This window comes from Symphalangus syndactylus, chromosome 20 (assembly GCF_028878055.3).
Source record: "Symphalangus syndactylus isolate Jambi chromosome 20, NHGRI_mSymSyn1-v2.1_pri, whole genome shotgun sequence".
Classification (NCBI taxonomy): Eukaryota; Metazoa; Chordata; class Mammalia; order Primates; family Hylobatidae; genus Symphalangus; species Symphalangus syndactylus.
Window position 1 is genome coordinate 62,212,654 of NC_072442.2, and position 114,560 is coordinate 62,327,213.

The 114,560-nt window shown below is 49.0% G+C and overlaps 1 protein-coding gene and 1 long non-coding RNA gene across 12 annotated transcripts; one reads left to right on the plus strand and one right to left on the minus strand.

The window, feature by feature from the left end:
* Positions 1-32,039: 32,039 nt before the first annotated feature.
* Positions 32,040-97,733, minus strand: WSCD1 (WSC domain containing 1). 11 transcript variants are annotated; one of them, XM_063629591.1, is made up of 11 exons: positions 96,201-96,481; positions 85,487-86,201; positions 80,000-80,077; positions 78,398-78,512; positions 76,070-76,254; positions 70,660-70,781; positions 56,280-56,439; positions 55,111-55,275; positions 47,874-48,074; positions 45,404-45,740; positions 32,040-34,007 (listed from the first exon to the last, which is right to left on the minus strand). In XM_063629591.1, exons 2-11 carry the CDS (start codon positions 85,911-85,913, stop codon positions 33,794-33,796), a joined length of 2,004 nt encoding a protein of 667 aa, XP_063485661.1. In that variant the 5' UTR covers positions 85,914-86,201; positions 96,201-96,481; the 3' UTR covers positions 32,040-33,793. The 11 variants fall into 11 exon arrangements, with proteins under 11 accessions (XP_063485661.1, XP_063485662.1, XP_055112958.2 ...); XM_063629592.1 differs by lacking the exon at positions 96,201-96,481 and adding an exon at positions 88,482-88,589; XM_055256983.2 differs by lacking the exon at positions 80,000-80,077 and having other exon boundaries at positions 96,201-96,480.
* Positions 88,764-90,243, plus strand: LOC134735277 (uncharacterized). Its single transcript, XR_010118299.1, has 2 exons — positions 88,764-89,637; positions 89,998-90,243. It is a non-coding gene; the product is annotated as an uncharacterized lncRNA (long non-coding RNA).
* Positions 97,734-114,560: the final 16,827 nt, after the last annotated feature.

The following is a 114,560-nucleotide window of genomic DNA, read 5'->3' on the forward strand; positions in this document are numbered from 1 at the left end:
ATTCTGTTCTCATGCTGCTAATAAAGACATACCCAACACTGGGTAATTTATGAAGGAAAGAGGTTTAATGGACTCACTGTTCCACGTGGCTGGGGAGGCCTCACAATCATGGTGGAAGGCAAGGAGGAGCAAGTCACGTCTTACATGGATGGCAGCAGGTGAAGAGAGAGCTTGTGCAGGGGAACTCTTCTTTGTAAAACCATCAGATCTCATGAGAGTTATTCACTAACACGAGAACAGCACGGGAAAGACCCGCCCCCGTGATTCAGTTACCTCCCACTGGATCCCTCCCACGACATGTGGGAATTGAGGGAGATACAATTCAAGGTGAGATTTGAGTGGGGACACAGCCAAACCATATCAGATGCCAAATAAACAAATCCAGAACCACCCCCTCCACTTCACTGCACTGGGCTTCTCCCTGTTCATCAACTCAACAAGCAGGCACCTGCCAGGTCCTTTGTACTCAGTGCCACTTCTTTTTGGCATCTGCTTTCTCCAAACAGCCCCGTGGCTAACTTGTTCCATTCTTTTGGGTCTCAGCTCAAACTTCCTTGCTCAGACAGGCCTTCCCCAGCCGGCTGCCCCATGTGATGCTGCCCCCTATGCTCTCCTCCTCCCCTTGCCTCGGTTGTCCTCCATCTCTTTACCACTTGGCTTGATTTTTTTTTTTTTTTTTTTTGAGATAGACTCTCACTCTCTCACCCAGGCTGGAGTGCGGTGTCGTGATCTCAGCTCACTGTAACCTCTGCTCCTGAGTAGCTGGGACTACAGGCGCCCGCCACCATGCCCGGCTAATTTTTTGTATTTTTAGTAGAGACAGGGTTTCACCATGTTAGCCAGGATGGTCTCGATCTCCTGACCTTGTGATCCACCTGCCTCAGCCTCCAAAGTGTTGGGATTACAGGCATGAGCCACTACGCCCGCCGGTTTGATTTATTCATTGTTTATGTCCACTAGAAGTAGGGTGGGACAGGGCTGGGTTGAATCCCAGACACTTTGAGAGTAACTGGCACATAGTAGGTGCTCAGAATATATGTGTTGGATGAATTATAAAACTGCAGCTCGAGCCAAGATCACGCCACTGCACTCCAGCCTGGGCGACAGAGCGAGACTACGTCTCAAAAAAAAAAAAAAAAAAAAAAAACTGCAGCTCAGCTTCAGGTTTCTTGCCTGTAAAATGGACATAGCAACACTCACATCTCAAGACTATTGGGAGAATAAATGAGACACCAAGTGGGAAGGAAGGCTGTCCCCCGTGGGTCCTCGGAAGACTAAGAGAGCAGATCCCACCCCCCTCACTGGCCCCTTCAGAGAACCAAGGCTTTGGTGTCTGGCTCCGGGGAGTGTGGCTCTGCCACTGTGAGTGCCTGCAGGCAGCCCGAGCCGCGCGCTGCCAGCCGTGACATTTCACAGGTGCTGCCTCTGTTTGCCTTAAACATTTCAGGGTGCAGCAGCAACACACCACGACGCAGGAACACATAGTCTGCCATGTGAAGCCAAGCGTGAGCTGGGGCTTCTGAACACATCCTTACGCAGAGACCGCAGTCATTAGTATAATTATTAGGGGGGTTAATGAAGCTGGGAACGGCACATTGAGCATACACTTAAACAGAACCTTTAAAAAAAGTGGGTGGAAAAGTTTGCCTGCTTGACTTTCTCCTTTATTTAGAACTGGGATTTCAGGGTTTGAACTTAACGTGTTGGAAAATGTACTTCCTCCCTTCCTCCCAACTTGCACTGACTCTTAGTCTCCAGATGGCTGACAGTGGTATCCCCATACTAGGGTGAAACACAGAGTTTCTGAGATTCTCTTGCCATCCATACCTGGCTGGTGACCAAGGCTGCTAATGCCACATCCTTAGTATTTCCCAACTTGGTCTTCTGTGCACTCATCCACTACCACCATCCCAGGCGAATCTGCATCTCCCTGGATGACAGCACTGCCTCCTAACTGCCTCCCGAGCCCATATCTTCCTGGTCGCCTTTTCCTTAGGCTGGGTTCTCTGGAAGCAGGTCCTGATATGAAGATTCCTGTGAAAGACATGCATCAGGAAACGTTCCCAAGATAAACCAGGAGGTGAGTGGAGAAGTGAGATTGGGAAGGGAAGGGGCCCAGGAATAGTAGCACACGGCCCACACAGGGGAACTCCGTTTAGTCCAACAGTAGACAGGGTCCATCATGCCTCAGAGCTGGCCCCATCAGGGTGAGGGAGCTGGAGTATTTATACCTAATGACCTGAAGTATGCGTTAGGCCATGGTTCTCAAACTGTGTGCCAAGGTACCCCAGATGCTGTGGGATATTTTAAGTCTTTAAGGAAAACACAGCAACAGCTGCCAGACACCACTCCTGAGACAGTTCACAGTTTCAACATCAGACTGCCCTGCATTTCCTGGGCTGATGTCACATCTTTGTGAAGCTGAGTGTTAAGCAGAAGCTGTGATAAAAAGGAAGTACTGAATGGAAATCAGCATAGGGCAGGCAATGAGGGTGGGGGCATCCAATTTGATTCTGAGAATTGAAAAGCTGTGCAGTGCCCAACAGGCACACGCATCCCATGAATAAGTAATTGTGGTTATTTCTGAGTGAAATCAACACATTCCTTTCTGTTTTAATATTTAGGTATCATATTTGTCAACAGCTGCTAAGTTGTTAGGCTGTAAATACTAGTTAAGCTCTTTGCACCTTACTACATAATAAATGGAGCGGTTAGGTTTGTTTTGTTTGTTTGTTTGTTTTTTAGCCTAGGAATGAGTGCTGTGAAAAATTACTGAGTCTCCAAGGGCTTCATGAACTGTGAAAATTCTGGAACCCCTGGGTTAAGGGCTGCCCCTGGGTGGATGTAAATTTCCAAGCCCTCTGGCTCTTGGTGCTACAGGCAAAGGGGCCTCCAGCAGCCTGAGGACAGCCCTCTGGCAGAAAATCGCAGGTGTGGGCTGCTGGGAGTGAAGGTGCTCCAGGAGCCAGTGTGCAGGGGAAATGGCAAAGGCGAGGGAGTCAGGGTGGACATCGGCATCCGCTACGCTAGCGCTTCTCAAACTGCAACGTGCACACAAATCACCTGGGGACCTTGTTCAATGCTGATGCTAGGAGGGGCCTGAGAGTCTGCTTTTTTTTTTTTTTTTTTTTTTTTTTTTTGAGACAGAGTCTCCCTCTGTTGCCAGGCTGGAGTTCGGTGGTGTGGCCTTGGCTGACTGCAACCTCTGCCTCCCAGGTTCAAGCGATTCTCCTGCCTCAGCCTCCTGAGTAGCTAGGACTACAGGCACCCGCCACCACGCCTGGCTAATTTTTTTTTGTATTTTTAGTAGAGGCAGGGTTTCACCATGTTGGCCAGGCTGGTCTCGAACTCCTGACATCAAATGATCCACCCACCTTGGCTTCCCAAAGTGCTGGGATTACAGGCATGAGCCACTGCTCCCGGCCAAGAGTCTGCTTTCTTAACATGTTCCCAGGTGATGCTCCTGCCACTGGTCTGTGGCTCCCACTTGGAGTAGCCAGAGCTATACCCCTTGTTCTGCCTCCTGGGCCCACACATCCACTGGTTTCCCTCACTGGCTCTCCAATCCAAGCCTGATGTGGGCTTTGTGGGGAAGCCCCAGACCCCATCCTAGCTCTGAGCCCCATGCAGACTGAGCAATCCAGGTTCAGCCCTGCTTGCATCCTGAGGAGACTGAGTAACAAGACCCCTGCCTGCCGTCATCCAACCTCCTAATTACCCTGTTTTCTTCCAGAAGTCTAAGGGCTCTGGACTGTATGTGACAAGGATAGGTGAAATTGGGGAGACAAAAGGCACCGCACAGCTGAGCACTGGGTCTAGAATGCCCCGACAGTACGCTGGCCTCCTGGGACCGGAAGCTGCTGGACTGGGAAAGGCTTTGGACACAGGCTATAGCCCAGCCCCATTTTAGCAGTAGGGAAGTCGAGGTCCAGAGATGAGCCTCAGAGCTGAGGCTGGAAGTCAGGGCCTCAGATCCTACACCCGGGACACTGGCTATTCCCTGTGACTGCCAAGTCCAGTTTAGGGTATCTTGAGCTCCAGATGTTGGAAGTAAACTGCCCCCAGATATTAATAGTGCTATTCCCCACTAATGTTCCAAGAGTTGAAGTTCACTGATAGGATCTTGGGGGTGCACTGCATGAAATGTTGTGGGGAATGCTGTCCCAAAATGTAGAATCCAGCCTGTCTTGGATGCTGGGGCATGCTCATGCCAGAAGCTGGAGATGAGTGAACAGTTTCATTGGCCCCAGGTGGGCAGGGAGCAAGCATTGCTGCTGAATCTGGTTCCGATGGAGGGGAGTAGTTTTTCTCCTTGGCTCCCTACCCAGTCTTCAAAGGTCCACAGCTGTCGTCTTCCAGAGTAACTACCGCTGCAGCAAATGCACCAAGCAAGCATCCTAGGCCCGAGTTTCTCCTGAGGTCTGCTAAGTCTTCCAGGCTTCTTTATCCATGCTACCTACATCTTTAGACTTGAGCTCAGTGTGTCACTCACAGAAGGGACAAAGGAAGAGCCGTGGTGTGACTGACAGTGGGTTTTAGCATTGCAAGGATCTCCGTGTGAACCTGGCTTCACCTCTCCACTAGCTATGTCTACAAATGGTATCCTTGCTCCCATTTCTTGACTCCTGGTGTCAGAATGATGCATCCATACCCTTTGCAATGCAACCTTACAAGATCTCTCAATAGAAGAGGTGAAATATCTTTCCCTCTCCCACAGATGTGGGTCTTGGCCAACAAACTGTTCCATATTTGTATGTCTTGGCTTGGAATCTGGCTCTTCTGCCATCTGCCACGAGAGGAATGGAGTGGGTAACCACTGGTCCCAGGAGAATGAGATCCTTGAAACAGCCCAACCCACAGCCTGGAGCCCAGCCCATGAGAGCCACGGCTGTCAGTGGGAAGTAAGTGCGTGTTGCCATCTCTTCAGTCTGCCGACAGTGTGTGTTGCATAGCGTTATTGCCACAATAGCTGACTAATGGACTGTGGGACCCTTGGCTAGTTACTTATGTTCATCTCTGTGAGATGCAGTTTCCTCATCTATAAAAAAATGAACAATAACACTTTACCTTGAAGCCCTAGTGTGATGGTTTAATGGGCTATGACATAAGTAAAGCACATGGCATGGTGCCTGCTCCACAGAAGGCTCTCAATGAATGGTGGTTTTAAAAAGAGGGAAGAGTGATTCCATAAGAGCTTGATTTGACAAAAGGGTGTTGAGTGCCCACAGTGGCTGGCTCGCTGCCAGGCACCATGGGGAATGGATTTAAAATCCTGTTCCTGTTACATGATTCACATTGGCCTCAGACAGGTCTTTGGGCAGAAATCCAGGCCAGATTGGGGGTGGGGCAGCAGGGAAATCTGAAACGTCTTCTCCTAAATCTCGGGCCTCACTACTGGTAAATGAACCTACATGTTCACTTCCTGAGCATGAGTTAACTTTCATGAGTTTCTTGGCAACAAAATCAACTTTACCCATCTCCTGTCTCTTCACCAAGAGAGCGTGGTGACGTATCAATCAAAACACACTGTACCAGTAGCGACACAAGATGCATCTGTTGAAGGGGGTGGTGTTGGAAGTGCTCCCCAGGCCTCCTGGATGCTCCTCCTCCCTCCAGCTCCACGCCCCTTCTCCAGAGGCCGAGGCTCTGCTCACAAGGTGATGTAGGATGTTGAGCCATGCTCCTGGTAATTCCAGTCAATCCTATGTGTGGCTCACATCGTTCAATCATTTCTGCAAAAATGGGCAGGCCCCCCTGGCTCTCTGCACCCTTGCCACCGTTGCTCTCCTAGTGGCTGTGAGCGGAGTGTGTGGGAAGTCAGTTTCTGCTGGACTCCTGGGAGGTCTGGGCGGGCTGCCTGCCAGCCTCTGTGGCTCCACAGCCGGGACAGGTGGGAGGGTGCTGAGAGAGTCGGAGCAGGGCCTGGGCAATGACTGAGGCGTGGACTCCGTGGGGCAAGAGGGGGAACCTGAGTGGGCTTCTGCATCACAGAGGATATTGTCTTCCCCCAAAATTGCTTCCTCTGCTCCCTGCTCAGACTGGGAAGCTAATAAATGCTCATTTTAGAAAATTTAAATAATACAAAAATATATTTAAAAAAATTTTTGCCTAAAATTATATTTTAGGCAAAAAGTTACCTAAAATATAATTACTCAGAAATGACCGCTGTTAACGTTTTGGTGAACACAATTCCAGACTGATTTTTTTTAGTGTGTGTGTGTGTGTGTGTGTGTGTGTTGGGGGGGGCTGGTACGTTGCTGTTTACAACCCCAATAGCTCTCTAACGAGGGCAAGTTCTGTTTGGTGCAGAGCTGGTTGGAAGCTGACCCTGAGCCCCTCCACGGGTTTGGATACCTGCAAGGGTGGCCTAGATCCAAATGTGGGGGTGAGGCAGAAAAAGAACTGAATTGCTCTGCTTCATAAAGTGAGAGGAGCTTGGTGCTCCCAGGGCCAATCAAGCGCTAGAGGGAGAGCAATAGAGCTGCAAATAGAAAGAAAAATAAAGGAGAAAAGCGCATCCCAGCAGGAGGCTGGGGCCCTGGGTATGGGAGTGGTCAGGGGAGCTTTGAAAAGCAGGGGCACCTAATGATTGAATTTCAAGTTGCTTGCTTTGTTGCTATGAAAAGCCTTCAACGGGCTTCCTCAAGCCTTCGAGAACGCTTCCAACACACACAGACCCGGCATAAGTGTTCTGGGGGGAGACATTAAGGAAAGGGCTGAATCTATACGTGGGCAGTCATGATGCGGAAGGAAAATTGGAACACGAGACAGTCACACAATCCGACCTTGAGCTAATTCAGCAGAATGTGGGGGTGGGGAGGGTACCTAGGTGCTAGAGAATCCAGATGAGACCCTGTCAAGAAAATTCCTTCAGGAATTCCCAAACAAATGTGGGTCAGGGGGGCTCCCCAGTTTGTGGATGGGAGGTACAAGCCAACCTTTTCTAGATCTAAAACTACAGGCTGGCCCTGGACATCTGGGCTATATATTTATGTTTATAGGTTTGATTTAAACAACATTGTATAGCACTCGCTGTTTTACATCTCTTTTTACTCAGTCCTGGGTCTTAGGCACCTGGGCTTGTCCGTAAGTATATGTCTTGCTCACTCTTCATGTCTACATGGTAAATTATTGGAAAGGGATTAGCAGTTTAGCAGTGTACACAGCCACTCCTCTCCTAATGGGCATTTAGGTGATTTCCAATGCTTCTGTGAGAATATCCTCCTTCTATTTATATCTTTACACGTCTGTTGAGGTGGTCACTTTAAAAACTGGTTTCAGTTTAGAATACAAAAAAAAAAAACCATGCAAACATCACATTGCTGATCTTTCTTCATTCTACTGAGAATCAGTTGTTCGAAAGCAAGGCCAGCACGCCCCAACAAGCCCTTCAAGTTGCAGACGGTGGTGGTGATTTCAGTAAAAATTGCCTGATAAACCAGGCTATTGATGGTGCCACATCACACCCCCCTCCTAGCCTGAGAGAGTTAAAGGAAGGCAGAGCTCATCCTTCCCCTGACTTTGAAATTGGAACCGGGCCTGTTTTGGTTTTTTTTTCCTTGAAAACGGAGTCTCACTCTGTTGCTCAGGCTGGAGTGCAGTGGTGCGATCTCAGCTCACTGCAACCTCCACCTCCCGGGTTCAGGTGATTCTCCTGCCTCAGGCTCCGGCATAGCTGGGACTACAGTCACATGCCACCACACCCAGCTAATTTTTTGTATTTTAGTAGAGACGGGGTTTCACTGTGTTGCCCAGGCTGATCTCGAACTCCTGAGCTCAGGCAATCCGCCCTCCTCAGCCTCCCAAAGTGCTAGGATTGTAGGCGTGAGCCACCGCACCCAGCCGCCTGTTTGAGTCTTTAACACACACTCACTTTACAACCACGACCTGTGACCCCCCCACTGGTAAGAAGACAACGTCTACTGGAGAAAATGGATTTTGTGTCCCTGAGAAACTTGAGAATTCAGGCAGGATGATGCCATTTGGCTTCACTGTCAATGGCAGGCAGTATCAGAGCCGGAGGCTTCCTTAGGGATTATCTGGTCAGTGGTCTTCATTGTACAGATGGGAAAACTGAGGCCCATAATCACATACTTGGTAAAAATAAATAAATAAATAAATAGAAGCCAACATTACTATTTGTATTTCAGATATTTTTGAGTCTAAAATGTAATAACAACCTGGAGAGGTGGGTACCTTCCTATTCCCACTTTTCAGTAGAGGAAATAGAAGAGGAAGAGAGGAGAGTTGAACTCTGGCAGTCTGGAGCGAGAGTGTTCACACTAAATCACTGTAGAGCCACTGTCCCCTGAACAAAGACGGGGAGGGGATCCAGGCTCTCAGACTCAAGAGTTCTCTGCTGTGGCCCTGTCAGGAGGCAGCTCTTGGGAGGGATGCCGACGTGCGGAGGGGCCCTTGGCCACACGTCTCTTTGTCCAAGTGTCTGTCACAGCTGGGAGCCTGAGGGGACATTCTAGGTGGACGCCGCAAATGAATAATTCAATAAAAGTGAGTAATTTCCATGGCAACCTTGCCAGCATGTGACCTGCTCTGCTGCCTCCCGGGGCTGGGTTCACCCTAATAAAGAAACACATTTGTCAGACTACACAGAGCGGACTTGGGATAACAATTTCTCTCAAGGAAACGGAAATAAAACGAGTCAGCCGATGGCACCAGGGCCAAGGCTGTTGCAGGAGCCTTGTTCAGACATCCTGTCGGCAGGTCGGGGATTCGTGGAAGGCCTAGCATAGCTGCAGTGCTGGGGAACGAACTGCCCTTTCTGGCAGGGGAGAGACAGGAAGCCCAGTCCCCAAGCACCCCTGAAGGTGAAACCCTGCAGTATCCCACAGTGTACAAAGGACTCCCAGGCGCCGGGTTGCAGAACCCTCGTCATAGCTATTTGTGGTAAGTAAAGGACACTGGGACCCAGAAAGTGCCTGTTGGAACTTAGCGGAAGGTGATGTCGCTGGTAAGTGAAAAAACCTGGACTCAGGCCCAAGCGAGGTGGTTTTTTTACTGTGTGGCCCTGACGGTCTCAATAAATGGGCCCACCGAGGCACGGGATATGAGAGCTGAGCTGCCGAAGTGGGAGGGTTGGGCTGTACCATTCACTTTAAATAAAGGGCCGTTTCTGGGCTGGATTAGGTTGAGGGACAATCTGAGATTATTTGGGGCTCAGCCTGGGACAGGGGTTGGGACTGTCTGGGGTAAATGCACCATTGGGGCAGAGTTGAGGGATGAGGCTGACAGGAGCACTGGGCTAAGCCTGGGACAGGACTGAGACTCAAAGGTCAAGGTCAAGGCCAGGGTCGGGTTGGGCCTGGGACTGGTAGGGTCAGGCTTAGCCTGTCTTGGGCATCAGAATCTTCTCGATGTAGAACCTGCTGAAAGTGCCTGAATCACCTCGCTGTGGAGTGAGACACAGGATGAAGGCCTGAAGGGCTCGCCAGGGAGACGTGCTACCAGGTGCGAGGGACAGAACAAGGCCATGCTGGAGTCCTGGAGGGGGCTTCTGAGAGTCGGGGGAGAGCAGAAATACACTCCACGCCCGGAACTGCGAGACGGAGGTGGTCATAAGCTAAGATGGAGTCAGGATAAGGGCGGCAGGAGCCTCATGGGAATGAGGACAGAAGTTCATATGAATGTATCCAAAGGGCTTCAAGAGACAGGGGCGGAGGGGCAGGTGAGAGACAGGCAGAAAGGCCTGGCCGGGAGACCTCTTTAGACCTGAGCTTTACTCTGGTCCCACAGGGTCAGCGGGAAAGAACTTCAGAGGCCATTGCCCTGAGCTTCCCGTCTCTGAGGCTGGGAGCACTTACCTCTCGCGAACTTGCACTCACTGAGCTCAATTCCTTTTGGGGTTCCCCAAACCTTTCCCACTCACTCAACCCCACACCCCAGCACCACCCAGCTCTCCGATGCTGCCCACGATGCCCGTTCTACTAGTTCTGCTCTTCTCAATGAAGCACCCACTCCTCTCCAAAAGTCTTCATTTTATTCCTGGGGCTTCTCTCCTCTTTGCTAGACCTGTTGATGTGTGGGTGTGTGGGACCCTCATCAGAGAATGAAGCAAACCTTCCCCTGTTCCCCTTGGCTCCTTATGAACTGCAAGGGAGTGGTGGGGTTTGTAGTTTCCTTTGAGTTTTACAATGACCAGATCTGGATTGAGGGTTTGGTTCTGCCTCCCAAATGCTGCAGGGCTGTTGCCTTGAGGGACACTGATGCCAATTAAAAACGAAAAACGAAACAGGACATCAACACCTTTTCTTCGAGGTAAAAGAAAGTGGGGATGGGGTAAAACAATGTATTTATTTATTTATTTAGAGACGCAGTTTTTGCTCTTGTCCCCCAGGCTGGAGTGCGATGGTGTGATCTCGGCTTACTGCAACCTCCACCTCCTGGGTTCAAGCGATTCTCCTGTCTCAGCCTTCCGGATAGCTGGGATTACAGGCATGCGCCACCATACCTGGCTACTTTTGTATTTTTTAGGAGAGACGAGGTTTCACCATGTTGGCCAGGTTGGTCTCGAACTCCTGACCTCAGGTGATCCACCCTCCTCGGCCTCCCAAAGTGCTGGGAGTACAGGTGTGAACTACCTTGCCCAGCCAGGGTAAAACAATTTAAAGCATACCCAGAAGCGCATTATGTGGCAGGGAAGGGGGAAGAGGGAGGGGGCTTCTCTGGTTGTGTTAGATAATTGACCACAGATGGCCCCACGAGATGCCCCCACCTGTGTAAAGGACAGGGCGGCAAGAGGAAGCGGGGGGCAGGAGGGCAGGAGCGAGGGCCCTGGGACCTGGGGTTTGATTAGAAGCATCCCACTTAAATTCACATGAACCATGTTCCCTTAATTCAGACTTATTTTTGTACCTGCAGACAGAGCACAGTCACCTGTGTTGGACACCTCTTTTGCACCCCTTTCAGGCCCTTTGGGCCTTACCTGTCTGGTCCTTATTCCAGCCTCTGCTCTGATGGGCAGCTCCATGGGGTCCCTGGCCGGCGGTGCAGCCTAGTGGTGCCCACTGGTCTCATCTCCTCCTCCAGGTGGGAGACCCCCAAGCATCCACTTGGACACAATCCACAGCTGTGGGAGTACGGATGCCCCAGGGGGTGAACTTTTGACCAACAGCGGGTAGGAGCCGTGGAAAGATACTTCCTCCTCTCCCACTGCCCACTCTTCCCCAGAGGCAGTTCTGAGACAGGAACATTTCGTACAGCTTCTTGGTGGCCCCAGAGAATCAAGCAACCAGTCTCCCGGAAGAGCGGCCAAGCAGAAAATGCATCCTTATCTTGGCTGTCCTCTCCCTCCCCTCTTCACTCCATGGTAGGCTGAATAATGGCCCCCACACAGATCCAGGTCCTAATTCCTGGTACTGTGATTGTTACCTACTGGCAAGGGGGGTTTCAATCACATTTTGCAGATGCAAGTGTATTAAGACTCTTGATGGAGAGATTACCCCAGCTGAGCTGGTAGGCTCTAACTGTGATCACAGGTGTCATAAGAGGAAGGCAGGGAAAATGCAATTACAGAAGAAGGCAATATGAGGCTGGAGTAAGATCCAGTGCCATTGACTTTGAAGATGGAGAAAGGGGCCACGTGCCAAGAAATGCAATCGCAGGAATGTAGCTCCAGAAGTTGGAAACGGCAAGGAAGTGGATTCTCCCCAATAGTCTCCAGAGAGAGCAAGGCCCTGCTGACACCTTGATTTCAACCCACTGAAACTAATTTGGCATGTGTGACCACCAGCAAACTGTAAAAGAACAAGTGTGTGTTGTTCTAAGCCACCAAGTTTCTAGTAATTTGTTACAGCAGCCACAGGAAGCTCATCCAGCTCCCCGTCCCTCACTTCTGCTCCCTGGTCTTACGCTGTTTGTGAGATGCTCACACATAAGCTTCTCCTTTAGCTCTGCTGTTTGGGGAACTCAGGGTAAGATAGCATCTGATTAGGAATCAGGCTGCAGCTTTGTGTACACAGATAGCCCAGTTCTCTCAGGCCCCCACTGACACCAACGGGCACCTGCCCTATCCTTCCCCAAAAGGCAATCGTAGCCAACTCCAAGTCTGGTATGGGATATGGATGGGGCCACCAAGAGCTACAGCAATGAGAGAAGCAACCTCAGAAGATGACTGGGGCACAGTCAGAACCTGGTACAACTCCACACTCCTGTGCATCAATGAGTGTGTGACTCCTGCACTCCTGAGTGGAAGCCTGGTCATGGTGTCGGGGTGGGTTTATAAGGCACCAGTTTCTCTAGGACATGCCTCAGAGGCCTGGAAGCTCTGTGCTCACTGTGTGCTGTAATACAAATTAGTATTTTTCTACAATGTAAATGTCATCTTCTTAGGTGGAGTTTCCTCATGCAGTGCGCAACCTGAACAACCATACAGGATGCCCCTGATGAGCTGCTTGGCCTTGGGCAAATTATCTTACCTCGTTAAGCTTCTCTTTCTTCTATAAAATGGGAATAATCAGAGCACTTCCCTCAGAGTGGTATCCTAAGGATTTGATCATTCACATCGCCCTGCAATAAATGCTTAAGGAATAGTAATGGGGGGAGTGTAAAGTAGTTCAACAATTGTGGAAGTCAGTGTGGCGATTCCTCGAGGATCTAGAACCAGAAATACCATTTGACCCAGCAATCCCATTACTGGGTAGATACCCAAAGGCTTATAAATCACTATACTATAAAGACACATGCACACAAATGTTTATTGCAGCACTGTTCACAATAGCAAAGACTTGGAACCAACCAAAATGCCCATCAATGATAGACTGGATAAAGAAAATGTGGCACATATACACCATGGAATACTATGCAGCCATAAAAAAGAATGAGTTCATGTCCTTTGCAGGCACATGGATGAAGCTGAAATCATCATTCTCAGCAAACTAACACAAGAACAGAAAACCAAACACCGCATGTTCTCACTCATAAATGGGAGTGAGAACACATGGACACAGGGAGGGGAATATCACACACTGGGGTCTGCTGTGGGGTGGGGGACTAGGGGATGGATAGCATTAGGAGAAATACCTAATGTAGATGATGGGTTGATGGGTGCAGCAAATCACCACAGCACGTGTATACCTATGTAACAAACCTGCACGTTCTGCACGTGTATCCCAGAACTTAAAGTATAATTTAAAAAAAAAAGAAAGGCCGGGCGTGGTGGCTCATGCTTGTAATCCCAGCACTTTGGGAGGCCGAGGCGGGCGGATCACGAGGTCAGGAGATCGAGACCACAGTGAAACCCCGTCTCTACTAAAAATACAAAAAATTAGCCGGGCGCGGTGGCGGGCGCCTGTAGTCCCAGCTACTCGGAGAGGCTGAGGCAGGAGAGTGGCGTGAACCTGGGAGGCGGAGCTTGCAGTGAGCCGAGATTGTGCCACTGCACTCCAGCCTGGGCGACAGAGCGAGACTCCGTCTCAAAAAAAAAAAAAGAAAGAAAGAAAGAAAAAGAAAGAAGAAAGAAAGAAAGAAAAAGAAAGAGAAAGAAAGAAAGAAAGAAGAAAGAAAGAAAGAAAGAAAGAAAGAAAGAAAGAAAGAAAGAAGAAAGAAAGAAAGAAAGAAAGAAAGAAAGAAAGAAAGAAAGAAAGAAAGAAAGAAAGAGAAAGAAAGGAATAGTAACAGCCTGTTGCTGCTGTTCCTGTTATTTTCATGAAGGTGGCATAGGCACCTTCAGCGAACCATGCTTTTCAACATTACTGCCAAGTGCCTGATCTCTTTGGTGAGATGTACTCCCTTAATATCAGCTGTTGGTGGGACATTATGAGCCTGATGCTTCTTCCTTCTTCCAAGATGAAGAGCAAACTTGGAACTTCACTGAGGTGACCACAACAGGCAACCAAATTTGGGAACAGGAGGGCAGCAGGCAGCCTTTGGAGAGCAAGGTGAGAAGCACCAGGCAGGTGAAAGAGCACCACGAGGCTCACCACCAGCTATAAGCACTGTGTCTTTGTTGGTCCTCTAGAAAGATAAGAGGTGAGAGCCTCAGAGGGGTGGGTGGCTGGCCCACGGTCACACACACAGCTGGCAGGTGGCAGAACCAGGATTCAAACGGAGACCTCCTGACTCTAAGGCCTTAGCCCTTTCCTCTGGCAGCTGAGGCAATTGAAGTATAAGAGGAGGCAAAGGAGAAGGATAATCATCCTACGAGCCACCTCCTCCATGGAGAAGCTCTCACTTTACCCCTTGGACGACAGCCACCAATGAATAAAATGAAGTGACAATCTATGAGTGTGGTCTCTCTTTTTCCAATTCAGCTACGTCTGCCAATAGCAAATATCATCATTTCAGGCCATGGGAGAGCTGCAGCTTTCGGGAACCTTTGTCACACCAATGTAAATCTCACAATTTCCTTCTGCTCTGGCAAAGATATTCCTTTAAATTACATTACACACACCCCAACTCCCTCACTCGTCTTGGCCATGTATGTTTTACTTGACGGCGGCCATCAAACACATCCTGATTTGATTTGGGGCCTTTGTATCCATTAAGAATAGGTGTTTTGCTTTTGCATCCCTTTGTGGGTCAGCTCCCCAGGCTGGGGGAATAATGGTGAGAATCATCACAGCTGACACTGACTACATGCTGACTCTCTGGCCAGCACTCTGCTAATCTTTTTGCATCTAATATTTTATTTACAGCCTATAATCACTAGATGAGGTTGATATTATTATTAGTCCCACATAATAGGTATCTTTTTTATTTTTCATTTTACTTTAAGTTCTGGGATACATGTGCTGAATGTGCAGGTTTGTTACATATGTGTACATGTGCCATGGTGGTTTGCTGCACCTGTCAGCCCATCATTAGGTATTTGTCCTAATGCTCTCCCTCCCCTTGCCCCCCACCCCCAGACAGGCCCTGGTGTGTGACGTTCCCCTCTCTATGTCCATGTGTTCTCATTGTCCAACTCCCACTTATGAGTGAGAACATGTGGTGTTTGGTTTTCTGTTCCTGCGCTACTTCGCTGAGGATGATGGTTTCCAGCTTCATCCATGTGCCTGCAAAGGACATGAACTCATTCATTTTTATGGCTGCATAGTATTCCGTGGTGTATATGTGCCACATTTTCTTTAACCAGTCGATCATTTGTGGGCTTTTTGGCTGGTTCCAAGTCTTTGCTATTGTAAATAATGCTGCAATAAACATATGTATGCATGTGTCCTTATAGTGGAATGATTTGTAATCCTTTGGGTATATATCCAGTAATGGTATTGCTGGGTCAAATAGTATTGCTGGTTCTAGATCCTTGAGGAATCATCACACTGTCTTCCACAATGGTTGAACTAATTTTTTTTTACTTTTACACTCCCACCAACAGCGTAAAAGTGTTCCTATTTCTCCACATCCTCCCTAGCATCTGTTGTTTCCAGACTTTTTAATGATCACCATTCTAACTGGTGTGAGATGGTAGCTCATTGTGGTTTTGATTTGCATTTTTCTAATTACCAGGGATGATGAGCTTTTCTTCATGTGTTTGTTGGCTGCATGAATGTCTTCTTTTGAGAAGTGTCTGTTCATATACATTGCCCACTTTTTGATGAGGTTGTTTTTTTCTTGAAAGTTTGTTTAAGTTCCTTGTATATTCTGGATGTTAGACCTTTATCAGATGGATAGATTGCAAAAATTTTCTCTGGAGGCTCAGAAATGTCAAATAATAGAGCCAGAACTTTACCAGCTGTGTCCCCAGCACTAATGTCCCTTCACTCAGTGTGCTGAGTCCTTGGGGACTGGGGATAGCTCAGCCCTTTGTGAACAGTCATCTGCCTGACAGTTCCACAACTTCAGGTGTGAAAACTGGATCTGCTTCTAAGACTCAGCTGCAAGCCAGCATGCTCAGTAAAGAGACTCCCGTCCTAAAGGCCTGGCTTTGCGAGGCCAAGGGCAGTGGTTCTCAACAGAAGGCAATTTTGCCCCCCATGGGACATTGGCCATGTCTAGAGACTGATTGTCAAGACTCAGGAGGAGGGATTGCTACTGACATCAAATGAGTAGGGGCCAGGAACGCTAAAATCTTCAGAGCCCAGGACAGCCCCGGAAACCAAGAATCATCAGTTCCAAAACATCAATAGTGTTGAAATTGGGAAGCCCTGGACTAAGGGGAATGAATGGGCCATAGCATATGATTAGGAGAATCATGGCAAGCAAATATTCTGCAGACGTATGGTCATACAAAATGCTTTTCTAGTGCTTACTGTGTTCAAAGTCATGTTCTCAGCACTTTTCATACCTTCACTCCTCCACTCCTTTCAATTCCAAAATAACTTTGCAGAGAAAGGACATTTTTTGGCAGCCCCATTTTATAGAGGAAGAAACTAAGGCTTGAAAGATTAACCAACTGGCCCCAAAACACACAGCTCACAAGTGGCAGGGCTGGGATTAGAACCCAGGCAGCCTAGCTCCATTATGTAGCTCTCAGCTCTTCCCTACACCGTCTTTAAGAGCTCAGACTTTGAAGCCACTCAGATCAAGTTCAAGCCCTGGCTCTGACACTTATTATCGGTATGACTTTGAGAAATTGCCCAACTGTTCTGAGATTCAGCTTCCTCAACTATTTATGAAGGATTCTGTATTAGTTTTCTATGCGTCCCATACAAATTACCACAAACATGGTGGCTTAGGGCAACAGCAATGTACTCTCATGGTTCTGGAAGCCAGAAGTCCAAAATCAAGGTGCCTTCAGGGCCACACTCCCTCTGGAGGCTCTAGAGAAGGGTTCATTCCTGGCCTCTTCCAGCTTCTGATGCTCCAGGTGTTCCTTGGCTTATAGCTGCATAACTCCATCTCTACCTTTGTCTTCACATGGACTTCTCCTCTGTGTGTTGGTGTCTTCTCTTCTTCTGTCTCCTATAAGGACACTTGTCTTTGGGTTTAGGGCTAATCCAGGATGATCTCGTATTAAGTTGAGATCCTTAATTTCATTGTATCCACCAAAACCTTTTTTTTTTTTTTTTTTGCCAAATAAGATCATGTCCACATGTTCTGCGGGTTAGGATGTAGACGAATCTTTCTAGGGATCACCATTTAACCCGCTACAGATACCAATGCCAACATCGCTGAATGAGATTATAAATGTAAAAGAACCGGCTAGGCGCAGTGGCTCACGCCTGTAATCCCAGCACTTTGGGAGGCTGAGGCAGGTGGATCACGAGGTCAGGAGATGGAGACCATCCTGGCCAACATGCTGAAACCCTGTCTCTACTAAAAATGCAAAACTTAGCTGGGCGTGGTGGTGGGTGCCTGTAGTTCCAGCTACTCAGGAGGCTGAGGCAGGAGAATCGCTTGAACCTGGGAGGCGGAGGTTGCAGTGAGCCGAGATCACACCACTGCACTCCAGCCTGGGTGACAGAGCAAGACTCTGTCAAAAACAAAAACAAAAACAGAAACAAACACGATATGTTCTCAGTGAATCTTAGATGATTTCAGGAGGCATGTGATAGGGACGTGCAGAAGAATTTGCGTGAATGGTATGGCTCCAGCTCATCTTGGTGGAATGATAGAATGCCTCATGGTTTTCTTCAGTGCTTTGGGTCCTGATGATTTGGTTCTGTTTATGGTTGCTTGTTTCAGGCTAAGCATCTGAGGCTAGGAGCTGGCATGGTTTCCTTATCTTTGTGCTGGCCCTGCTTCCTCCCTCCTGCCTACCCATGTTGGTCCTGAAACCCCAGTAGGCACACAGTCTTCTCAGAGCCTGAAGTCGCCCAGTCTGCCTTTGGGGAGGCAAGTTTTCAGGCCTGCCTTTCAATACCATCTTTGAGAGCTGTAGTCATCAAGGCTGTTTGCCCAAAAATCCAACTCTCTCCCTCTGCTTCTGAGCACATGAGACGGTCGTACTTCCTGATTCCTTTTGGTTGGGTGCAGCTGTGTGACTGGTTCCAGCCAATGAGTTTGAACAGACATGACGTGCTTCAATTTGAGGCTGGAATGCGTAAATGCTGGTATAAGAACCTCAAGAGCTGTCTTTCATGCATGCAGTGCTCCAGAAAGTGGCTGGCCCATGAGCTTGAGTCTCAAGGGAAGAGGATGTGGAGCAAGATGGGTCTCCACAGACAGGGTGCATGAATGAGATAGACACCTCGGTGTTTCTAAGCCACTGAGATTTCCAGGGTGCATAACCTCTGCAGTGGGTTCTGGTCTGAGGGGAGTTTGGAAAGATGAGGCTGGACAAACTTGGAAAATGCCCAAAGGAAAGGCACTGGATGAGGTTCATCCCCCTGGGAGGTGGTGACTGCTCTGCACCATCACCATGTGGAGGGGCTCAGAACAGAGCACAGAAGAAAGATGTTTACAATGGAAGCCTCCATAGAAGAATATAGGGGAGGAACGGAGGAATGGAAGACCAAGAGGCCATCTTTGCATCTTCCCCCATCAGGTGGGATGGGCTGGGAGGGAGAGGAACCAGGGAGGAGGTGGTTTGGGAGAGCTTCTTGACCATGAATTAGAAGTGAGTATGGAGAGAGGGAGGGAGGAGGCATTTGGGAAACAGAGCAAGCACTGATGGTGCCATCATGGAGATGAGGTCTAGGAGGAGGAGCAGGTTTTTGAGAAGAAAGGGGATGTGGGACATCAAGACTCTGGGATCCCAGTGAGACACCTGGTTCTGCAGGTCGCTGGGAACATGAGATTGGAGTTAGAGGAGGAGGCTGGGGATGGCAAGAGGGTAGAGAAGTCAGCAGCCTGAAATGATGGCCAAGCCCATGAAAATAGGTGTATGTAGTAAGAGGGAGTTTAGAGAAGGGAGGGAGAAGCTATGAGAATAGAAATTTGGAAGAAGAGAAGCTGGTGCAGGGAGCAGAGGCAGCCCATAAAGAGAGGTGGGGCGAGGACCAGACCTCAGTGACCTACAGTCAAAAAGCATTAGGGGCGATTGGTGCTCTCAACCATTGCTGAGGTGTGGGGATGCATGAGGGCAGAGAAAAGGCAATTCGCCCTGCTAATTGGCTATTGGAGCAAGATAGAGAAAGCCATTTAAGTGCAGTGGTGGGGGTGGAACCAAGATTTTGAGGAATGGAGGAGTAAATTGGGTGAGAGGAAGTGGAGGCAGTGAAGGCAGGGGGATGGGAGTTGGTCGAGGAAGGATTCCTTCAGGATGGGGGAAATCTGAGTGTGCTGGGAAGCAGCCAGGGCAAGGACTAGAGCAAGCATGAGGATAAACAAGAGAAGACACTGCAGAGCAGACAGGAGGGCAGGACGTGTAGGGGGCCAGTGGAGAGTCTCGACACATTGGGAGGCTAGACACACTGTGGGGGGCGGTACTGAGTGAATGTTTATCCAAGAATCAAGGGCTTTGGGGTCAAGTAGGGCATCCAGTTGGGAGCTGGACATCTCAGTGGGAGGAGTGAGAGGCTTGCTCAGTCAGCAGGTGGGCAGGTTTGAGGACTGTCCTCAGCACTGTTCTGTCAATGAGGTATGTTTCAGAGGAGGCAGACAGTGGAGATTCTGGAAGGTTCGGAGTCTGAGGTTGTAACTGTCATAAACCGAGTGAGCCTGGCTTTGGGTGTCTCCACTCCTCAGGGAGCCACGGGATCAACCAGATGCTAGATCCCAGACCCTTTCCTTCCTAAAAGGCCAAGGACTAGAAGCCCAGAATAAAAAGAAATGGGGAGGGTTGGGAAAACCCTAATTTAGGATTTGCTAAATTAGGCCCTGTGCTAAATATTTCATGTAAGTCATCTCATGTAATCCTTATAATATCTTTGCAAGGGAGATGAGAAGAAGGAGTATTAGTGAGATCAAATGGCTGAGCTGGGATTCTCAACCAAGGAAGGCAGAACCCAAAGCTCATGCTTGCTCCTCAGGCAAGCTGCCTGCAGATCACAGAGAGCTCCAACTAAGAGAATATTTTAGCGATGCCTGGTCACCTGGGAGTCTGGGTATCTAAAATGATGTGAAGTGAAATAAGGTGAGTTCTCTGAGGCTGGAAAGGGCTGACTTCTACTCAGATGATCAGAATGATAAATAAGCTCATCTCACTTTTACCGTTCTGTCTCTGGCTGCCAGAGACCAATCATCTTGGGGGAAACTGAGGCAGCATAGCCCTTGGTCCTTACATCACAATGCAAAGTTCTTGGAACATGCTCAAGCTTGCCATGCTGGCCAGACAGTGGTCCCCTTCTCTCCTGGCTCAGGAGCCTGATAGACCCAGGAAGAAGAGGATGAAGCCTGGCTTCCAGGCGAGTCAGCAAAGAGGAGTCAGTCCCATTCCGATGGATGGCATTAAACAATGAGAGCCTCATCTTCTAATCACATTACCTCACCCCAGGGGGTGTTTCCAGGCCCATTATCACATGGCGTGGTTGGCTGGATCTCCATTTGTCACAGCAAACATCAGGCATATGGTAATGGTCCCGTAAAACATGCCCTGTTGGGTCTTAATGTCTATTTAATGACACCTGCTATGAAGGCTCCCATAACTGAACTCATAATGGGAGATGAGGGGATATTAGATTTTGGAGAAGGAGAGTTCTCTGAACGACAGGCTGCCTCTCCCCAGGAGAGGCTGTGCTAGGTTGGGTGGGGGTGGCTGGTATGAAATTATAGAATTTAATTGCAGGAGCCTCTCTAAGGGATGGACTAGCCAAAAGTCCTCTATGTTCTAATGGAGTTGGGCAGGCTGAGGCCCTGAGGAAGGGGGGACAGAAATTGTTCCAGTGGGGAAACATGGAATACCAAGCTTGATTTGCATTTCTTTTACTGGCCATTCATCTGTGCTCAGAACAAATAGCAACCATTTCATTTCCTAATTTGGGGTAGAAAAGAAAAACTGAAGCTTGGTGGTAGTGGAAAATATCAAGGTAGAGGAATTGACTTCCCTCCTTCTCAAGAGTTGGAAATCTTCTAATCCGTCTTCCATCAAATCCCTCTCTTACTCTTTCTGCATCTCTTGGCCTCAACGAGAGAGAGTAGGGAGAGGCAGAGAGAGTCCTAGAGAAAAAGAAGGTTTTGGAAACGAGAGAGAGTGATTTTTTCATTTCCCTTCCATATGAAAATCTTATTCTGGGAATGGTGGCAGCCCTCAGAACACTTAGGTCTCATTCATTCTCCATGCACTGGGCTAACGGCTGAGCTGCTTACTATGGCAGAAAGTATTTTCCAAAGAGAACTGCAACAATAGCTTCCATCCCACCTGCTCTTCTGTCATGTGACCCCATCAAGAGGTGGAGTCTATTCCTCCCCACTCCTTGAATCTGTGTTGGCCTTTGATTCATTTGCCATCAATAGGGTGTGGTTGGATATGACACTGCATAGCTCCTGAGGCTGGGTCTGAGAATACCATGCAGCTTCCACCTGGTTCTCTTTTAACACTTGCTCTGGACACTTGCTCTGCCAGGAAATCTACCTTAGGAAATCTGACTAGAGAGACTGCTCAGAGATGCTCCACTGAACAGCATCTCCTGAGCCCCTGGTGACAGCTAGCACTCACGGCCCACTGCCATATGCAGGAGCTATCTGGGACTTTCCAGCCCAGTTGGGCCTTCAGATGACTGCAGCCCCAGCTGATGTGTGACTGCAAACTGTATGGGACAATGCTCAGCTGAGCCCTTTCTGAATTCCTTTATTTTATTTATTTTTTTCATTCCAGCTTCCTGCTCCATCATCCAAAGGATGTGGTTTCTCCCTCATGGTCTGAAGTTGGCTGGCTCTTCCATTGTATTTTTTCTGGCAAGTATTTTAAAGAAGTGAAGCTTTGTTCTTTTATTCAGGAAGGGATGCCCTAACCAGGAGTTCCATCTACTTCTTTTTTTTTTTTTTTTTGAGATGGAGTTTTGCTCTTGTCACCCAGCCTGGAATGCAATGGTGCGACCTTGGCTCACTGCAACCTCTGCCTCCTGGGTTCAAGCAATTCTCCTGCCTCAGCCTCCCAAGTAGCTGGGATTACAGGCGCACGCCACCACACCCAGCTAAGTTTTTCTGTTTTGTTTTGTTTTTTTGTTTTGTTTTGTTTTTTTGTATTTTTAGTAGAGACGGGGTTTCACCATGTTGGCCAGGCTGGTCTCGAACTCCTGACCTCAAGTGATCTGCCCTCCTCAGCCTCCCAAAATGCTGGAATTACAGGAGTGAGCCACCGTGCCTGGCTAGTTCCATCTACTTCTCGTTGGCCAGAACTGAGACATGTGGCCACCCATCACAGCAGGGGAGTCTAGGAAGGTGAGCACTTTCCCAGGGTGCACTGCCAGCCCAGTGGAATCCACGGATATTGGGTAGGCAACTAGCTGTGTCTGCCATGACAGGTATTAATGTATTTAATTCTCACAACAGTCCTAGGCTGTAGCTATTATTATTAATGTCATTTTTGTGGATGACAGACTTGAGAAACAGGGAAGTTAAGTACCTATTTTTTTAAGATTACATAGTAGATGGAGGAGCTAGAGATGGATGGCATGTTTATCCTTATTTTTTATGAGACTGTAAGCAATCTGAGGGCAGGACCATTTATTTATTGTTTTACTTCTGTCCCTGTACTCCTGTCCCCTGGCGTAGTATGGTTAATTGGCTTGATGGCTGATTGGATGCTTTATTGATAGCCTAATAAAAATCTGAACCCATCCTATAGCTACATCTCATGAGAATGGAAGGAGACGTCAGAAAGAATCTCCACCCTGGCACGCAATTCCTCTTGGCCAAAGACAGCCTGGACTTGTTCAGCTCAGACTAAGTTCTGCTGACTGCAAGCCCAGCTATGCTTGGCTGAGCACACCAGGACTTAACAAGGTCTGAATTGTTTCAAGGAGTGTTTTTAACAAGTTGTAAATGTATTTCACCAAGTCCCATTGCTGTGTATAATTGATGCAGCTGATGAAAAGCAATCATGATCCTGTGAATCATTTCTGCCTGTTTACAGCATTTCATTCCCCATCTTCCAGAAGGATGCGCAAAGCACGCTTTAAAAGAAAATGTATTTGATATTGACATATGGTAAGACTGTCTTGCATCCCGCTTCTTCACTGGCTCATGTGATATGTGAAATAGAAAAAGGCAAGCTTGTAATTACTATAGATTTTATTTTTAAATACCCACAGATAATTGCCTTTAAGTATAAACAAGGGCATTTTCAAGAATGATGATTTTACCTCCACTTGGTTTGCTTTAGGATAAGAAATACGGCAGGCACCTTGGGATGTAATTACTTACACACACTTCTTTTGCACTCACTTAAAGAGATGGAATGTGTCTTGTTTCAAATTATAGTTACCCCTTTTTCCCCCTCGAGTGCCCTTCCTAAGGCTTAGTACAAGTAGTCATTTGTTGAATGTTTGAAAAAATGAATAAATGAAGGAATAAACATTCTGGAAGAAATACTGAAAAATCCTGAAAGGGCAGTCTTCCTTGTTTATAATGATGACTGAGGTTGTCTAACAGTCTTTCTCGAAGATGGGCTTAAAGGAATGGAGTAGAGAACTTGAACTAGCAAGCATGAGTGCTTAGGTCAAAGTCAGGATCAGTACTGATATCACACTAATGCTGCATAACAAACCAACCCCAAATTCAGTGGCTTAAAATAGTAAGTATTTATTTTCATAATCATGGGTTTGCAGGCTGATTACAGTATGGCTGACCTAGACTGGTGTCAGCTGGGTGGCTCTGCTTCAGGCTACAGGTTGACTGGGAATCGCTCTAGGATACAGGATAGCTTCAGGTCCATTTTACACGTTTCTTTTGGGGTACAGCCTGATGTGGCAGCATCTACTTGGCACATGAACTTTTCATGGTGGGACATTGGAGTGCAGAAAGATAAAAACCAATTGCACCAGAACATTTCAAGCCTCTGATTACATCACATTCACTATCATCTCATTGAACCAAACAAGTCATATTGTCAGCCCAAACAAGTGGTATTTTCAACTCAAAAGTAAAGAAGTGGGGAAGTATACTGTATAGATCATGAGGCCATGGAAACGGCATACAAGTAAAATTCTAGTACAAAGTAGTGAAGAGTTGGAAACAAAAATTCAGTCTATCACTAAGAAACCATAGGGGTAAAGAGGAGGAAACAGGTAAGTGAGATGATAAGCAGGAGCTGGAGGTGGAGAGAGAAGGGGGAGAATCCGTGCTACATCTGGGTGACTGGGTCGGGGTTTTAATCCCATGAAAGAAAGGGCAAGAGCCACCACAGCAGAGTCATCCCAAGGCCCCACAAACATCCCGCAATGCAAAAATGTCACAGTAGCACATAACGTACTCTGTAATCGTGCAGAAAGACATAATTTCCTGAGCGCTATTAGCTTTGCTGATGAGAGGAGAGACCACACAAGCTAAGTGGAGGTGTGGGTGGAGGAGGTTGACCAGATCCGTGCACCACCTGTGCAACTCCAGCCACCCCAGGCCAGCTCCCTCCTTGCCCTACTGCCCTCTGACCTCTGTTCCCTGGCCCTCACCTGGTCATCAGTGATTTCTTCCAGGTTAAATCCAATGGACACTTACGGGACCTTCTCTTACTTTGGTCATCTGTAGCCTGTGACACTGTCAATCACGTCCTCCCTGAAAGTCCCAATCCTCTTGAATTCTGTCTTGTAATTCTTATTTGCATTTTCCTCCTATCTCCCTGAATTTCTTCTCGGTGTCTTTTAGAGGCTCATTCAAATTTTCAAGGAGGAAAATGTTGGCGACTGAGCTAGAGAAAAGAAGCGTTTGGCAGTAAATGGTCCAAAAATATTTTGCCTTGGAAGCAACTAGAGCCTCACGCTAACAATGCCTGCTATAATATGGAATATGGAGAGTGAGCTCATCTGGGACAAACTGCCATATTTGAACAGTGACACTCCCCACCGCCCCATCTCATAATAATAAATGGAGATACAGGCTCAAGCCAATATTGGCCGCATCATCATTTCCACCTCCCTTCTGAGTTGCTGAGGGTTGGGCTTTGTGTTGAATCATCTAAGTCTCCTACACAGCCAGCCCCGGCACAGGGCCTGGCAAGTAGTAGGTATGCTGTATTGATTGAATCCAGTTATATCCAATATATACTATATTGGATTAGTCTCTCTATACAATATTCTATCATATATAATATTTATATATTAACGCAAATATTTATATTTATATATTTTCATATTATTCATATCATTGATATATTATTTTATATATTTATGTAACTTTATATTATTTTTAATATATATAATTTAAAATATAAAATAATGTAAAATTACATAAAAATATATAAAATAATTTATATAGTTTATATAAATATTTACATTTATGTAATATTTACATATTTTTATTCTTATTTACATATTTTTAATTTTGTATAATTCATATAAAATATTATATATATTTATTAATATAATATATTTATTATATAATATTTATAATATTGCTATTAATAAATACTATATATAATATGTAATATTAATAAATACTATATATAATATGTAACATTAATAAATACTATATAATATGTAATATTAATAAATACTATATATAAGATGTAATATTAATAAATACTATATATAAGATGTAATATTAATAAATACTATATATAAGATGTAATATTAATAAATACTATATAAATATGTAATATTAATAAATACTATATATAAGATGTAATATTAATACTATATAAATATGTAATATTAATAAATACTATATATAATATGTAATATTAATAAATACTATATATAATATGTAATATTAATAAATACTATATAATATGTAATATTAATATATACTATATGTAATATGTAATATTAATAAATACTACATGTAATATGTAATATTAATAAATACTATATGTAATATGTAATATTAATAAATACTGTATGTAATATGTGATATTAATAAATACTATAGGTAATATGTGATATTAATAAATACTATATATAATATGTGATATTAATAAATACTATATATAATATATATTTATTGCATATGCAGAGGGGAGAGGGGCACAGCTTTAAGCTGAAAAGTATAAAATGTGCTTCCCCATCTAGAACCGCCTTCCACCTACCTTTCCACTCCATCTCCCCTATGTTTCACCTGCCGGCACTCCACTAAAATCACTCTCAGGTTAATCTAATCGAACCTACCTCCGTGCCTTAGCTCCACCTTCCTTCATCATTCAAAGTTCAGCTCAAATGCCACTTCTTCCATGAAGCCTTTCCTGATTTCCCAGCAGGAAGCAACCACTTTGCTTCTGAACTCCTTTAGCCCTTTCTCCAAATCTCTTCTGGAGCATGTACTACTACCCGCCTTGCATCACCACTATTTCTGCCCGCTACTTGGAGACTTCCTCACTTGATGGCCAGTTCCCTGCAGCCAGGAGTTTCTTTCAAGTTTTGACTTAACCTCATTATTGAGCCAATGATTTGAATAGAGCAGGTCCTCAATAAATCAACAAATAGTTGAATAACAAACAAATTGAGGTAGGAGTGAGTGGCAATCTGGGGAAAAACAGTTATATGTTCTTAAAAACTCCTATTCCAAGTTTGTAGTTTTGGAAAAAGAAAAGTAAAATCAGTTTTTATTGAATCCATCTCCTCTCTGCAGAATTATTTTGTGGTCTCTTCCATTGGGCCAGTTACATTTATGAAGATGGATTATGACAGGCGAGAACCCACTTACATGGATTACTGTGTGCTAACTATGTAATTAGCGGCCGGTGACTAAGAGGGGAGTTTTTGGATATTTCTGTCAGAGAAAAACACATTATGATCCATAAAAAACAATGAGCAATTATAATTTCAGTTTTATTGGTCATTTAAAAACATTCACTGATAATTCTCCCCATGCTTAATAGGCATATGTTTGCTGCCTTCAAAATATACCCATAAACTTGGCGCAAGAAGCACCATTACATAATCATTCAGCCTTGCTTCCATTATGAAACCTAAACGAAAGACTTTCAAAGACAAAAAGTGGGGAGAGCATCAAGGGCATTGAAACAGGTGGTAGCAGTTATCCCGAATCAGCAGGGCTTTCCTGGGAACCTGGCGTGGGCCAGGCCAGGACTAACTGCTGCATTGTTCTGGAGCCAAGGAAGTTTCACACCTGAAAGGGTTTGTCCTCTGTTTTGTATTTGAATTAGAAAAGAATAAGTCCCTGTAACCAGCATCCCATCCTTTCCATAATCAAGAGGACAGCTGGAAGTCCTTTCAAGGGACCTGGACCCCAAGGCCAGGCCAAAGGCAGGTGCATAGCAGGTGATAGGAGATCTGAACTACACGAATGAATGATGAAGGCTGGGTGTCGAAATGAATAAACGATGAAGGCTGGGTGTCAAAAGAATGAATGGTTAGTTGGATGGATGGATGGACTCAGTTGAATTGAATGGAACGTCTCGCATGCTGTCCCTTGAGGTTCTGGCAGAGACTGCAGACCACACTGCCACTGGTTCCCAGCAAATCTGGAAAGAGAACCAGATTCTCGGGCACCCACGGAGGCAGTGACAGCCTCCAGAGCTGCCTCTCAAATTCAGAAAGGAAAATTCTTTCATGTGTTTTCAAAACCACTTTACTGAAATTATTTCAATCCTCCTAACTGGAAATTAAATCCTCCACATGAAAGGCCTTTTTTTCTTTCTTTGTGTTCCTTTTGACCATGCAATTCTGTTCTCTGGCCCCTGACTGACACCTGGCCCCAAAGCCCACTTTCCTATTGTGTACAAGGCCAGAAACCCATTAAGGATGTACACGGAGACTGAGGAGCTGATGTCAGCTCTCAGATCTCAGAAGGAAGAATCCAGCTCACAGGCCTTTAGGACATGCTGGTTTCTTTCCAGAAACAAGATCCATCAATTAACTTGTGCTTTGAAGTGCTTAGAAGCCTGACAAATTTTCTGAGCCTGGTATGTGTGTGTATGCGTTTATGTGTGAGACCAAACGGGTGTGTGCGCACGTGTGATTGAGTGTATGTGTGAATGTGTGTACATATGAGAGTGTGTGAGAAAATGTGCTCACACATGTATAGGTGTGTGTTTATGTGAGACCAGAAGCATGTGTATGCATGTTCCTGTTTGCACATGTGTACATACATGTATGCATGTGTGCGTATGTGTGTGTGACAGTGTGTTTATATGTGTGCTGTGCACATGTGTGTGTGCATGAATGACTCAGTTGCCACTGAGTATCTGTGTTATCTCCAGAACTCCCCCTGTGCGGGGCAAGTGGAGAGGAGGCAGGACAGGGAAAGCTCCAGGGCTTGCCCCCTCCTTCTGAGCACCAGGAAAACTGGTGACCACCAGCAGGCAGGTGGGCCAAGCCCCCGTCTCCATGCTGGCCCTGGCCAAGCCCCAGGTGATGCGGCCCCACCCTCCTGCACCAGCAACCTCGGTTCTGCCGGCACCTGTGGTTCCCGCAGCTGCAGCCTGGCCTCCACACGGCCGTGGCCTGCTCACCACCTGCCCTTTCTCTTGTTTCCTACATTGCACCTGGCTTTCTTCTGCTCTCCAAACATTTCCAGCCTGTACTGCTCTCTGATACTGGGCAGCAGCCTTAGAACCAATATTTGTCCCAGGAAGATCATGTTGGGAGTATAATGAGCCCAAGCCACTCATCCCTGTCGGCCTGGGCACAGCTCTAAGGTCCCGTCCTCCTGGGCGTTAGTCAAAGCATGGTCCTGGACTAAAAAGGATGAGACATTCTCCTCCCTATCCCTCAGGAGTAGGTTTGGAATGACACCCATTGGTGAAATGTGTTCATGAGATTTCTCCAACAAGGGGAGGGCAACGGTTGGATGATAGAAGAGAATGCTCATTATCATTGCTTGAGTTCTAGGAAATGCCTTGCTTTCATCAACGGAGTGAATGATTTTTCTCTGCTGCCTGACTTTTTTTCCTTATTACTCATTTGTTAATTAATGCATTTGCTTTTTAATTCAACAAACATTTACCGAGCACCTTTAGAAGCCAGTGGGTCAGAGTGGTTACCTGAGGGACAAGGCACCCTGGGCTCAAATCCCAGCTTCACCATTTCCACGTGGCCTCTCTGAATCCCCTTTCCTTACCTGTTAAATAGGAGTAAATATAGTATCTGCCTCATAAGATTGTCTGAGGATTAAACAAAGTCATGTTTTAAACCCCCCATAAATATAGCAACTATTACCATGATGTTGTCATTGCCACTATTCCTTTTTTTTTTTTTTTTTTGAGATGGAGTCTCTCTCTGTCGCCCACGCTGGAGTGCAGAAGCACGATCTCAGCTCACTGCAAACTCTACTGCCCGGATTCAAGCAATTCTCCTGCCTCAGTCTCCCAAGTAGCTGGGATTACAGGTGCACACCACCACACCTGGCTTATTTTTTTTTTTTGTATTTTTAGTAGAGACAGGATTTCACCAAGACCACTTTAGTAGAGACAGTGATTTCACCATCTGCCTGCCTTGGCCTCCCAAAGAGCTGGGATTACAGGTGTGAGCCACCGCGCCTGGCCTGTCATTATTACTTTGAGCCAAATAATGAGTCGGTGCTGTAGAAACAGATGAAAATAACATTGCCACTGCCCCACAGGAGCTCACAGGCCAGTTGCAAAAGCAGATATGAAAAAATGCCAGTGATGGTTAGAAGCCAAATGGTGGAAATGGAACTGTGGGGATTCCAGAGGAGAAGCCCATTCATTCAGCCTGGGAGAGCAGAGAAGGCTCCCTGGAGGAGGCAGATTCATTCAAGTTGGACCTTGAACGATATTTAAGATTTGAATAGTCAGAGAAGGAGAAGAAAGACATACTAGGCAGGTGGAAGAGGTACCGTGGGGAGTGGCTGAAGCATCGATGCAAGACTACATCCATACAAAAGATGGTTATGTGGGCAGATTGCAGAGGGCTTTGAATGCCAAGCCAAGTGGAGCCTGTGGGTTTTATTCTCCTGGGCCACGGTGAGTGGTTTCAACAACTCAAACAAGAGAAGGATTGGATCTGATCATTACCGAGGGTAAAACTTGCCGTTATAAAAATGAATATGCCTACCTAAGACTGAGAAATATTGGCTGGAATAAGTGACCAGATTTTCAATTCCTTCCCTGTGGGGGTTTGCTTCCTGCCAGAGGCAAAGAGGCCAAGAAGGATGATGTCACAGGGGCCGTGGGATGCCTCCTGTCCAGAGCAGGCAGCCAAATCGTGCTTACCGGAGACCGAGCGGCCAGGGAGACGAAAAAAGCATTTAGCACCATATACAAAACTTCCTCCGCTCTGTACAGCCCCAGTGGGCTCCTTGAGATCTGGGGAAACTATAGAAGGGAGACTGAGGCACAGAGGGACTAATAATATAGCAAGTTGGAGCTAGATAATCCTGAATCTGAATCCCCTTTCTACCCGTTAACTAGTTGTGTAACCTCAGGGACAAATCGCTTAACTTTTCTGAGGCCCCATTTTCTCATCTGCAAAACAGGATAATAATGGTGACTATTGGCCAGGCGTGGTGGCTCATGCCTGTAATCCTAGCACTTAAGGAGGCCAAGGCAGGTGGATCACCTGAGTTCAGAAGTTCGAGACCAGCCTGTCCAACATGGTAAAACCCCATCTCTACTAAACATACAAAAAAATGTATCTGGGCATGGTGGTGGGTGCCTGTAATCCCAGCTACTCAGGAGGCGGAGGCAGGAGAATCGCTTGAACCTGGGAGGTGGAGGTTGCAGTGCGCTGAGATTGTACCATTGCACTCCAGCCTGGATGACAAGAGCAAAACTCCATCTCAATAATAATAATAATAATAACTACTTCACAGGGTGATAGTGAGGTTGCAGTGAGAGAATATAGAGTGTTTCTGTCAAGCTGCTGTGCGTGCATTAAATGCTCACCAGATAGATGGTAGCTGTTGGAAGAGCTCCGGAGACTTTGGAGAGGCTCAGCGCATAGGCTTTCCTAACCTCTCACTTCCCCTTCCTCCCTTAGCCCTTCCTGCTGATTGTCCTCTGACCAGGCTGCGATCCACCCCAGGAATAGCCAGAGAAGAGTGGGAATGAAAAGTGTAGATGCTTGCCTGGGAGTTTTACAGTCACAGAAAACCAAAGCATAGCATGTATTTTTCACCACTTCTCTGAAGAGGGTAGGATATGCATCATACCTTGTTTTTCCTAAGTCCTTTGAAATTTTCGCTATAAATGGTAAAACACGTCAATGAATTTCCCCATGAATATTTATTGAAATGGCACTTTTAATACAAAGCCATTTGAAAAGTGAACCTCCAAGGAAAATGCATTTTGTGCAGCCATGGATCTTAAAATATTTACTATGAATATGCTCATCTTAGAAATATTACACATTGCTTTTTTATTATTTGTTCTGGATGAAATCGCAGGGATTTGGCTTAGATGGTTTGTACAAGCTAAACAGTATTGGCAAGATGATTTTCTGGACTCTATTCAACTTTCTTTCTTTCCAGTTCTTGATGTGTTGGTTTCTGGCAATTTTTTCAAAGATGTCTCTGGGATTTGCAAACAGTCAGTGAATGGGGGCTAAACACACACCTGCTAACAGATAAGTTATGAAAACAAACAATTTGAGAAATATGGATACTTGAGCTGGAACAATCTTAGAGGTTGTCTGATCCGATGCCTTTGCTTATACAGGAAGGTGACCTGAACGCCATTTCTCACCCCTCTGATCAGACTGGCAAAAGTTGAAAAGAGTAGTAACTCTTAAAATCTTTAAAGATGCAGGAAATAAGTGTTTCATACATTGCTGGTGGCAGGGACATGAATTGCTACAGACATTTTGGAGAGCAGACCACCCATATCAGTTAAAATTAAAACTAGACAAACCCTTTGAATCAGGAATTTTCCTTCTGGGAATCTGTCCTATAGAACAAAAAGCATGGCAGGGCATGGTGGCTCACGTCTGCAATTCCAGCACTTTGGGAGGCCGAGGCTGACAGATCACGAGGTCAGGAGTTTGAGACCAGCCTGACTAATATGGTGAAACCCCGTCTCTACTAAAAATACAAAAATTAGCCAGGCATGGTGTGGGTGCCTGTAATTCCAGCTACTCAGGAGGCCTAGGCAGGAGAATCGCTTGAACCCAGGAGGCAGAAGTTGCAGTGAGTGGAGATTGCGCCACTGCGCTCCAGCCTGGGTGACAGAGCGAGACTCCATCTCAAAAAAAAAAAAAAAAAAAAAAAGCACTAATGTGCAAATACCTGTGTAGAGTAATGCTTGTCAAAGCATAGTTTGTAGTGGTACCTGTTGCAGCATCTAAAAACAGCCTGGATATCCATCAAAAGGGAAATGTGTGAATAAGTTGTTCCCCGATTCTGTAGACTAGTGGTCCCTAAGCATTTCTGATTGCTCATTTGATGATAGCATGCACTTCCAAAAGATGGATATTTATTTGCATGTGTGAATATCTTAAGTGTAGGATAAACAAACGGAAAATAGAAATTTTAAAGAGAAGAGATCAAAATAAATAGAGATAAAATTTTGAATATGTTTTCCTTGTGCCAGTACAGTGTATACACCTCATTCTGGAGATTCCCAACTAGAGAATATTAGATTTGCCTTCTAAAGGAATGAATGTTGTGCATCATTTAGGGGCAAATTAAGTAGAAAACACAGAAAAATCATTTTATTACATTTTTGCAGAAACAAATGATGGCCCCCAAATTTTTATATCTATATCTATAGACATATAGACACAGACAGAAATGTAGATATATACACGTATGCTTTTATATATTTATATGTGAATGGTGTGATAATGGTGTGAATGAATAATACCAGGCTGTCACTGGTTACTATATCGGGGGCTGAACATAAAGGTAGAAAAAGGAGAAGGATTGGGGAAAAATAAGATACAAAACTACAGGCCGGGCACAGTGGCTCACACCTGTAACACTAGCACTTTGGGGGGCTGAGGTGGGAGGATCAGTTGAGGTCAGGAGTTTGAGACCAGCCTGGCCAACACGGTCTATACTAAAAATACCAAAATTTGGCTATGCACAGTGGCTCATGCCTGTAATCCCAGCACTTTGGGAGGCCAAGGCGGGCAGATCACCTGTGGTCGGGAGTTTGAGACCAGCCTGGCAGACATGGTGAAACCTCATCTCTACTAAAAATACGAAAATGAGCTGGGCATGGTAGTGCATGCCTATAATCCCAGCTACTTGGGAGACTGAAGCAAGAGAACCACTTGAACCTGGGAAGCGGAGGTTGCAATGAGCCAAGATCGGGCCACTGCACCCCAGCCTGGGCGACAAAGCAAGATTCCATCTCAAAAAAAAAAAAAAAAAAAAAAATTAGCTGGGCGTGCCTGTAGTCCCAGCTACTCGGGTTGGTTACCATTTTAATATTAACATGAACAGATCCTATTTCGGCCTCTCTCTGGGTTATTTTCTTCTCAGATCTCCATGTCTCAGCACAATGGTGCCATTCATTGGTCCCTTTGCAGCGACCGTCTGCGTGCCCACATCTATGCTGCATGGGCCCCACATTCCTGTGTCTTCATTTTGCACAGCTAGCAGACAGACAGGGGTCTCCCACGCCCAAGCCCAAGTGATCAAAAGGAGAATCCAATTGCCCAGCTCTGGTCAGGGTTCCCAGCAGTCCCATGAGCTCTGGCCAAGGAGACAAGGTCATGAAGTCAAACCCGGATGTCAGCTCCACTGCCCTGTTGGAGTGATAGTTCTCAGGGAAAATGATAGAGTCTTCCAAAGGTGCATGGCCAGTTAGAGGTAGGGTCAGTTGTCGCGCCCGAGTTCCCCAGACCCCAGGCAGGGTCCCTTTGGAATTGCTTCATTCTCCACATGCAAGGACTGGTGACCCTAAGAAGGACTTTCTCAGTGATTTATGGGATTCAGAGAAGCAAGAGGTGTCAAAATGGGACCTGGAAAAACAGCAGTGACTCACAGAGCAGAATGTGGCTTTTTAAAGGGGTGAAAGTAGATGAAGGTGTCTCTGGCTTATTTCCATCTGTTGTCCTTCAATGACTGAAAATCTGCATAGAACAGTCGGCTTATGGCGTCCACTGGTGAATGCAGCTCTCAGAGCTGAGAATTTGCTCCCTTCCAGTGTGTAAAACATCCTCTTCTTGGCCCCAGGCCTTGGCCTGACCCTGAGCAGGGTAAAAAGGCTCAGCCCACTGAAAGAGAGAGAGAGAGAATGAGAACGAGTGAGGGGTCCTAGCTGGCAGAAGGCTCTGCCATTACCTGGGGAGCCGAGGTTGGGATAAGCCCTGCTCAGCACTCAGATAGGCAGGAGCCTGCACCAGGTGCAGGCTACTTCCTTGATCAGAACTTGACGGTGCCAGAAATGGCCCCACTGCCCTTGGTTACTGGGCCATTTGAGGGGAAAATTGAATTATAATCCTAACATCCCTTGTACATCTGGAAATTTGTCATAGTAATTAAATGCTAATAAGGCAAGAGAGATTAAATGGATAGTTTCCTTAAAGATTACACTCCACCACCCAAGGTCAGGTAGAAATTATAAGTAATGTAGTGGTGTAGTCAGATCACTCCAGCTGAATAAATATCACGATGAGAAAGCAAGGGGTCGTTCAGTTTTCTATATTTGAATATCTCATTAGAGTCTGTGTCATTCAGAGACATATTGGGTGGCAGAAAGGTGATATTTAAGGTCTCTCATGGAAAGCCAAGCCCTTAATTATCTGATGGAGGTTAATGTGACCACGGAACAGGGGAAGTCTGGGTGTAACCGGGGAGAATGGATTGTGCTAAGAGCAGGTTTCGTGGATGGACCCATAGAGTGGGGCACCCCAACGGGAGGTCTGGGCAGAGTTTTCCTGCTTTGCTTTTTCCCTACCAGGCTGAATGTGGGGACCAGATGCATTCTCCTTGGCATAAAGAAGGGATGAGCACAGTTGTAAGGAATGAAAGTGCAGGAAATGAGCTCTCCACCACGGCAACGATGTAGGCAGAAGGCCAGCCAGCCTACAGGCCTGGAAAGGCTTTGCTGAGGATGCCGAAGGCTGCAGTGTAGTACGTGCAGGTGCAAGGGTAAGTGTGTGCAGCAGCGATGATGGCTGTGACTCTAGTGTAGATGGCCCTTCATGGGAATATAGTAGGCAGCCACGAAAATCGCTCCACAAGTTTCCTGCCTCCCAGGATTCGTACCCTTGTGTAATCCCCTCGCCTGCATGTGGGCTGGACCTAGCGATGTGCGTCTAACGAATACAATATGATAAAAGTGATGTGATGTCACGTCCAAGGTTCAGTTACCAAAAAAAAAAAAAAGACTGTGACTCCTGCCTTGTTTGCACTCTCCCTGGCTCTTCTCACTTGCTCACACTGGTGAAGCCAGCCACTGTATTGTGAGGTGCCCTGTGGAAAGGCCCAGGTGGCAGGGGACTGAGGGTGGCCTCTGACCAACAGCCAGCAAGAGGTCCGCAGTCTGACAGCCTGCAAGAAATGGAATCGTGCCATTATGCTACGTGAGTGAGCTTGGAACTGAGTTCTTCCCAAGGTGAGCCTTCAGCTGAGACTGCAGCCAAGGCCAACTTCTTGGTTACAGCCTCATCAGAGTCACTGAGCCAAAGGACACAGCTAAGCTATGCCTAGATTCCTGACCCGCAGAAACCCTGAGTTAACGAATGTTTGTTTTAAGTCATGGGTTTAAGCTGTGGCTAAGTTCTAGGGTAGTTCGTTACATGGCAGTGGGTAACTAACACAAGGAGCTTTAGACTTTATGATAATACTGGGGAGGCCTCAGGTTGACCAGTAGGCAGACCCTCCTTGCTGTGTCTCTGCATTCTCGCCCTTGCCCTATACCAGGGAGAGGAAGGTTCTTCCTGCACCTAGCCTGGAAGTGGAGTCTTTGTGTCCTACTTTGGGGCCTATGATAGATGGGTGGTTAATATTAAAAGAAAAAAAGTTTTGATATAGGTTTAATGAGCTTTAGGTAATGAGCTACAGAACCAGAAGAGGTAGAGAAGCTGCTGTTTCCCACCTACCTCAAGGCAAAAAAGAACAGTGCCCATGTGCAGTGGAGACTCTGAGTTGGAGCAAAGGTGTGGATTGTGCCATTAAACTATCGTTCTGAACATCCATGAACAGAGATTTTGACAGGTATCCTAACAACTTGTTTCCTATTCCTCAAGAGTTGGGAACAAGGGGTTGATCAAGAACTGTGGCAGCTCAGAACAATTCTCCAGCAAAATTTGGTGGCTGCCACATTTCTTTGCCTTTTACATCGGCAGCATGGAACGATGATAGCTCAACTCAGTTCCTAAGCTTCTCAATAAACAACTGGTGGAAAAGCAACCAAATATCCTCAGCAACATATCCTCAGCTTGTGATTGGAAGAGAAAGGTACTATTTTCCAGGAAGATATTATTTTCTTGGAAAACTTTAAAAGCCAGGTGATTTAGAATTTTAATCCGTCCATCCTTCTATTTCATTAACATTTCTTGTGCCTCCTGTATACCAGGTCCTGTGCTAGGAGCTAAGGTTACAAAGATAAATGCAAAATACAACACTATCCCTGCCTCTACTGGCTTAAACATATAATGAAGGCAATATCTAAATATAGCTTTTCGGCCAGGCGCGGTGGCTCATGCCTGTAATCCTAGCACTTTGGGAGGCCCAGGGGGGTGGATCACCTGAGGTCAAGAGTTCAAGACCAGCCTGGGCAACATAGTGAAACCCCATCTCTACTAAAAATACAAAAATCATCCAGGTGTGGTGGCAGGTGCCTGTAATTCCAGCTACTGAGGAGGCTGAGGCAGGAGAACGGCATGAACCTGGGAGGCAGAGCATGCAGTGAGCCGAGATTACGCCACTGTACTCCAGCCTGGGCAACAGAGCAAGACTCCATCTCAAAAAAAAATATATATATATATATTATATATGTATAGCTTTTCAAGTGAGTAAAAAACATTGGAGAATTGTTTATGGAATCAAACACAGAAAACAAAGAATGGAAGGAATAAATAAAAATTATTTTTAGGGTATTATATTTTTCCCAGGGCATTATCCATTTTACAGAGGAGACCTGACAAAGATTGAGAAGCCAATTCTTGTGAAGTAAAAGCCTGTCATGATATCATTTGTTGAAGTCTATGTTTTGAGCTGGTACAAAAATCATTCCATGAGATTATGTTGTGGATGTGATAAGCAGAACTTTAGAAAGCCCAAGCTAGATGAGGATGGAGCCAATTCTTCTTTCAAACTTCTAATTTGTAAGATTCAGAGAGGGCAAGACACTTGCCCAAGATCATACAGCACATAAATTGTCCTTCTAGATTAGAACCTTGGCCTTCTCATTCCAAGCCAGCATTTTTATGATGCTCTTAGGTCACAAGAGAGCATCAAAGATATGGTTTTCATGACCAACAACCTGGTTTTCCTGGTGATGGATTAAGCAAGCATCAAGGACCTTGCTTACATGATGGTAGGTTCAGCAAGCACTTACTTTGTTCCCTGAATCAAGCTATACAATAACATAGCCACGCTGGAAAATGAGAAGAGGCATTAGACTGGACCCAAAATTGAGCCGAAAGATAGAAAGTAGATGGAAAGCTTAGAAGGAACCCACAGCCCAGGACCTAGCTGGGAATTCTGCCTCAGAAATACTGGTGCTTCCTACTGAGAGTGGGTGGAATTTGGGAGCAGGAGGTGGCCTAGGGGTAATTAACAGAGTCATTATTAAGGCGTCACACCTAAGGCAGAAGGCAGGATGGTTGACACCTCCACAATTCTCCTCTATTTTCATGAACACACAATCACTAAAATTTTGATAAAAATCCAAACCATGAAAAATATAGCAAAATCAAGAAATGAAAAAAACCTAACACCCAAGAAAATAGAGTTGATAGAGCAAACACGACAGAATATTTACATAAATATATTTAATATCTTCGGAGAGAGGCGAAAGAGTACCACGGCCATGAAGCACATCCAGATTGTTATAAAAATCAACGAGAAGTCTCATGAATAAAAAACATAAATATAGAAATCCATAGATGTGTTGAAGAGCAGAATGTGCACAGTGATGTGGAAATTATAAATTTTGACTATTAAAGAATTATCTCAGGACCCAGTACAATGGGATTGAGAGATAAAAAGTATGGAAGAAGAGCTGAGTGTGGAAACCGGATTTTTGAGTTCCAACACCAGTGCCAGAATGAGATTAAAGAAAAGAGATGGCAATATTCAAAGAGATAGTAGCTAATATGTACTAAAATTAAAGAAAGAAATCCAGTGTAATCCCAGCACTTTGGGAGGCCGAGGTGCATGGATCATGAGGTCAAGAGATCAAGACCATCCTGGCCAACATGGTGAAAACCCCATCTCTACTAAAAATACAAAAATTAGCTGGGCATGGTGGTGGGCGCCTGTAGTCCCAGCTACGAGGCTGAGGCAGGAGAATCACTTGAACCTGCGGGGCGGAGGTTGCAGTGAGCCGAGATCGCTCCACTGCACTCCAGCTTGGCAACACAGCGAAACTCCATCCAAAAAAAAAAAGAGAGAGAGAGAAGGAAGGAAGGAAGGAAAGAAGGAAAGAAAAAGAAAGAAAGAAAGAAAGAAAGAAAGAAAGAAAGAAAGAAAGAAAGAAAGAAAGAAGAAAGAAAGAAAGAAAGAAAGAGGGAGGAAGGCAGGAAGAGAAAAAGAGAGAGAAAGAAAGAAAGACAGAAAGAAAGAAGAAAGAAGAAAGAAAGAAAAAGAAAGAGAGAAGAGAGAGCGAGAGAGAGGGAAGGAGGGAGGGAAGGAAGGAAGGAAAGAAGAAAAGAAAGAAGAAAGAAAGGAAGGAAAGAAAAAAAGAAAGAAAGAAGAAAGAAAGAAAGAAAGAAAGAGAAAGAAAGAAAGAAAGAAGAAAGAAAAAGAAATTGAAAGTTGCACTATGTGCCGAGCAGAATACATTTTTAAAAATAATACAGATCTGGCCAATATAAATTGGGAATGTTCCTTTACTTCACAAGTAGATGATTCTGCTAATGTCAAGGCAATGGGTTGAGGAGATTAGCTCTGAATTCATTATTATGACTTGGATATCACCGATCCCCTTGGATGATGCTTCAAAATATCCACTACATGCAACATGATCCAATGGCCAGTGCTTCTCTACGGACCACAAAGCATGCTCTGATTGCTGGACTTTTTCCTTATTAGTGTTGTGGTGTACCAATGATCCCCACCTCCTGGTGTTCATGCCTTTGTGCAATCCCCTCCCCTTGGATGTGACTAGGGCCTGTGACTCGCTTCTAACCAGTAGAATGTGGCAAAGATGAAGGGATGTCACTCCTGTAGTTAAATTATGAATGTTAGACTGTCTCACTCTCTGGGCCTTGAAGAAGCCAACAGCCATGTGGTGAACATGGAGATACCCACATGTCAAGGAACAGTGGATGGCCTCTAGGAGCTGAGGGCCTCTGTCCTACAACCACATGCAACTTAATTCTGTCAACGATCTAAGTGAGTTTGGATTCTTCCTGGTCAAATCTCCAGATGAAAACGCAGTCTGGCTGACATCTTGATTGCAGCCTGATGAGATCCTGAAGCAGAGAACCCAGTTAAACCATGCGCAGCCTCCGGACCCACAGAAACTGTGGAATGATAAATGCATGTTGTTTTAAGCTGCTCTGTTTGTGGTCATTTGTTGCTCAGCAACAGAAAACAAATACAGGTGATTCTGGTGAGGGATGATTTCAACCTTCGGCAAGTGCCATGGTACAACTGGATGGTTGAAGGCTTAGAAAGTATCTGTATTAGCACCACTATTCTGCTTCCCTGGGCTTCCTCCTAGACACAAACTAAATGTGTGCTCTGCCTTCCAAAGTGAGGGTAGATTATTCTGTCATCTGGATACCATAGATCTGACTGTGGGAGAAAGAATTATCTAAGTGAGTTGATGCCAAAGCCCAAGTGACCAGGCTCTTGCCACTTGTAATGCTCAGGATGGCTGGCATTGGATTCAGAGGGGCAGGTGTCTGCAACTGGAGCTCTTACAAATACATACATACTGCTGGGCTCAGACCCACCAAAGATTCTTGCCTATTAATTAATGTCTTGGAATAACAGGACCTTTCTTTGTCTAGGATTTGGTGACTTGGGATGAAAACTCTGGGCTCCTATCTTACGGCATTATGGTCCATCTCACTGACTTCCCTTCTTTGGAAAGGGATTTTTCTTCTGAGCAGGTTGTCAAGTAGTGGGGATGCTTGAGAAACAGCTCTTAAAACTCAGTTGCCTACCAAAATGTATTCTGGCAAAGAATGAGCAGTGAAATTAATGGACTTACTTGCAAATGAGCTGTCTGTGCACACTTGTCTCATTTCCAGCAACTTCTTGAAGAATTATAGGTATGCAGTGTGGGGCCAATCAGGTGGTTTAGTGGAATGAATCCACCTTCTGGTCCCAGCTCCACCACTCATTCCCACAGCATGACCTTGTATGAGACCCCTCCCCATTCCAAATCTCATTTTGCTCTTCTATAAACTAAAGCAGTGAAATTTTGGCTAACTCAGTCTCAGAAACCACATTTTCTCTTCCCTCCACATGGAAATAATAATGTTCACCTCACTGAGGCACATGTGGGATGATGTTTGTGGAACTTTGTGACCCAAAAGAATTTTGTTCACTGTTATTGATCATCATTATTCACACCTTCAAACCATGGATCTGTCACTGCTGATGCCTGAACCTGAGAAAAATTCTTAAGTACTAAAGACACCTTGGAAAGTTAATGCATTCAGCTCATGGTTGTGCTTATAATATCAACGGGGATTCTTTTTATTTTTGACATAAAGATTCCTCATTTTATATTGCCTCATTTAAGCTGATCTGCTCATATTTCCCATGGCAGGGACCTGGATGTCTGCAATGTGTCTGCACATTTGGGACCCTCCTGAGAACTTCCAGAAGTTCAAAATCTATCTTCAGTCACAAAAGGGAGCACTGCAGACAAATATACTCAAATAAACTTTCTGGGATCCTGGCCTTTTTCTACATATTGTATAGATTTTCATCCTGGCATACTGTATAATAGACATTCCAAGGAGAGTATGAAGATGGGGAGCCACATATAACTCCCTCTGTTCCTCCAATTTCTGGCATATAGAGGGATAAGAGGGAAAGACAGAGGGGGAAACTCACAGTGGCATCATTTACCTCTCCTCCAACAGCAGCAATTCAGCTCTGCCCCAAGCTTGCATGTCCCACTTTGCAAAATCAAAGCTATATGGTTAACCACACCTACCCTCCCTAGAAGGGAGTTTACTGTCTATAAGGTGTTACACAAGCATGTCCCCTGAAGGGGCTAAAGAGGTCTTATCCCCAATCCAAGTAATTTATCAAATAATTCCTTCCAATACCACATCATATACTCCATGAAAGAAGTTACAGTAACTACAAAAGGGCCATACTTTGACAATCATTACAAATTGGAATCCCAGTCCTCTCATTTTTCAAGCAGAGATAATAAATAATAACCACACCAAAGGGTTAAACATTAAATGAGACAACTGATGGTTTGGGCTGGACACCTTATGAATTATTGTCTATGGCTATATGGGTGACCTCACCATGTACCAACTTAAAAATGCTACTTGTCTTGGCTGACTAAGCACAGCTTTCTATTGAGCATTTGCACTCAGCTCAATTCCTGTGAAAAGTAACCTCCCAATCCTACAAGCTCAAGTTGGACTGAGTTTCAGGCTTTATCTAAATCAGCCACAGAGATAGAGAATGTCAGAGCCCCAGGGCTTTTCAATTCAACCCATTTGCACCATGTTCTGAGTTATAAGTAACAGAAATTAAACTCAACCCAACTTAAACAATAAGCAGAATTTATTAGCTCATATAACAAAAGAAGTCCAGAGGTAAGGCCAATCTCAAGCAAGGCTTGATCCTGTACTAAAACAATTTCACCAAGGACTTGATTTCTTTCTGCCTCTCTTCAGTGGTGTCAGCTTCACATGATTCCTGGTCATGATCCCAAGGCCCAAGGTGGTCATCATAAAGACCCAGGAATACTACTACCTTTTTCACATTCAACAGGGGAATTAAAACAGCTTCTACCCAACATTCCCAAAAGTCTTGAAATTCCCTCTGGCTTCATTGCCTTAACTCACAAGATCATACCTAACCCAGTCACCATAGCTGGTAAGATGAAAGGTGTCATTGGCTTAATCCAGGACATGTATTCCACCCCTGGAGAGGTTCTGGCAGATGATATGAATTCCCAAACAGAAATGGGGGGTTGCTGGGAAAGGAAATGGAAGAATGAATGTGGATGCAACCAGCAAGACCTACCACTTCCCCCATTTTATGGAAAGGAAACTGAGACTGGAGATAGGAAAAGCCTTGTCCAAGATGGCAGATAAGAGCTGGGACTACAACCTGGCCCTTCAGTCTGACGACTCTACATTATTTCCACTCTACTTTATCCCCACCTTGTTCAGACCAACTCACCCAATATTGAGTGGTGATAAATAGGAGGTCAGACGAATCAATTTCTCCCTATAGTGAAATGAACCCCTTTGGAGTCATCACATTTCAGATACCTCCAATGGGTTTCCAAACAAGTCAGCAGAAAACAAATCTGTGTCCCAAGAATTCTTGCAGTCATAACATCAACCTCAGCACTTCTCCTCTCCTCTTGGGGCCCCCTAAGAACCAAGTGGCTATTGCTACTTTTAAGAGGAGAATGCATTCTGATATGCAAACATTATCACAGATTCTTGCACTCAAAATCTAATTTCAGCTGCAAGAGACTTCATTATAAGATGTCCACATAATTAAGCAGCTTTCTTCCCAGGGTTTGGAAGCCTGTCTATTCTTCTCTCTCATTTACACTTCACTGGGATTACCAGAATGTGTTTTAGTTTTTTAAAATTACATATTTTGGTTTTTCCAATTTGATCCACAACGGGAGATGAAATCCATAAAAATTGCATGTTTTAACACAGGTTTGGGTAACTCTGCAGCCTTGCTATTAAAGTTGGAATCTGTAGACAGTCAGGGTTTCTCTGTTCTGTTCTAACTGGTTCCTGATGCATTTGCCACACTTCTGCCCTACACACAGAGCAGCTCTTATTCCCTGGCCGGTTGGGACAGTATCCTCTTTACTGAGAAGCTAAGAGCTGTAGATGAGACCTAACTTGGAGAAAAACAAATGGACTTTCCTGCAAGCACAGACAGATCCCTGTTCCTGTTTCTGATGAGACCTCCTACATAGGCAGACCTGGGATGAAGGCTGTGCGGACCACCACCAGCTGACAGGGCCTTTGCTCTTCCTTGCTCATCCAACATCCGGGAGCACCTGCCAAGTGCCAGGTGCCTTGCCGTATGGACTGACTCAAAGTAAACTGGATGGACACTGACCCCATCATTCTACTTGTCTGCAGTCTTCACTAAGGTACACAGTCATCTACAAGGCCACAGGAGCTGGTGACGCTCTACCTGGAGAGAGATGACATCTCTGGGCACCTGGCAGCAGTGAATGTACCAATCCAACTACCAGGAAAAGCCTGGTGCTGTTGCTCTCCCCAGACCCCGGCTCCAGTCCCGGTCACTCCTCTCTCCACACTTTGCCCTTCCCAGCCTCCGTGGCTTCCCCGCTGCCACACCTGCCATCGCTTTCGAGGATCTAGGTTTGCTCTGGGATGCGGGTGTGCCCTGGCTACCCCGTCCAAGGCAGTGTGGAAACTCCCAAGGGGTCTCAATTGCTCCTAATACTAGGGAGAAATAGCCCCATCAGGGGCCTTCGCAGATTGGATGCTGAAGATATCCTGAGCCAATAAACATTTTCAAAGACCTTGGTGTTTCTAGCTTTGAGCTGAACTGAGTTGATGCTATGGGAGGGTCAAGAACAGCTTCGCATCAGTGTGGGTTTGGGGGAACCCCAGGAAGGATTTGGAGGCCACCAGGGGCACAGACGCCCAAACCCACCCACTGGCCAAACTGAAGGTTGGAGGAAGCTTCCATTTGGGGAAGGGCAGCTCTACCGGGCCTTCCACCCCCTGCCTGTGCTCACAGCGGGTGGCTCTGGGTTCCCCATCATCAGGCTAGGAAGCAGAGGGTCAGGACATCTCAACGTCCAGCTCTCCCAGATCCCTCACCCTGCCTTCTCCTCCCAATGCAGCTTGGCTCAGGCTGAGGGGAGATCTCCCTGATAGCTGACCCAGAGCAGGACCATGGGGCCTGGCCAGGGTTATCCTAGGCCTGCAGAAGCCACTGAGGGGCTGCCTGAGTTCAGGCCCACCCACCTTCCCCACCTCCACAGGGGCCAGCGTGCAACTGGATTGCCAGAATCCCCCCTGCATCTCGGCCACCTTGAGCATCGCTCCCGGGTTGCACTCCTACCCTCCATACTTGAACCTCCTGGCCTCTATAGCCTCACTTGTGAGCCCAAGATGTGTAGCATACGTTGACCCCCATCCCAGGCTGGCAGGGCCTGACCTAGGGGTCAGGCTGAGTACTAACTAGCTCTCATGACCCCAGTGTGGGACCCCCAGAGAGAACAGGGCCCCTATGGGTGGAGCACCAGTCCCAGTGATCCCCAAGACACAGCCCTTACAATCTCCCAGTGCCGACTCCCAAGACCCATCCTGTTGGTGTACAGGTCCCCAGGGGTCCTGGGCTCCCCTGGAACTTCAGCTCCTGCCCTCTTCCCCACGCCCCCATGCTTACACCTTGCTTCTGGGGCATGACTTGAATCTCCAGCTTCCCTGAGGATAGCTGGAGGAAGAAGCCAGGCAAGGAGGCCCCACGCCCCGGAGCATGGTGTAGGAGGGGTTGAAGGGGGTGGTGGGCAGTGCACAGACTTAATGTGACTGGTCTTCAGGTCAGTGTCTGCATTGGCTTGGGCGAGGTCGGGGGCAGTCCTCAACCCTGCCCATCGTGCAGCCAGCCCAGCCACAGAGAAAAGAGAGGCAAGGCTGCAGAGTTTGTGGTGCCCGTAGTCACACCACACACACATTTATGGGATGTCAGACACACGGCCAGGGCCGCACACCCTGGAAGCAGCAGTCTTTGTGCCCACCTCCATCCCAATGGTCCTCGCTGCTCAGAGCATAAATGCCTGCCCAGCCTGGCATCCCAGAGTCGAACACCCTGACGAGCAACTCTATGCCAGAGCTAGACACAGGAAGCCCAGGGCCTCCTGGATCGCAGGGAGGGCATGTGTATCTGTGTGAGAGAGACAGCCAGCCAGCCCCCAGGAGCACACGGTCTGGCACCTGTGCGTGGCTGCGTTTGTATCTGGGGGCGCCTGGCACACCCCACGTGGGTGGCTTCGCTGCGTCAAGACGGGGCTATGAGCCTAGAGTGGTGTCTGAGTGTCTGAGGTGTGGGTTCGTGGCCAGGTATGTGTGTCCATTTGTGTTCGCCTTGTGATGTGTGTCTGTTGTGTCCAGGTCTCCTTGTGCGGGAGACAGCACCAGGGTGGGCCCCCCACCCACCGTTCATCCCAGTGAGGCCACGGGCCTGAGCGTCAGAGTGGGGTGCGCAGCCCCGTGGTGAGATTGCGTCACTCAGCGGGGGCGGCGGCGTGGGCCAGGCCTATCATCTGGGCACATACTCCCTGGGCAGCCCCGTCCAGTTGTGGTCACGCAGGGCCTGGTCCACTGTCCGGATGTAGCCATTGATCAAGTCTTTCATCTCCGGGGTGAAGGGCTCAGGGTCGTGGGAGCGCCGGCCACGCCTCCGGAAGCTGCCCTCCTTGTTGTTCTCCACGCAGAGCAGCCGCTCCTCGCTCACAGACACGTTGAGGAAGGCCACCATCTCCCGCAACGTGGGCACCAGGCTGCGCCGCAGCTCCTCATAGTGCACCACCAGCAGCCGCTTCCCGTACTTGAGCCAGTCCAGGACGTGTGAGGACCACCACGAGGCGTAGCTGTTGACGAAGTCCGGCCACTCTAGAGTGAGGACAGGAGAGACACAGACTCAGGGATTGGCCCTGCCAGGGCTGCCGGTCCCCAGGGGGCTGCTTCGGGGAGGGAAGCGGGCAGGGTTTTCCACTGTCCGCTGCCTAGAGTCAACCTGGCCTTCCCCATGGAGGAGGACCCTTTGGTGGCTGAGCAGTGTGTTTATGGTGGGCGGGGGCAGCTCTGGGCATCTTGGTGGGATGAGGATGCTGTGCAGGCTCCATTTCCCATCCCGGGTCCTCCTAGAAAGCTAAGTCAGCGTGGTGCCTGATGGGCTTGTGGTTTGTGGTTTGATGTGTCTTGTGGTTTGATTGCCAGTTTGAATCTGTGAAACTGCCAGGCAGTAGGACATACAGTGAAGCCACAGACGGGGTGGCCTCGGACTTTTGCAGGTAATCTACTTTATGAGCTTTCTTTTCCAGAAAATTAAGAAATTAATTTTGGGGGAGGGGCGTGCAGGGTCCAAATATCAGAAATCATCCCAATAAGAAGTTTCCATTATTGGACTATCAACACACCTCAAATGCCATGTGAAGCGTTTGCTTTCTCTACTCTTCACAATGACCCTAGGAGACAGGGCCTATCCTTGTTTTTAAGATGAGAAAACAGGTTCAGAAGACAAGATAAGCAGCTTTCCTGGAATTATACGGCTCATAAGAGGCAGAGGAGGCGTCAGAGATCAGCCTGCCTGACTGTCGGGGGCTGTCTAGGTAGAGGATGATGGGGGAAAGGGACGACTAGAGACTGGCAGAGGCCACCCACTGGGTGATCCAGTAACAAGTGGACAGGAGCACAAGCTGGCCTGGCCACGGGCCCTGTGACTTCTCCTCTCACCCCACTCTGCCTGGACACTGCTTTGTTTCTGACCAACTTCATTTCACATCACTTACCACCCAGACTCTATTTGTCACCACCCAAAGGCTCAGCTGTGTGTGCCTCGAGGGCAGAGACCCTGACCTCATTAGCCTGCGCTCCTGGTACCTTGCCCCATGCCTGGCACCCAGGAAGGCTTCAGCAAGTGTGAGTCAGAAGACTGATTCCATGAATAAAGCTGCAGTGGGGAACAGGCCAATCTGACCCAGAATCAGACACTCTGGATGTTGGGGCCCAGATGCTTGTATGCCCCCCAACTTCACAGAGAGTCCTAACCCACCATATCATGGTATTAGGGATGGGGGCTTTGGGAGGCGATTAGAATCAGATGTGGTCATGAGGGTGGGGCCCTTGTGATGGAATTAGTGCCTTTATCAGAAGAGTCACCAGAGAGCTCTTGGGGACATGTGAGGACACAGTGAGAAGGCAGCTGTCTCCAAGCCTGGAAACAGGCCCTTCCTGGGAATGGAATTAGCCAGCACTTTGATCTTGGACTTCCCAGCCTCCAAGACTATGAGAAGTAAATGTCTGTTGCTTAAGCACCACCCCCTTGCCCCCTCCCCCAGTTTTGTGGTATTTTGTTATGGCAGCCAGAGCTGACTAAGACATTGGGTGTGAGTCCCAGCTCTGCTGCTCACCACCAAGGCCGAGTCCTGCAGCCATATTCTCTGGGCTCATCTGGAATGTAGGGCTGATGTGATTTCCCCACCACTGTGAAGAGTCAGTAAGAGGCAGCTTAGGAGGGAGTTAACATGCTGAGCTCTGACCAGAGACCAGGCAGGCACATCATCTCACTGCTCCCTGAATGCCCCACGAGGTGCAGCTCTCATTCTATACAGGAGGAACCTGGTGCTGAACACAGAGGAAGGTGCAAAGCAGGTCCATGTGCACCCCATGTGCTCTTCTCCCAGCCCTGCATGAGCTCCTGGGCAGAAGCAGAGATGGAAAGGGGTGCATATCACCCCACTACGCACTCATGGAGGCAGAGAAGATTCTTGGTAATCAAGCTGGCATCTAGGTAAAATGCCTTGGCCTATGGACCTCAGCAGGCATGGGGGGCAAGGGGAGGAGGTGAACTCAAGCCCAGGCACAGCAGCACTAAGTCCCTAGCAGGATGGGGTTTGAGTGCCTACCTGTGTATACTGATCCTGCATCCTGTAGTGCCTACCTGTGTATATTGATCCCGCATCCTGATGGGCAACGTACCTGTACTGACAAGCCTCCCACCCCCACCACAAGGTCCTTGATTACCTTTGCTCTTCCAGTTGCGGTCAGCTGCATACCCCAGGTGCCCGGCACATTTTCTGTTGAATTCCGCCACCAGGGACCTGTATGGATTCCGGATTAGCAGGATGGCTGAATCAAACATCTCAATCTCCCTCCTGCCACTCTCATGGGTTTTGACACAGATGGTGCGTCGGCTCCGCCAGTGGTCCTTTTCACCCTTGAACCCTGCAGGGAAAAATGAGAGGGTCTCTGTGGAGCATGGTGCCCGGGGGCCCCCAACCATAGCAGCAGACAGGTTGGGGAAAGCTGGTATCAGGGGCATAAGAGAGGGCCCATGGAAGACACAGAGGACACTGAGAGGACCTATGGATGGTGACAGGAACGGCCTCCACAGAAGTGACCCTGTCCAAGGGAAAGTGACAGCAGGAGTTATCTAACAGTGGGGAAAGATGGCATCTGCAAGAGAAATGAGATGAGGTATTCCCTGAAGACCTCCAGGAGTCAGAGGGCAGAAGACCTGTCATTGCAGATGCACGCATATGTTTTGGGCATCTTCATAGAGATAATTTTACACAAGCATCACAAACAACCTTTGATTTAACCATAGCTGAAAACATAGCTGAATGAAGAGACTAAGGTGCAGAGTGAGCACGGGACTTGCTCAAGATCACACAACGCTGTGAAAAGAGCACCAGGGCTCTCTCCACATGCCACTGTGTGTCTCTGTGAGACCCCCAGCTTCCTCTCACCTCCCCACAATCAGGGCAGGATCCTGATTTACAGGTTCAATGGCTGTGAGCAGGTGTAGATCCACCCTCTGACCTGATGCCATGGTCCTATGACAGGGCCCAGCCTTGCCCCAGAGCAGGTCTGGTCAAGGCCTCATCCACAGTGCTTGAGCCTGGCCCTGAGGACCCAGGGTCCAGTTTCTATGAATGGAGCCTTGTTCCCATTGATCAGCCTATCGGGGGCCCTCTCCTTCCTTGGTCCCTTGCTACAGTACTGGGCACTAATGACTGACTACTGGCAGAGAAAGCCAGACTCTGCCCATTCATCCAGAGTCACACATTTATCAATGAAGGTTATGATGTGCTCACTGAGTTAGACTTTATTTTGGGGACAGAGGGCTAAGACTCAGACTTGTCTTTCAGCTTATGTTCTAGTAGAGGAAATAGCCTAAGTGCAGGCTACAGGGGCTTATGGAAACAAAGAGCAGGGGTCCCAAATCGTGGGATGTCCTAGAAGGCTTCCTGGGAAGAGGTCTCCTGAAACTAGTCTCCTCGCCACACCCAACGTAGCCCATGCACCCAGCTCTGAGACATGTTCCATAAGTGCTCATGTGCTTATCTTGGGCTCTTTGAAACAAAATGAGTCCTACCACCTGCCCCTCTGCAGGAATGGCTGAAAAGCATTTGTATCTGCAGTGAGCACTGAGGGATGCTTTGATGCCTGGAAAATGCAAGTCTCTTTTGAATCTGGAAGTCCGGGTTTACCCATTGAAACTCAACAAGCTTCAAACTCATCTCTGCCATGGGCCAAACACCAAAAGGTCTCGCTTTGATTCATTCTGTCAAACAGCTGGAAAATGCTATGAAAGGAAGAGTCAAACTGGAATGGATAAACTTGAGATCTAGTCTTTAACAACCCTGAGACCCGGGGTGCCTTCCATACTGCCTCGGCCTCTTCCAACAACAGCTATTCTGCCTTGCAGCTCAGACCACGTTCAACCTACCACAATAGATTTGGCAGTTGGGCATTGGAGATGTCTTGTGAATTGTGCGTGTGTGTGTGCGTGTGCGTGTGTGTATCACTCTGTCAGTGCTCTGAGGCCACTGGCCACATCTAATGGTCTTGTAAGGCTCAAAGATGTGTGTGAGGTATCTCCAAAGCATTTCTGAGGCAGTGTCAACCCAGCCTCTATAGCTGGCAATACCAGTCATCGGGCCACTTACCATATGTAGACCAAAACAGCTAGCTGCTTGAGTAAGGTAAGGGCCTTGGAGATGAACAAGGTGGGTAACTGCAGCCTGGACACAGTGGGTGATTCCCAGGGGACTAAGCCAGAGTAGACAGGGCTATGTGCTCATGTGGCCACTTCCTCCCTCACCTGAAGATGCCTGTAACCCTCGAGGCTCCCAGGGAGGATGAGGCTGCGTTATATGGACAACTATAGCTTTTTCCCAGAACTGAGATTGTTATGAGTGATTCCAGAGCCCAATGCCAAGCTCGGAAAGTTTCTGTTTCTCTAGGATGTTACTGACAGTATCAACTTTCTTAAATCAAACTCTGGTTAAGAACTTCAGAGAAAATGGGCCGGACATGGTGGCTCATGCCTGTAATCCCAACACTTTGGGAGGGCGAGGAGGGTGGATCACTTGAGGTCAGGAGTTTGAGACTAGCCTGGCCAACATTGTGAAACCCCTGTCTCTACTAAAATACAAAAATTAGCTGGGCGTTTTGGCAGGTGCCTGTAGTTCTAGCTACTCGGGAGGCTGAGACAGGAGAATTGCTTGAATCTGAGAGGTGGAGGTTGCAGCGAGCTGAGATCGTGCCACTGCACTCCATCCTGGGTGACAGAGTGAGAGTGAGACTCTATCTCAAAAAAAAAAACCAAAGAAAAAAAAAGAAGGAAGGAAGGAAGGAAGGAAGGAAGGAAGGAAGGAAGGAAAGAAGAAAGGAAGGAAGGAAGGAAGGAAGGAATCCAGAGATTCCTTGTTGCAGTGCTTGACAACAGAGAAATACAGAGTGCTTGACAACAGAGAAATACACTTTAATACATTTTGCCAAATTTGATGCCAATGGACTTGTCTGAGGTTTTGCATTCTTAAACAAAACACAGACTTCAGCCATTTAACTTAATTTCTCTTATTTCTCCAAGGGAAAGATTACAAATCAAAACTCTTAAAAGATTTTTGGACATTTTTTATTACATTTTGATGAACTATTTCTTGCCTCAAAAAAGGAATGAGCAGATTAGTTTCACCTCTAATTATTGAGGGTTCTAAAAATTAAGGAAAATTCAAGAAATGTTTATAGAGAGAAAATTCAAGCTGCTAGTCTTTCCCTTTGAATCCAGAATAGGCACGATCTCATGAAGTTCCGCTCTAAGTGGAGTCCTCGGGCTGCCTTCATCAGGGTCACCTGGGAGCTTGTTAGAAATAAAAATTCCCAGGCCCCACCTCAGACTACCTGAATCAGACTGTCAGGGGTGCGGGCCAGGACCAGGTGATTCTTTTTACTTAAAAATATTTTTATTAAAAAAGAATGAGTTTATATCCTTTCCAGGGACATGCATGAAGCTGGAAGCCATCATTCTCAGCAAACTAACACAGGAACAGAAAACCAAACACCACGTTCTCACTCATAAGTGGGAGTTGAACAATGAGAACACATGGACACAGGGAGGGGAACATCACACACGGGGGCCTGTCGGGGGGTGGGGGACAAGGGGAGGGAGAGCATTAGGACAAATACCTAATGCATGTGGGGCTTAAAACCTAGATGATGGGTTGATAAGTGCAGCAAACCACCTTGGCACATGTATACCTATGTAACAAACCTGCACGTTCTGCACATGCATCCCAGAACTTAAAGTAAAATAAAAAATAAAAATAAATATAAATATATTTATTATTATTTTAAACTGACACATGATAAATGTACATCTTCTTTATGGGGTGCAATGTGATATTTCAATGCATGTATATAATGTTTAATAATCAAATCAAAGTAATTAGGATATCCATCACCTCAAACATTTATCATTTCTTTGAGCTGGAAACATTCAAAATCCTCTCATCTGGCTACTTGAAAACATACAATCAATTATTATCAACTGTAGTCACCCTACAGTGCTATAAAACACTAGAACTTATTCCTCATATCTAGCTGTAATTTTGCATCCTTTAACCAACCTCTCCCTATCCTGCCCTCCCTCCTACCCTTCCCAGCCTCTAGTGACCACCGTTCTACTCTCCACATCAGTGGGATCAACTTTTTAAGCTTTGACATATGAATGAGAGCATGTGGTATTTATCTTTCTGTGCCTGGTTTATTTCACTTAACATAATGTCCCTTAGGCTCATCCATGTGGCCGTGAATTATAGCATTTCTTTTTTTTTTTTTTTTACGGCTAACTAGCCATTGTGTATATGTACCACATTTTAAAAATTCACGTATTGATGGATACTAAGGTTGATTCCATACCTTGGCTATTGTGTATGGTGCTGTAATAAGCATGAGAGTACAGATATCTCTTCAACATTCTCATTTCCTTTCCCTTGAATATATACCCAGCAGTGGGATTTCTGGATCATATATATGGCAATTCTGTTTTTTTTGAGGAGCCTCCGTACTGTTTTCCATAACAGCTATACTATTTTACATTCCCATCAATAGAGTATAAGAGTTCCCTTTTCTCCACATCCTCTCCAACACTTGTTATTTTTCATCTTTTTGATAGTAGCCATTCTAACTGGGGTGAGACGATATCTCATGGTTTTGATTTGCATTTCCCTGATAATTCGTGATATTGAACATGTTTTCATATACTTGTTGACCATTTGTATGTCTTCTTTTGATAAATGTCTATTCATATCATCTGTCAATTTTTAAATCAGATTCTTTTGGTTTTTTGTTGTTGAGTTCCTTATATATTTTGGTTATTAATCCCTTGTTGGATGAATAGTTTGCCAATATTTTCTCTCATTCTGCAGGCTGTCTCTTCACTCTGTTGATTGTTTCCTTGGTTGTGCAGAAGTTTTTCAGTTTGACATAATCCCATTTGTCTAATTTTGCTTTTATTGTCTCTTGAGGTCCTATCTCAAAAGCAAAAACATCTTTGCCCAGACCCCGTTTTCTTCTAGCAGTTTAATAGATTTGGGTCTTACATTTAAGTCTTCATTTTGAGTTGATTTTTGCATAAGGAGAGAGATAGGGGTATAGCTTCAGTCTTCTGCATATGGTTATCCAGTCTTCCCAACACCATTTATTGAAGAGACTGTCCTTTCCCAAATGTATGTTCTTGGCATCTTTGTCAAAAATGAGTTGGCTGTAAATGCATGGATTTATTTCTGTGTTCTCTATTTTGTTCCATTGGTCTATGCGTCTGTTTTTATAGCAGTACCATGCTGTTTTTTGTTACTAAAGCTTTGTAACATATTTTTAAGTCAGTAGTGTGATGCCTCCAGCTTTGTTCTTTTTGTTCAGAATTGCCTTGGCTATTCAGGGTCTTTTGTGGTTCCATACAAATTTTAGAATTGTTTTTTTCTGTTTCTGTGAAGAATGTCATTGGTATTTTGATAGGGATTGTATTGGATCTGTTGATTGCTTTGGTAGTATGGTGATTTTCCCAATATTAATTCTTCCAATCCATAAATATGGGATGTCTTTCCATTTTTTTGTGTGTCCTCTTCAATTTCAGAAGTGTTTTATAGTTATCTTTGCAGAGGTCTTTCATCTCTTTTATTAAATTTATTCCTAGGTATTTTTTCATAGCTATTTAAATGGTACTGCTTTCTTCATTTCTTTTTCAGGTAGTTCACTATTGGTATATGGAAATGCTACTGATTTTTGAATGTTGATTTTGTACCCTGTAACTTTACTGAATTCATTTATCGGTTCTAAGGGTTTCTTGGTGAAGCCTTTAGGCATTTCTGTATGTAAGATCATGCCATCTGCAAACAGGGACAAGTTGACTTCCTCCTTCCCAATTAGGATGCCCTTTGTTTCATTTTCTTGCCTAATTGCTGTACAGGACTTCCATTACTAGGCTGAATAGACATGGTGAAAGTGGGCATCCTTGTCTTGTTTCAGTTCTTAGAGAGAAGGTTTTCAACCCTTTCTTCATTTAGTATGATACTAGCTGTGGGTTTTTCACATATGGCCTTCATTGTGTTGAGGTACATTCCCTCTATACCTAATTTGTTGATTGTTTTTGCCATAAAGGGATGTTGAATTTTATGATTTATTTCTGCTCTGATCTTCATCATTTCTTTCCCTCCAGTACTTTTGGGTTTGGCTTGTTCTTGCTTTTCTAGTTCCTTGAGGTACGTCATTAGGTTGCTTATTTAAAATCTTTCTACTATTTTGATGTAGGTTTTTATTGCTATAAGCTTTTGTCTTAGAACTTCTTTTGCTGTATCCCATAGGTTTTGGTATAAAATTAAAAACACAGTTGAGAGCTTTTGTAACAGACTAGATCATTAATTTCATTCATTAAAAATTCATCTTAATTATTCAGCTAACAGATTTGTTTGGTTGTTTTTATGATATCTATTTCTATCGAATTTCTCATTCGGATCATAAAATGTTTTCCTAATTTCATTGAATTGTCTATTTGTATTCTCTTGTATCATGCTGAGTTTCCTTAAAATCATTATTTCAAATTATTTTTCAGGTATTTCATACATTTCCTTTTCTTTGGGGTCTGTTATTGGAGAATTATTGTGTTTCTTTGCAGATATCATGTTTCCTTGTTTTTTTTTTTTTTTTTTTTGAGACGGAGTGTCACTCTGTTGCCCAGGCTGGAGTGCGGTGGTGTGATCTCGGCTCACTGCAACCTCTCCCTCCCAGTTTCAAGCAATTCTCCTGCCTCAGCCTCCTGAGTAGCTGGGATTACAGGCGCCTGCCACCACGCCCGGCTAATTTTTGTATTTTTAGTAGAAATGAGGTTTCACCATATTGGTCAGGCTGGTCTCAAACTCCTGACCTCAGGCAATCCACCCACCTTGGCCTCCCAAAGTGCTAGGATTACAGGCATGAGCCACTGCGCCTGGCCTCCTTGCTCTTTCATGTTTCTTGTGTGACTGCATTGATATCTGCACATCTGGTGGAACAGTCACCTCTTCCAATTTTATGGAGTAGCTTTCATAGGAAAAGACTTTTTCCAGTAGATGTATCCTATAGCGTGGGTTGGGTAGCATGCTTAGGTTTTGGTTCTGGGTGGTGGAGTAGTGTAGTCTCAGTGTAATTTCTTTGGCTGTAATCAACATCAGTGGTGTCTGCAAGTGCCTCAGTGGCCTAGATTGTGGGTGTTTGTGGATACAATGGTGCAACTTTGCTGTGGATGGGGACCACCAGGCAGACTAGTCTTCAATCCCTGAAGGGTGAGTATGGCACACAGTGGCTCCACCTACAGGTGATTCTTATGTACGCTCAAGTTCGAGATGCACTGCTCTAGTGCTCTCAGAAGCTTGGCTGGCAAGGTGACACTTTGGTCACCGGGAGCTGCCTTCCATCGTCCCCTGTAGCTTTGACTTACCTTTGTTGTAGAGGGTTCCATCAAAGTAGTAGCTCCCTGTATAGAAGCCAGTGGCGTGCTCAATGAGGTGCCGTGCCCATGTGTTCCCGGCTCCTGGGAAGCTTGACAAAGCCACAAACACTTTGGATTTGTTAGGCAGGAATCTCCTGTCTGTACAACGAGTGTCTGAAAGTCCAAAAGTCATCACGGGGTTACTCACTTCCATTATGACTCACCGATTCACCGCTAAACTCCCTTAGAGGGACTGATGAACGAAGACTCCCGTTTAATAGATGGGGGGACCAAGGCCCAAAGCAGGGAAGAGATCTTCCAACTATACCTTAGCTGCACAGGTCTGTGGCCAGTCCAAGAAAGCCCTGTGACGAGGCCTCCAATACTGCAGTGCAGGAGTAAGATGGGAATCAGACACCCTATGGACCCTCGACTCCCATTCTGTCTCTGTGGCCACAGCCAAACTCTTGCTCCTGACATAGCACAGATAATTCCAGACTCTAATAGGGGAAGTGGGTGGGGATTGAGGCTAGGCTGAGCAAAGTAACACCCCCAGGTACTGCCAACAATAAACCAGAGCTGGACTAATGACAGGCAAGTCATTCGTTGTGTCTCATCCCCAGGGCTGCTACGAGGAGCACATGAAATCACCAGGGGAAAGCCCCAAAACATCGAGGGCCGTGCTGGGTCACAGTAGGCACTTGATAAAGGGGGTAACATCCGTCATCACCTGCTCTTCCTTTCATCAGTTCCTAAGGTCAACAGGGGCAGACCTGATGCTCACACCAACGAGGGTTCCCAGGTCCTGGAGGCACCAGTGGCTCCTGCAGCTCCTGGGATCTCATTCTTCCCATGCCTCCCAATCCTACCACCTTTCTGTTGCTATCTCTCTAGGACCTGCCCCTCTCTGCTCATCCTCTTACCATTGTCATCCCCAGAGAGACTTAGATAAAGGGTCCAGTGTTTTTTAAAGTGAGTCCAGGATTCAGCCTCTGTGGAGGGTGGAAACCTGACCCTCCCCATTATCTCCACCACCCATCAAGATGCCAAGACCTTTACACAGACACCTGCCATACCTCATAACTGCACGCTTGGCCATGACTGGCATCTCCAAACCCTGGAAGCTCTCCCTAGCCCCCAGACCAGATGACACTACCAGTCGGGGATGCAGAACCCACCTTGCACAGGTGTCTGGTAGACCTCACAGTATTCTGCCAGCCTCTGTGCCTCAGGGTCCTGGCCACATAGTGAGCTGTCCATGGCATCACGCAGGTTGAACTGGGGGGTAGGGTAAGCACAGTAGCATTCCCAGCCCCTGAGAATGGCCAAGGGGAACTCCTGCCAGGGAACAAGAAGAAGAGAATCACATTGAGTGCATTTGAGGGTCATGCTTCCCAGCGCTCAGGAATGGGATGAACGTGGATGATGTATTGCCAGCTGTATGGAATCCACAGGGATGACCACCATCCTTCCACCACTGTGCTCTGTGCCCAATTCCAGGGGAGACAAAGCTCAACAAGATGTGAGCTTCCAGTAGCTCAAGTAGCCCTTGTTATTATAAGCACAGCCCTACTTGGTTGGTTCCTTGACAAGTCAACAGTATGAGCAGCAATATGACTGAGGGATGAGTGACGTGCAGAAAGCAGGGGGCAGAGGCTGGAATCATGTTTTTGAGATTCCAAGGCATTTGTCAGGAGTGCCGGGATAGAAATGGCACTCTGGGCAGGGGCATCCATATGAGTGGATGTCTGCATGGCACACAGCAGGGCAGATCAGCTGACACAGGGCAGCCCCAAGGATCCACGTGTCACACCACTAATGAACAGACCTCAAGCCCTGAGAAAGGACTGAGATTTGATTCCCTCTGGCCCTCCTTGGCCAGCCACCTCCCCAGAAAGAGACCAAAACCAACTCTCATGCTAGATGTCCCACTGCAGGGTGGAGAGATTCTCATACAGTCATCTTTCCAAAGATGGAAGGGGTGGAGAAGAACAGACTTTGTTCTCACCCAAGATGCTCAGCCCAAGGAGGATTCTTCAAAATGGAGGGGGGCCCTGTCAGGGGTAGGAGAGAGGAGTCGTCTCACTCTGTGGGCCAGCCCAGCTCCCAGCAGTCTCTTAAGTGGGTCCTTGTTCCCCTTTGGGGAGGCTGCAGCACACATTGAAGAGAGCTGGCATCCTGAAGGTGTGAAAGTGAATTCTAGCTCACTTGCTAGGCACCCTTGAGCAAGGTGGCTAACTTCTTTGAATTTCATCACTGAAAAAAGTAATAAAATCTGCCTTGTAGGTTTATGGTGAGGGCTAAATGAGACAGGTCCAAAGTGCCCAGCACTGGGCCTGGCATGCTATATTTCCAAGGAGGAAGAGGTCATTCTCGACCTCCCTAACCCTCTGGGCATCAGCTGTGTCTTGCTCAAAAATGTATCCACCCACCTCTCCCACATGTACGGGAGAGTCCTCACTCTGCCCCAGGCACTGGCCCCTTTTCATCTCTTCCCTCTCTGCATCCTACAGTTGGGAGATGCTAGGACTTTTGGAGCGTAGAGAGATGAGAGAGTAATCTGTGAGTGTGTGTGCCAGGGAGGGAGGCAGTGGGTGGAGAAAACTTCTCGCTGCTAAGGGAAACACTGCACAAACCTTTTTATTTTTTGCTCACAGCAAAAATCTCATAAATAAATAAGAAAAAGAAAATCAATAGCATTTTCTGAGCATGGCTAGGTAAAGCTGAGGATTTGGGCACTCATAAAAGACAACAGCCTGTGTCCCATGCAAGCGAAGATGACACAGGGCCTGGGGCATTGGCGGGAGGGCAGGTATCTCTGGAGGGAGTTAGGGGAGATGCTGCTGGAGGTTGCCCCCCACTGTCAGGCTGTTCTTGTCAGTACAGGCCGCATGCTCTTCTAGGTGCCAAGCAGCCCCCAGAAAAGCCTCTCCCTGCTCTCCTCGTCCTTCTTCAAGCCGAGGAGGCACCTGTGCTGTGAATAAGTGCACGATAGGCTATTGAGCCTCGGTGGTACGTCCAACTAGACCCATCCTTATGGCCCCTACACCACTCTTCTATGGAAAATGAGAGCTGGGGCCTGACCCTCAATCTCAACACCGCTGGCTTTTCCAGAAGCAAGTTTCCCCGGTCATGTGAATTCATGAAAGGCAACTTTAAGAATTGCCACCTCCGGCCTCTACAGCTTCATCCACCGTCTATCACAAAACACTCCTCCCACCTCATTCCACACCAACACCTTCATCAGAGGGAGCAGCAGAAACAAGCAGCCCAGGTGTCCACGGCACACGGCAGCCCGTCTGTGTCTCAGATACCTCTGTCCATGCTGGCTGCTATGCGCTGAACTGTGTCCCCCAAATTCATATCTTGAAGTCCTAACCCCAGGGCCTTAGAATGGGACTTTATTTGGATATAGGATCTTTCTTTTTTCTCTTCTTTTTGAGACAGTCTCACTCTGTCACACAGACTGGAGTCCTGTGGCAGGATCTCAGCTCACTGCGTCCTGTGCCTCCCGGGTTCAAGCGATTGTCCTACCTCAGCCTCCTGAATAGCCAGGATTACAGGTATCTGCCACCATGCCTGGCTACTTTTTGTATTTTTAGTAGAGATAGAGTTTCACCATGTTGGCCAGTCTGGTCTTGAACTCCTGACCTCAGGTGATCTGCCCGCCTCAGCCTCCCAAAGTGCTGGGATTACAGAGATAATTAAGTTCAAATGAGGCCATCAGGGTAGGCCCTAATCTAATATGACAAAGGTCCTTACGAGAAGAGGAGGTTAGGATACAGCCAACACACAGACCAAGGGACAAGCACGCAAGGACATAGTAAGAAGGCTGCTGTCTGCAAGCCAAGTGGGGAGGCCTCGGAAGAAACCAACCCTGCTGAGACCTTGATCTCAGTCTTTCAGCTTCCAGAATGAGAAAATAAATGTCTGTTGTTTACACTACCCAGTCTGTGGCACTCCGTCATAGCAGCCAAGTTGATGAATGCAGTGGCTTCCTTGCTGTTCCCTGACTTCTCCACTCATGATCCCACCTCAGGGCCTTTGCACTTGCTGTTCCCCCTGCCAGGAATGCCCTTCACCCGGATACCCTCATAGCTCTCTCCCTCACTTTCTTCAAGTCACCTTCTCCACGGGGCCTTCCCTGGCCACCCCCTTTTCAAGTTGCAAACTCTTCCCACCATCACCAACACATCCTATTCCCTCACCATGCTTTACAGTTTTGTGTAATAACCTATCTGATGACATGCTCTGATCCCAGGTGTACCATTCAATCAAGACAGGCAGCACATCCGTGACACCAGAGGCCCCTCTCCCCATTCACCATCCTCCTTCCCTCCCCAGAGCAACCACCTTTCAGATTTCTATCGCCATGGATTCGTTTTATCTATACTAGAAAGTCATATAAATAGAATCACCCAGCACATGTTTTTGTGTGCCTGGCTTCTTTCATTCAGAAAAATATTTGTCAAATCCATTCATGTTGTTATCTGTGTCTGTGGATCATTCCTTTTCATTGCTGCGTAGTATTCCATCCAAGGATGCACTGGTTTGTTGATTCATCCACTTGTAGATTGACATCTGGGCTGTTCCCGGTTTTTAGCTATTGGGAATAATGGTCCTCTGAACATTCTTGTGCAAGCCTTTTAGTCCAAAAAAGTTTGCATTTCTCATGGGTAAACACCTATGATTCCTACTTCCTTTTCCTCCATGACATGGATCACCATACAACATACTATATAATTTACTTATTTACCTGGTTTGTTGTCTGCCTCTTTCCACAAGAACATAAGCAGGGTTGTTGTGTTTTTCATGTGCTTTGTTATATTTTCAGAATCTAGAAAAGTGCCTTGCACATGGCAGATGCTCAATAAATGTTAGATGAATGAAGAAATGAATGAATGAGTGAATGAATGAAGAAACAAATGAATGTCCCTTCCAAATCCCAACCGCACCAGAAGCTGCTGGAAACTAACTTGGGTCTGATTTTTCTGCTGGTCATTGGGTTAACTGCACCACAGGCATGAGGGAGAAGAAAGCCCGTTATCTCTAAGCAAATCTTCCCCACAATAGAAAGCCCAGAGGGGGCTCTGCTGTCCTGGGATTCCTGTTCCAAGGAAAAAAAATTTACCAGCATGGTAAATCTACTCAAGGCACGCTGGCTCCGTCTCCCTTCCCAGTGGTAACAGCCCCGCTGAAGTTGATGCCTCACAATCTTATATCCCAGGACTGGAGAATGGGCTGCCCCCAGCAGTGACCCGAACCTTTTTGCTTCCTTGAGTGAATTAAACTGTCAAGTTTCCGGGTGTTTGCAGAGCGACAGGAGAGCTGCAGACAGTAATGTGGTTTTATCTACAACATCACCGCTTCAGCGACATCACTGGATTCTGAAAACACAGAACAATTTTCAGCCCCTTGGGGATTTCTAGGACATGATTTCCATAAAAATTAAATATTGATGAATCTTATTTCTCTGCCAACTTCCCTGCTCCCCACACCCTACCCTATGCTTCAGTGAGAGAGAGAAAGGGCGCTTCAGTGAGAGAAAGAAGAGGAAAAAAGGGTCCAAGAATGCAAGGCAGCAAAAGAAAGTGAGAAGATAGATTTGGGATGTTTCAATCAGATAGGTGAGGGGTTAAAGAAAGAGCTGGCTCAGCCTGTGTCCGAAGGCAGAAAGATACACATCCTCATCCTGATCCTGCATCTACAGCCTGCCTGGCTCGGTCTGGGTGCAGGGCTAGTGCTGGGCTGGGCTGAGGTATGGGTGGGCATTCAGCCTACAGCAGGGTCATGACTCAGCAAGGGCAGGGCTCTGGGGCTGGTGGGGATCCACATGCGGGAGGCTTGGTCTGTGGCCACTAGGTCAAGGAGTGAACATTCCTCCAGGTAAGGGGCAAGGTCCCAGGCGGGACCTCTGTAACAAACCAGCCCCTCTCAGCATCATCTCCTCCATCTTCGTTCCTCCTTGAGCACTTTTCTCAGGATCCCCAGGATTACACAGAATGACAGAGATTTCAGGGATCACAGATGGGGAAACTGAGGTTCGAAGGTAGGCAGTGAACAGCCCAGGATGCCCAGCCTGCCAGGTGAGTGGGAAAAGGAGCCAGCCTTCTGGACTCCGAGTCCAGGGCCTTGCCACGTCAACACAGCTCAACTCCCGAGAGGCAAATACATGGATGTGCTGGGTTTCCAGTGAAATCTGCAAACCAGTATGGAGGTTAGCTCTGCCAGTCTCTTGCCTCCAGAGCAGTTCCCTTCACTCCAGAGGCAGATCTGGATATTCAACGTACAAAAAGGAAAGAAGACACCCACAAAGATGACTTCAAGTGACTGGGGACAAAGGGGGCAGACTTTTGCTTTCAGGCATATGTCAGGTTGGCTGAAAACTTGTCCAGTGATGCTGTAACTGAGAATGGGGCCTTCTGATTTGGGGAGGCAGATGCTGGTAATGGAACCAACCCAAAGCCTGTCATCAGGAACTACGGGCTTGGAATCCCATCCGTGGACTGTCAACGAGCAACTGGACATCTCTGAGCCTTGGCTTTATCCTCTGCAAAAGGGGCAGTTTAATGACTAAGGGCTCTCACAGAGTTTGGATGTGTGTCCCCTCCAAATCTCATATTGAAATGTGACCCCCAATGTTGGAGGTGGGGCCTGGTGGGAGGGGTTAGATCATAGGGGTGGGGATGCCTTATGCATGGCTTAGCACCACCCTCTTGGTAATGAATAAGGGAGTCCTTGCTGTCAGTTCACGGAGAGCTGGTTGTTTATAGGAGCCTGGCACCTCCTCCCCATCTCTTGCTCAGTCTCTCACCATGAGATATGCTGGCTCCCCCTTCACCCTCTACCATGATTGGAAGCTTCCTGAGGCCTCACCGGAAGCAGATGCTGGGGCCATATTTATACAACTTGCAGAACCATGAGCCAAATAAATCTCTTTTCTTTATAAATTACACAGCCTCAGGTATTCCTTTACAGCAATGCAAATGGGCTAACACAGGCTCTGGAGTCTATAGGTGTGAGTTTAAATTTAGCTGAATTGAGTCTTGGTTCCTCCATCCACATGGGGGATCGGCGGATTGAAATACTCTTGAAGTGCCTTTCAGAGAGTAGATATTCAGTAAACATGGATGGGCTGAGTCCAGCGGAGGCAAATGCTTGGGGGCAGAGGCAGGGGCTTCCTCCCACCCCCACAACATCCACTTTTCTTGACGTAAAGAGTGCACTCACCAGTTCCCTTCTCCGTGCGCTGTAGCACACACCCTAAACAGAGGCTGCAATATCCATTCTATGCATGTGAGAGCAGGCCAAGCATGATTGTTTGTGGCAAATGTCAGAGTGTCTCCAGGGGACCCTGTGGGATGTGGGATGTCTCCAGGGGCGGATGGCTCTCTGAAGACTTGAGCCCCAGACAGCAGACCTACTTAACCCACCAACCACCCCAGGCAACACCCTCCCTGTCAAAGCCAAACAAACATCCTTCAGACAGAAGAGTCTGTGAAACACGGTGTGACTCAGAACCGCCCAACCATTGGGATCCTGAGGTGCCTGGCTTTCCACTGACCTGGAAAAGGACTGACTCTTCATCCCAGGAAGTTTCTCAAACATCCCCCACATACTGAAAGAACTAGGGGACACTGAATAATCACAACGATCATAAGCATTGTCTGGAACACTCGCCACTCCAGACACCCCAAAACATAAATCACAAAATCACTGAATCCTTTTCACAGTCTGGTGAGGCACTTTCATCTCCACCCATCCCATTTAGCAGATGAGAAGACTAAGGCTCTGTGTTATGTGATCTGGCCGGAATCACAAAATGGGAAAGTGGCAGGGTAGGAATATGAAGCCAGGTTACCATGACTCTAAAGCCCTTTTACCAGCTTCAGAAGGATGAGGCTAGAAGACACACTTCCCAAAATGTATAAAAAGTCTTAAAAGGGCTCATACAAAATGTACCTATCCTCTGCCCCAGCAATTCGTTATCTGCCAATATAGCCCGATGAAATACTTATGGATGTGCTCAGAGGTTTATTTTCAAGGATGTTTGTGGCAGCATTGTTTATAATAGCAAAAAGGAAAAAGAAAAAAAAAAGAAAGGAAATGGCCTAAATGTCCCTCAGGAGAGGACAGAATGCCAATAAGCCATAAGGCACAGCACAGTGAAAGAAAACACTCACAATATATTCAATGAGAAACAGGAACAAATGTGAGAAGGAATGAGTCAATGTTTACAAAACGAATTACGAAGAGACACACCTAGAACAAAAGACCAAAAAGATGTTCAATGTTATTAGTTGTTACAGGTGCGTTCTATTTTTATTTCTGCACTTGGAAAATTTTCAAATTCTCTAAAATAGATATCTGTTAACCCCCCCCAAAAAATACGTGTTTTTCAAAATACACAGAGTACAATATCAACAGGTTTACCACAGACTTTTTATAAGCAATTCAAAGCATATCCAATAGCTCTTGGAATGACTACAGCATTTTGTCAAAGAGAAAATTCCTACTCTCAAGGCTCACAAAACCCAGACTCTTACAGACCGAACCCTTGGCAAAGACATGAACTTGGGTGCCCCATGGAGACCATAAGGCTACCTTCGATAGACCGAATCTATCGGGATCCAAGTGGATTTTGCAAGAGCAGCTGCCCAGCTGAGAACAAACAGGTTCCATATTAATGCATGCTTTTCCATTTGAAAGGTGGCTGGGTGAGCACCACCATTAAATGGCCAAACAAACAAAAAAACTTAGAAGAAATGTCAATGGGAAAACATCCAGGTGATTAATGCATAAAGAATTTAGACACCCAAAAGAGGCTAAAAGAGGGAAAAAGAAAGGGCAACACCTCTCTTTCTCCTCTCCCTGTGATTCCTTTATCAGTAGAATCACTAACAGCTGCTGGGAGAACAAACTTCACATCACAAGGTATAATCGCTGGTGGAGTGTCTCACATTAGTAACCTATTTGCAGATGGTGTTAGATTTCACTCATCAGCCTCCTTTCGGAGCGCCCCCACAAATGGCCTATCTACTTGAGCACAAATATCAGGCAACAAAACTAATTACCCCAGATCTGAACTGGTAGCAATGCAAATATCGAAGCTGCCCCCTGCTCACTGTCGCCTTGCATTGGAACGAAGGAGCCAACAGGATCCTGAAGGGGACTGAGAATAAGCAGGTCTCTTTCCATCTCCAGTACGATCACAGGAAATTAGACAAGATCATTTGACTGGGCTTTAAAAACACATTACATTGGTCAAGTCCCTCTTGCTGGCAGAGAGTCAGATCATTAAGATGCGGATATAGCCTGGAATGTTCTTTTTCTGTCAAACTACACTCTTGGAGCTCCCCAAATCCATTTTCGCGAACTAGCAAAAAACAGTAGACATTTTATCTGGGGCCACAAATAAGCGTCAGATGGTGCTCAAAAGTGGGGGCACTACAAGGAACCCCCTCCTCTTTTCCTGTTTCCAAGCCCCACCTCTCACATCTGCCGCTCCCGGCCAGCTCTATTAAACCCCTAGCTTCCTGCCCCCAGGCTCAGCTCTGCCCCTTTTAACATACTGTGAGCATTTTCCATCATCAAAGTCTTTGAAAACATTTTCAATGGTTGTATTATAGTCCACTGTATGGCCGTGGCATAATTTAACCATTCCCACATCATAGGACATTTGAGCTTGTTTTTTGGCCAAATTAGGATGAGATAAAGCTGCCACCGGGACTCCCAGGCAGCCTCTGCACCACTGGCCTTTCCAGAGAGGAGGCGCTTGGCACTTCAGAGCAGGCAAATACAGCCAGACATCCCCAAATTCACCTCTCTCGCCACCCTCAACATTCAGGAGGGAAGAGAGGATACCATTCCCTGCAAAGAGGTCCCTGGCTTCTGCAGGTCTGGGTCAGATCAACTTCCAACCAATTTCACATCCATCGGACCTCAATGCTGGAGGCAGAATTTGCTTCTCCATCCTCAACAATGGTTGGAAGAGACTACTGCTCCCCAGGATTCAGCCCCACGGGGATATGGGCCATGCCTGGGCATGGCTGCCTGGCATCTTCAGGTGGCTCTCCAGGGCTGTGGTTCTCAACCAGGGGTGATTTTACCCTCCAGAGGATATACGGCAATGTCTGGGGACTGTATGTCACAGCTGAGGGAAGATGTGCTATTGGCATCTAGTGGGTAGAGGCTGGGGATGCTGCTAGATATCCTACAATGCACAGACAGATCCCAACACGAGTAATATCCAAGCCCAAACGCCAACAGATCCAAGGCTGTGAACCCCTGCTCTAGAGTGAAGTCAGAATTCCAGCAAAACCCCTGCCAGGCATCTGCAGAGCTCAGAGCCGAGGGGCTAACAGTACAGACGGTTTGAGTTCAAGTTACGCCCACATCCACGGGCGAGACAAGCAAGAGTGGATGGACAATCTGGGAGCCAAAGGCTCGCTCCATTGGGCAGACAGTGGTTTTACTTAAAGGCATGACATTCAGGGCACTGTTCTTGCCCTACGTGAAATCCCTAACTCCAGAACCAGGTCACAGGTCGACTTCTGTGGCAGCTTTGCCAAGGCATCTCTGAGGGTACCCCTGAGAAATGCCGTCTCCCAGAAGGATCCAAGGAGAACTTCCCTCCCGCACTGGACAGGTCAGCTGCCCCGACCCACCCCCAACCCCATCCACGCCTCATCCTCCTCCCTGAGGGTTCCCCCTTCTTCTTCTTTCATGCCCCCACATCCTCTCTTGTGGATTCCGACCCTGTGGTGTCTCTTAGACCTACTCCCTTCTTTATTAGCTCTCATCCTCTCCCTGCTCCAGAACATCATACCTGCAGCTATAAAGTGCCACACAAGACATACCAGCCCCTCCCTGCCACACCAACAGTAGCGCCCTCCCAGCCACTGAAAAAAGTCTAAACCTTGAGGCAGGCATCCAAGTGATACGGCTCTGATGACTGCAGGAACATCAGGGTTCTTGGTCTCATGCCGGTTTAGATAAAACGACATGGACACACGTGGGGTGATTTTAAGGAGTGAAAAGTTTAATAGGCAAGAAAGAAGGAAGGAAGAAGAAAACAGCTCCCCCGTACAGAGACAGAGAGAGGGGGGATTCGAACAAAGAGAAAACCCCATGTGCAGCGGAAAAGTGGCTGCTTATACTGGGATGCTGGAGGAGGCAGTGTCTGAGTTCCATAAGGCCCAGGGGATTGGTTTGACCAGGTGTGTCATTTACGTAGCCCTTGAAAAACCTGGCCCTCCCACCTTAGCCCTTTAATATGCAAATGCAGGTCGCCATGATGTTCTGAACACATGGTGTTATCTGGAGGTGGCCATGACACTTGGTACACCTGGTGACAAGGAAAAGACGGTGGGAATCACCATACTGAGTGAACCTAGTTTCTCTCTCTTTTTTTTTTTTTTGAGACAGAGTCTCCCTCTGTCACCCAGGCTGGAACGCAGTGGTGTGATCTCGGCTCACTGCAACCTCCGCCTCCCAGGTTCAAGCGATTCTCCTCCCTCAGCCTCCCAAGTAGCTAGGCCTACAGGCAGGCGCCACCACACCTGGCTAATTTTTGTATTTTTAGTAGAGACGGAGTTTGACCATGTTGGCCAGGATGGTCGCAATCTCTTGAACTCATGATCCGCCCACCTCAGTGGGGGATTACAGGCATGAGCCACCGTGCCTGGCCCTTTAAGCTGCCTTTTCTATTAGAAAAGAGATGGTTTGGGGGTTGTTTCTTATTACAAGAAAATTTCCACCCAGAACCTTACTATCTGCCTAAAATAACTTCTTAATAACTCTTGCATCACAAGGCCCTCTGCAATTTGTGCCCCCTGACCTTTCACAGCACCCCAAGTAACCCTGCACGCTTGGCCACCTGGGCTGCTTTCCCGCCACCTGGTTCCTGCTCAGCAGTCGCCTCTTCTTGGAACACACTCCTTAATCTCCTCAGCCACCTGCCGACACTGCCCCACATCCTCCAGCTCCAACCCTTCCCAAAAGTTGCAACCATCTTCCTTTCTGAGCCTCCTTCCAAGCCTTCTTCACCCCCTTCAGGCACTGCCCTTACTCTGCCACCAGTGAAAGTCACCTGCCCCTGGCTGTGCCCACCGTCCCAGCATTTGCGTTTTGCCAAGTCCCACTAAATATGCGCTGCCAATACCCACTTTAAACTTTAAAGCTGGAAATGATGACTCTGTTCCTCACAGCTGCAAATGTTGCAGCCTTAAACAATGGAACTCAGGAAACACCACCCTCCCAGTCCCATCCGACCATGCAGAGGCGCCCGGATAAGGATCAGGTGTCAGCACTGGCTCCAGTGCTGTGAGTGCTGAGGACAGAGGCTGTTTCTGAGAAACCTGGATGGCCTTCCCATGTAATTCTGATCCAAACAATTCACGACTGCTCCGGCCAGAGCAGAGAAGGGAACTTGTCCTTGAAATGCATTGTGAGGGGAGATGGACAAGGTGCTAAGGTGTAATAGCACAAGACACCAAGAGCCTGCATGTATCTTCTGGCACGTGCTCCAGTGTGAAACTGCAGCAGTCTGGATTTATGCCAGTAAATATGAAGGAAGGCTGAAAATACAAGTTGAAGAGTTATAAGCCTTTAAATTCTTGTCTGTAATCACAAATATGAACTCTCTGGACCAGCCGGGCACAGTGGCTCATGCTTGTAATCCCAGCACTTCAGGAGGCCAAGGAGGGCGGATTGCTTGAGCCCAGGAGTTCGAGACCAGTCTGGGCAACTTGGTGAGACCGCCCCTCCCGCCCGTCTCTGCAAAAAATACACAAAAAAATTAGCTGGGCATGGTAGTGTGTGCCTGTAGTCACAGCTACTCAGGAGGCCAAGGTGGGAGGATCACTTGAGCCCAGGAGGCAGAAGCTACAGTGAGCTATGATCACACCACTGCACTCCAACCTGGGCATCAGAGCGGAACACTGTCTAAAAAAAAAATAAAAAAGAACTCTCTGGGCCCTAATGAGGTACACAAAGGGAGGAGTCCCAGAAAACAGGCATTTGCCTAAAAGAAGGGTTACGAGGGTGGCTTGCCTCCCCCTCACACATCACTGATTGGGGTGTAAAATGAATACAATCTTTGCCAAGGACAACTTGACAAAGTTTACCAAAATGATAAAGACACTCAGTCTTTGACCCAGCATCTCCAAGGAATATTTTTCTTACAGATTCACTCACACAAAGTGATCTACGTACATACACAGGTAGTCACTGCCGCATTGTTTGTGAAGGCTGGAAATAGGCGAAATGCTAAACTGGTTAAATAAATTATAGGACCTCCGTGTAATGGTAAAAAAGAATGAGAAAGCACTTTGTGTCGCGATGTGAGACAATCTCCGAGACAGGCTGTCCAGTGAAGAGTTCAGTGCAGAAGGGCGGGTGCAGCTCCTGCCTGGCTGCGCGGCTGGTTACAGAATGGGCAAGGATGCAGTTGCTGAAATATTCAGTCTCTCTGGAAGTAGACACGAGAAGCCAATACAATCCAGGCAAGGAAACGCATGGAGTGAGAGGAAGGCTTCCCTGCTATGCCCTTTGGCGTCTTCATTGTGATCCAAGTAAGCATGTCCCTATTTAAAACTAGTCTGAAACACTAATGGCTCATGGCCACAAGGGCCACCCCTTTCTTTCCCTCCTCTTCCTCCTCATCTTCTCCGTCTCTTCCCCCTTCCATAACGCCGAATGGCAGCAGTGTGTAAAACCACGGGCTGTGTGTGGTGTCAGGAGCAGGGGCTGCAAAGCCGGCTGCTCTGTGCCTGTGTGTGAAGGCTCTCAGCTCTGCACACCTGCCCAGCCTCTCGCAGCAAGCAGGCATCTGAGTATCTCCCATTGGGAGCTACTTGGAGGATTAAAGCAGATAACCCCCCGCAGGAAGGCTCCTAGTGCCGTGCCCAGCACATAGCAGGACTCTCCAAGCTGGTTGCTCAAGGGAGGCCTGCCTTCAGCCTGGTCTGGACCACAGAGTTCCTTTGATTCCAACGAGAGGGCCTCTCGAGGGAACTGCTCTGAGCTGCAGGTGCGAGGGAAGCCCTGGGAGGGTGGCTCATTCTCCTGAGAGCACCAGCCGGGCTGGCAGCTGAGCGGGCATCCTTGCTGCCTCTACCCATCGCTCTGCTCCCATGAGGAGGAGAAGGGATGAGGAGGTCCCCAGGCCAGATGTCTGCAAATCAACAAACTGCCTTTTTGGCTCATTTCGTTGTGTCGTGGGTGCCCTGATGCCCAAAACATCCTTGGCTGTGGCTTCAGAAATGCTGGTGATGCAGGAGAGCCACTTCAAAGGATGCACTTGGACAAGAAAGCACATGTGAAAGGCTTTGTTCTCCAGCCCCCTCCAAAGGAGGTGTCCCCAGAGTACGGAGGAACACGGGAAGCAGGGAGAGCGGGAGTGGGGGGTGCAGCAGAGGATGGCTGTGCTGCTCCTGCAGGTCCGATCACATCTGCTCTCATTGAAGTCCACCCCGCACCCTTCAACCCACAACAGACTATGGAGCTACCTGAGTTCAAATCCTGACCCCACCACTTACTGGCTGTGTGATCTCAGGCACATGGCTCAAACTCTCTGCCTCAGTTTCCTCACCTGGAAAATGCAGATAATCATAGCACCTAGCTGTAGGGTTGTTAGGAGGATTAAATGAGTTAACCCATAAAGTGCTTGGAACAGTACCTGGCATGGAATGAGTGATCAACGAATGGCAGCTTCTGTTGATTGTCATCATCATCATCATCCTGGCCAAGGCCATCCTCTCACCTTAGCCCTGTTCTATTACATTGCCAAGTACCAAAGCCACATTGAGGGTACTGCAATCCCAGCGCATGTGAAATAGCCCCAGCCCCAAGCCTACTGCCACCGAGGGCCATTTCTAGAGCCGTAGCATCCACACCAATCTGGAGTCTGCCTGACACCAGCCCAAGATCTCAGTGTTCTTCGGACACAGTCTGCTGGGTCTCCCCAGCCTTGCTTCACACACTCCAGGCCCGGCTTTTTGCAAGCCCCCTCTGGCCTTGACCAACTTTCCCCACCCCAGAGCTACTATGCAATGCGGGGTCAGTGGCCTTTGGTGCCTAGCCCTGCCCCTCCACGGGGTCACGCCCTACTCCTCAGCCCAGGCTGAACCAAAGATGCAAGTGTGGCTCCAGCCCTTGTCATCAGATTCACGGCCCAACACTGTCAGCATCAATAACAGAAAATCCATCAGCTATCCCCAAGTCCTGAGCCAGCATCTTCTGGCTTCCAAACCAAGTCAATTTAACATCTGACACTTGTGCCAAGAGTTCGCATCCAGAAAGGCACTCTCCTTTCGGCTTTACAAGCCTTGCTGACAATTCCCCACCCAGCCTCACATGGTGGACAGAGGCGAAGGGCTCCCTGCTGGCTCCCTCTGTGGTACCCGGTGTATGCCTGTCTCCCATCCATGCCCCCATCCTCTGCTCCCATCTGGACTGCCAGAGGGGACACCCGCAGCCCAGCACATGTGCCCCCCTCTCTCGGGACCACCACACACACTTAAAGGAAAGGGTTGTGAAATTATCATTTGGTCTTACTTTCTGGGAACAAAAGCCCGAGCAAGTCTCCACGGTCACATTGGCCTGTATCAGGGAGCTGGGGAAGGCGTGCGTGATGTTCTCTGGCAGTTGGAAGCACCCGCGGTAGGTGGCAGTCTGCCCTGGGGGGAAAGAGAGGGGTTTCTGATAAGAGATGGTTTCCAGTTGTTGGTGCCTGTCACCAGGGAAAATGCTGGCTTTAGGTCCTGAGACAGGTATAAATAAACTTAGGAGGCGAGTTTAAATCAGGGAGGGAAAACAGTCCTGGGTGGGACATAGTCATACTGAGCTTCTGAGAGAAACCAGGCATCAGGACCTTGATCGTCCAGGGTCATCTACAAGGGACCACTTGCCTGAAACTGCAGCGCTCAGCTCTTGCTTCTGCCAGTTCTCCATAAGTCATTCCTTCCTCCCTTCTTTCCTTCCTTCCTTCCTCCCTCCCTCCCTTCCTTCCTTCTCTTGCTTCTGCCAGTTCTCCATAAGTCATTCCTTCCTCCCTTCTTTCCTTCCTTCCTTCCTCCCTCCCTCCCTTCCTTCCTTCTCTTGCTTCTGCCAGTTCTCCATAAGTCATTCCTTCCTCCCTTCTTTCCTTCCTTCCTTCCTCCCTCCCTCTCGTCCTCCCGTCCTCCCTTCCTTCCTTCCTCCCTCCCTCCCTTCCTTCCTTCTCTTGCTTCTGCCAGTTCTCCATTCCCTCCCTCCCTCCCTCCCTTCATTCCCTCTCCCTTCCTTCCTTACTTTTCTTCCTTCCTTCCTTCCCTTTCTTGCTTCTGCCAGTTCTCCATAATGCCTGCCTGCCTGCCTGCCTTCTTTCCTTCCTTCCTTCCTTCCTTCTTTCCTTCCTTCTCCTTCCTTCCTTCCTGCCTTCCTTTTCCTTCCTTTTCCTTCCTTCCTTCCTTCAACAAATTTGGATGGTGCATTTACTAGGTGCCAGATTCCTTCCATGGTAGGTTACCTGAGAGGCGATATAGTGAAAAATTCAATGTCCTCCCAGAAGATGCATTAAAAGAAAAGCAGACGTGGAAATCCGAAACCCGGCCATGTTTGTTCTTGCTGTGCCGTTGGAGTCATACCACTGCTTTGCCTCTTTGCAATGTTTGCCTCTCTCTGATCTTGAACTCCCATTCAATTTCTAGGAACACTCCTCAAGCCCATGTTACAAAGAAGCCTCCTGCCAAGCCTCCTGCTGCTCTGTAGAACCTCCAGGTGGAAAAGTCCAGTGCCCTAGCTGGCTTCCTTGGAGCTGAACAAACTTTCCGGAATGTTCTTGCACCAACTGCTCGTATTTCTTCCAGACTCATCAGGGTTTCTCTAGATGGCATCCTGATTATTACCCCATGCTCCTCTCCACACGGGGTCTCCCAGGGCTCAGCATCTCCCCCGGCTCTCTAGCTGCCACACCACATGGTGCAAACAGAAACCCTCTCACCAGCCAGAATCTGCCAAGTAGGACCAAACCCTGGATCTGGAAGCCCATCTCAACCGACCACAGCACCTGTGGTCCACGTGTCAGGGCACGACCTATTAGGGCACAGACACCAGCCTAGTGTGGGGAAAATGCCAGGGCTTAGGGTCAGAAGTACTCAGGTTCAAGTCCTTGCACTGCCAGTGACTAGCTCTGCAACTCTGCCATGTCTCGGGCTCAGACCCTCAACTTCCTCACCTACACACAGTGCAGCTCTTAGGGTGGTCATGAGGAACAACGTATACCCACGCACATCCACTGATGGGGCCACGTCTCCCCACCGCCGTGTGTCTGCCCTGGCTTTTGGTGTCAAGGTCGAGGGTGGTGGCAGGTGCTGGGCTCACAAAACTCTTTCCTGTTCTTTGGCATGATTGATGCCCCAAAGAACAAACATTTCAATGGACTGGGCACTGGTCCTCAACCAGCTCCACGGGGATAGAACACACAATGGGGAGAGTCATCAGGGCAGGCACAATCCAGAGATGGGGGAGGGATCAAGATTTCAGCGAGCCCTGGGCCACAGGGAGGGACAAAAGGGGGCCATGAGGCCTCCAGAACACAGCTCCTGGGGGGAGGCTACATCCTAGGTGACCCCTGTGTTCCCCACACCGAGCCCTGATCCTGACACACAGCAGGTGCCCACTACGTGCTGAGCGAATGAATGAACTGAATGAGATAAAGCAGGAAGGCACTGCATATACTGCAACAGGTGAGCAGTCCATGAGCCGCTAAAGAAGGAAGTGTTGGCTGCCTCCACACTTCATTGATGCGACTCTCAGGACACAGATTGTCACCTGGTACAGTCCAGTCTCCCTCATTCCCCAGGTGGGAGCCTGAGGGTCACTTGGCAGAATGACACCCCCAAGGCGAAGACGTTGATGACTTGCTCAGAACCCACTCTGATTCCAACCTGGGGAGTACATTCGTGGGTCTTACTCCTTGTGAATGCTCCTTGCTGGCAGAAGCTGCAGCTCATAGTGGTGGTCACCTGGTCACCTCTTGAGAGAGATCCTGTCAGCTCATCCCCTCAGGAAGGGGGCAGGAAGGCAAGGCTACCTCACGGGGGGCTCCACAGCCTGCCCAAAGGGGCAGCCAGGACACCATCTTCAACACTAACCATGACAGCAAGTCCAGCCAACTCCGGATCTAGGGCTGGCTTGAATGATTGGACCATCTGTCTCTTAATCCATGGGCAACCTAAAGCAAAACAAATGCCTCTCAGAATCAATTACTGAGCAGGCAGACGGGGCTGGGAGGGCCGCCAGGAGTCCACATATAGAATTGGTCTTACTTGGGCGCGGGAATGTTGTTTGAAACCAAAGAAATAAAAGCTCCAAGAAGCTAGCGTGGAGCAGTTTGGTCCTCAGGAAGTCCATTTGCATATCCAGGTGACTGGATAGGACTCTGCCCATGTGCCATGGCAAACCCCTGTATGAGGTCACGGCCTGGCAGAGTAGGTGTTGATGGGAAACTGTCAAGTTAATGGTGTCACTAATGAACCCGTCAGCTAAATGGTGTGTTGTCAGTTTCTCCGCCCCTGACCCCATTGCCCCATCTGGACCCCTGAGCTCCCAGACACATCCTGTCTGAACGCAAGAGGCATCTAAGAAGACCCGGTCAGCGGGGGTTAAACATGGAGCAGCTCTCCCGGGCACTGTGACCCCACAGACAGTTGCCAACCAGGGTGGCCTTCAGGTTCACCCACGGTTCTCAGGGCTCGGCTTCTGTGCTGCTTGGAAAACTCACTCCCTGCTAGGACAGCCCTCCCAGAACCCCTGTGAAGCCTTAGCTTTTGATCCAACGTCTCTCTCTTTTTTTTTTTTCTTTTTGAGATAGAGTCTCACTCTGTCACCCAGGCTGGAGCACAATGGCGTGATCTCGGCTCACTGCAACCTCTGCCTCTTGGATTCAAGCGATTCTCCTGCCTCAGCCTCCTGAGTAGCTAAGATTACAGGCACCTGCCACCACATCTGGCTAATTTTTGTATTTTTAGTAGAGACGGGGTTTCACCATGTTGGTCAGGCTGGTCTCGAACTCCTGACCTCGTGATCCGCCCGCCTTGGCCTCCCAAAGTGCTGGGATTACAGGCATGAGCCACCGCGCCCGGCTGATCCGATACCTCTTTACCTGGGCTCTGCCCTATTCTTGAACTAATCTGTCAGTTCTCCTGGAGCCCTGTTACCAGGGCATGACCAGAGGCGGTCGTGTCTGTGAGTCAGTGAGCCTGGATCCTGGGCTGTGCCTCTGCCTCCATCACCGCTGCCCAACCCTTGCCAGTGGTGGGGGTGGTCTCCCAGGCTCTGAATCCTTCCCATCCTGCCTCTCCCAACCATGGAAAGAGTGGCCCCCAGCATGTGCAACAGTGCACAGCCCCATTATTTTATAAAGGAGCCTTCTGTGATTAGAGGAAGTGGATTTGTGCTCATCATCTTGCAGTGAGGACGAACCTGAGTTTCCAATTCCTTCTTTGAGCTGCGCCCCTTCAGGGCCATCTCTATTTGATAGCCCTTTGCACTGAAATTCCCTGGAGTCCAATCTTGCTGCCTGATGTGTCAGCTTGGTTCCTCCTGAGTTCTACCACTTTGAACTGTGGGCTCAGCACTCAGTGAGAATTCACCTCTGGGCACCCCTACGCCTGGGTTGGTGGCACACCTCTCAAGGAGACACTGCGTTTGCCTCTGCCAGAACCTCCAGGTGGCCCAGGGCCAACTTTCATGTTGAAACTTTCAGGCAGATCATATAAATTTGAACCCCAAATGCATACAAATGCAAGCCTGTGGTTACAAATTCTTAGGAAGATTTTTGTCTTCACCTGAAGCTCAGGTCAAGACAGACAAGCTTTGTTCTAACTCTCTGAATGGGTGGGTGACATTTTTTTTTTTCATCTAAACTTTCGCTGATTTACATTTCAGTCAAACTGAATCCCACTGTATACAGAAGTTTCAACCCAATTCCTTACCCTGAGAAGCCCAAGGCCTCCTTCCCTATTCTGCTTGGACATTAAGACCCAAACAGAGTGGCCGCGCAGCCTGGCGACCTCCCTCCGCTGAGCCCCACGGCCACACAGCCTATCTCTAACTCTCCCCACTGTGGGTCTTTGTTCTTTCTTCATTTCTGGATCCAAGGGATTGCCTTACTTTTCTGCTAGTTCAGCTATGCATTTACAATAATGTTTGCTAAATTTTATGCAGCATTTCTAGGTGCTTTATAGTTGGGGAATTTTCTGATTATCTGGCTCACACCATTGCTAGAAATCTAGGTCTCCTGGCTGGGTGCGTGGCTCACGCCTGTAACCTCAGCACTTTGGGAGGCTGAGACAGGCAGATCACCTGAGGTCAGTAATTCAAGACCAGCCTGGCCAATGTGATGAAACCCTGTCTCTACTAAAAATACAAAAAACATTAGCCGGGTGTGGTGGCAGGTGACTGTAATCCCAGCTCCTCGGGAGGCTGAGGCAGGAGAATCACTTGAACCGGAGAGGTGGAGGTTGCAGTGAGCTGAGATTGTGCCACTGCACTCTAGCCTGGCCTGGGTGACAGAGTGAGACTCTGTCTCAAAAATAAAAAATAAAATATAAAAATTTTAAAAAAAAAGAAATCTAGGTCTCCCTCTGCAGTTTACAAAATAGACTGTAGCTCAGAGAGGGGCAGTGAGCTGCCGGAGGCCACACAGCATGTCTGAGGCATACCCAGGCCTCCTAATCAGTTTATCTCTCCTGCAGGGGACAAGCAAAGGTATGCTTCAGTCATGAACTCAAGCAGTTAAGCCTTTGATGGACCCTAGCCCCATCCCCGCCCTGCCAGGAGCCTGTCCAGTGATGGCAATAGGGAAGGGAGGGCAGAGGTTGGCACAGGTTCTGCCCCAGGTAGTTTGATTGAGAGGTTGTGGGGGACGGGCAGCCAGAGCAAGTGGGATGGACAGAGCTCAGGGAGAGGCTGGCACACTCACGCTTCCTGGAGCCCAGCTGCAGCTCGTCCACACGGTACACGGAGAGCCGGTCCACAGCCCCGCACACAGAGCCCTTCTCGCCTTTGCACTCGTGGTTACACTCTTCCAGCCCGACGCTCATCGCTGGCAGCCGGTTCCCGCAGTAACACTCCGCCCCGGCCTCCAAGCCGGCGTAGACATAGGACCTGCAGGGAGAAGGCCTGGGTGAGTCCGGACCTTGGCCTAGAGCTAGGGCTGGGGTCTAAACTGCAGACTGTTTCAGCTTGATCTAGACTAGAAAGTCTGTTTAAGTAAAGACCTTGTGTTTTCTTTCTCCAGCCCTCAGATTCTCCATCCGTGTAAGAGGGGTAACTCACTGCTACCTGGCAGACTGTGGAGAGGATTTGTGTGGGTCATGCAATGGCGACTGACTCTGGAGCTGGGAAATGGACTGGACTTGAAGCTGAGTTTGGTTCTGGGTGAACAGGCAGGGGCCACAGCCATCAGCCTATGGCTGGCCTTAGGAATCGTCTCCAGCCAGACTCAAGGGCCACTTGGCTAAGTTCAGGGAACAGTCTTTCCTTTGTGATAAACTAATGGAGCCAGCCCCATTGGTCCCTCTTGCCAGCCCTGAGCTCCGCCCTGAGGGTGCCTGCCGTGGTTACAGGTTATGATGGGTCTAAATCTGTGATGTGCCTGTAAGCTGGTTCTCAGTATGCGACAGGGAGAGCTCTGGTTTGTACTTTTGCCAATTTCTGTGATGTAAACACTCCGACTATAGAAGATTTTCAGCTCCCAATGGTTTTATAATGGGCTCACAACAACTCTAAAAATTTAACAGTTTACCCTGGTGAGCGGCCATGAGCTGGTCTGAAGTGCCTGCCACATGTCACATCTTGTTACACATGGGCCCTACAGCACAGCCTCCAACTCCACAGCCATTTCTCTACTTACTTTGACCTAGTTGTAATACCATAGGTAAAGAAAGGTTGGAAACGGAACCCTCAGTGAATCACACAGGACTTCAGCTACAGAAAGCAGTCAACACTTTCCAATCCGTGGATCTAGATGTGAAAAGCCCAGACTGAAAATCCAAACACAAGCTTCAAGTCCCCATTTGACCACGTCCTGGCGGTGAGACCCTGAACATCACTTACCATCTCTGAGTCTCAGTTTCCTGATCTACTAGGAGACTAAGAAGAGAATGTATCATCCTGTTTCCACCTTATCTAGACTATAACGTATGTTTACGGAAGGACCTCGCCTTTTCTTTCTCCAGCCTCAGTTTCTCCATCTGTAAAATGGGGATAACTAATTGCTACCTGGCTGACTGTGGAAAGAATTTATGTGACATAATAAAGGTGAGGCCGGGCGCGGTGGCTCACGCCTGTAATCCCAGTACTGTGGGAGGCCGAGGCAGGTGGATCACGAGGTCAGGAGATCGAGACCATCCTGGCTAACACGGTGAAACCCCATCTCTACTAAAAATACAAAAAATTAGCCGGGCGTGGTGGCGGACGCCTGTAGTCCCAGCTACTTGGGAGGCTGAGGCAGAATGGCGTGAACCCGGGAGGCAGAGCTTGCAGTGAGTGGAGATCACGCCACTGCACTCCAGCCTGGGTGACAGAGCGAGACTCCGTCTCAAAAAAAAAAAAAAAAGGTAAAAAAAATCTGTGGGAGAAATAAGTGAAGAGGGAAGTCTGATTCTGTTTAACCCACCTCTCTCAGATGCGTGTGTGTGTGTGTGTGTGTGCTGCACACACACACAGACACACAGTCAGTTGTGAGGGCCTTGACATTAGGGACCATTCCTCTGGCACATGACAAGTGTCTGGCAACTACTGGGTGAGCTGGAAGTATTGGAAAAAGTAAACCTTGTTATAGACACAAGGTGAAAATACTCTTCCTACCAGAGCTGGAAAGATCCTCTCAGAGAAATCTCAGTTAAAGCCCTTTATCTTATTGTGAAACATATAAGTAAACTGAGGCCCAGGGAAGGAAAAGAACTCACCAAAGTCACACGCTGAGTCCCTGCTATGGCTGGACTGGAAGTCGCATTTCCCTGCACCCAGCACCAGCACCCAGGCTCCCAGCACCCAGGTCATCACACAACTCCCAGCACCCAGGCCGTCACCCAGCTCTCAGCACCTAGGCCATCACCCAGCACCCAGCTCCAAGCACCCAGGCCACCTGCCAACAAACTTTCTTTCTTCTGGAAAACCGGGATCTGATCAGTGAGTTCTAATTATGCTATGACAGCCAACTGATAGCTGATATGCCTCCTCATTCTGGAACCGTCCCTGGACCTTCCTCCCACTAGAATCAACAGTCCAGGGCCCCAGCACTCACCGCTCAGCACACGCATCCTGGCAGTGGGAGACAGTCATCTTTCTCAAGTCATAAAACACAGCTCCTTTCAGAGTCCTCTCGTGGCCATCGTCACTGAAGCATCCAATGTAGGTGCCTGCAGAAAGGGAAGCATGGCTGAGACCAGAGGCCCAGGAATCACGGGCCCACCCTTGGGAAAAGCCAGGGGAACCTCTGCCTTCCTGGCCAAGGCCACTCTCAGAGAAACCTGGGGGATGAGTGCTGCAGGCAACCTCCCTCCTGCTCAGTGCTGAGCCAAGTGAGCATCTGACACCTCCCTCTTGTTTGTTTCCTGCCCGTTTTCTCTTAGTTAATGGCCCACTGTCTGCCCAGATAGCTCTGCCGGGAGCCTGGCGTCAGCCCCACCACTGCTTTCTTCCACTATTGCCAACTCAGAAGTTGGGACGGCTGGATTACCTCTCATGGACTCTACCCCTCCCCTCTAGCCCCGCCCTCCCTGGGCTCAGACAGGCCTCTCTACCTTGACAAATGCCCTGAGAGACAGGGTCATTGCCTCCTTGGGGGCCAGAGAGAAGAAATCAGTTAGGGCAAGTTTGATTTTAGCAAATTTAAGGAAGATCTTTCAAACGGGGAAAGCTATCTCAAGATAAAGTCTGCCGTCCCAAGAGGGAGTAAGGCCCCATCTGTGGAGTGTGTCCGCAGAGTCTGTTAAGAGTGGGAGCAAGTGTCCCGTGTGGGAAACAACAGGGCCAAGTGACCGCAGAGGCCTCTCCAGGCTGGTCACCTGCGCACATCCCTGGAAGGGGATACCGGGGACACTCATGCTGTAGTGAGAAGCCAGCCGTGCACATGCCAGTGAGAGAGTCTGTCACAGGCCTGCCCTGCCACCCCAAGGGAGGGAGAAATCTCCCAGAGATGCATAGAGAAGCCCGGAGATGGCAGTCCTGATGCAAATGCGGGTAGGCACGTAAATGTCACGCGCACCAGTGTTTTGAAGGAGCGGCACGGGAATTTGCAAACACGCCGTCACACAGTCCCCAAGCTGTGAACGCACACCCACAATAGCTGCGCCGAGATCTGGATCGGGCACCTGTGATAAAGACACTGCACGTCTCCCCAGGAAGGGCTGCGTTCCGCTCATTCATGTCACCTGGGGAGCCACCACTGCCTCCAGAGAAATTAGGCTGTCTCTGGGAAGGAACACGCCCAGGACCTCCCAGCAGCCTGCCAGTGGCTCCCAAGTGGCTTTTCAGTGAGGAGAAAAGTCCTGATGGTCCACAGGCCTGGGTGCTCTGTGAGGGCAGGGGAGACTGTCTCTGTCCCTGCCAAGAGCCTGGTCCAGGGCAGTGGCTGGGGGAGTGGGGCCACCGCTGAGTGGCCTAGGGGAGGAAGCCTGCCAACCATCCACTTCTGGGCCTGAATCGGGGAGTGACTTTTCTTTGTATTTAGCAGAGAGCCTAAATACAAAGAAGGGGGCTAGGGGCTGTCTGTGGCTCACACCTATAATGCCAGCACTTTGGGAGGCCGGGGTGGGTGGATCACTTGAGATCAGGAGTTCGAGACCAGCCTGGTCAACATAGTGAAACCCCATCTCTACTAAAAATACAAAAAATATATACATACCAAAAATTAGCTGCATGTGGTAGCACACACCTGTAATCCCAGCTACTTCAGAGGCTGAGGCAGGAGAATCACTTGAACCTAGGAGGTGGAGGTTGCAGTGAGCTGGGATCATGCCACTGCACTCCAGCCCGGGTGACAGAGCAAGACTCTGTCTGAATATATATGTATATGTGTATATATATGTGTATATATGTGTATATATGTATATATGTATATATATGTATATATATAAATGAATGAACAATTATAGTACTATTTATTATCCATGGGGACTAGCAGTAATGCACGAAGTACATAAGTACATATATATGTATGTGAAGTCGGGACGGTCTTACTGACTGCACCAAGGTGCAATATCCAGGGCCCTAGGTTAAGGCAAAGCAGAGGAGAACAAGCAAGATGGCAGGAGACAGGAGTCCCCACCACACCAAGACCCAAGGGACCCAGGAGACCCTCAGACCAGAGAACCCCAGGGCTGAGGAGGGAACAATGGCCACCTTCTCCAATGTTTGTCAAAGGGTCTGGCTCCCTGCCAGGCTCTGAGCCTCTTGAGGTCACCTTCATCTGGGGACGCCCATCAGCACACGTGGCCATACCCACAGGCACATGCTACTGCCCTCCACTGCCCAGACATCCAGCCCCACGTGCATCTCTCTCCTTCCGTAAGCCCACCGCCACCAGCATGGACCACTGCACAGAGCTTTCACCCAGGTCAGTGAGAATGGATCCTTCTCCTCTGCCTGCCTACTTAGTAAAAGAAAACTAATATTTGAGAAATTTCTGATGGGTTGCTCAGCAAAGAAGTTCTATTTCAGCTTTCAATTAAACAGCCAGGGCATAAGCTCAGGATAATTAAACATTTATCACTGTAGATGGGAAATTAACCAGAAGGTTTTCAAGGTGCTTGGGCTCAAGACCTTCCCAGGCTGAGACTGCACGTGGCTATACGTGCTTCCCAGGCTGTACCTGCTTCTGGGGAAGTGGACGGAAACGGCCTTTGGGAATAGGCTCCACCACTATCTGGCTGTGCAACCCGGGATGTGCGGCTGCCTCTCTCTGAGCCTCAACTTCCCCATCTATAAAATGGGGATATGGTTCCAATTCCATGAGGTAGTTGTGAAAATTCCATAAGGTAACACATGTAAAATGTCTAATACAAGGCTTGGCATGCAGTAATTACTTAGCAGCGATTGTTTTTACTGTTAATATATTGTTATTAATAACAAAAACGTTTAAATTACTTTTCTTCCCTGAAACTCAAATTCTTCATCATTAAAACAGTGATAGCAGCACTTACATCATAAGGCTGTTTGAAGATTAGATTAAATGGGATAACAGATGTATGTCTATACAATACAATGCTTGGCACATAACAGATGTCCAAACAAGTAACAGCCATTATTATTCTGATCTACACTCTAACCTGGGACGTGTGATGGATGGATCAGTAAATACTAGCTGAATAATTAACATGTTAATAAAAGACAGAGAAAAAATGGTTTCAAGCAGTCAGGCTCTGGTTCTTCTGGAAACAAGGAGTGGTCCACCTGTGACCAGCCAGCCATTTGACGGAGCTAACCGGTGTGGGGGGCGAGCCCGGGCCTGGCTGGCCCCGTCTCAGCGTGCGGCAAGGGGTCCGAGACACAGACGGCCCCCTCTGTTTGTGGGGAGGAGGCGAGCTCTTTTATCTGGACGCAGAACGAGCAGCTTTTCTAACTCCCCGACAGAGGCGAGAATGTTCAGGAAAGAAAGAACTTCCGAGAGATACACTGGGACCCATTCTGAGGCGGATTTATTACTTTCGGCTGAAATGGAGGCATCGCATTATTGTCTGTGACTCTGCATCTGTTCATTTGCACATCACAATGGACACACCATGAGGCTATTAACGATGGCTTTGAAGATATTGGAATGTCTTTGGAAATTACTATCAATAAAAAACAAACTGGCTATGGAGAAGTTACTATTTTTCCCCTAGTAAACTTACTGACATTTTATTCCATTATGGATGTTGTCCAAGGTATAATGAAATGCTCAGTGATTGATGGAGCCTCCTGCAGCTTCCGCGCCTTGCAGGATCCCCTTTCAGGAGGATGGCGGGCTGCCCGGGCCACAAAGAGACACCCGCTTTGTTTGAGGCCCCAGCAGCTGTCCCGAGGGCTGGGCTGCGGGCTACTCTCCACCAGTGAGGCCGGACTGGCTGTGCTTGGCCCATGGAGCCCCACAACAGGAAGGGGCTCAGAGGGATTGCAGGCCAGCACTCTGCCTTCCCCCATTCTCTGATGACCATGACAGCACAGCCTCCCTAGACTTGGTTCTTATGCTGTTCAAAGGAGAGCAAATTCTTCCTTCAATCCTGGCGCACATTCACAATACTTGACCACCTATGGAGGGCACTGACCATTCAGAATTGCCACCATTTGGCACTGGAATCACATTAACCCTCTCTTTGCTGGATAAAGGGGGAGGTCTGGGAGCCACTGGGGAGGCAGCCAGAGTGTAGAGGGCACCCCAGCGGCCCAGGACAGGAACAATTTATCAACCAACCTGGAAGTATTGCAATTATTTTAACAACTGATAAGACCATACTGGTATATAAATTTGGATATCAGTCCGCTTATATCTAGCCACAATCTCTCTAGCTTTTACTGGAGCCTCTTCCATCACTTCTGTAAGTCATCAGGGGCAACTTAAATAAAGGGGTACTCACTGGTTCCCTGAGACATATACACTCTGCACTCAGGGCTGAGCCCTTCCCTCTGCTGGTCACTTATATTTTTATTTTTATTATTATTATATATATTTTTTGAGACAGGGTCTTGCTCTGTCACCCAGGCTGGAGTGCAGTGGCGCGATCTTGGCTCACTGCAACCTCTGCCTCTCGGGTTCAAGCGATTCTCCTGCCTCAGCCTCCCAAGTAGCTGGAATTATAGGCATGCGCCACCACGCCTGGCTAATTTTTGTATTTTTAGTAGAGACAGGGTTTCGCCATGTTGGCCAGGCTCATCTCAAACTCCTGGTCTCAGGTGATCCGCCCGCCTCGGCCGGGCGTGGTGGCTCACGCCTGTAATCCTAGCACTTTGGGAGGCTGCTGGTCAGTTATAAAGGTCACTTCTCACTGAGTCCACAGCCCACTTTGCACGTGCCTCTAGCAGACCTCGGCCGTGCTTTGTAGAAATTATTTGGGTGCATATCTGACTCTATTGCCAGACTGAGCTCCTCCAGGGCACAGTGAAGTGCACACGTGAAGACTCATTTGGTGGCTCATCAGTAAGTGTGGAATGAAAGCAATGAAGAGAGGAATTGAGCCCACTGTGCCCAAGGTCACAGGCCCAATAAGTGGCAATACGCAGGTCTATTTTCAAAACGTGTGCATTTTACATGGCTTCCTCTCAAGCAATGTTGATTCCTGCCAGTCGTGTACACTTTAGTCTAAATAAGTGACACTGATAAAACCCGCATAGAGACCCAGTCTCTCAGTGTGTTGTGGAGAGTTTGCAGAAATCACGCCTGTGTCAAATGAGCTGAAGCTTCAGCTCCCCATTTCTCCCTTCTGACACGTGAGCCTTGCTGAGAAATCCTACAGCAAGTGCTATGGCCTGAATGATTCCTGAAGGAACTTCCTTCCACAGTGACACGGACCCACAGCCCTCCAGTCTTTATTTGACTGGGCTACCAGTCAGTCTCCTAAAGTAAGGACTGCTCGGGCTCCGTTCTCTTCCACAGAACCTTCTCATCATGATCAAAATAAAGCCAAACTCCTAGGCCTGGCACTTGTGACCCTCCCTAACCCAGGCCCCAGTGCCCCTCCTGCCTCATCTCCTTTTATATTCTGCCAGGTGGTACACTATGCTCCGACCACACTTACTACGGTTCAGAGAGCAGTTCCTCTTGTGACTTCGGGTGCAGGGCCTGGTGAGGTGGTGACGGGGATGCTGGGAAGCTGACTGAGCTCAGCCACCCTCCAACAACAACTTCCATGCCTACTGGGAGCTCCCCAAGCACCGGGCACATTTGCTGCACCCTGCAGAGAGAGTCTGCATAATTCAGCATAAAGAGCTCCAACCCAGAGCCAGACTGTCCCCACGCTGGAATCCAGCAGTGTGATGATGGTAGACCCTGCTGCGTCCCTTCCATGTCTCCCAGGCCTGCCACTTCCAGCGGGTCCTCTGAGATGTGTATTCTGCTCTGGCACTGAGCCTCCAGCCGGATTAAGTCCGGTTGCCCACTTGTAACCTGCTTGATAACACACCCATCACTGGCTGCCTTCCCTTCCCTGTCCCACTTCCCGCCCCCCCACTAGAGTTCCCTGGGATCACATCCCAAATATACTGGATGCATGTGAATCCTGGTTTCAGGGTTTGCTTCTAGGGAACCCACACTAAGAGAATAACCTTGGCAATTGACTTAACTTCTCCATGCCTTGGTTTCTTTACCTGTAAAATTGCGATATAATAATAATACCTGTAAACAGCAGACTTACAGGTGCATAGGAAATCCCATATGCGTTAGCTGCTTTTATGAAGTCATAATAGCTGCCAGTTAGAGTGCCAAATAATATACCGGGGCCTCTGTCCTGGGAGTTCTCAGCTTAAGCATGCATCAGACTCACCTAGAGAGAGCGTTAAATACAAAGCCTGCTGGCCCCTACCCCAGAGTTCCTGACTTGGCAACTCCGGGAGAATCTGAGAATTTGCACTTGTGACAAGATCCCGGGGGAGCTGATGCTGCTGGTCAGGGACCCCACTTTGTGACCCACTCCTCTGTGTTATCACATTTGCTCATCACAATAGCCCAGGAGTGGCATCTTTAGCTCCATTTCAGACAGACCTGGTGACATTAAGTGATATGTCTAATTTTCTTTTTTTTGAGACAGAGTCTCCTTCCCAGGCTGGAGTGCAGTGGCCCGAGCTCTGCTCACGGCAACCTCTGCTTCCCAGATTCCAGCGATTCTGGTACCTCAGCCTCTCAAGCAGCTGGGATTACAGGCATGCGCCACCACACCCAGCTGATTTTTGTATTTTTAGCAGAGATTGGGTTTCACCATGTTGGCCAGGCTGGTCTCGAACTCCTGACCTCAAGTGATCTGCCCGCCTCGGCCTCCCAAAGTGCTGGGATTACAGGCATGAGCCACTGCACCCAACCTATTTTCATATTTTCAATGAAACTTGTCCTACTAGATTCTCCGAGATTAAAAAAAAAAATTGTTGGCCAGGATTCCAGCCAACGTCTGTCTGAATCCAAAGCCAGAGCGCTAAGTGACCTGCTCACAACATCTCAGCCTTGAGCCACGTGGAACTCCAGCTGGTGAGTGAGCAAAACCCTGAAGGACTTCGCATCGCAGGCCCCTTCCCGTCCTGCAGAGCAGAAGGAAAGAACTATCTAGCGGTGAAGGCCACGGGCCTGCAGAGAGAAAGGGGACACCAAACCTGTGACCCTGAACAGGGGTCCTGGGAACAGCTCCCCCAAATGCAGCTGAGCTCCTACCTCGGCTGTGGATGGCGGGCCTGGGAGCCTCGGGGCCCAGGGCGGGCGGTCCCTGGGAGTCACTCATGAAATGGTGGAACCAGCGGCGACGCAACTGACGCAGCTCCGAGTTGCGGCTCCGGAGCCAGCGGGGGCTGGGCCGGGGCCGGGTCAGGGGGCTCTGCAACATGTCCACACCCAGCAGCAGCTCTGGGCTGACTCGAGGGTCGTGCAGGGCTCTGCTGTCCAGCAAGCCCACGCCCAGCGCCACGGCGGCCACTGGCAAGGTCTGCAGGGGGCCAGGCGCCCGGGGGCCCTGTGGGAGGGCCACTCGGGCCCGCTGCAGCAGCAGCAGGCTGCCGGTCATCAGGTAGGCAGCCGTGAGGAAGAACAGCAGGAACTGTGTTCGGCGGAGAAACTTCTGGAGTCGGAAGAAAGGTTTGGCCATGCCCCTGGGCAGCAGGGCTCCTGGCTGGAGCCCCGGGATGGCTCCTAGCGTCCAGGTGGGAGGGAGGCCAGGGCCTCCGGAGGCGTCATCCTTGCATCCTGGCTCCTGGCATCTACCTGCGCTCGCCTGGGGTCACTCACTGTTCCTGCCCCGTTTCCAGTAGGTGTTCAAATGGCACCATTACTTATCTCCAGCGGCCACAGGGTCCTGCAGCTGCAGCCTCTGCCCAGGTGTCAAGGATATCTCCATTCCAGGGCTCTGCCGACCCTCATCTCCTGGCGCAGAAATCTGGAAGGTGGAGAAAGAGCACCGAGATGTAATAGGTGGGTCCACAACCCGGCACTCCCAGGCTGGGACACCCCTCACCCTGTGCTTGCTTTATCCAAGGACCAGCTGTGTTGCAGGAGCACTGGACAAAGGCAGGTTTAAATCCCAGCTCTGTTACTGGCCAGCTGTGTGACACCGGGTAGGTTGCTTAACCTTGCTGGGCCTCAGCTTCCCCATCTGTAAAATGGGGATAAGAGCTCTCCCCTTGAGGAATAACGAGGAGTCGGTGATGATAGCAATAACAATAACGGGGAGGAGGAACAGCAGCAGGGGCTCTTTCCTCAGCCCTTCCTGTGTGTCAAGCTCTCAGCTAAACACTTTACATATTATCTCGCTTAACCCTGAAGCCAATCCTACAAGGTAGAGATATCATATCCCTGTTACACAGATGAGGAAACTGGCAAAAGAAGGCATATTAGCTAGTTTTCCCCAAGCTACACAGCTGGTAAACAGGAGAGCCAAGGTTTTGAAGAGTCTGTGTTCAGAGCCTGGACTCTCAATGATACATGGCCCAGCCTGCAATGAGACACTACCACATATAAATGCACCTAGCCCAGGCAGGACTATGCTGCAAGTGCTTGATATATGCACGCAATCAGCTGACTCCCAGGGGTGCACTGGAACTGTGAGCCTGGGTTGGAAGGAGCTTCTGCACAGGCTGGTCATTGGCTTTCACACAGGATGGGGCCCAGGGGAGGGAGGGTCTTGTGTAGCCTTCCCAGGCCTCCTGGACTCCAGAGGCCAGAATCAAACGACCAGGGTAGCGCCTGAGCCGTGCACCTGCAAACAGAGGCTGAGCACCCAGAGCAGAGAAGGCGGAAGGCTCTCTGACCTGCCTTCCGTGAGTCTCTCCACTCCCCAGGACTCAGCTGTCACTCTGGGTTTCGGTTCCCATTGGCGGCACCTCTAAAGTGTGCTGTTGGGGTTGGCAGAGGGTTTTGCAGCTGCCACGACCCGGGCTGTGTGTGAGCAAAGCCCTTAGCATAAGGACAGGCTTATCCCAGAAAACAAGGGCCCTAGAAGCGTGACTAAGCCACTGCCCGTAACTAACTTGGTTCGGGCCCCCCGCCAGGCCTGTGCAGCCACTCAATGGCTGCTCTGTGCACCAGGGACAGACAGCGGGTGTGAGAGGAAGGACAATGTTTGGGCTGGCATTCCAGGCCCCCGGAAAGCTTGGAGGCTTCGGACAAAGACCCCAGATAGGCATGACCCTCTCTGATTAAATGGTGAGGGCCGCCAGGTTCCAAGGCCCTCGGGGAGAGCAGAGATCTGGAAATACGGTCCTTTAGGCTGGGGCAGAGGTAGCAGACTCAGTAATCAGCAAATGAAGGTGGAATTAAACTCTGGGTTGGGAAATTGCAGACGGTTCTCCAGAGCTTCTATTTTCTAGGCTGATATGTCTGCCAGGCCTACCCCAGACAGCCTCATCAGATTTGTAAAACCACAGAGAAAATCCCAAGAAATCCTAACTGATCTCTCTGCCTCCAGCTTTGGACCCTCCAATCCATCTTCCACAAGGCTGCCAGGGTGATCCTCCTAACACGCAAATCTGATCATGGCGCGTCCCTGCTTAAAACCCCGTTCAATAGCTCCCTGTGGCTACTGGATAAACTCTAAGCTCCTTAGCATGACATACAAGGGCCCCTTCATGATCCAGCCCATCCAGCCTCATCTCTTGCCAGGTCTCCTCCTTTGGCTTCCCCATCTCATATGCACACGCGCGCGTGCGCATACACACACACACACACACACACACACACACACCACGTTCAGCAGCAGAGCCATCGGGAACCACGGCACATCTGCCTCGGTGCCTTTGCACAAGCTACCCTTTATTTATGCTGTTTCCTTCCTCTTCACTTATCAAATCCCTGTGTATCCTCGAAGGCTCAGGCCAGATATTGTTCCTCAGAGAAAGCTTCCCTGAAGATTCCTCAGTCTTTCCACAGCCCCTGCTGACCCTCGGCCCAGCACTCACCATCCTGGGGTTGATCAGAACTGTCTATCTACTTGTCCGTTACCCTCCAAAGTTTGTCATCTACTTAGGGCTAGAGGCCATGCCTCATTCATTTTCCTAACCCCAGCCCCAGCATGAGGCCTGGGAGTGTGGATGCTCAGTGATCTTTGTTTATGAATACATCTTAAAAATCGACAAGAACACAGATAAATTGATATGCAAATCCTGACATCAGAAACCTGCTCCTATGGGGTCAGGGCCGTGAAATCTCAAATTCCACTTACACAGAGCCGCGGATGAAGCCTGAAACGTGGCAGAGATGGAGCAGTGCATAGGCACAGGCCCCCAGGCGGTCCAGGAACACAGCTTAACGGAGCCGAGGGCTTTCAGACTCATGGAGTTAACAAGAGTGCCTGGGCTGAGCTTTATGTCATCCTTTCTGTGATGTAATTCTATGGGGAGGGGTCTCCAGGTCTGCTCACAAAGGGGCTCCGGTTACAAACTAGGGATCACATTAATCCTGTATAACTGAAGGAAAGAGGGTAACGCTCCTGCTGTGAAAAGGTTTCCGATGAGATGGAGCAGAAAGGCAGGCAGGAGCTCAACAATTTGGAATTTTAAAGGCAGGGTATACTGGTGAATTCCATATAGACTTTCTAGATAGGATTTGGATATACAATACAAGTAGGGCTGGGGTGGGGAGTGGTCAGAGCTGATGAATCAAGATTCAATCCATCTCACACAGGGTCCCAAGCTCCTCCAAAGTATTTTCTGGCTCTCCCCCTTCCCAGAAGGGGTTTCCCTGGTCTGGGGAGGTGGGTGCTGGTGTGGACACAACAGACAGCCACGTGCAGGCCAGATTCCCATGGCCCAGATCTTCTAGGAAGCAGGCTGCACTCCCAACTTTTAAAATCACAAAGCAGATTCCCAGCCTGGAAAACTCATTGCGGGTAGGCTGGTAGGGAGAAACAAAAGACCGGGCGTGGTGGCTCACGCCTGTAATCCCAGCACCTTGGGAGGCCGAGGCGGGTAGATCACAAGGTCAAGAGATGGAGACCATCCTGGCCAACATGGTGAAACCCTGTCTCTACTAAAAATACAAAAATTAGCTGGACGTGGTGGCACGTGCCTGTAGTCCCAGCTACTCGGGAGGCAGAGGCAGGAGAAACACTTGAACCCAGGAGGTGGAGGTTGCAGTGAGCCAAGATCACGCCACTGCACTCCAGCCTGGTGACAGAGCAAGACTCTGTCTCAAAAAAAAAAAAAAAAAAAAAGCATCAGGAACTTGTCACCCTGCCCTGGACTTCCACCACACTTTATAGCCAACATCACATCACACCATCTCTCCTCAAGGCTGGCAGCCCCCCTCCAGGGCACGGATCACACGTGGTTTATCTCCATGTTCCCAGATCCCAGCACACAGCTAGCAGGGCAGTGATGGTAAGTGTTTGTTGGGTGAATGAACCCAAAAGAGGCCTGGGGGTGGGTTGGGAAACTTGGAGCATCTGCACAAGGGCTCACAGCCAAGCCACGAGGTAAGTCAGACAGCAGAACCAGCCAACACGTGGGGTCGGGGGCAGAATGCTAGCCACTGTTCATCTGCATAGGGCCTGGGGGGCCGTCAGCTATACCTACTACACCCGAAAGCCAGCAGGCTGACAATGACAGTAAACCTACCTCGAGCAAAGCATTGCACAGGGCGGGGCCTCAGGCTCATTGTCCATTAAATGGGGGTAAATGTGCTTTATGGGATTGAATTAGGGAGTGGACATGAAACCTCTGTTACTCTGTTCCCTACAGACTGCAGCCTGGATTGGTTATGAATGCAAAAGAGGCAAGCAAGGAAAAGCCGGAGGACGGGCCTGTAGTAGCTGTGCCACTGGTGAAGTCAGACTCAAGAGGCCTCTCCCCAGCTCTGAGCCCCCATAGTCCCTGGAGTGCACCCAGGATCCCACTCTTGCTCTTGATCGATCTCCATGCTGAGACTGCTGTTAGCAATTGCTTTATTTGTCAATGCCACCATTTATGAAGCATTTGCAGTGTGAATAGGTTGAACTGGGCCGTGCACTTGACCTGCACCATCTCATTTCCTCCAGGCAACCCACCAAGCAAGTGCCCCACATACCCCATTTGAGCACTGAGGTCTCTGAAGCTGAGTGGGTGATGCACACTGCCTGAAGCCAGACAGCCCCGGGGCCAGCACTCAGCACTCAGACCAGGCCACCTGCTCCCAGGGCCTACGTTATGCCCACTAAGCTTCCTATGTCTCTCCCCATCCCAGCTCCAGCTTCACACGAGGCAAGATGTATTCTTGAGAGGAGTTTAGTGCGCCTCCGTCAGCACGTTTTTGAAGTCATGCCGGGCCAAAGCTCCTAGAGATGATGCTACACGTGGTGTCTCCCCAGCCAAGCCTTCCAGACAGTGCCTTGTCGGTGAGTGTTCCTGCCCCAGCCCACTGGGACTGGGAGGCAGCCTGGGGTCCCTCCCCTCTGAAAGTCTGGAGAATTTTTCCCCAAGGTGTGCTTCCTGTGGGCACCTCCCATCTTCGAACACTACAGTGCTTCAGGGGGAGGCTAGGGGGCATCTATCCCTGCCTGGGGCTTGGCCTTATTGGGGGTAGAGGGGGCACACCAGGGCTGGACAAAGGTGCACACCCACTGCCCTGTCCTGGGGTCACCCTACAGAAGAGCAGGGCCTGGGGAGGGAGATCCTGAGTTCCCTGTCAAGCATGAGAAGAGAGTAATAGAACAAATGGGCTTCTGGAAGTCTCAGGGAGGGAGCAGGAGCCCAGAGCACCTGGGTATTCAGACAAACTGAGCTTTTGTCTATTATTTTGTTGCCATCTGGGACCGAGGGAGCAGCAACTGCACAGCCTGAATGATGGATGGCTTGGGCTGGTCAGGTGGCCACCTCTCAGCCAGGCTAGGGGTCCAGAGATTGAGGGGTGGCAGCAGGGAGAGGAGAGGAGGCAGTCCCTGGGACTGGGGACTGCAAGATAGAACTCAGAGCTGGCCCAGGTGCAGCCAATGGCCACTGGGGTTCAGTCAGATGACTCAACCTCCCTGCAACCCCCAGTCAGAGAGAACAGGCAGTGGCAACTGAAGGGAAAATGACACCAGACATCCCCAGAAGGATCTCAGCTACTGTGGCAGCTGCAGCAAGGGCTGCAAACCTCTTGGGACTCGGAGCTGCCTGCTCTTTGCAGGGCAGGAGCCCCAGCAACAAGAATAGGGCCCAGAACATTGCTCTCCGGATAAGAAGGTGATGGGCATCCAGGTCCTAGAAGCTCGAAGCCTCGGACTCAATGACTGGCAGCCAGGGGGTCTCAGCTTTAGGACCTGGGCAGAGTACATGCACGAGCCTCCAGCTGGGCTCACAGCTCCTGGATTCCCCTCCTGTGACTTTCCCCTTGCCCCTGCCCCTACCCCGCTCAGGCATAGCACCTGGCTTCTGTACCCCATCCCCTGTCCAAAAGGCTGTCCCCTTTCCGTCTAAGAAAGTGATCTTTCTAATATGAGGAGCTAATGATGCCACAGCCTGTAATGGCTTCCCAGGGATTGACAAGCAAGCCCTGTATCCCACCAGAGCATCACCTGGTTAGCAAGAGATGCCTCAAGCACCCTCACGCATGCCCTTCCACCAGCCAGGGATGCTTGTGCCCCATCTCATAGCTCTGAAATGCTTCAGGCCATCAAGGTTCAGCTCCCGTGCCACCTCTTCCATGAAGCCTCCCTGATCTCTGGAGCAGAACCACTCCTTAGTGCTAGGCACTAAGCAGCAAGGCTGGATGCTGCTACAACCTGTGCCTGGGTGGTATGTGGTCTTGAGTCAGGGTTCCCTGCTAATGTCCCTACCTCTCCTTCCAGCCTGTAGGCCTCTCAAAGGCACAGTCAGTGCCTCTGCCCACCTCTGGGTGGGGCACAGGGAATGCCCCTGAAAATAGGTACCTGCAGGACTGGACATCCTTCAATGCTCAGGGCCATGCTGCCGTTATCACAGGCCTAACAACTCTGGGTCTTGGAGACTGAGAAAAAGAGCAAGAGACCCACTAAACAAAAATCTGCTGGGCCCTTTGGGGGAAGAAGGTCTGGGAAATGCAAATGGGGTGGGATCCCTGTCTTTGATGAGGCAAATCTCTTGAGAGTTTGAACTTCAGAACTTGAAAAAAGATTCAAAATTTTAATATGTTGCTAAAAGGGTATAAAACATAATAGGTCAACACTCCATTCCACGCAAAGGAGGGAAACCTCTTCAATTAACCCACTGCTGGGGTTCATATAAATAAAAAATTTAACATACCACATTAGAGTTTGGTACTTTCACCAACTGTCAAGTGCATTGGATGAATGATCAGATGAACAAATGAATGAGTGATCTTCCCACATATCTCTGAGGCCAAAATCATTATCATCCCCATCATACAGATGCAGAATCTGAGACAGAGAAGGCCAATTAACTTGAACAAATACAAACAGCTATTGCTAAATCGCTCTGATTCCAAGAGCATATCATCATCAGCCATATCACATGGTCTTCATGTGTGCAATACCAAGGACAGAGATCCTTCCGAGCACCATGCTAGGGGCTGGGTCCACACAGAAAGACAGAGCACCAGCGCCAGGGCCAGCATTTTTCCTTTCCTGGTGCCTGATTTGGAGCCTTTCTCACTTTTGAAACAGCCAGTCACAACCTTTTCCAGCCTATCTCTGGGCTATCTCTTTTATTTTTATTTATTTTTCAAGATGGAGTCTCGCTCTGTCGCCCAGGCTAGAATGTAGTGGTATGATCTTGGCTCACCGCAACCTCCGCCTCCTGAGTTCAAGCGATGTTCCTGCCTCAGCCTCCCGAGTAGCTGGGATTGCAGGCACACACCACCATGCCCAGCTAATTTTTGTATTTTTAGTAGAGATGGGGCTTTGCCACATTGCCCAGGCTGGTCTCAAACTCCTGACCTCAGGTGATCTGCCCACCTTGGCTTCCAAAACACCGGGATTACAGGTGTGAGCCACCACGCCCGGCCTGGGCTATCTCTTTTATAGAATCTTATTTTGTTCACTTCTTCATGTGTTTCTTCCACCTGGTGCTGAAAGCTTAAGGGTCGTCTCAAGCCCGTCTCAGAATCTGGAAGGTAAACGGGTGTTGAAACCCCACGGAGTGAGTTGGATACAGGTGGACAAGTGTGTGGAGTGCCCAACCAAAGTCAGACCTGCCCAACGTGATGCTGCCACTGGGCACTCGGGCTATGGGAGAGAGCCCAAGACACCCTGCTGCACATCCCTGCCCTCAGAATACTCTCGACCCCCTCATGTCAAGGGGGCCACCCTCTGGGAGGGAGCTGACATCTCCGGGGGCTTCCAGCAGCAGAGAAAGGAAAGCAAAGTGGAGGGGAGGAGCCTTAACAGCTACCAGGAGGTGCACTGTATTTTACAGCTGATGAAATGAATCCAGCCCATTCTTCCATCCACTTCTCACATCCACACCAGGAGGCAGGGCATATGCAGAGTTCCTCCCTGACCATATTCTCCAAGTGGCACACTTCCGATAATTTTTCAGGCCGTATGTCAACACGATTGTCAAAGCCATGATGAGGAGAGATTAAAGGAAGAATGTGAAGGCCAGCCCAGGAGGCCTAGGGAGAAGGTGGTGAGCAGGAAGCCACATTCATTCCCTCATTCCCCAGATGAGCAGCCCTGGATGTTAGGGCCCAGCTCTGGCCCTGCTAGTGTATATGATTATCACCTGCATTTTAAGGCCTAAGGCCCTGAAGGTCTAAACACTGAGCTGCCCCAAACTCCTTGGCCTTGACCTCATTGTACCTCCAGAAAAAGAGTCGGGGAGCTGGTCTCACCAAGGCTGATGGGGGTCTGAGCTGGATGGGAGTACAACCTTGGAGCTTCTGTGATGAGAAACCATTTCCCAAGAGGCCCTGCTCGGAGGGGTTCCATCAGGGCCTGGAGGCTCTGGGTTCAGAGGCTCTGAGCCGCCTGCTCAGGCCAATGCCATAAGGAACCAGCTCTGTGGCTCACTCCCCAGTGCTCTGGCTGAACTGATCAGATTGGAGGCTCAAGCTTCAGCAGCAGACCCACTGGTGGCACTGAATATCCACTTCTTTTTTTTTTTTTTTTTTTTTTTTTTTGAGACAGTCTGGCTGTGTCGCCCAGGCTGGAGTGCAGTGGTGCGATCTCGGCTCACTGCAAGCTCCGCCTCCCGGGGTCACGCCATTCTCCTGCCTCAGCCTCTCCGAGTAGCTGGGACTACAGGCGCCTGCCACCACGCCCGGCTAATTTTTTTTTTGCATTTTTAGTAGAGACGGGGTTTCAGCGTGGTCTCGATCTCCTGACCTCGTGATCCACCCGCCTCGGCCTCCCAAAGTGCTGGGATTAAGCGTGAGCCACCGCGCCCTGAATATCCACTTCTGCTCGGTTAGGAAGACAGGAGGAAGAGACGGGAGTCTGGCCTTCTGCCTTATCCCAGCTTCTCTTCACTTCCAACCAGACATGCCACAGGCCACAGGGCAGTACCCCACAGGGCACAATGCCCACTGAAGAGAGGGATCCCCTCACCCCAGAAGAAGGCATTTTTACAGAGGAGCTGTGGAAACGGCCCTGCTGGGGCTTGGAGGAGGCAGCCACAGGCGAGGGCCTTCTGGCGGGGAAGATGAGGCACTCAGGCTCAGCCACCAGCCCAACCACCGCCAAGCCGCCTTCAGCTCCCGTGCCTGGGAGGGCTCTTCCTCTTCCTCCTGGAAACCCCGAGGCTGGCAGCCGGTTGAGGCCCCTTCCCGGAGGGTCTCCTGAGGGCCAGTCTAAGTGTGTGGGGGTTGGGGGCATGCTTGAGACAAACCTCATTCTCCCATAGCCCAAGGGAACATCCCCTAGCTCTCTCCCCAGCACCTGCAGCCACCAGGAGTGGGTGATTGCAAACAGCGCAGGGCCAGCCAGCTTTATGCCTCCTCTAACTTTCACTCCCCACCACCCTCACGTTCTGTGCCTGACAACCCAGGCAAATCACAGGAAAAAAGAAAGGCCCCCACTCCTTATCCCAAAGCGGGATAAACCAAGTGCCTCCATAAACCTAAGCATGCTGTTCCAGCAACAAGACGGATGCGGGTATCTCATGTTAGAAAAGTACAGCAGAGTCCTGCATCTGTCCATCTTGGGAGCTGCAGGGGCAGGGCCAGTGTGGGGAGCAGCTGGATCCCAGTGCAGGGCTACGGGGCTAGAACTCCTATATCAGCCTTCCCACCGCTCAGCGGAAGGAAGAGCGGTCCCCTTCCCCACCCGCATTCCCGATCAGCAGAGCAGACATCATCCCAGGCGCACAAATGCTCAGGAAAACAACTAGCGAGGTTACCCGGAGGCAGGGACCCAGCCAGGTACGCTCTTGAGTAGCCAAGAAAAACGCAATTTAGCAACTTCCAGTCGTGAGTCTCCGTCCACACCTACGAAGACGCAAAGCTCTATACTGGGTAATCTTCCGGACAAAATACATACGTTTTGCTTTTGCCTCTGCCTCTGTTCAAGTTCACCAAGAGACGGAGCAAACCCTCCGCTGACCGGAAGCCTCTCTTGGTAGAGGAAAGAGAGGGAGCTGCTTCTGGGTAAACGTCGCCGCCTAGGAGGGAAGCTGTGCGCACCCCACACCCTGCCCTCGACCCCTCCCCGGGACCAGCCGCAGCGCCCTCTCGGGAAACGGACGGGCTCTCGGGACTCCGGAGGGGGGACGCGGCTTGTACGGCGCCTCGCGCACCCCCGCCCCATCCCGGCCGCGCCGAGCGCCCCCCCAATCCCCCGCACACACCCACTCACTCTCCCCTGCCCCGGCCGAGCCGCCCCGGGCCCCCGGGAAGGCGCCCCCGGTAAGCCCGCCCTGCAGCCGGAGCAGGTGCAGCCCCGCCGCGCTCCCAGCCGCGTCTGCACAAACTTGTTTGCCCGCGGCAGGGGGAACACCCTGCTCGCAGCCCGTGCGGGGGTCCGGCTGGAGCGCCGGGAGACAGGACTCACCCCGCGATCGCAGCCGGCTGGTGCGCCCGCACCCGCGCCCACGGCCCGCCTCCTCCGGGCGCCGAGCCCGCAGCCCCCGCAGTGCCCGGAGCCCAGGAGCCCCGGCGCCCGCACGCCCCCGGCCGCCCGCGGCAAGCCGGACCCACGCGCCCGGGTACGGGGCGCCGCCGCCTGGCTCCCCGGGGCTGCTGGCGTCCGGGCTGAACGGCGGGGCGGGCGGGCGGTCGCGGAGCCGGGGCGGGCAGCGGGCGAGCGGCGGGCGGGCGGGCTGGCGAGCGGGCGCCGGGCTCTGCACATGCTCATTCGCGCGGCCCGGGGACAGCGGCTGGCCGCCGCCGGGTCCTAGAGGCGCCGGTGCGCACCTCCCGCCGCCCGGGGGAGGGGTCGCGGCTCCGCCGGAGGGGGCCCACGCCCTGCCTCGGCCCGCAAGACACGCGCGGGGCGGGCCACACGCGCCACTGCCGAGCAGAGACGCCGCCACCCACTCTGATACACACACACACACACACACACACACACACACACCAGTCACCCAGAGCCACAGCCTTTCATCGGGGCCCCACGGGCTCTAACACACGCACCATGACGCTCACACCCAGACACAGACCCACAAACACACGGGGCACTGCCGCGCAGAGGAGAGCACGCCGCCACTCTCACTCCGACGCAGACTCACAGCGACAGCCGCACACTGCCTGACACACACATCCCGAACCACTGCTTCCCAGAGACACCGACACCCACACTCACACACACACTCTCTGGGCTCTGCCCCACTCACCCAGAAGCAGACTGGGCCACTGTGACAGGCGCGCACACGTACGCACACAGCCACACAGTTTAGAGTGCACTCTAATACACACACACACACACACACATACACCCGATCACCGTCCCATGCAGAGCTAGAGACAGACGGTCACAGCTTCACACACATTCACACTCAGAAACAAGCACCTGCTGGAACACACACACTCTCACTCAATCTGAGACAGACCTACACAGAATCGCAGCCCTACAAATACCCTGACACCAGCTCCTGTGTCTACACACTCGGGGGTCGGCCACCGGCTTATCATACTGCTCCACACTGCACACAGTGACAAACCCACGCCTTTACATAGTCGCCCACAGAAGCAGTGTCACACACTGGTGTCTACAAACAGACACACTCACAGATAGAGGGGCATACTGGGCATTGACCCACAGGCTCTCTCTCTCTCTCTCACACACACACACACACACACACACACACACACACGCACCGAGGTGGAAAGACGCTGAACAGTCACACAAGTCTATACACAATCCCGCTCTTTAAATAAAGGCTGGATCTAAACCTAAAGATTTTTCCCAGTGAGGAGCCCCACCCTGTTCCCCCAAAGCCCCCATGTCACAGCATCTACCCTGCTCTGCCAGGTGCACCGGTGGACCCTGTCCTCACCCGGGGCTGGCTGCTAAGATGCTTCCAGGAGCTGAGGACAGCAGAGGCAGCAGGAGCAGGTGGTGCCTCTTACTCGGTCTTCCTAAAAGGGAGTTTCATGCCTCTGACTCCCGCTAGGGGCAGAGCTGCTTGGCCTGGCTCCGAGGAGCTGGCTTGCAACAGGTGCAGGTGGCAGGGAAAGCGTTTGCCTGGGGACCAGTCACAGTCCCTCCTTACGCGGGTCAGTCAGGTGGCGCCCAGAGCGGGAAGAGACTCGCTACAGTTTGCATAGCCACGTCTGGCCAAGTGCGGAATTAGAACAGTCTGCACCATCCGCATGAAGGCAGAATGCTCTGAAGGTCTTGGGGCACCTGGGTTTAATATCCTTAAACCCAGGAAGAGGATACAGTAAGTGAGAGACGAATTCTGTGCTGCCTCAGAGTCCCAGCCTTGCAGAAAAGCCCCCTTCACATATATATCCTTTACAGAATGTGAATGTGTGTGTTGTTATGATTTATAACAGCAACCTACTGTGCAGTCTTGCAACGCTGTTTGGTTTGCAAAGCCCTCTCCATGACGAGCTACATAATTTGAAGGGCCTAAAATAAAAATGGAGCCCCCTTTTAAAACATTATCAAGAATTTCAAGAGATAAAAGGAGGATATTAAACGAGTACGGGTCCCTTCTGAGCACAGAATTCAGAGCCTTTCACAGTTCTCATACCCATGAAGCCAGCCCTGGCCCTCTCGTACCCATTGTCCCACTTAAAACTGATAAGTCTATAGATGCCTTCATGTGCCCATTTGACAGATGAGGCCTTTAGGTGGGTGATCACAAAAGGCTCACAGCCAGTTGAGCCCAGGGGAATTCAAGCCCAGCTCCTCTGGGAAGCCAGACATTTCCCGGCAGCTGCTATTCAGAAGTGTCCGTCTGCAGCAGCAGACACTTGGTACAGAATAATCAAGCGGAAGAGTTGATGTGGCTGCCACCAGGGAAGAAGAGAAAGGAAAAGGCTGCTGGGTATCCATGCCATCTGTGCTCGATGTCACGCTGCACCTGCCCTGCAAAGCCCCCTGCTCAGGGGAGCACCATACAGCCCTGTGTGGGTAGATGCTAGAGTCAACTACTGACTCTAGGGAGGGAGGTTGAGGAAGGAGGTGCCTGAAAGAACCCAGGAAGTAGTTGAGAAGGGCTTGGGAGTCAACATGGCCAGGAGTATTTCAGTGTCAGGACAAAGCCCTTCTTTCTAGTGATGGTGACCAGTAAGAAGTGATAGGGAGGATGGATAACAGAGTCACTCCTTATCACAGTCCAACTCCTTGCCCCTCAGCTCTTCTCTCCACATGGTTGGGACTGTTTCATAGTCACTTGTATACCATCCCTGTCCCAAAAGCAATTGGTCCCACAAAGCTGCCATCATATGTCCATTTACTGCTAAGAAATGTATCCCCCCCACCCCCCAGGAGTCTGGGACTAAGAATCAGACAGGTCTGATCTCACATCAATCCCATCTCTCTGTGTTTGGCTCTTGAGTCATCCGCTCCTCTCTTTGCAGACCTCAACTATTGGATCCCAGGTATTTATATCACCTCCTAACTTCATGTCATCTGATGGCTTATTCTTCCTTCCTTCCAGCTACCCATCTTTTCATTTATTTACTAAGCAAGGCACCCATTGTGTGTTAGATTTTGTGTCGAACACTGGAGAGTCTTTGATAAAAAGAACCAGTCCCCTGCAGGAGTTTCCGGTGTGAAGAACTGGACAAGAAAACAGAGCAAAGTGAAAACCTACCGCAAAGAGACAGCTCTGCTGTATCAGTCAGGATGCCTGCAGCCTCAAGTAACAAAGAGCAAAGTAAAAGTGGTGTCAACCCCAGGGTTTATGATCTCAGACACAAGACACCTGGAGGTAGGCAGTTCCAAGGTTGGGTGATTCAGTAGCTCAATGATGTCAGGATCTGTGGTGGCCTCTCTGTGCTCCCTGGACCGCCCCCTCCTGACTGCAAAATGACAACTGAAGCGCTGTTTGTGACTTCCCCAAATGACAATTCCCTAAGGCAAGAAAGAAAGGGACATTTCTTCCCACGAGTTTCTTTTTTCACTGGGTAAGGAAACTTTTGCCAGATCCTCCTTCTGGCAAGGCCCATTGGCCAGAAATGAACCCTATGAGTACCCCTCAACCAATACCTGGCCAAGGAGGAATGGGTTTGGCTAATTATAATTCATCCTCTGGGGATAGGCCAGTCTTCTCAGAGCACATCCCCACTTGATCAAAATTGTTTCTATGCTAGCAGATGGCTGCTGGGATGACAACTAGCTGTGATTGATAGATAGATAGATAGATAGATAGATAGATAGATAGATAGATAGATAGATAGATAGATAGATAGTAGATAGACAGACAGACAGAGAGATAGAGTGAGCATTGGAACCTAAATGACTTGCAACCTCAGTGTGGACGAATTCAAGGAAGACTTCATGGAGGAGGTGACATGTAAGCTGGCTTTTAGAAGAGAAGTGGGCATCATCTGGGTCATCAGGTGCAGGGGCCATTCCAGACAAGGGTGGGGAGCATCCTTTGCAAAGGCAGGGAAGTGTGAAACACACAGGCTGTCACAGAAACTGCCAGTGACTTTGCACTAGCTGGTGCAAGGTCAGAGGTGGTTGGAGAGGAGGCTGAACTGTGACTGGCCACTGAACCCCGACTAGCCACTGAACCCCCATTCAGATCACTGGCACCAGTGGACAAGGCAAGGCTGTGGACCACGCTTGAACCACTCCTCTGGTGACCTCCCTTCACGGTGGTCATCTAGTCATCATCAGCCGTGGAAATGGTTATTCAACCAGTTATGAGTCATCATCCATCCCACACTTCTATGTCATGTTGACAAAGGCAGCCTGACTAGTCATAGGCATGGGGGTGATAAGCCCAGGGGGGGGTAAGGGCCAGGCATGGGGCTCATATCTCTCTCGCCTTGACCAAGTCACAGTCTCTCTGGGCCTCAACACTGTCATCTGCAAATCAGAGAAAGTGCCTCCTTCGTGGGAGTGCTTGTAAGGACCAAATAAAATGTCTGTTGAGTGTGAAGCAAAACAACATTTGCCATGGAATATGCACAGAACACATTTTAGTAACAATTACAAGAAGGGGTTTTCCCCAAAGCTTTGCTAAAATCCAGAAATGCCACATGTGCAATGTTCCCCTGAGCCACCAAGCTTGTGATACCTTCTCTTCCTCCAAATGTCACCTCCCCAGAGCCTGCCCTGTCATTCTGGCTAAAGCATCCACCTCACTGTCCAGTTCCCAGTCTTCATGAAACTCATTGCCCTATCATCTCTTGTGTATTTGTTGGTTTATGGTCTGTCTTCTCCTTCCCAACCCTCACAGCCCCCACTGCTAGAATTTAAGCTCTAATATGGCCCGGGAACTTACTATCACATTCAGAACTGTATCCTTGGTGCCAAGTTTAGTTCTTGGCACATAGGCATACTTACTAAATATTTATTAAATAAATAATTGTGTTTTTAAAAACATGATGTGCCTAGCATGACATATTTTTAATAAACCCAAGAAGGCTTCCCACGGTCATCATGTTTCTTCCCAAGAATTCAAGAGGCTGCTTCCCCTTGCTCTGGTCACAGACTGACCCCTGTATCACAGACTGATCCCTGTATCCAGTCCATTGGATGCTACTGGCCACCAGGGAGACCCGGAGGATGAGTGTGGATGGCTCGCTGCACCGTGTGCCCCTGCCAGGGACTGTGGTGGGATGAGGAAGCAGATGCTCCATCGATACCCAGAGGCACCTGCATCTCAGTAATCTCCTCCTTTACCCATGCAGCTCTTGGCTGCTGCTCCACCAGGATGTTGGCCTGCAAGGGGACACGGGCTTGACTGTCCCACCTGAGAAGGTTGCCTTTTGCTCCTCTGGACACCACATCATCTGAAAAAGCATCATTTAGAGATGGAGAGAAACTTTGGCAACATCTCCAAAGGGGAGATGTAGTTTCTTCTTTGTTTGCTTTGCTTTTTTCCCCAAAGTGCTGTGAAGTATTCGATGCCTGCTCCGTGCAGGCAGACCTGAGGCTGGGTTTAGCACTTTGCTGGGCTGTGTATTCACTTGCTTTCTCCTGTGAGTGCTGCAGCGACTTAAATATGCCTCTGTAAAGATGCCAGTGACACAGATGGTAATTGTACCCCCTGCTGAGCTGTGCCTGCAGACACCAGGGTGTCAGGGGTGGGAGGGCAGTAGGGAGAAGTGGAATAGGGAATCTGTACCTGACTGGGGAAGGAGGAGCCTCCCGGAGCACTGGTCTGGTCTAGAAGCAACTAGACTTCCTAGGCATGGGCCATTGGTACCCAGAAAGCTTCGGTAATTCGGAGGTGGCAAAGCAAGCACAGTGAGGAAGCCTGAGTTCCTTTTCTGGCTAGAGGTGAATAGGCTGTGTGGTCTCATGCAAACCTTACCTCTCTGAGTCCTGTTTTGCCCTTCTGTAAAACGGGCAGGTTTTCTAGTTGCTATTGAAGAGCCTTTCTTTAAGGAAGGCAGGGGAATAAGATGAGCGTGATTTGGGGCCAGTTGTGCTTTTTTAGTTTGGGCAAATGACATCATTTTCCCAGATGTAGTTTTTTAATCTGCAAAATGTGGTATTTTATTTCTAGTGAAGAGTTTCTGGCATAGGGTTTATATTCAAGAAATGATAGCTATGATGATTCTTCCAGCTCTAACCAGTTCTGGTGTGGGGTGTGATACAGCAGGTGCTGGAATAAGTGTTGTTAGATTTGGGTTTATAAAGTCCCGACCCCACATCATCCCCTCTACTGACACAAGGGCAGCAGCTGGGCAAGTCTGAGGGACAGAAAGCATTGAGGGACCATGGATTGCAGAAGTTAGTGGGGTTACAGGCAGAGCCTGTGGGATCAGTCATCCACTGGAAGGTGCAAGGGTACTGGGGCAGCAAGAAAGCCCTGGTGCAAGAGGATGGCAGAAGTGGTCCCTGCTTTGCTCCTCCTGCCTACCTGGGGTGCACCAGCCAGTAGACACAGGTGCTTAGTAGAGAAAGCACCTCTTCTTTATCCGATTTTTATGAATTTTCCTATAAGTTACTCATCAAAGGTCTTGAACTTGCAAGTCATCTTCTACATTAAGCTACAGGACACCTCAAGCTGATAGCATTGATAAGAGAGGAGGTGGGTCCACTTTAATAAACTTTTCATTTTGGAATAATTTTACATTTACAGACATGTTGCAAAGAGAACCGAGACTGCTCATGTACCCTTCACTGGTTTTCCCCATCGCTAACCTGTTTTATTACAATTGTACTTTTTTTGGAAACAGAGTCTTGCTCTATCACCCAGGCTGGAGTGCAGCGGTGTGATCTCGGCTCACTGCAACCTCCACCTCCCAAGTTCAAGCGATTCTCATGCCTCAGCCTCCCAAATAGCTGGAACTACAGGCTTGTACCACCATGCTCGGCTCAGTTTTGTCTTTTTAGTAGAGACGAATTTTCGCCACGTTGGCCGGGCTGGTCTTGAACTCCTGGCCTCAAGTGATCTGCCCACCTCGACCTCTCAAAGTGCTGGGATCGCAGGCATGATTTACCGTGCCCAGCCTACTATAGCACTTTTGTCAAAACAAAGACATGGGTTGACACTGACACATAGCTAGTAACTAAACTCCAGACTTTACTTGAGTTCCACCGGTTTTTTCACTGATGGCCTCGTTCTGCTCTAGGATCCAATCCACGGTACCACACTGCGTTGCGATGTCACGTCTCCCCAGTCTCTTCTGGTCCGTGATGGTTTCTCAGTCCTGCCTTGATTTTTGTGACCTTAACAGTCTTGAGACGTACTAACCATATGGAGTGTCCAGTGGGCTCATTTCAAACAACGAGACATCACAAACTAAAGGAGATTTTGAAGCTGGTGGCATCATGTGACTACTGCTGCCGCCTCCTGGGGCATGGGGCCTATTGGCCAACCTCCAGTGAGAGAGAGCTGGTTGGTGTCCTAAGGAAAGGCAGGGAGGAGGAGTGGCCGCTGTGGAAGAAATTCTAACAGAACTGGGGCTGGCAGATGGCTGGTGGCTGAAATGAAATTCCGGAGAAAACATGATGTCAAGTTCCAAATGCACGGCTGACGGATTCCCAAAGGCACACCTGGTCTGGGTGAGGGGCCACTCCCTCATTCCCTGTGCCCCTCTTCATCCCAGTGGCACACGAAAGGGTCACTGGAGAGGCAGAGTGGCTTCTCCCCAGCCTCTACTTCCAGCTCTGCTCTTTGACCCCATATGGGCAGATTTGTCCACTTAAACAGCCAGCCGCCCCCCTGCCTTATTTCAGCTCAAGAGAGAACAACTCACTGATGTCAATGGGCGCAATAAATGCTTTGTAAGCATCCTTTCCAGGACAAATTAATTCTTTGTTTGGAAATATTTTTAAGAAAGTGAAACACTTTTAGTTCTTTCTTTCTTTTTTTTTTTTTTTTTTTTTTTTTTTTTTGAGACAGAGTCTCGCTCTGTCGCCCAGGCTGGAGTGCAGTGGCGCGATCTTGGCTCACTGCAAGCTCCGCCTCCCGGGTTCACACCATTCTCCTGCCTCAGCCTCTCCAAGTAGCTGGGACTACAGGCGCCCGCCACCACGCCCGGCTAATTTTTTGTATTTTTAGTAGAGACGGGGTTTCACCGTGGTCTCGATCTCCTGACCTCGTGATCCGCCTGCCTCGGCCTCCCAAAGTGCTGGGATTACAAGCGTGAGCCACCGCGCCCGGCCACTTTTAGTTCTTTCTAAACCCTTTCCTCGCCCTCTCCTTTTTAGGGCTTTCTGTTGGAGCACATAAAACTAGGTGCACTGCTGGCTCTTTTCTGTGTCATCTCGGGACCATGAGGTGACAAGCCAACCCTCTAAGGGGAAAAAGCTCAAATAAAACAGTATCCCAGGCCCTCACTGACATGCCTGAGCTTCTCTACCAATGGAGGACCCTTTATCTCTGAACATATGTCAGAAAAATAAAGTCTATTCGTACTGGTGAAAAAAGTCCTGCTCACTTAGGTGGTTTCTTTGGTTTGTCTGTTTGTTTGGGTTTTTTGTTTGTTTTGTTTGTGTTTTTTTGTTTGCTTTTGTTTTTGTTTTTGTTTTTTTTTTTTTGAGACAGAGTCTCCCTCTGTCGCCCAGGCTGGAGTGCAGTGGCGCTATCTCGGCTCACTGCAAGCTCCACCTCCCGGGTTCATGCCATTCTCCTGCCTCAGCCTCCTGAGTAGCTGGGACTACAGGCGCTGGCCACCATGCCTGGCTAATTTTTTGTATTGTTAGTAGAGACGGGGTTTCACCGTGTTAGCCAGGATGGTCTCAATCTCCTGACCTCTTGATCCGCCCGCCTCGGCTTCCCAAAGTGCTGGCATTCCAGGCATGAGCCACCGCGCCCAGCCTCACCTAGGTGTTTTTATGTGGTTTACTCCCTCCAAACTATGAGCCCACCATAGCCAGCATGGGATCAGCGAATTCCTGATGGAGGTCTGCCGACCAAGTGAGCAGAACACTTGGAAACTCATGCTTACACTGTTTGAGTCTTTTCAAACAAACTTTCTCCATCAGTCACGTCCTCTGTCCAGCCACTTCTGCCTCAATCTCTCCCTCCTCTCCCCCTGCTCCTATTTGAAGCCCCTCCATGTGGAAACCTCCCCCCCTCACCTGTCCAGGTCATCCGCCTCCAGCTGAGGACAGTAGGATTGATGGGCCTTATGCTAAGCATTTGACATGCCATTTTATATAATCTTTCTCACACCCTTATTCAATGTGTCCTGTTTTAGCCTCATTTTGCAAATGAGAAAACTGGGGCTCAGGGGGTTAAGTGACTTCGTCAAGATCATACAGCTAGAAAGGGAAAGCTGGTTGGAGCTCAGGTCTACTTGGTTTTGAAGGACCCCATCCCCATGGGCTCTAACGAGTCACCCACATCCACCCACCTGTCCATTCCCCACCACCCCACCCATGGAGCACACCAGGCCAGCTGCAGCTCATTTCAGGGAAGCCTTGGCCTCCTTCCCCTGTACAGTCCCCTCATGGCCAGCACACACGTGCTTGTTCTCCATCTCTCAGATGTTGAAGGAAATTCCATGGAAAGGCCACTGCCGAGTCGTTACTCACACAGGGCATGGCCAACGTGAATCCCGTGAGCCCAGGGGGTCACGGAGGGAGGAGGAGAAACTGCTATTCTCTTCGAGGTCCTTGAACTGGATCAAGGGATCCTCTAGGGAGAAGAAGAGGGAGAGAAAAGAATTCCCAGACCCAGCCCTGCATCTGCCCCAGTGCCAGATCCCCTAGGTCTATGGGCTCGCTGTCAGGAGAAAACCCATTCTATCACAAGACATGAATGGGAAGGGAGGGCAAAGTAACTTGAATAAATAAAGAGCTCCTCTGGGTTTTGTCTATTTCATTCTGTTTCCACTCATGTGTTCTCCCCAGCAGGAACCGAGGGATAAGGTTTCGAGAAGAAACAGAATGCCTGTAATCCCAGCACGGTGGGAGGCCAAGACAGGCGGATCACCTGAGGTCAGGAGTTCAAGACCAGCCTGGCCAACATGGTGAAACTCCATCTGTACTAAAAATACAAAAAATTAGCTGGGCATGGTGGTGCACACCTGTAATCCCAGCTACTCAGGAGGCTGAGGCAGGAGAATCACTTGAACCTGGGAGGCAGAGTGTGCAGTGAGCCGAGATCATGCCACTGTACTCCAGCCTGGGCAAGAGGAGTAAAACTCTGTCTCGGAAACACACACACACACACACACACACACACACACACACCAGAAATGCAGAAGACCAAGACTCTCCACAGACCAGGCTGACTCTGGTACTTGTGAATCACATGATCACATGTTCCCCAAGTCTTCTCACCCCTCAGAGCCTCAGTTTCCTCATCAGAAAAATGCAGATCATGAAGTTAGAGAAAAGAAGCCCTGTTGGGTCTTTGCCTTGTGACTCACACCTTCCAGGCATGATTTTACTTATTTCTTTTCCTTCAGAGATTTTGTCCTAATTTGTAGTTATATTTTCATGTGGGTACTAATTGGGTTAACATCTGCTTCTAACACTGGACGTATCCACAGGCAGGGGCCATGCCAGGGTTGATGAATGCTGCTTCCCCAGAGCCTAGACAGCATCTGCACGGGGCAGGGCTCAGTAAGGATACGTTTGATGAATGGTGCCCAATAGCTTGCTTCTCCGTCCATCCCCTCCATCTCTACCCAGGGCTGTGTTGAGGCAGGACTATGTTCCCATGTCTGGGAGGTGTGAGATTTGGGCACCGGCTGGGGTGGAGAATCAGAGGAGGTGATCAAGGGCTGGGAGCCGGTGGAGGACCTGGAGACACAGAAGGTGTCCGTATCATTCAGAAAGGCTCTGCCCATCCTGCTTTCATCAGTGTGGGCCGCTCAGAAGGACAAGGGATGCATTTTCAAAGAATAGGAGCAGCGTCAGAGGAGAACACTTCAAAGAAGTGGATGGAGTGGATGGAGAAGATGAGTATTCAAGGATGAGGACGGGATAGTGTGGTCTGCCTGGGTCTAGAACAGCAGACATACCTAGAATGCTCAGGGGAAGGGGAGAAGTTCCTGGGGTGGGAGCATGGGTCGGGGCGGGAGGCTGGAGGTGTGCGAGGAAACCCCAGTGCGTTTGGCCTTCTCTTTGAGCTCGACGCTGAGACCACTGGGCATTCTTCACCCGTGGGTGGAAGCCCTGATGTGGAAGAGAGGCGGATGGTGCATCGTGACCATCGCCGGGCCTGCTGTTGTCATGGCAAATGGTAGTGGGGAGCGTGGAGCAGGGTCTTTTCGTTTATGTATGAGTTTGACCCTCAGAATCCCACGCTAAGCTTAGGACAAAGAGCTGGGGCCACCTGCTTCCCTTCAGGATCCCCAGGTGCAGAGGCAGTTTCAGCACCTGCCCGCCTTCCTCTCCCTGCTCCCAGCTAGCGCAGCCCTGGACGGTGGGCCCGGCGCCAGCACCCCTCCTGGTTCCTCACACCTGAGGGCTGACAGGGCTCAGGTGTACATCAGGCTCTCTGACAGCCTCCACCCAGTTCCCATGAAGCTGGGAGGAGCAGCGAAATGGGAAGTGACAGCAAGCACTGGAGTCACTAAGTCTCTGTCACCTCGATTTGCAGGCAGACGGAGCTGGCTCTGCACGAATGCGGCACTTCAGAGACACCCTTTACCCTGCGGGATCTGCCTCACCCTCCGCCCCTCCCTTACCCCAGACCAGGCTTAGCTGTTTCCTGGACCCTGGGCCCCCTCTCCGGGGTCCAGCCGCAGCCCCAGTCCCCCCAGGGCTCATGCTCGGTGTCCATTCAGAACCATCCTTGACCTTTCATAAGGTCAGATCTGACTCCTCCACATCCAAACCACAAGCACCTTCAGATCTGACTCCTCCACACCCAAACCACAAGCACCTTCAAACCCATCTTCAGGACCTCACCCTCAGCATAAACAACTCTCTTCGTCGCTTGCTTAAAATTACCCTTGAAAGGGTTGCTACAAGAACATGCAACAATCATGGGTCAGGCTCTCAGGAATAATTAACTACTCCATCTGTGTTCAATTTATTTGTCTCCTTTTATTTTTGCTGACAGACTGACGGGGGTTCAAGCTACCAAGACTTTCTCCAAACAGTATTGCGTTTTGAAATAATCTAGGCAATGCCCTGTTTGTTACATGACAAATTTTGGAAGGAATCTTTCCTGAGGGAAAATATTGAGGAAAATAATTTCATCTTATGTGCAGGCATTTATAGTATCTAAGATGCAGGTTTGGCCGAGTCACCCCCTTCTTATGACCCTTCAAGGCCCTATAAGATAAGATACAGACTCCATAACCAGTCTACACCTGATCCAGCCAAACTCACTACCCATGTTTTTCCAGCCTTGACCAAGACTTTACCCTCAGCCCCCGGATTAAATTCTTTTTTTTTTTTTTTTTTTTTTTTGAGATGGAGTCCTGTTCCATCATCCAGGCAGGGGTGCATCTTGGCTCACAGCGACCTCTGCCTTTCAGTTTGGATGATTCCCCCACCTCACCCTCCCAAGTAGCTGGGATTAAAGGCACCCACCACCACGCCCAGCTAATTTTTGATATTTTTAGTAGATAAGGGGTTTCATCATGTTGGCCAGGCTGGTCTCGAACTCCTGACCTCAGGTGATCTGCCCACCTCAGCCTCCCAAAGTGTTGGGATTACAGGCGTGAGCCACCACGCCTGGCCTGGGCCACCATGCCTGACCTCCTGGATTAAATTCTCTGACTCCTCCAGACTGAATAAAGTGCCCCCCAATCCAATCCCAGACACACATATGCAAGCACACGCACACACACATGCATGAGTGTAAATACACATATACACCCATGGGCATATAAAAGATACACACATAAACAACACACACATATGTGCTGCAACACATCCACATGGACACACGAGCACAGGCATGTGTACAGAGGCATCCACAGGTACACATCTATGTACATATCTATGTACCTGCACACACCCACACACACACACACAAATGCTTTCTTGTGTGTTCGTTTTCATTATGACACTGATAGTTTGTACTTACTAGAGTGTCTTTGGGTCCTGGTGCTGGTCTGACCCCCCTCAACTCAACTCCTGGGCCTCAGGGAGCTGACAGTCTCAGGGCCTAGTGAGGGATCATTTAGCACCTGGGTCAGCCAGGAGGCGGGGCCCCGAGACTGGTTCTGTCACTGCCTTTTGCTGCAGGACTGTAGAAAGTCCCTGCCCCACTCTGAGGTTCAGTCTCCTACGAGGACAATGGATATGGACGGGCCAGCCATGGGTCCTGCCCTCTATCAGCCTGTGTGGCTCAGGACGAAGCAGGCCAGTCCCTGTTCCTCTGGTGGGCAGAAGCTGGGAGATCACTCTGTAACTCCCCAGTGTGGCCGGCACAGTCTCCCAGCCCAGCTTATTTACGACGCTTTTAGCTCCGAGCAGACCCATTTCCGAACTCCTCTCCAAGATATAAATTATCTTAAAGGGCTGATTTGTATCCCTGTGGTTGGACAATGCCTAACCAGAAAGCACTCCTACCTTTCAACAGTCTCAAGCCAGGGAAAGCTATGGATTTTTTTTCACTCTAATTGAGCACTTCAAAAAGAGGGGTTGAAAACCTTCAATAGGTTTCATTTTTTAGGGAAAGCAATTTTGACTTATTAGGCACTGTTGGCTTCAGAAACATGCTCACTAATGACTTCTATTTAAATGTTTTCCTCCAGCTGAGAGGTTTTTTTAAAAAAAAAAAAAAAAAAATACAGTGTTAATGGATTCAACATCCCCTCTGTGAGTATTTTCTCACTGCAACCTCTGAACTTTCTTGGCCAGATGCTCTTAAATGGTCAAGAGAACCCAAACAGATTGTGTTAAGAAAACCCCTGGCTGGGCGCGGTGGCTCACGCCTGTAATCCCAACACTTTGGGAGGCGGAGGCGGGCGGATCACCTGAGGTCAGGAGTTGGAGACCTGCCTGATCAATATGGGAAACCCCGTCTCTACTAAAAAAACAAAAATTGGCCGGACATGGTGGCTTGTGCCTGTAATCCCAGCTACTTGGGAGGCTGAGGCAGGCAAATCACTTGAACTTGGGAGGTGGAGGTTGCAGTGCGCTGAGATCATGCCATTGCACTCCAGCCTGGGTGACAGAGTGACACTGTCTCAAAAAAAAAGAAAAGAAAAGAAAAGAAAACTCCTGTTGGAATTACCTGCAGGAACAATGACTGCCACCCCCCAGCCCCTCTTTTTAGTGCTTCCAGTGGAGTCTGCTATGTGGAAACGCAATCTTAGATGGCATCACTGGTTTCTCAGAATCTTTTACTGGCTCCTCATCCCCTACAGCTCTGAATCCACACCCTCTGGCTCTGCAAAAAAAGGCCCACCCTGCCCTCATCTGGGACCACAATCCCCACCACGAGGAGACTGTGCTGGCTGCATTGCAGAATTACCAAGTGGTCTCCCCCTGCCCCTGCCAGAGTCACAGGGTTCCCTCCTGAGCCCCTGGCAGGAAGCAATGGTGTGTGCTTGCCCAAGCTCCTGGCTGTCTTCTGGGGTGTGGGACCTGCACAGGCTCCCAAGGCCCAGGATCCAGAAAGGTCCACACAGGGTTTAATGCCCTGCTGTTGCTGTCTTGAAACACTCTCATTTTGCACTGGGTCCTACAAATCATGTAGCAGATCCTTCCCAGGCTCACCGTCCTCTCCTCCTCCTCTCTACCTTTCTCTGTCCACGCTGTTTCCTCTACACGAAGTATCAGCCCCATCGCATCCCTGCCTGCTCCTTGCCCTTGTGGTAAACCATGCGGAGGGGTACAGGGGGCAGGGAAGTAGTCAAGCCCAGTGGCAGAACAAAGCTGGAGGCCAGGGTGCAAATCTCAGCTCCACCACTTCCAAGTTGCAATGACTTTAGGCAAGCAACTTCGCCTCTCCGAGCCTTAGTCTTCCCATGTGAAAAATGGGATCATCATCATCCTTATTTCATAGGTTGCTACAAAAAGGATTTACAGATAATCACAGAGCATCTGTAAGAGTGTCTGTCACAGAGTGAGAGGTAAATGATGTTGATCACTGGTATTATTCCTTCCTGACTGGGATTGAATATCCATTTTTTGTGAAGCCTTTCTTCGATGGCCTGACTCCATCACCTGAAGTTAAAGGTCCCGTTTGTGCTCCTGAAGACTCCTCTCCTGTCCATGTTACAGTTGTTTCAGTATGTCACAACGGCCTGTCATCATACTTTATAAACACTTTTGTTTATAAGCATCAGGCACTTGTTCAAGCTAGCTTGCTGGGCATCCATAAGGTTTGGAATACAAACTTGGAAAACCTCTGAAAATGCAGCAATTACCCACTTTCCCCCTTTTACTTCTGCTTTTCTCTGAGCATTGGTCGGTCTCTCTCTCTCTCTCTCTCTCTCTCTCTCCTCTCTGTCTCTCTCTGCAGACCAGGATACTCCTTGATTTAGCCACAAACTTAAAAAGTGTCACCCCAGCTGGGTGCAGTGGCTCACACCTGCAGTCCTAGCACTTTGGGAAGCCGAGGCGGGCGGATCACAAGGTCAGGAGATTAAGACCAGCCTGGCCAACATGGTGAAACCCTGTCTCTACTGAAAAATACGAAAATTAGCCGGGCATGGCAGCGTGCACCTGTAGTCTCAGCTACTCAGGAGGCTGAGGCAGGAGAATCACTTGAACCCGGGAGGCAGAGGCTGTGGTGAGCCGAGATTGCACCACTGCACTCCAGCCTGGGAGACAGAGCGAGACTCGGTTAAAAAAAAAAAAAAGTGCCACCCCGCAGGCTTCTAACTATACTTTATGGTTCTAGCCACTGGAAAGTTGGGTCATTCCTGATTCAGTTGCAAAGTTCTGCAGACTCAGGTTGATTGGTCCCTCCAGGCTCAGGTGCTCATCAATGAGCCCAAGCTATGAGGTGACCTCACCCTCCAGCCTAACTCAATCCTTCTGTACCCATCTACCGCACACATCTATCTTTCCCTAAAAGGCCACAAAGGACCCCTAAAGCACCACACATTTCTCATCTTTATCACCTCCAGGACCCAGCCCAGTGCTTGGAACATACGTTGTTGTTGACTCAGGAATGAATGAATGATGGGGGAGGGGTCTGCATGGCCCACTGGAACACCATGCAATCTCACAGCTATTCTGTTTCCTGCAGGAATCCAGGAAAGGGGCCTATCCCAGAGCCAAAAGCCTCCGAGGCAGCAACTCACCCGGGAAAAGACCACCCCCAAGCCCATACCCTCAGGCAGGGCTATGCCTGGTCCCTCAGCGGCATGCAGAGCAAGCCCGGCTCACCTCTCCTGCTTGCGCCCAAAACAAATCAGGGCTCAGCCTTCCTGAATATGCAGTGTGCGGCCTCAGAATTTAAGTTGATTTCTGCAGGAGGGAACCTGCTCACTTGACAGAATCTACACCCTCAGAAATTACTAAAGGAGCAGAATTGAATTCACTGGGGTCGGAGGTCAGAAAATGCTGGAGACAAGGCAATCCCAGCAGAACGTTAGTTAATTGCCGCAGCTGAACATGCTAGACGGGGAGAAACACTGCTGAATTATTTACTTGGGCCCTAATGTCAAAGTAAATAACAGAGGACCTGTTTCACAGCCGGTGGCCCCACGAGCTCAGGGCATAGTGATAGGGAATTCCCAGCACCTAAGGTGTTTCTAGAACCAGCACCTACTGACCCTAACTGGCTCCTTCCCAGAGCAGGACAGGGCCAGGTGAAGATGCAAAGGAAAGAAAAGAGTGTGCCTGCTCAGGATTCCTCAGAGGAAACCCAGTATGCTGACCGCTGGATTTATAGCTTTTGCAAAGGGCTCTGTGCATTGGGAGATTTCTAGGAAGCCAGCTTAATGCTCTTCGTCCTGAGTTCCCATCTCAAAGAACAGAGTTGAAGGGAGTGTCTTCCCCTTTCCTGGTTTGCATGCAGAAAGCTTTTTCTTTTCTTTTCTTTTTTTTAGACGGAGTCTCGCTCTCTCGCCCAGGCTGGAGTGCAGTGGCGCGATCTCGGCTCACTGTCACCTCCACCTCCCGGATCCAAGCGATTCACGGAAGGCTTTTTCAAAGCTCCCCCCCGGTCTTTGTTCCTTCATCCTCTCAGAAGTGAGAGGCCGCAGGAAGCGGGGACTGTACTGCTCCATCCCTGCAGGGGCACCGCCTGCCCTGCTCCAGGCACCAGAGCACAGTCAGGCCCCTCTGCCTGGCTTGATGCCGTAGCGAAAGATTTGTGCACCTCTATCTTTGTTTTTTTGTTTGTTTGTTTGTTCAATTTGTTCAAACCTTGAGTGAGGAATAAGGTGCTATGTATCGGGGAGGTGTTCCGAGACCTCAATATTTTTCTGCATGGATCAAAAGCTACAATCACCCATAAAGTCAACGTATCACTTGGCCTAAGGCACAACCTGCCTGTCCATACCAGAACTGTTAAAAGACAACCACACAACTCTAAAGAACCTATCTAGACTAATCCAGACGTCTAGAAATTACCAAGGTTAAGGCTGATGCCCAGAGTCACAGCCACGGGCTCTTGCTGCCCCTGAAACCACTCTGTGTACAAATGTGGCTTCCTGAATTCCAGATCTATTTTTTTCTTCCCCAGAGCACCAAATATTAAGGATTCGTGGAGAAATCCCTACCAAGCGGTACCCTGCTACTTCTCCTAGGTTTTGAACAAGTTGTGAAATAAAATTAAAAAGTAAAGACAAAGGCCAAAATATCAAGTTTGTTACTTCTAGAAGCCAGGTGGAAAACGTGGCCTTGTGTCTATTAGACAAGTGGCTTCGTAGTACTAAACCCCTGAACCTGGCCGGTGTATCCACCTCGTCCCAGGCAGCACCAGCCTGCAGCATGGAGGGTCCTGCCCAAGTGAGACTTATGTCTTAGAAGAGCAGAGAACTTTTGCCTTCTGAAGTCAGACTTGACCAAAAGAAGAAGGACAAAGCCCAGCACGGTTATTCTTCGCAAGTTTACCTATAAGAAGAGTCAGCATGTGAAAAGCTGGAGAAAGGTTATGTGTGCTTAGGGGAAAATCCCTTCTCCTGTGAACCAGGAGTGGGGAAAAAGGAGTTCCCTTCTAACAATTGGTAACCCTGTTTGCTCAGTCACCCAAACCAGAAAGTAAGGCATCATTCTCTCCTCCTACCCATCTACCTCATACATGACTGTTTAGTCACTATATCCAGTTGATCCCAAATTTGCCTTTTTTTTTTTTTTTTTCTCACTCTGTTGCCCAGGCTGGAGTGCAGTGGCATGATCTCGGCTCACTGCAACCTCCACCTCCCAGGTTCTAGCAATTCTCTGCCTCAGCCTCCCGAGTAGCTGGGATTACAGGCACCTGCCACCATGCCCGGCTAATTTTTTGTATTTTTAGTA

Bases quoted from the DNA above. Each gene is read 5' to 3' on its own strand.
- WSCD1 (XM_063629591.1), bottom strand. From the start codon at position 85,913: ATGGCCAAACCTTTCTTCCGACTCCAGAAGTTTCTCCGCCGAACACAG. The intron at 80,078-85,486 runs GTAGGAGCTCAG...TCCACCTCCTAG, and splicing joins GCCCGCCATCCACAGCCGAG to GTTCAAGTGATTCTCCTGCC. The intron at 34,008-45,403 runs GTATGTGCCCAG...TCTCTCTTTCAG, and splicing joins TGGACGGGGCTGCCCAGGGA to TGGGCTGAGCCTTTTTACCC.